Source organism: Epinephelus fuscoguttatus, linkage group LG23, assembly GCF_011397635.1.
Source record: "Epinephelus fuscoguttatus linkage group LG23, E.fuscoguttatus.final_Chr_v1".
Lineage (NCBI taxonomy): Eukaryota > Metazoa > Chordata > Actinopteri > Perciformes > Serranidae > Epinephelus > Epinephelus fuscoguttatus.
In genome coordinates, this window is record NC_064774.1 from 33,157,454 (window position 1) to 33,282,284 (window position 124,831).

Here is a 124,831-nt window from a genome sequence, read left to right on the forward strand (position 1 = left end):
CTGCTGCCTCCACACACCCCTCCCTCCACATTAGATCAGGAAGAGGACAAGGGAGAGATAATAAATGAAGTAGATGAATGAATGAAAAATTAGGCCTCAGCAACATTGTTTTGGAAATGAAAACAAAGGTTTGATTGTTAAAAGGGGGCGTGTCATAACAGTTAGGCCCCGATGGTGTAACACAGACAAGATAGAGGTATCCATCAGGGAGAGAGACGAAGCACATCATATACTCCATGTAAGGTTATTGCTGAAGTAGTCCACTGTGAAATGGAGCTGTTACAGATTCCACTTTCCTCAAAGTAAATGAATTCCAGCACGCCTCATGTGACCATGACAATTTGGGGAAACAAAGACCCGCCAATGTTGCGTGCTGTTGGTAGCTCGCTAACTTAATCTGAGCTCTGTACAGCTAAACGTCACATTAAACCTATTTCCTCCCACAATTTTTGCTCAATTGACACCAAACTTGCTACAGAGCATCTTCAGCCTTCAGTGCATCAAAATGTTTGACTGTAAACAGTATTGTAAACATATACTTGCAAATTCTTGCTAAATACATTTTCAGTGTTCATTAAAAAAAAGACAAAATTTTGGAGTCATGGTAGATGATGTTTGGGAAATATCAGAATTTTATATCAAAAACTGAATTTATTTTTTTTACAGCATTTTGAATTTAGCTCTCATGCGAACAATTGGAGTAAATGCAAAAATGGCATTTTTAAACATCAGTTTTTCACTTATGGAGCCAATAAATCATTGTTAAAAACAAATTACCAACATCTCTATGCTGTCTAGATGCAATATGTGTATTTTCAGATTTTTGTCTTAATAACTGAATTTTTGACAGCTGTTTGAAATCTGCCTTTACACACTAATAGCTGCTGTCTTGCACACAGGTGACTGGCTTAGTCAGTTTGTGAAGCTACATGGGACATTTCCCTTTGCTAGTTAGCTCAGTGAGATAGAGGATGGTTCTTGGTGTTGAAGATTGTGAGTTCAAGCCTCAGCTCGTGCAACATTTTCATATGAGAAATCTACCTAAACTTTTCATAAAGGTCCAGTCCCATGCCAGATGTCCTCAACCATATGTGCTACAGCTTTGGAACTTTCACTTTGAAGTTTGCTTTTCCATGGCATGGATGGCTACTGTCTGCCTGATGCTTGGCTTAGTCAATTTGTGAAGCCACACATGAACTGTCACTTGTCAATTAGCTCAGTGAGATAAAAGATGGACCTCAGTCTCAGAAGTTGTGAGTTCAAGCCTCAGCTAAGGCAGAACGGATATTCTAATGTGAAAGTCCTATGTTTAGGCATCATGCTATGTGGATTAGAGACTACCAAGGTTAAAATAATTATGATCCAGGCAGCTATGCGGAGAGACAAATACTCTTTATCAACACTTTTCCCTGTTATCCCTTGTCTCTTTTCCCTGTTTATTTGGCTTAGCTATCAGTCAATATGCAGAGTCTATCCAATAGCTACTTTTACAATTTAAAAAATGTTTTCATCTTTGTCACCATGGATAATGTTTAGCTTTAAGCTAGATCAGGCTAGTTTGTTCATAATTGCTAGCAGTTAATGTTATTCTTACTTTCTTGTTCTTGAGTTTTTTCTTTCCTTTGTATATTATGAGTCTGATCACTTCAGCCACTCATCCACAATATGAAGGTCATGCCATAATTATATGATGTAACTTCTATGTTGTGATATGCTTTGTTTTAGTGTGTGTGTTGCTCAGAATTGCCTAATTTTGCCTAAAATTGCCCGGCCCCGACCATTGCTGCGCAGCAGCTATAATTATTATTACTATTTTGGCATATATTGTTGGAATAGGTTCACAAATGTCCAGGGAGGTGATCTAAAAAGGTTAAAAAGGCATTTGCCATGCCAACTTTAATACTTTACTTAAAATTAAAATGCTGGTGAGTGTTAGGGGTAAAGCCTTACAAAAAATTAATGTAAAGTCTATACAAATGCCCAGGATGGTCAAACTACAAAACTCAGTGTTCACTTGACATAATTTTTTTTATGTTATGTCAACTATCTATGATTAATTTGACCAAAATTTATAAAGCCCACTATCAATGTGCACTTAACATGTTGTGGCATGCTGTGACTAAATGGGTGGAGTTTCCCAGCATGCTGCGAGACAATGTGTTTAAAGCCATGAGCCAAAGAAAACCGCTGAAATGTTTTCTAAATTACTGATGTTACCCACACATAGTGATAATGTTTATCTATTTCACAATGGTTCTAATGAGTTACAGTTAATGTTGTGGTAAAAGACATTTTACACCACAAGTTAAGTTGTTTACACAGTTAGTGACGTCCTGCCTGTGTAGCTGTCAAAATGGCCAGCATTAAGTTGTGCTGAGATGAAACAAAGACAATTTCATAGATCAGAGTTTAATTTGATGTCTTATTCCAGCATTTGAGAAACCTATATAATTAAGTGCTCAAACAACAACAAAAACAACGATGTTAAACTGATATAAATTTCCTGTCAGACAAACGTCATGTGACACATTTAATTTGTGTCTGGTGTACTCTCAAGTTTTATGTTATTGTGTTGTAATAAAACAAAAAATTTTCAGTGCAAGCTGTTTCCAGTGAGTGAGTGAGTGAATTGAGGTTTACAGTGACATCAGCAGGCAATCAGGTACATTGACACCAGTCGTTTTTATCGAGTCCAACAGCACTGAATGCCCTCTGGTGCTTTCTATTTGATTTTGGCTCCCTCTAGTGGTAGTTTCAAAGATGACACTTGGTGACTTGGTGATTTGCTGAAAACTAAACATAATCCACTCCAGTTCCGTGTGTGTGTGTGTGTGTGTGTGTGTGTGTGTGTGTGTGTGTGTGTGTGTGTATTGTTTAATTTGTCTACAAACAAACCCATCAAAATAAGTTGGCTAAAAATATCTTGCCTGTTGCAAATGTAACTTTTATGACGAAACATTGTTCAGGCTAACAGTATTGTTTGATTGTGGAAAACATCACATTCCAAAGCTGTCAAGTATGTTAGGCTATTTTGTGTGTTCGTGTGCGTGTGTGTGTGTGTGTGTGTGTGTGTGTGTGTGTGTGTGTGTGTGTAGAAAATAAAGCACAAGACAGATGTAAAATATTTCCAGTTTTAATTTGATAGTGAAGCTAAAGTATGGTGTTTGGATTTGAATATCAAATTCAGAGTAAGTATCCTGTAGCTTCAAATATATGCTCAAACAAGCAGACATGGAACATACAATGTGTATCATAATGTTGGCAGTGTAACATTAAAGGGGTGATTTTGAAGGAAGGATTTTAAATATAGCATATTCTATTGGCTTATAACAGTATTTGTCTTTTTTTGCATGTGTGTGTGTTTCTTTGATGAATCCTCCTTCCTCTTCCTGCTGCTGTGACTGCTCTGCTGCAGCCTGTAGGTTTTTCTAGCTTGGATTCTCTCTTTCTCCAGGACCTCAGTGTCATCCAGAATCTCCAGGCCAGGGAGCTGACTGATGACATACTGTCTGAAAAAACAAAGACAATCAAGACAAATTTAACAAAATCTGAGAGGGTTGATTTGATCAAGTGCATGTAAATGTTTGCCAGCTGTATTACAGCACAGAAGGAAGTGTGCAACTACTCACGAATGAGGGGCTCGTGCTTGTGATAGTGTGAAATGTAAACATTAATGACTTCCTCCTTGGCTGAGATGTAATGTCAGTGGTGCTAGGTGAGACAGCAAGTGTAGTTTGGAACGACGAAAATAGTTCCTATTTGAAGCTGCTTACAACAATTATCTTCAGTAATCAGGTCATGCTTTCTGGAAAGAGACATTACTGTTGGGTTTTTCAAACTTATTTTTTGGTGCTTTGAGCACCACAAACTGAGTGCCAACTATTTTGTTTATTTTGGAGAGAAAGCAGACATCTAAATATCTCAAACACTCTGCATCTCACACCAAAACTATCTAGACTGACAAAAAGCACTACAGGTAAGAGGAAAAATATGGATTTTTGATTTTGAGGTGAATTGTCCCTTAGACTATAAGTAAAATGATGGTCCATACATAACATTACTATTAGTCCAATTGTGAGAAAACACAGGGCATTTTTTGGCAATGATGTTCTTGCATTGATGAACCAGATGAGGGTGCTAATACAAGTAAAAATGGAAGGCCATTACTGCTGCACATGCCATATTGCATTCCATCAAATTCGCACTGGTTCTTGAACTGGTTCCATTCAGGTTTCTTGAAACCTTGGTGCTATCTAATGAACCGGACTGCATTTCCACTAGTTTTGCGCAGAACTATTGTAACCATGTATGTGTTATCAAAAGGATGTGTTGCATAATGCAAAATGGAAGTTAAGAGTGGTGAAAGAGGATGGATTGCATTGATTACCTGCTTTTGTTCTGTTTTTATTGATATTTATCCAAAAAAAACAAGCATAGACAAACCACAATGATTTCTCACTTGACTTCTCCATCCTCTCTTTCCCATCCGTAGAATATGACGCGCCCACCGATGTCATCACGGTTCGCACTTCAGGTCAAGGGAAACCTGCTATTTTTTTATTTATTTATTTTTTCTTCCAGCTGGGAACCAACTTTTTGGGTTCTGAACCAATTGATCTTGATCAAAATGCTCAGAATGGTTCAAAATTAGGTGCAGGAACTGGAATAGAACCAGTTCAATGTTGGTGAAAAAGAGGTTTACACATGGTTGGGTTTTGAAAAGTCTTGGACATTTGAGATGAAAACACTTGTTTTGTTGTCGGATTATGGTAAAACATTTGAGTCATAAATTAAAAACCTAATGTAAGATCAGGTTGCCATTATTCTACAACATACAACCTTCCACTGCTGAAACAACAACAAAAGTTTCTAAAATAAGTAAATTACACTTTCTTTCTTTCTTTTTTTTTTTAACATGCTTTTTAGTAAGTTAATTACATTTGCTGTATAAAAGCCTTTCTTCACAGTGCCTTACTGTGGCTTAGCGGTATACCCAGAAATTTTTCACAGTGGTGGCCAGATGAGGTGGCCACTGAAAATCTTGGGGTGGCACACCAGTGACAGTTCTATAGGGTTAAATATCTAAGTCTGAACAATACATATATATATATATATATATATATATACAGTACAGGCCAAAAGTTTGGACACACCTTCTCATTCAATGCGTTTTCTTTATTTTCATGACTATTTACATTGTAGATTCTCACTGAAGGCATCAAAACTATGAATGAACACATGTGGAGTTATGTACTTAAAAAAAAAAGGTGAAATAACTGAAAACATGTTTTATATTCTAGTTTCTTCAAAATAGCCACCCTTTGCTCTGATTACTGCTTTGCACACTCTTGGCATTCTCTCCATGAGCTTCAAGAGGTAGTCACCTGAAATGGTTTTCCAACAGTCTTGAAGGAGTTCCCAGAGGTGTTTAGCACTTGTTGGCCCCTTTGCCTTCACTCTGCGGTCCAGCTCACCCCAAACCATCTCGATTGGGTTCAGGTCCGGTGACTGTGGAGGCCAGGTCATCTGCCGCAGCACTCCATCACTCTCCTTCTTGGTCAAATAGCCCTTACACAGCCTGGAGGTGTGTTTGGGGTCATTGTCCTGTTGAAAAATAAATGATCGTCCAACTAAACGCAAACCGGATGGGATGGCATGTCGCTGCAGGATGCTGTGGTAGCCATGCTGGTTCAGTGTGCCTTCAATTTTGAATAAATCCCCAACAGTGTCACCAGCAAAACACCCCCACACCATCACACCTCCTCCTCCATGCTTCACAGTGGGAACCAGGCATGTGGAATCCATCCGTTCACCTTTTCTGCGTCTCACAAAGACACGGCGGTTGGAACCAAAGATCTCAAATTTGGACTCATCAGACCAAAGCACAGATTTCCACTGGTCTAATGTCCATTCCTTGTGTTTCTTGGCCCAAACAAATCTCTTCTGCTTGTTGCCTCTCCTTAGCAGTGGTTTCCTAGCAGCTATTTCACCATGAAGGCCTGATTCGCGCAGTCTCCTCTTAACAGTTGTTCTAGAGATGGGTCTGCTGCTAGAACTCTGTGTGGCATTCATCTGGTCTCTGATCTGAGCTGCTGTTAACTTGCAATTTCTGAGGCTGGTGACTCGGATGAACTTATCCTCAGAAGCAGAGGTGACTCTTGGTCTTCCTTTCCTGGGTCGGTCCTCATGTGTGCCAGTTTGGTTGTAGCGCTTGATGGTTTTTGCGACTCCACTTGGGGACACATTTAAAGTTTTTGCAATTTTCCGGACTGACTGACCTTCATTTCTTAAAGTAATGATGACCACTCGTTTTTCTTTAGTTAGCTGATTGGTTCTTGCCATAATATGAATTTTAACAGTTGTCCAATAGGGCTGTCGGCTGTGTATTAACCTGACTTCTGCACAACACAACTGATGGTCCCAACCCCATTGATAAAGCAAGAAATTCCACTAATTAACCCTGATAAGGCACACCTGTGAAGTGGAAACCATTTCAGGTGACTACCTCTTGAAGCTCATGGAGAGAATGCCAAGAGTGTGCAAAGCAGTAATCAGAGCAAAGGGTGGCTATTTTGAAGAAACTAGAATATAAAACATGTTTTCAGTTATTCCACCTTTTTTTGTTAAGTACATAACTCCACATATGTTCATTCATAGTTTTGATGCCTTCAGTGAGAATCTACAATGTAAATAGTCATGAAAATAAAGAAAATGCATTGAATGAGAAGGTGTGTCCAAACTTTTAGCCTGTACTGTATATATATATATATATATATATAGTTTCAAACGTTTCTTTGCAAGAGTTGAAAACCCTGAATTTCAGCGACCAATTTGCGCCACAACAGCCAATGAGCATTGAGATCCTCTGGGGACGAATAATGTTGAGGATGTATTGGCAGAAGTTCATTCATTGATTCAGCGATTTCAGGCACATTGGACGTGAATTATTAGCGTGTATGAAGGCAGCCAGCATAAAGTATTCTAGTGTTCAAACTTGCGCGAGACATGCGTTATGAAAATTCACATTGTGTTTGGTGTGAGCACAACATAAGTGTTTTTTTCATAAACATGAGTATACAGCGGCGGCACGGTGGTGTGGTGGTCAGCACTGTCGCCTCACAGCAAGAGGGTTCCTGTTCGATCCCGGGTGTGGGAGCCCTTCTGTGTGGAGTTTGCACGTTCTCCCCCTGTCAGCGTGGGTTTTCTCCGGCTACTCCAAAAACATGCAGATTGGGGACAGGTTAATTGGTAACTCTAAATTGTCCGTAGGTGTGAATGATTGTCTGTCTCTATGTGTCAGCCCTGTGATAGTCTGGCGATCTGTCCAGACTATACCCTTCCTCTTGCTCAATGTCAGCTGGGATAGGCTCCAGCCCCCCCGCGACCCTCAAGAGGATAAGAGGTTAGAAAATGGATGGATGGATAGATGAATATACAGTGTATACAGAGGGATTCTTGATTTTGGTTCTATAGTTAGTGACCTGATCTGTGAAAAGCACCTTGATGCTCACCTGTAGTCTTTGTACTGGGTCAGACTCCCTCCATTGAAATAGCTTGGTGCTGCCTCATTGTTCATCATACTGAGGATCCTATATTACAAAGGGATATATAGAAGCATAAAGTAGGAGGGAAAAAAATGATGACTATATGAACTGACTCCAGGCGTTTCCTCTACAGACATACAAAACAATCCCAGGCTCACTTTATGTTGGGGAACTTTCGTCTGACTTCCTCCACAAACACAGGCAGATTGTTGATCTTGTTCTTGTTGATACACACTGTGGTGACACTCAGCATGTAGGGGAACTTGATGTGAGATGTGTAGTTGTTGCAGTCCAGGATCAGAGTGCTGAGCTTCTCCAGCTGACCCAGCAGAGCCGGGTTCCAAAAGGACTGAATGAAGGACCACATATAAAACTCAAACTGCTCAGGTTTGTCACTCACTAAGGAAATATACATCAATATACTGTATCATAAGTCCCTTTTACACTGTGTCTTCAAGGCAAGAATTTCACACTGTAGGGGCGTCGGTGGCTTAGTGGTAGAGCAGGCACCCCATGTATAAGGCTGTTGCTGCAGCGGCCTGGGTTCAATTCCAGCCTGTGGCCCTTTGCTGCATGTCACTCCCTCTCTCTCCCCCCTTCACACTTGTCTGTCCTGTCATATAAAGGCTAAAAATGCCCAAAAAATATCTTATTAAAAAAAAAAAGAATTTCACACTGTTATTCCACCTCACCAAACTGTGGGGGGATGGAGTTATCTCGCCTTTAAGCAGGTATAGGACATAGTAACAGTGCCAAAATTATGTCTGTATAAACGGCCAGCAGGATGGGACCATGGGCAGCACAGGTGTGATGCTTTGACAATGTGCAACCCACCACAGAAGATTTGAAAAGCAGCTGGTAGCAGTCAGGCTGCGTGGAACGCTGCTCAGCCTGCCTTCCAATTTTTTCCAGTGGCCACTCATGGCATTGCTGTGAAAAAATTCCTGTGGCCCAAAAAAAATTTTCCCCTTGGGCCACCATTATAAAAGAGACGTCTTTGGAACTGCTAACAGGACACCTCAGACTGCAAACAAGGTGAAAACTGAAACTGAATTTTTGATCTATGGAAGTTTTTTTCTTTGTAATTTTTTTTCTCTTTAAAAATCTGTGACATCATCACAACGTAAAGTCTATGGAAATCGCGGGCGGGGCCAGTGGGAGAAGCACGACTGCACATACTCAGAGGGCCACATACCGTGGAAATAAACCAGGAGGCTAGAAACTTGTTTGGCAGCTCCATTGGAATGAATAGATGCCATCTTGGGATCTGATAGCTAGCTATCATAATAAATCTGTGGTCCGGGAGCTCCTTACTAGGCTTGTCGCAATACCAGAATTTCAGAAGTCAATACCAATACCAGTGAATTTCCACGATTCTCGATACTCATTCAATACCATGATAAAAATAAAAAAACAGAACCCATGTATTTCTACATGTATTTCCTATTAATTGCCATTTATTAATTACATCACAAACTGAGGAAACAGCTACCTGAAAACACTTTGCCATCTTCTTATAGCCGTCTCCTGCTTTGTGGAATTCAGTTATTTTAGCTTTCAGAGTGCTAGGCAGCTGTTTAGAGGAGCCCATGGCTGCTGATTGTTGGAACAAAGTTTCAGGAGTCAGAATATTTATAAAGCTTTGAAATTTGCATCACCTGGCCTTACCTAATGGGGACTGTGAACAAGCCATAGCCCTAACAAGTTAATTAAGGTCTGAGACCCTGGTAACAGTTATCTGAGAGCTCAAATGTCTTGGGGTGCCCAAACTTTAGCAAAGTGCTCCTTTCTTTTTTCACTTTAAAATTGTTACATCTGATCTTGCTTAAAACGTTGAAAAGCATGTTTCATCTTTAACTTCATGCCTTTTGGAGATCAGATCATCTCTACTTATTTAACTGTTCACAGTCAACAAAATTTGACCAGGGGTGCCCAAACTTTTGCATGACACTGTAGTGCTTATGTGGTTGATAGATTATTTCCTTACAAAGATATATGTAGGTTTAAAAGACGTAAAGTTTTCACTCTGCAAATTATCCCCAGTCAAACATGAGTTGCTGCGAAAGGCACACCTGTGTCTAACCTACACAGTAACTAGTGGTGGGGCCATGGAAGGCAAGAAAACACACACCAGCTTTGCAAAAAACAAAGGAACACTGTGCTTGGTCTCTAAGCCTCTAGTTATTAAGAAAAGGATACTCATTCAGCAGATTGTTACTCAGGTCCAGCACCTCCAGTGTCTCTGTTTGCGTTAGGATGGATTCATAGGGGATTTCTGTCAGGTCCTGGTAGGCAAAAGAAAGCCACTGAAAGCTGGAGCTGTGCCCGGGTTGACTGTGTTGGCCTGAGGTGTGATGATCCATGACAGAAAAATTCAGCAGTTTGTCCTCACTTGTACTGATGAAGATTAGGGGAGCAGATGATTATGTCATGATCAAGCCTTGAATGAACAGCAAAACAGTAAATGGTTAATAGACATGAATGACTCAGAACACAGTCTGATGAGCCAGTAGGTGATGATATTTTGGGGTTTTGAACTCAAATGATGACCAATGATGGGCAAGTTATTCTCAAAATGTAATAGATTACATATTACTAGTTACCTTCATCATCTCAGAAGAAATGTTGATTTTAAATGGAAGAGGGCCATGTTGTTTCACAGCAGGTAATCAAAGCACTGCAGCTCCAGTTTATTGCAGTTCATTTCAAATTCAGTGCTGCGCAGGTCTGACGCATTCATGCATTCACATACAGTGGTTACCACTTTATATTAAAATCCCTGTTGTATTAATAATTGTGTGATGATAAAGAACAATTAAATACTGTTGACCTATAAAATAAATTAATATCCTTGGACACAGGGAGGGTCAGGCAGAGGATCAAAGCCGGATGATCATGAGATATGGATAAATATTTGTGTTCAGGAAGACTGTCTATTCTCCCTGAACATGTGTGTGCCTTTAAAGGTCCAGTGTGTAAGATTGAGGGGGATTCAGTGGCTTCTGGTGGTAAGGATTACAGACTGCAACCAGCTGAAACTTTCACCAAAACCACAGAGGTCCCTTCCTCTCCAGAACAAACAGACCCGGTGATTTATACACTGAATAAAGCAGTGTCATGTTACAAACCAGTGTTTTTTTAGGTGATGTTTGGTACGTTGGACACAGACGTTTTAACACACCATGTTAAAAAATCTGGACGAGGGGGTTCTCAAAGGTATGCAAGGGGGCGGAAAAATTATGAGTCGATGATTTTGTGTGATGAATGTGTTTATGTGTATTTATTTATTTAGTTTGTTTATTTTTAAAATATTTGAAATATATTTGAAAATATATATTTTGCCTTTTGCACTTATCCTTGTGAAAGTGCAGTTTCCTCCCTCACTGACCTAAAGACAAGTCAAGACTGCAGCCTGAGGCCGATATGGCCCTCTGCCTGACAACCTCCATCTGCCCAGTTAAACATGCAACTCATGTTTATACACTATATGTAGCAGGGGGGTCCTGCTCAGTCTCACTGTTTTCTAAAGGGTTCTTGGCCTGAAAAACAGTCAGTATGTTTACATGACATTAGAGAAAATAGATTTATTGCGTAAGTCCAACTAAAACCAGACTTTTAAAATGCATGTAAACACGTTAGTCCAACTCAAATTGTACTAAATCGAATTTCTCAAAATAAGACTAACACACCCAAATAATGTAATTGGGAGTTAAATTACTCCTGCATGTATACAGTCAATCGGATCCAAACTGGCCTAGGTGCTCTGTGCATGCTCCACAGTATCTGCTCCAGGCTTTTAAATAATTAACAGGAGAAGAGGCCAGTAACAACATAGCAACCAGAGCCATGCATTTTTGGATGGACGAAATGTACAGAGCTATAAAGTTATTTACCATGGTTCCAGTTTGCTACAAGCTACCTGTGGCTAACTTGTTTGTTGTCTGTGATGTAATAGGTGAACCAGAAAAAGGTCCAATACTAATGTAGTATCTGACGTGCCACATGTTAAGTGATGACCAGGGTCTTATATGATCAGTTAGGGGCCCAGGTCAAGATTTTATTATGGCTTAGGTCAAGGATAGATAAGTAAGATGAAAGGTTGGATTCCATCTAGATTGTCTTTCTGTCACTTGTCACATTTTGTCTCAAAGCTCATCAAAACAACTGACCTATATACGCAGGGTAAATTGAGCCGTTATTCAGAGCAGTTCATATTGGCTTCGAACTCTCTCTCAGGCTTCCTAGGAGCTTGATTTGATGCTGTACTTCTTGTAATAAACCTTTCTATATACAAGTAAGACGGTCACATCATCACTATTTAATAAACAACACTAACAAGCTGAAAGGAGGCATATCACCATCCCCCGTAACGGAGTCGGACATACTTTGGTTAATAAATCAATGCCTGTCCTGTGCTTGTATACTGGGACGAGAACAGTAGTCCTGTTAAATGGCTTAGTCGAGCTATAACTGTAGCTCCACTCAAATGTGCATGTAAACGTACTGACTGAAGACCTCTGCACTGGACCTTTGAATGAACACTGAATTAAACTGTTGACTGACACATTAAATAATAATCTGGACACATAAACTAGAGTACAAATCATATTTCTCAGCGACAGTAGTTTAATGGTTATACTATGGTTAGCTAGCTGACATGGTGACATCATCTTAACATAAAATGCTCACATAAATCAGAAGTGAGAGAGAGAAAATGTTTCAGTTATAGCAGCACAGAAAATAATGACCTCATCACAGCCACTAAGACCAGAATGTGTTGACCTACAAAACTGTAGCTACAGTGTGTGTTATGTCACCTGAAAGCCTTCTTTATTCTAATACGTATTATGGGTTATAATGTGCATTAAACACAGAGAGGCATTGATATTAAGGTTAAGGTTATTCAAAATAGGGCTGCCTTTTGTATGAAAATATTTTACTGTCTTTTTCATGGCCCATGACTGCAGATACACTGTAAGGTGAGAAGCTTCTAATGCACTAAATTACTAGCAAAGTAGTCCATTCAACAGTATGGTAAATTATCAAAGTATGACTGTCTCAAAACTCCCCCTGACCATCTAGTGCACCAAAGAACATGCATCATCATTTACAGTATTCAACCATAATATGCACTCATTTTAAACTACACACATATTTCAGGTTGTCCTGCTACTTTGTGAAACACTCAAATATGAATCTAGATACAGCATACGCTGTTTTAGTTGGACTTACCAAGCTGAAGAGGATCTGCTGTATCTTTCAGGGCATGCAAACCTCAGAGAACTGCTTCCAGCTCATATAAAAGGCTCTCTTTCATACTCCGGCTGTAGATCACATGATGGGGATAATCACATTGCTGCTAAACCTTGTGTTTGGGAGGACCCACTGGACCAGATCTAAATAGCATTGATAGTGTTGAATTCTCAAAAAGGGGAAAACAACAATACCGGCTTATTAACAGAGAAGAAATGTCAGCTTTAAGTCTTGTTTTACTGTACCCATAGACAGGTGGCTTGCTGATGATCATAGTCAAAGGCTTATCAATGAACTGAGGAAAAAACATTACCTCTGTTATGAGCTCATTTTGGAGTAGATGTTCACAGACTGACTTTGCTCAATTACAGGAAACATCATAGACTCAAGTCTGTTGTCTGAAATCACACTGTAGGAGCTCTCACAAATACTGATTTAATTCTGTGTGTAAATACTGCAAGGAACATCTCTACAGCTTATTAAATTAGTCCATTTTTAAATGGAATCCAACACACTGTATAAATGAAAAAACATATGAGCTGATTGTATAAAATATACCATGACAGGCTAATTTACACAAATCGATTAGAATTTTATCTTGGCATTTATTTTGATGGGTTTTTTTTTTCAGTTTAGAGTGCCAAATTAACATGTCTATTACTGGAATAATGAGAACCCGCCCATACCCGTATAGCTCAGTACCAGAGCCAACCCGTTACCGGGCTAGCCGCACCTTTCAGTCACTCACATTAAGCTGGGTTCTCCATTCTTGAATTACAAATCCAGCAGAGGAAAAGTCTCTTTCACTGGCTGCGCTTGATGCCAGGATGGCGAAAACATTCCACACAGTCACTGCCAGGTTAGGAAACATTTAAGCATGCTCCTTCCACCACCATAAAACCTCAGGCTGTCCTTGTATGCACATGGAAGGGCAGAGAGGTGTGCTCTCTCCGCCTTACGCTTTCTGCATAGGTACAAGGAAAGGCAGAGAGGCTGGAGAACAGAGCCATACTGTACCACCATATCTAATACTGCAAATGCAAATAAAGTTGTGTTGGGTTTTTTTTTTTTGACTAAAGTGGTCTTGACTGAAATATATTTTTGCTCTCATCCACTGCCCACCTGGGTGTATTTCATTTTTAACCGTGCTCGTGGCTATATATGTATATATACATTTATATAAACCTTTTTGCAGGTAACCCATCAGGTACCAACGTGGTACACCACAAGGGTGAAGTATAGCTATACTGTCAAACGTTTTGGTGGCATTTCGGCAAGCTGAATTGTCAACTCTGTCATATACACCATTCTCAACTTCACCACACCCCAGGCTGTATGGATTGAAGCCACAGGTGTGGACCTGAGTCACATGACTTGGACTTATGTTAGACTCGAGTCACAAATTTGACTTTACACCTGACTTGACAAAATCAAAAAAGACTTGCAACTCGACTACAACTTTACCCCAGTGACTTGTGAAATCACTTGGACTTGAGCCTTTTGACCTTCTAAATACTTCATACATTTCCCCACATCCAAAAATTTAAAAGTATGTTTGTATACAAAAACCAAGCAGTGGTCCAAAAAAAAACAAAAAAAAAACCATTTGCAATATGCAAATGTGCTGGTCAAGAATAACAGACAGATATGCAACAACTCCAACAAACAAATCCAACAATTTGAAGCTGCACAAAAAACAGTAAGCGGAGGCTAATATTAACATAATATTAACACAGTTATCAAACTGCTTAGCCAACATTATTACTCTGTTGTTAAAATGGCATTACATTTGATGAACTTTTTGGGGAGTTTTTCCTTATCTGCTGTGAGGGTCCGAAGAACAGAGGGATGTTGCATGCTGTAAAGCCCTCTAAGGCAAATTGTGATGTGATATTGGGCTTTATGAATAAAACTGAATTGAACTGAATTGAATGAAAATCGCATCATGACCTTTTTGGGGACTCGAAACTCAAAGTTTAGGACTTGGGACTTGACTTGGGACTTGTCAGTTTTGAGTGGGACTTGACCTGGGACTTCAGTGCAAAGACTTGAGACTATTACTTGTGGCAAAACAACGACTCTGTCCCATCTCTGGTTGAAGCTGCTGCGGTAGTGGGCCAATCACACATTGCATTAAATGAAAGAATGTTCGCTGTGATTGGCTGCGAGTCTTTTTTTTCTTTAGATCTGGCTATAAAACAGGTCGAATTTAGGTATCGTTTGACTGGCAAAGTTTTGACACTACTTGGTACTGGGTTACTTTGGTCCTTAAGGGCACCAAGTGCTGATACCCAGCCATACTCCCCACCAATACCACTGCTGTCTGTGCACTGTATATGAGCACCATCATCTCCAAATTCCTATCAAATACAGCACACACAGCAGACTACAAATAGCATTTTCACTATATTTTGCCTGTAGACATGGAAACGAGACAATATTCTTTTGCTGGAAGGCTGTGTCAGTTAGGTCGTTGTAATCTGATTAAACACAAATTAATTTAGGAATATGCACAATGCAAACACAATATACATCTAAATAATAAAAGTCTGCATTCCAGATTTGGGCACAGACTGCCTCAGGTAATGTTGCATGACCTGTAGGAAATTTGCACAAAGAACAATATCAACAAATAGATTCACTAAATTATTTGTACAGTGAGTACACACAGTGAATCTGGGGCTTTCAGGACCCCTGGTGGACAAGAGACCCTGTTGGTAATCCAGCCTTGGTTCCGTTGGAAAAAAGGCAAATACACTAAATACATTTGAAAAAATCTCTTGTGAGCTTTACATATACAACAATACTTTTAGTGGTTAATTAGTATAAATGCAGTGTAAACAATGCCACTTAGTGTTGCAAGTTACTTTTTAGGCACAATAACTGTCACTCAGCTCATTATAAATGATATAAATAGTTCCAGCAAAGTTCCCTTTGATCCTTATTAGATGTTTTCTGGTACTGCAGATTAAATGTCCCGAGGATCAGTCCTTCCTCCTACTGAGAGAACACAGTGGCTCATGGCTTTCTAATTCAAGTTCTGATTGAACACACAAAGCAATGACCTCTGCTCGTTTTGCAGTCCCTGATTTGCCACTTTGCTCTTCTCCATACCAGGACACACTTTTTGCTTCCCTTCATTTTGGACCGAGGGGGCGTCTTTCTCCAGTTAGTGTAGCTGACCGGCTCACCGCCTGCCCACTCCCAGTATCCTCGGCCGTCCCTGTCATTCAGGCCTTATATAATAGGGGAAAAGTCAAAAAGTCAGTCAAAAAGTTGTGGCATAGTTGTACTCTACAATGAAAAAAAAAAATCATGATGAAAAAAAAAAACAGAATGGTGTTGCAACAAATGACTCAAGGATACCCACCTATCCAAAATGGTTTTCTTCCACTGAAGTCCCACAGCCAGTCCATGTCCACTTTAGAGAGAACACTTGCTAGAGTGCCTTTATATCTGAAAAAAAAGACAGAGAAAGTTGTGCATTCTAAAGGATAATGCATGGTGCATATAATTCAGTTTATATAGTTTTTATGTGTGAAGTGCGAATAATTAGAGGCATGCATGTCCATGCTTTCTGCCTCAATTTCTGTCCAAGTCTGTTAATCCATTAAAACACAGAATGTGTGTGAGCTCCATGGTAGCTGTACCTCTCCCTGCAGGCCCTATTAGCTGTGCTCCATGACACCTTGTGCTCAGTGCTGAGGGTGTAACAGTAGCCACGATGAAAGGTCCAGCCCTGAGGACACATCTGAGCACTCACCATCTGTGATTCAACAAAAAATAAACAGATGTGTTGACATTTGTCTGTGGACATTAATGATTTCATATGATTTGTTTTTTGGGGTTGTCAAGTGGTTGATTGGTTGGTCAATACACTCTTGTCCAACCAAATTTTCACTGGTCCAACAATGGCTGGTTTTACTTTAATAGATCTGTGTTTCTTTTCCCAGCTGAAAATGGAAGTAGTTGTTGTTCAGCACTTGAATTATCCACTGTGACGACTCAGGCTGTTCTCACTAATTTTTTGTATGTTTTCCTATGAAAAGCACTGCACTCAAATTTGTACATATCCCATGTATTTTGAAAGGCTGCGATCACTAGATCAATGCACTGACAGCAGTAAACAAGGAAGCAGTCCCGAGGGCTTGGAAGGAGGCAGGTTGGGGTGGTAGATGGTTCACAAAAAATGGACACAAAAAAATGGGCTTTTACCTGGGACTTTACCCTGAAGATGTGTGTTCAGTGAATTCTGACTGATTTTAAGGTACGTCCTTACCATGTGTCTTTTCCTAAACCTAACCACATTAACTTTTTATGCCTAAACCTTAAGACATCCAACCATGTTTCTTTTCCTAAGCCCAACCTCTGTAACTTTACGTTTATTATACAACTGCACTTTATGGATGTAATGTCATTCCTGGGGTGCAAATTCCCAGGATATCACACGAACCGTTCTATGAGAATATGTTGGACAATTGGTCTTTGTGGTATTTACCCCACCTCTTCTCCACTGTGATTGGATTGCACACAATCTTTAACCAAAGTTCAACATTTTTCAACTCTTAGTTTTAGTCAAAAACAAATCACAGAAGACATACAGTGTCGGCTTTATGATTACAGATTCATTTTACTAAGTCTCCACATGTTAATATTGAGCCCTATGAAAAGAAAAAAAATGTTTTAGCGGACACACAATGGCACCAGGTAGAGTGCGCTGTGGCAATTTAGTAAATCTTTAGATAGCAAGCAGATTTCCCCCCATAGACCAATTCATTGGTGGAAGAGTAGGTTGATTCAGTTGGTTCAGTTGATCAATATTATCTTTGGTTGACCACAGCCCTAGATTTTTAAGAAATTATTTCAGACATCTGTCAATCAATCAGTCTATCAGTTTTATTTATAAAGCCCAATATCACAAAAAACAATTTGCCTCAGAGGGCTTTACAGCATACAACATCCCTCTGTCCTCTCACAGCAGATAAGGGAAAACTCCCCCCAAAAAAACTTTAACGGGGAAGAAAAATGGTAAAAACCTCAGGAAGAGCAACGGAGGAGGGATCCCTCTTCCAGGATGGACAGACGTGCAATAGATGTCGTACAGAACATTCATTCATTCATCTTCTAACCGCTTCATCCTCTTGGGGTCGCGGGGGGTCTGGAGCCTATCCCAGCTGACATCGGGCGATGGTACAGGGGCAGGGTACACCCTGGACCCTCGCCAGACTATCGCAGGGCTGACACATAGAGACAAACAACCATTCACGCTCACATTCACACCTATGTGAATTAACCTAGTCCCCAATCTGCATGTCTTTGGACTGTGGGAGGAAGCCGGAGTGCCCGGAGAGAACCCACGCTGACACAGGGAGAACATGCACTGAAGGGCTCCCACACCCGGGATCGAACCGGCAACTCTTGCTGTGAGGCGAGAGTGCTAACCACCACACCACCGTGCCGCCCCCGTACAGAATAGATCAACATAATAAATTTACAGTGTTCCATATGACTGTCTGTGTTTTGTCAAGCAAAGAGAATAATTCACTCCAAATGTATTGTCTACAAACATTCCATATGGAGTTCCGCAGGGTTCTATCCCTGATCCACTACATTTTAGTCATTACAGTCTATGTTAACATTTATGAGCATAATTCAGAGGGACATATTGAATTTTATCATTATGCTGAAGACTCCCAATCTATTTAACTGTCAAGCCTGCTTGTCTGGGACTCTTTACTGTATTAAAAACCATATCTCTGGCATTATTTAATGGATGTCAGTAATATAGTTTCCTCTAACCTAATCAAGAGTCCAGAGTTATTGGCCCACAATGGCAATTTACTAAACTATCTCAGCAAATTACAGCTCAAGCAAGAAATATGGGTGTTACGACTGATTGTGATCAAACTCTTCAGCTGCATATAAAGAACATTAGTAAAAACAACATTGCGTTATTTGAAAAATATTGCTAAGGTCTGACATTTTCCCAGGGGTGCCAGTGCATGCTTATTAAAAGTAGGTTTCTTTGTTGTGAAGCTGGAATACCTGGTCAGTTGGTGCCCAGGGTTTCCAGGAGACACCGTTGCAGTGAAAGAGCTGATTGGTGGTCTGGTTGAAATGCAGCAGTCCCATCAGTTCTGGCACACAGGGCTTGGGTATGGAGTTATCAGCTGTAACCTATGGGCCATAGAAATGCACAAGAAATGAATTTAGTATTGCTTAAATTGGAATGCAGTGTGCCTTTAACCCTTTAGCCTAAAACACTGTAACTAGTTGAACATTTGAAACTAGTGAGAAGCACTGTATGAGGCACAGTGAATCATGGCCTGATCCTAGACTACAACATAAAATTGACATTCTGTCATTCAAGGTGCTTCTGCTGTGTCACCTAGTGAAAAGTTAAGACCCTCTCTTACAAACCACAAAATAGTGATCATATCTTACTATATAATGACAAAAACTCCGTCTGTGGGTGTGTAGGTGTGTCTGTCTGTGTGTCTGTTCCACGTTTTTCTTCTCACTGACTTGGTCAATCCATGTGAAATTTGGCACAGTGGTAAAGCGTAATGGGAGGATGTGAATGAAGCAATATTACATCAATTGGCCGAAGGGGGGCACTATAGCAACCGACTGAAATTGCAAACTTTGAATGGGCATATCTCATGCCCTGTATGTCGTAGAGACATGAAACTTTGCACAGACATGTCTCTCCTCATGAGGAACAAATTTGCCTCAAGAAACCATAACTTCCAGTCATAGAGATTTTCTGCCATTTTGAATTTTTTGAAAAACACTTAAAATCGATCTCTTCCTAGGAAGTTTGACCGATCTGCATGAAACTCTGTGAACATAACCTAGGGACCAATATCTAAAGTTCCCTCTTGGCAAAAGTTGGAAAACTTATTAACACTGAGCTTCTATAAGGCAATGAATATTACCCCTCCATTATTGACCCGATCAAACAAAATGGGGGCGCTAGAGAGCTAATTTCTTATCTAGGCCTAACCGCTGTATCGATTTTTACTAAACTTGGTAGATATGTAGAACAGGACGCCTCAAGATGACTGGAGAAATTTAACTCTAATTGGCAACTGGGTGGCGCTATAACAACAGAAAAATGAACGAAGGCTGGATTCCAACCCCCACCGCCGCAACAAGGGCTAGCCGCACCTTTCCCATGTAAGCTACCAGTGCGCCCCCACATATAAACACTTTCTGCCAACTAACAACTATCTGCCTTTCATCGTGCTACCTCTACTACTAATGTACAGTTTTAGCCCACTAACTATCCCAAAATTGCCAATGGTACTACTGTACTTTCAATAAAGTTGACTATTTAATCTGCAATTTCCTATGACCTGTATCCCAAACACACACCATGTAAAACTGTATGAGGGTAACTGTGCACTCAGTGGGTATGGACTAGTTATTTCTTTAAGAAAAGGAAATGCATGAGTCTTCAAAAAAAATAAATTTTATTGATAATTAATTTATTTTGTTGTGAAATAGCTTTGATCAGATATCCACTCCTTATCAAAGATTAACATTACTTGATGCCCATTTCTTTAAATATAAAAAAGATAATTATGCCAATATGTATATCTACATGTAAATTATATTCCCCTCTCATTGTTTTATGCCAGTGGTGTTTGTAAGAGCCAAAGTCTTTATCCAAACTGTCAAACTTTGATTGCACATAAAGTAAGGTGACATGGTATGAAGGCCAACAAAGTCCACGTAGGCAGAAACTGATGGTGGATGAATGGGCCTAGTGCAGGGCTTTCACAAAAAAATAAAAAAACAAAATAATCCTGCAATTATGTAGTCTGACTATTATGGAAGTCCACGCAGGCCAGCCATCAGGAAATACAGGCACGGGGACAAGATTTTCTATGTGGGCCCCTCATCCACATCCACCACTGTGATAAAGTAATTCAAATGTTGTCCCATAACAAAGAAAGTAAGTTCTGTCACAATTCAGTGGATATATTTATTTGTTTGTTTAATACTTCCTGTAAAAATAATCCAATTAATCCTATTTCTACATTTATTCAACTCAATGTTAAGACCTTCTCTTGAAAAGCAGAGGGAGTCACATGCGTGTCCTGGGCTGAAAAAATGCCCTCCCATGAATGATTGGAGAAAAGTCAAATGAAACATTGATTGAGGAAATTACTGCAAGGTATCATATCATACGATCAAAACAGGATTAACAAATACATTTTTTCTTTATGTAGTCTTCTACTACTAATTACTAACTATTACTACTTTAATCAAACATTGGTCAAATTATGTGCAGAACTGAAATAGTGTGATGAATATATGGCTGTCAACTCTCAGTTTTCCAGTTATACCCAATTATATATACAATTTATGTTAAGCCTGTTTAGGGACCCCAGTATGCAGAAATATGCAAATATTTGAAAAATTATTCCTTTTATCCGCACCAACATTTAATGTAAATTTGGAGCATTATTTGCCCCCCTTTCTGACCATATAGCATAACATAGTTGGTACCAATGGATGCCTTAGTTCTTCTTTAATATGATATTATGATATCACTGTAGCTTTAAAAATGAGCCTGATACGGCAGATTTTATTTGCTAACATTAGTCTTCCTCATTCCTCATCTTCAGCTCTGCCTGTCCTCACATTTTTTTTGTCAGATATTTTGCCATTGTCTCTCTGCTCCTTTCATCTTCTTGTTCTCTCTGTTCCGTGACTTTTCCTTAAGGATTCCCTGATTCCTTGTGAGACATTCTAACTTAGCTCATCAGGCTGAAGTCTGCCGCACATTTCTACATTAGTGGTACTGATGTGTTCTGATGTGTAACCCCCGCTGTCAGATGGACTGCACCATTTCATAATACTTTCAAGGCTGGGAGTATAAGATGGCACGTTGAAATGTGTTTTAATAATAAAATTACATTTATTTATCATGTAAATACATATAGCTTGTGTTGTCAGTGATTTAAGTCAGTAAATAAATTGTACTTGATCCCATTTAAGGGTCAAACATAGACTTTTTAATGGCCCCCAGTTGGCCTTGGGCCGAGGTCATATGTACCCTTTGTCAGCCCCCCCCACCCCCACCCCCCATTGGTGATCCTGACTCTACGCTGAAGATCCTGGCAAGACAGACTTGCTCTTAGCTGACTCACTATACATACTTCCAAGAAGCAGAAAAGGACCATTTGTACTCACAAGTCCTTTAGTCTGTGCTGTTTTTTGAGGTTTTGACATCTTTCTTTGAGGATGTGACTTTGACTTAGTAAACACAGCTGACACCTGCTGCCGTGCTCCCCTGCTAACCACTTGGACGTTTGCCTTTCTGCTCTTCCTCGATGGGGAGGTGTCGTCCTCTACTTGCATTTGCATGATGCCGTGATACTGGAATGAAGGAGACAAAAGAAATGAAGATTTTTTTTACCTAAAAAGGTTAGGTCAGTGATTATCAGCTGCTGCTGCTTACCGTGTAAACAATGTCTGTCCCGTTGTGAAAAACCGATGAAGGTGCAATCTGAAAGATGAAATGGTAATACTTTATACGTACTTTTAAGCTGGAACAAATGGAAAGAAAATTGTCAGCTTGTATGAAGTAAAATCCAGCGCAGATCTTTAAGAACAGGTACTTACAGGCTTTGGGTTGCCTACAACTTTGATTTTCTTTTTTGGGACATCTGCTTTAGGTCTGGAGATGCTGTCTCCACGGGTCCAGATTACTGATTCAGTACCAAGGGGCAGTTTCTCTAGTTGAATGGATCCATGCTGGGGGTACGTGTCTGACCGGATCTCTTTTCCTCCGAGGACAGGAGCCTCCCGATCCTCTTTCAGCCTGTGCTCTCCTGTGATGTTTAGAATTTTAAATAAATAGTTTACCCCAAAATCTAAAACTCATATTTTTCTCTCTTTCCTGTAGTTCTGTTAATTGTCTGCATAGTTTTTGTGTGAGTTGCAGAGTGCTGGAGATATCGGCCGTAGAAATGTCTGTCTTCTCTCCAGTATTATAGAAGAAGATGGCCCTTGGCTTGTGGTGCTCAAAGTGCCCAAAAATACATTTAAAAAACTCAACAGCAATGCTTCTTTGCAGAAATCATGCCCTGGTTACTCAAGATACCCTGCTCAAAATAATTAAGGGAACACTTAATTGTCACAGTAAAACACCAGATCAGTTAAGCTGATATCAATCTGTCCATTTAGGAAGCACAAGTGATTGTAAATCAGTTTCAGTTGCTTTGGTGCAAATGAAAGTGACAACAGGTGCAATGGAGAGGCAAGAGCAAGACAAGCCCCCAAAAAGGAATGGTTTTACACGTGGTGGCCACAGACAGTTGCTCTCTCCTTATCCTTCCTGACTGATTCTTCTCTAGTTTTGTGTTCTGCTAGTGTCCTTGTCACTACTGGTAGCATTAAGCAGTACCTGAAGCCCAACCAGGTTGTGCAGGTAGTCCAGCTCCTCCAAGATGGCACATCCATACCTGTGGTTACAGGAAGGTTTGCTGCATCTCCCAGCACAGTCTCAAGGACATGGAGGAAGTACCAGGAGTCCGGCTGTCACATGAGGAGAGCTGGACAGGGCTGTAGAAGGGCATCAAGCCAGCAGCAGGACCAGTATCTGCTCCTTTGTGTGAGGAGGAACAGGAGGAGCACTGCCAGAGCCCTACAAAATGACCTCCAGCAGGCTACTGGTGTGCATGTTTCTGACCAAACTGTCAGAAACAGACCCCTTGAGGGTGGCAAGAGGGCCCCACGTCCTCCAGTGGGACCTATGCTCACGGCCCAACACTGGGCAGCTCAACACCAGAATTAGCGGGTCCGCCATTGCCGCCCAAATCTCTTCACAGATGAGAGCAGATTCACACTGAGCACATGTGAAAGAGTCTGGAGACGCTGTGGTGAACGTAATGCTGCCTGTAACATCATCCAGCATGAACGGTCTGGTGGTGGGTCAGTGATGGTTGGGGAGGCATATCCTTGATGGGTCACACAGACCTCCATGTCATAGCCAACAATACTCTGACTGCTGTTAGGTACCGGGATGAAATCCTCAGAGCGACTGTCAGACCTTACCCTGGTGCAGAGGGCCCTGGGTTCCTTCTGGTGCAGTACAATGCCCGACCTCATGTGACTAGTGTGTAGGTAGTTCTTGGATGATGAAGGCATTGATATGTATCAGTAAATCCACTGTTGCTTAGTACCGCCACAACCTGTCCAGGAGCTCATTGATGCCATGTACAGGTCTGGGAGGAGATCCCCTAGGACATCATCTGCTGTCTCATCAAGAGCATGCCCAGATGTTGTCAGGAGTGCATACAGGCATGCGAGGTCATACACACTACTGAATCACATTATGAGTTGCTGTAATAAAATTCACATAAGCTGGATCAGCCTGTGGTTTCAGTGTTTTATTGGTGTCATTTTGAATCCAGCTCTCAGTGAGTTGATGATTTTGGTTTCTACTGACCGTTGTTTTGCCATTTTGTACATCAGTAAATATTTTAAACTAGAATAATTCATTCATCAAGATCTGATGTGCGATTTAAGTGTTTTCTTCTTCTTCTTTTTTTTTTTACTGTGTATTTTCATTATACTGGAGAGAAGGCGAACATCTCCACAGCAAATATCTCCAACAGCAACTCACAACAAAACTATTTAGACTGATAAATAGCATGAGGTGAACTGTCCCTTTAATGGTGGTATGTCAACTCCCTGAGTCCTTAATCAGGATGACTTGCACCATCTTGTTACAAAAATGCTATACTGTGGTGGTAAGGTTATACAGGACAGTACATACAGTCAAATCCCTTTAAATTTAAATAGTAAATGTACAATGTTTTTGTTTAGTATAAGCCATGTAAAAGGAATCATTTACAATGATGCAACTTTGCAAAGTATCCTATAAGATCTTGCAAATACACAGCTGGGGTTTATTTTTACCTCCACCAGAGTCCGTGATGGTGACCTCAGCCTTGTTGATGCTACCGATCACCATGCCTTCAGGGGAGACCAGCAGCACTTCAAACATCTCCTCAGCCTCCTCAAGGTGATCCTGAATGATCTCAATTTGCCAGCTCCTCTTTGACACTCCTACATCGACAAGAACATCATAACCTTTTACAAGAGTCTGTGCAGGTCTCATTTATTATGACGTTGGTACTTTTTATTTTGAAGTATGCTTGTTTAGCTTTAAGTGGCACTCACAATAGTAGCAACAGTGTTGTTACACTTTTACTCATGATTTTAGACTGTGACTTTTCTTAAAGAAGAGAAGGAGAAGAAGAAAGCTCTGCCATTAAGTACTGTACTTCCACAATGAAGTCACTTGCAAAACAGTAGAAATAAAAAGCTCAACAAAAATTATTTTGCCAAAGCTTTTAGCCACATCTTGTGGCCCTTAGTAACAGATGGAGTTTGCTCAGTCACACTTGGTTCAGTTTTTACCATGTAAGTGTCAATCAATCAATCAATCAATCAATCAAACAATTTTATTTATAAAGCCCAATATCACAAATCACAATTTGCCTCACAGGGCTTTACAGCATACGACATCCCTCTGTCCTTATGACCCTCACAGCGGATAAGGAAAAACTCCCCAAAAAAACCCCTTTAACGGGGGAAAAAAATGGTAGACACCTCAGGAAAAGCAACTGAGGAGGGATCCCTCTTCCAGGACGGACAGACGTGCAATAGATGTCGTACAGAACAGATCAGCATGATAAATTAACAGTAATCCGTATGACACAATAAGACAGAAAGAGTGACAGAGAGAGATGCAGGACAGACGGTAATGATAATAGCTTACAACAATAATAATTAAAGTAACAATATTATAATAATAATTACGGCTATTGTGGTATGATTTAGCCATGATGACACACAGACTCAGGAGGTGAAAAAAATACCAGCCGTCTTGATGTTGTGGCTAGTAAAGATCAGGGTGGTGACATCATCACCTGCTCTTAAGCCTCAGAAGACATTCTACAGGCTGAATAGTACTAACCACAGTGAGTAAACCAAACCTTATTTGTAAAAAGTGTGAATTGAGCACTTACCTGGATCAAACTGAATGAGAAAAGAAGGGTTTATGAGGAAGTCTTTTCCAGCTGTCGTTGTCACGTCCTGCACCTACAATAAAAATTTTAAAAAAAAACCAAAAAAACAAAAAACACAGAAACAGGTCTGAAAATCTGTAAGAAAAAGGCCAAGCAGTTGACTGATGAGTTAAAACCCTGATTCCAAAAAAGTTGGGATGCAAAACTTGAATAAAAACAGAATACAATGTTTTGCAAATCTTTTTTAACCTATGTTGAATACAGCACAAAGACACGATATTCAATGATAAACTGACAAGCTTTATTGTTTTTTGTAAATATACTCTCGTTTTGAATTTGCTCATCATCATCATCACCATCGACAAAAAATTTTTGTCATAGTTTTTTCCAACAAAATTAATCCTGACATCAACAACAGTGGCACCGTATAGGGGAGAAAACTTGACTGAAAGGGGCCCCCAAAAATAGGTAAAAAAATTAATATAAAATTATTAAGCCACCATTAAGAATATTTTTTTTTCAAATATAGTAATAAAATTAAGGATCTCTTTGTTTTTACTTACTGTTTTTGGCAGTAAAAGTTAAATATCCCCATTGAACAAAAGGTAAACATCCAAATTGACTGACCACCCCTCTGTATCTGCATGAAATGGTTTGGTCCTGCCTTAGTGCACTGACTGACGGTGCCTAGTAGCAGTCTGCAGTTGCACTAGAACGCTACAGTCATCGTCATGCTACCTAGTACTAAAAGAAAGAAATGAACCTGTTAGCAATATCCATAGTGAAATAAGCTAACTACAGACTAGTGTTAGCCTACATTTCACTATGGGAATTTCTCTCTCTCTCTTGCTCTTTCTTACCATTACAAAAAAGAAAACAAAATATTTTTTAATGACAGAAATTCAAACAAATTATTTTTCCACATACAAACAAAAACAGCCTACAACTGTCTGTACTGGATGCTGGATAGTTGGAAACATTAAGTAGTCTAACTCAGCCTGTATTAAAGGTACAGGCAATATTAAAATAATCCAGTTAGGTGCTTTCATTTAGATCGAATTATGGCCGTTAAATAATATAGATACAGACGTTATTCCATGAAGGGCAATTTGTTTGAGCAGCTTGCGCACACACACACACCCACACCCACACACACACACACACACACACACATACACACACACACACACACACACACACACACACACACACACACGTATTTAATGTATGTAATCTAGTGGTGGTGATACAGAACTGTAGGTAATTTGGGTCAATGTAAATCTGTAGGATTTAGTGTCGTTCATTTTTTGGTATCAAAAATCTGCTGTTTGAGATGATGATCTTAATTTATTTTGATTGAAAAGTTAAGGTATATTTAAGTAGTCTTTCATTAATGTTAAGAGAATTTTCAATTTTGTGATTTTACAATAAAAATTACATTGAGACTGTAAACAATGGCCTTTAGCCACATTTTTATGGCGGCTTTTAATCTTGCATCAAATAGTGTATTGCATACTGTATGCAGACTGTTGTATATACAACTCACTAGCAATAAATATTGTACTGGTGGTATTGAACTACAAGAAGCAAGACAGTTGCAAGCCTTCAAAGTTAGAGTTATGCAAAGCTTTTAATTGGTCAGTTTGGTTCTGGAGATGTGGTGACAACAGCTGCACGGGGGGGGGGGGGGGGCAATGCGTTATTTTCTCGGGGCCCAAAATTTCTGGCTGTGCCCCTGATCAACAACATCAAGACACACCATAGGCTTCTTTGGACCTGAGCTCATCTGGGATGGCCTGACACAAAGTGAAAAACATTTTTGGGGCACAATATGCTGCCATCCAGACAATGCCTTTTTCAGGTATGTCCTGCTTATTCCAGCAAGACAATGAGACATATTCTGCACGTGTTACAACAGCTTGGCTTAGTAGTAAAAGAGTGCAAGTACTAGATTGACCTGTCTGGACTCCAGACCTTTCTCCTATTGAACATGTGTGGCTCATTATGAAGCACAAAATACAACAACAGATACCCTGGACTGTTGAGCAACTGAAATTGTATCTTAAGCAAGAATAGGAAAGAATTTTACTTCAATTGTCATAGTGGGCACTGCCAGCCATGCCACCCTCTCAGTTATTAACCCGTGGCCAGTTTTACACTAGTGTGGTGGCTTCTCCCGTGTGTGCTCCTGATTCTGGACTCCCTGCTCCTCAGATATCACCTTCTGCCTCCTCCCTCGCTGTACTGTTGCACACATTTGAACTGTTTGCTGTTTGTGTGCATCCAGCAGACACCACTGACTCTGCTTAGGTGTGCCACACCAGGCACTTTGGACTGAACCCCTGTTTTGGAAGTTTCCAAACCAACAAACAGACTCGCTGCCTGCTCACTCTTGTGTTTGACAAGTAGTTTCATTAAGGACTATTACAAACTCTCCATCTGTCTCTGGTGCTGCTATTGGGTTTGCTGCGTCGTGTGTGATACAGAGAGCAGAGGAGAATTATAAACGCGCGACCATGTAGAGACATAAATGACATGCTGTCGTGTAAACAATATAAGTCATCACGTGCCCCGCATTATAGTTTGCATAATCATGAATTCAATTTTGACCAAATAATCCTGATTATGATTTTTTCCACAATCGAGCAGCCCTAGCTTGAACATTGCATATCGTGTCTTTGTACCATGTTTAATTGAATATATAACTTTTATGGAATTGGGGTTGTACTTAAAAAGTGAGTTCTAACAGTTTAGTAACAAACGACCTGCAGACCTTGACAGTGATATATGCAGACTCTGCCAGGTTTCCTCTTCGGATGATGTCTAGTGAGATTGTTCCCTGCTCCTCACACACAGAGTACTCAGGCTGAGACAGCTCCACGCTGGACCAGCTGAATTCTAGTCTGCAAAGATGAGGTCAAGCACAGTGAAGACTAAACTGGAAATTCAAGATGTGATAAAAATCTGTGTCACAGTGTTTTTCTTACCTGTGAGCGGGCCCACTGTTCCCCAAAGGATCAGACACTGTGAATTCCAGGCTGTCTGACAGAGACTCCCTGTCTGGGTTGATGATGTAGGCAATAGTTCTCTTGTTTAGCTCCATCTGAGAGAAGTGCTGTGGTACAAAACCACCTGCAAAAGCACACACAATGGTTTTTTTTTTTTTCATTCTAGGCTAAGTTGTGATTCAGACAGAAATAAAATGTATTTCCTGACCTGTAGTGATGTTTTCTAGGTAGCCAAAGTAGGGCTGGCGGACAATGCAGAATATCAGCTCCTCTTCTCTGCTATCACTGTCTTGGGCCTTCAGCTCACGAGATGACAAAAAGATCCCGTATCGTCCGTCACCTAAACGCTCTGCTTTCCAAAGAGGAAGCAGTTTCACTACCTCAGGACATGACTTATCCAAAGGCTTGATCTGAAATTATAAATATAGTTTGTTAATTAAACAGAGATTTGTTAATGTGAACATCATAGAAAATGAAGAAATTCGGACCTATGAAATGATGTGACATAGTATATATAATAATAATAATAATAATAATAACTGTATTTATATAGCACCTTTAAAAACAAAAGTTTACAAAGTGCTTTGACAAACAAAGCAAACGCAGGAATATCTAAAGCAAGAGAGTCAAAACAGTGAGGGCAAACAAAAGCAGGACAAAATTAAGCTCAAACTGAGGTAAAGTTAAGCAAAACACAGACAGAATGATAAGACAGAATGTTAAAAGAGATAAGATCAATAAAGGCAATAAAACTATTATTTCTAAATATTAGAAACAAACGAATAGAAGGATAAAAAGACAACATTGCATAATGACAATAGAATAACAAATAAACAATTAAAAGGAATAGAATAAAATAAATAAAAAGAAAAAATAAATAAAAAGATAAAAAGACGACATCACATAAAGGCAAGTCTATAAAAATAGGTTTTAAGAAGAGATTTAAAACATGTTACTGATTCTGCAAGCCTTATCTCCTCAGGCAGGTCGTTCCAAAGTCGAGAGGCCCTGGTGGAAAAAGCGCGGTCGCCTCTAGATTTAAGTCTCAACTTTGGAACGGCCAGGAGGGCCCTGCCCGAGGATCTAAGGCTGCGTACTGGCTCATATGGGGTCAACATTTCTGCTATGTAACTTGGGGCCAGACCCAGACGGGCTTTTTAAAGTGATCAGTATAATCTTAAAATCAATTCTAAAACACACAGGGAGCCAGTGGAGGGAAGCTAGGATTGGGGTGATGTGATGCTGTCTGTTAAAACCAGTCAGAAGCCTAGCTGCTGCGTTCTGGACCAGTTGGAGGCGGGAGAGTGATTTATGGTTTATGCCAGAGAGGAGTGAGTTACAGTAATCGAGTCTGGAGAAGATGAATGCGTGGATTATTTTTCTAAGTCAGAATGTGGGAGCTTGGGTTTGATTTTGGAGATAGTTCTTAACTGATGGAAGCAGGACTGGACAACTTTATTGATATGAGGTTGGAAGTTGAGGTCTGGATCGAATATTACTCCTAAGTTTCTGGCTGCGGATTTGACGTTAACGGACAGGGGACCAAGGCTATTTTAAATGGGTCTGGTGGAGGTTGGCGGAGTGAACAGTATGATTTCGGATTTGGAGTTATTGAGTTGAAGAAAGTTTTGGGCCATCCAACAGTTGATATCGTTGAGACAATCTAACACAGCAGCTAGGCTTCTTGGGTCATCCATGATAAACAATTTAAATTTGTAGAATGTTGTATTAATTTTTCATCGCACACTAATACAGCAGAGCACTAATGATGCATATTGTGACAGCCACACGACTGATCAGTTGTGTTAATCTGGGAGAACATCACTTCCAAACATGGATGGATTACTGAATGCATCTACAGGGCACAGGCCCAGGGGCCTTAAGTGTTAGGGGGCCTCTGTCCTTTACTTGCAAAAGTCCAGTGTCGTACTGATCAGGAAAGAGGAATTCCTTCAGGTGTTCTTGAGATATCACATTCACAAGAATGAAATGGACGCAAGGTTACAGTGACCTTGACCTCTGACCACCAAAATCTAATAAGTTCACCACAATCTGGAATCTGTCCAAGTGGACTGTTTTTTTAAAAAAAAAAAAATCTGCAAGGCATTCTTGAGATATCGCATTTACAAGAATGGGCCAGATGGATTGACAGACAGATGGCTGGACAGAAGGATGATAGCTAAGCCAAAAACATAATGCCTCCATCCACAGCTATTGCCAGCGCGGTGGTTTTGGCTTAATTAGCTTCAAGAGTGGTACTGGAATTAGTCCTAAACCCTGGAAATGAGTTAGCATTTTACCATCCCAGGTTCCCTCATCTCGATGGGTTTTGTGAATGGGTTTTTATGCCTCAAATAAAGTCTGTGATAAACACAAGGAAAAGAGACTTGAATGTTTTGTTCTACAGTATAACTGTAAATCACTTACCCCACTCATGAATTTTGAAGCTTTTAGGTGTCTTAAAAAAGGTGGTAGCTAACAAGTGGCTAAATGAGACTACAGAACGTCATCATGTCAAACACGACTTTACAATCTTGCTGTGGAGGCGACATTAAGTCATGCGACCATGGCCTTTTCTAGCCTAACATTAGCTTTTTACTTCTGGTGATTGCATTTATGCTACATAAACAATAAAAGAGGTGTTCATGTGTGAGGATTATTTTCCTCAACCAAACAAAAAAGTATCATGTGATTATTATTGTCACTCCAGTCTACAAATCTGGCGAAACATACTCCATATGTTATTACAGGCCAATCAGTATTCTTCCAATAGTATCTGAGGTTGCTGAGAAATGGGTGGCTGAGCAGATTGTTTTCCATCTTAATAACAGCTCTACGTCTTTCCACCCAATGCAGTTTGGCTTCAGCGCTTAACACTCAACAGAGATGGCAAATTGTCTATTTATAGAGAAAATAAAACCCTTGCTTCATCAGGGTGATGTTCTAAGTGCTGTGTTTGCTGACCTCAGGAAAGCTGTTGATACTGTCAATCACAAAGTTCTCCTCACAAACATCTGAATTACTGTATAACAAGCTGGTCACAGGCTAACTGTAGCACTTTGAAACCACTTGAATCATACAAGCACTCAAAACACTAGACATAAAAACAAACACTTCCATCACTGCCCAATTTTAAAAAATATCAGATTTTAAGTAAGGACGTCTTAATATAACATGCAAACTTGTGTTTGATACATACACATGTAAGCACTAAACTCTTCTTTGCTGCTAATAATATTATGTCCTGCTAGTGTTGCAATGTTGTTCTAAATGGAAATATTTAACTACTACCTCCAATGCTTTTATGTTTATTTTGTATGTCCTTTTATATTGCATCAACTTGGCCTCTAGTTTTAGGACTTTAGACCTCATCTCTCTATGTCAGATAACTTTATATACATATTGTTGTACAACATAACATCAACATCGATTTGCTGACATTTTGCCCTTTAATTTGTGTCACATTTTAGCTTCTAGCATTGTAACTATCGACCATATTGGCTGCTGTGCATACAACCTTTGTGAAAATTACTACATCTGGTTAAATTGAGTGAAGCGTTAGTTCAAGCAGGTCTTTCTCTGCTGCTCTCTCCGCCTCAGGTTTTCCTCATATGTGCATGGAAGGGCAGAGGAGTGCACACTCTCTGCCTTACGCTAGGGCCACACTGCCCGCGGAAGCGCAGCGCACCGAAATTCTCGCGCGCGCCGGAGCACCTCCGTTCACATCAGACGCGTATTTCTCCACGCCATCGACAAGCGATTCTGCTCCCAGCTCTTGTTTTTCACTGCCTGGCTTGTCAGATTCGCTCGCGGCTCGCGCAGAAAATAGACCAGACGCCGAACTGATCGCTGCAAATCGTGAGCCTGCCACGGAGCTTCCCGGCGCGGCGCGGCCAGTGTGGACGACCCAGTCGGTTAACATGGGCGCCGAAAGGAAACTGCCTTCTCTTCTCGGCGCTTCAAAGCTATTCGCGGCGCTTCCGCGGGCGGTGTGGCCCTAGCGTTAGACTTTCCATATACGCCTGAGAAAAGGAAGAGAGGCCCCAAAACAGAGCCAAACACCCAAATATAACCCAAATATAGTACTTTTCTTATGGAAGAAAAAGCTGCTGAAGTAAATGGCGCAACGCAACTGGGTATGGTACTCTCTTCCCATTGGCTCACAGACCTAGGATCTCCAGGATACACAACGTACCCTCTATCCAGCCATACTAAAAAGCTGTGACCAGTTGCAGTTTCTTGAGAGTTTCAGTTAATTGAACAATTCTGCCCTTTATTACTTACCTGAATGGTGAAGAACATAGGTTCTGTTTGTAACTGCCCATCCAGCAGGAAACCCCGACTGGTGCTATCAGAGGCAGTAAAGGCAAATCTGTCAATCTGTGATGGTCCCCCATCATGTTTATATGTTATGTCCAACTCTTGTATGTCTTTCTGGGTGAAGGTTGAGCCAGCAGTCAGTGTGCTACCGCCTAAAAGCAGCCTGCCATACTGTGGAGGCTGGAGAAGGACGAAGGTCAGGGCGCTTGGTGGAGTGTCAGGGTCGGACATGAGCAGACAGTCAGGACCCAGGATCATGGTGGAGCCTTGTGGGACTGAGAGGCCTTTATTGGAGGACAGAGAGGGCAGGACGCGATCCACCATTTCCACGGCAATCTCAAAGCTTCCATTTCGGCTGGTTTTACCATTACTCACCACAAACCTGCCAAAACAAACAACAGACTGGCTGTTAGGATGTCTGAACAAATGGGATCAATTCACAGAAAGGCTATGAATCATAAGTTCACTTGAACACTTTTTAAAGGGAAATTTCGGTTTATTTCAACCTGTCTCCCTCCTATCGTCCTAAATTTGTTTCAAGTGACTAGTGACATAGAAATAATAGTTAGCATGTTAGCCATTAGCCTAGATACAGCCGGGGTGCATTAGTAGCGTCAGACCTGTTAAAACGTAAGTGAACGGGCATACCTTCAAGTGCAAAGTTAGTCCACTAAACAAGCTTTTTTCCACAAAGACCGCCTCACATCATTAGGATAAATGTCAGAGAACATACAGAAAATGACATGTAAACGTGTTGTCTTACCTTACCGGTGTGGTGCCGTGTTTGTTTATCCCTCTAACTCTGCTTTCCAAAGCGCAGCCAAAATATATCTCGCCAGCTGGATGCTAACGTTACTCCAGGTGGAGGTGTCTCGTCCTCGATTCACATCCCGACCTTGAAAACAAGGCTGCAACCTGTCCCATTCCTTGCAACAGAGGCATTCCTCTTCTGTGGGCATTGGGGCACAGCATTCACAGGTACACCACCAATCTCCAGAGCTACGCAGCCTTGCAGCAGCCATTCGTCCTCTACCTGTTGCGCCTCTCTCTCTCTCCTCCTCCGTTCTTCAATTTCACGAAGCTCTTTGTCAGTGTATCCTTCCAGCTGTTGCTGCTTGTTCTGGCACGTTATGAGATCGCTGCTTGTTCTCGCGATATTTCGGCTGCGCTTTGGAAAGCAGAGCTAGATGATAAACAAACATGGCAGCACACTGGTAAGGTAAGACAACACGTTTACATGTCGTTTTCTCTATGTTCTCTGACATTTATCCTAACGATATGAGGCGGTCTTTGTGGAAAAAAAGTTTGTTTAGTGGACTAACTTTGCACTTGAAGGTTGCCCGTTCACTTACGTTTTAACAGGTCTGACGCTACTATGCACCCCAGCTGTATCTAGGCTAACAGCTAACATGCTAACAATTATTTTTATGTCACTAGTCACTTGAAACAAATTTAGGACAATAGGAGACAGGTTGAAATAAACTGAAATTTCCCTTTAAATCTCAGATTCACTGTATTGCTCACAGACCTTTTTCCTCTAAATTTGGTGTGTGTTTCTGTGAGTGTGCACAACCTACACAGCTGATTTTAGAGCAGGTGATTACAAGATTATTCTGGATGAAGAGACTGGAGCAACTGGAGCAAATAAAAACATACAAATTTCTCCTCTTGCAACCTGATTGGATTTAGTTCCATCCCTACCGGTCACTTGTCTCCAGGGAGCTCTACCCACAAGCATATCTTCTTTTAGGTAATGATAACATCTGATATGTTATATATGAAACCTATCAGCTGGTCTAACATATTGCTTTGCCAAACGTGGTATCAGGATTAATGCCAATAAACTTTTCTAGACTCTTTATCCTGTAGAATTCAGGATACAACACATAGCCAAATCGTGCAGAGAATGGAAACAATTCTAGAAAAAGAAGAGATTACATTCACACACTGATGCAAATGGAAAAACTACAACATGGTTCTGGACACCGGATGCCATTGTGTGCCACTGCTTTCATTCCATTGTTGGTTCTTTTACTCAGCTACCAATCAGTGCATGAAAAGTAAGTTCCACCGTCGCCTTTTTAAGCACAATAATCGGAACCATTCAGGTTTATAAAATAAAGTTAAGTCTTAAGCAAGAGCCAAACACCTGTTCAGGTAATGGCATGCAGGTTGCTATGGTTACAGATTAAGTTCCTGAACTGCAAAGGTGCTAAAGCTAGTTCAGCTGAGCTAGTATGGTGTCAACATTATACCAGGAGTGATGGCTGAGGAAGATTTAATTGTCATGGTATTCCTGGATAGTTGCATTCATTTCCTAGTCCCTGCTCTTCTTCCCCTGTCTTCACCAAGTCATTTAAAAAGCTTGCGGTTATCCCTATTTCCTTCTCTGTGTCTGTAATGCAGCCAAGGGTGCCCACTTGGTTAATTTTACCACCATATGCATATATTCACACCGTCATTGTATTACCACCATGTGGAAGTGTGTTACATATTGATCCCGCTGTTGCCCGGTGTCTGAGTTTGGTTTGCTAAACAGGGCTGCAACGGTTTGCTCTGTTAATTAGACTGTTCTCACCAATTTTCTTGATCATATTACCTGCATTATTACATTTCCTGTTTGTAAAGTTAACTTTCGCTGTAAATAACTTCTGATGGTTAAAAGGAGAACATTTATGAAAATACAGAATATTTTGCTTTATATATATTTTGAGTTTAGGGAGCTGCAAATGGTGTTTCTGGTTGGAAAATATGCTGATTGTGGTTTTAATGTGAATAATACACCTAGGGGGAGGGGAAACTGGTTTGGTCAAAGCACAATCCCAAGCACAGTAACGGCGAGTAGTCCCAGACTTGAACTGCCAACACCAGTACCCCAGTGTGTGCACCAGGAAACCCCATCAGAAGCACACTCGGTCCAGATTCAAGATGGTAGTGGCAGATCTGACCAGTCAAGGCCAGAGTGGAGGCAATATACTGAGCCAAAAATTCCACAATATCAGATGAGTGAAGACATTGAAAATGATTTGGTTCATTTTGAGCACATTACCAAAACATGGAGTCCGCTTGTACTTTTTTTTAGGAGATTTGAAGTAAAACCCTGTGATAAAGGTTAATGGTAATGCTGTACCATGTTGTTAGCATAGGATCCAATTCTGAACCATAAATGGAAATTCTTACACCCAAAAACATCAGATCCATGTTAGATAAGAAAATAATTATGGAAATTCACAATCTTAACTGGTTTCATGGCTTCTAGACTCACTGAATGCTTTCTTTGGGTGCGACTGCTCGGTTGTCATGCACGTAAGCCACAAGGTTGGCTGCTATGTCCATCTGGCTGAAGGTTGAGATGGCCAGTCCAGGATGTTTAATGTACTCTATGTGTCCATGAGCAGGAGGGCTGATGATGATAAACAGAAGCTCTTCTGGCTTTTCCGTGCCATCTGTGGCCAGCAGCACATCTGTTGTGAGAACCACACGATCTCCACAGCTCACGTTCACTGGCTTCACAAAGAGGGCAATGTTTCCTGAAAATCATGATGGAGGAGAAAATAAAGTCTATGTTAGAACTGGGACCCCATCAGTATGAACTGACACTGACGCACACCCAAACCTATGTCCAGTGAAGAATTTCAGAGTGAGTTCTAGTACCTTTCTCCAGATCTTTGACAGAGATGTAGAAGTGCTGTGGGGGTGATTGATTCTTTCCATCTAACAAGTAGAAGACAAAAAAGTCCTGTGTTTTAGCACCGTGTTGACCCGTGTGCACGTAGCGCAGAAGGTTCAGGTCCACCATCTCCTGGGTGCAGTTTCTCCCCACTGTCAGTGTCACCCAGTCCTGAGCTTCCTGAGACAGGAGCACAACACCTCCTAGTATCAAAACAATGTTTACAGCGTAATCCCAATGTTACAGTGCAAGCTACTACTAACAACCCAATGTTACAGTGCACACATCCCAAAGGAATGTGACTTCTACCCGAATTTAATAAACACTGATACTTCCCTTTTTGTAAGGGGAGACACCCCAGGTGTATTGGGTAAAATTTAACTAATTTAACTAACTAATAGACTAATAGATAGACTAACTAACATGATTCCCGAGCGCTCCCTCAGGGGATGGATCAAATGCAGAGAACAAATTTCACACACTCAGGTGTGTGACAATCAGTGGAACTTTAATCTTTAATCATTCTGACTGATAATAATAATAATTCTGTAATACTGTGATACCGTGAAACTGCAATATTTTCTGAGACAGTTATCTTACCGTGAAAATCCCTTTCCATTGCAACCCTAAAGACATCACCATGAAACTTCACCAGCTGATTACTTATAGTTATGCAATAATTTTATAAAATACATGTTGAAATTTTATGTTTTAAATATCCAAATGAAGCATTATCTAATTGAACATGCACTAATTTGCATACATTTCTAGGGCAAAAAAATCCTACAATTATAAAGCCTGGTTCAAAATTCTTAATTCACGTGTTGTCATTTTAGAGACAAAGGGAATAATCAGAGGGAATTTTGGATATCTCTTTTTATTGCTCCATCAATCAGAACATTCTGTCAACAGCCATAAAAAATTTTTTTTCTTCCACGTTTTTAGGAATAGAATGTTCTGTAGATCAAGCTGTGAATGACAAATGAATAAACCCCTTTGTAAAATGGCCTTTAAAGTTATGCATTGTAAAATTCCACACATTTTAGACAATAAATAAGACATTTCAATAGGGTAAAAATTTAAACTAATTGATATCACCATTAAACTTGCCCAGCTGATTATTTGTATTAAGACTATTATTTTTGTATTGCATGTTTTCTGAAATGTAAAGTTTAAATATGCAAATTATTCATTATCGAATAAAACATGCGCATTTTGCATAAATTTCAGGAGCAGAAATCTGAACTAAAATCAACACCTAAATGGGTATTTTGGACATTTTTCTTTCCAATAGTCTGATAGAATATATGGAAGCAAAATAGCCCAAAAACTCAAAATTGACCAGTGCATTAAAAAAAGAGCTCAGTGTTAGTTCAGGCAGGACATAATGTCAAGTTCAGCTCACATCCCAGCTACATCAGCTGATCTCAAGCAGCCCAGTCAAAAGATGGATCAGCTGACTGATGAAGGGAGTCAGCTGATAGATCACATGATTCCTTTCTATGCAACCAATTGGAAAATCTCATTCAGGACTCCCTTTTCAAACTGCCTCAGTCATGCCTACTGTTCTGTGAGCCGCTTTGCAACCGGCCTCCACCCCAGCTTCTCCTTTTAATGCTGTGCCTGACTTATCTGTGTCATTTCTGTTTGTCATTGATGCTTGCTCTGTTCTGTTCCTGGGAGGTCATTGCTGCTGCTCTCCCTGCCATAGGCTTGCCATGTAGGCACATGGGAAGGCAGGGAAGTTTGCTCTCTGCCTCAGGCTTTCTTCGTATACACATGGAAGGACAGAGGGATTCGCTCTCTCTGCCTTGGACATTCTACATAGGTGCGTGGAAGGGCAGAGAGGCCCCAGAACAGAGCCATACTGCCAAATATAATACCACGAATGGAAATAAAGTTTTCATTGACTAAGGTGTTCCAGACTGAACTATGTTTTCACCTGGGATGTCTCCCCTTATGCCCAAACATGTTTCTAACCATATATAAGTGGATTTTGAGCCTATACCTAATCACATTAACCACAGTATTATTCAAACTCAAAGTTTCAGTGTATCCCCTACATAATAATTGTACAGAAATGTACAGTGTTGACATTTTTTTCTGGCAATTGGGTTGTTACACAATGTAATTCCTCAGTTCAACAACATTCTTACTATTCACTACCAGAAAAAGCAATGCCAAAACATTGGTCTCCATCAACTCTTGAGAAAAACTTCTACTTCTAGCTACTTTAGCTGCTAAATGCTCCACTGTGTTCACAAGCTAGTCTCTCACTGTGTCTGTCTGCTCAGCAGGTAGTGTACAATAGCTTTATCAAAACTTTTCACAAAAAAGTGAGGAAAGTGATGTTTATGGGCCTGAAAAAAAACAAACACAACAATGACCTAAAAGAGGCTACAACACTCAGTAGAACTGAGGGGAGGCCTATTCTGTGGATTTTTTGTCATCATCTTACATCTTTTATTTTACACAAACACATTATCCATCAATAATACTATACTATAATTACTGCAATTCCAAAGTATATGATCTTTAAATTTTATAAGCTGATTTGTTTTGTGTTTTTTTATCATAGAGGGAGTATATCCATCCTTATGACATATGAAATATACTAAAGTCAGTGTCAGCTTTATTTTTAGGAATTATTGTAGATGAGATCATTTTCATTAACCCACACTGTCAGAAGTTGTTGTAAATCTTTAAAGATCATTCATCTTGTCATTTGGCATTAGACTTCCTGGTGATTAAAAGGTAAAAGCCCTTATCATTTACTGCAGTGTCTGCTACTATTTCTGTGGAGCAGAGGCACCAAGGATATACTGGATACAGACAGATTATTCAGTGTGATGTCAAAATATTTGGTGCGACTCACAAAAGTTTTACAGCACTGCACCAACCTTAAGCTGGAGAAGTCCTTGTGTAGGAACAGTCTCAAACATGTACATGACCTCTGAGGAAGGGGTGTCACTGTCCTGTGCAAACAGTGTAACACTGGAGATGAGCCTGACTTCTCCTGGCTCCACCTGCAGTCCATTGTTTCTGAAGGACAGAACATTGAGACGAGGTTCAGCGACTTTCCCACATTGATGCGATGACTTACTTTAAACAGAAGTGCAGTGAAGATGTCATTCTAACCTGATGACATGAGGCTCCTCATCATTGACTGGCAGCACTTTCACCATCACTTGTCTCTGGAGTTGGTGCATGCCATCAGACAACTGGATTGTAAAACTGTCTTCCATATTCTCTGAGTCATCGTGCATGTACATCAGATCCATACCTGACAGCAAATGATCTTACACATTTATTTGAATCATAGAAAGATGTAATAGTGACTTCCTATTACTCAACACAGGCCTGCATACTTACTTTTATTTCCTGTCATTATAGCACTTTAGGAGTTGTGGACACGTAGCCAATGGCTGATGTAATAATTACCACCTCGCAAATGTACACTTCTGCGTATCAATCAAGTTGCAGTTACAGTTTACATCCATGTTTGTCCAAACCTGAATATAAACACTGTCTACTTGCATATGTAGCCATGACAGAAGTTCGTGCTTTAAATATGTTGCTGCACATTCTAAAATGTGGATGCTTCACACACATCTTCATCAGGCAGTTTGGTCGAATAATGATCCTCAGAAAAGTTGGTACAAATTGGACCTATGGTTTAGAGGTGTGTTTTTCAAAAAATTGTAACTGCCATAAAATTTTAGTAGTGGTCCCACACGGTTCTTGTGTTGATTTCTGAAGAGCACATTAAGCTGCACTTGTGTGTCAAGTTCAAGTCAATGTGATTTACGGTGTGAGGGGCATTATCTTTCAAAAGTTGAATTTTTGGGCATTAATTATTGCGCCCCCATCTGGTCGATTGGTGTCACATTTTTTTGAGCAGCGTTGCACACAATTTCCACTCACTGGTGAAAATTTCATGTCTCTACAATGTACCATCTTATGGAAATTTGCAAAAAAATTTCTAAGGAGAAAAAAGAAGTCAGTTCACACCGCTGCAACTTTTCTCTGCGACGTTCTATCTAATCTTTGGTCTGAACTGATCATTTTGTTAGACTGAGCAACTAAGACTAAGTTAGACTCAGGTTGTATGAATGTGTACATTTTTCTTTAATATCTGAGTGCTGAGAGGAGTGTTCATTTTTAGCGGGAAACTCAAATGCCATCTTTCCCATAGGACAAAAATGCAACATTAGCAATTAAATGACTTAAATCGGACCACAGCTACACTGAGACAAGGTGTGACCCACAGCAGATTAATAATCACTGAACTTAACAGCTTTACACTGATACTATTTCATACCCATTGGTAGCTTTGTCACCTTCTACCTATGCCAATCCTCAATGCCTATGTACAGTTTCACATAGATTGACCAGTGAGTGAGTAGAAAAACAACGACTGACTGACAGTTTCCGTAATAATGTACAGCATACCATACTGTGACTTAGTCACACCAAAAATTAGAAAGAAAAAAAAAACAACATTAGCCACAGGGGGAGCCACAGCGATCAGTCGAATTTTAGCCATTTTTAAGCATTTTTCTGTTGTTATAGCGCCACCCAGTTGCCAATTAGAGTTAAATTTCTCCAGTCACCTTGAGGCGTCCTGTTCTACATATCTTCCAAGTTTAGTAAAAATTGATATGGCAGTTAGGCCTAGATAAGAAATTAGCTCTCTAGCGCCCCCATTTTGTTTGATGTTTGGTGATCAAAGAAACCCTTGAGATGTTATACACCTTTATGTGATGAGCCACGCCCTCTGCAATATTCATTGCCTTATAGAAGCTCAGTGTTAGTAAGTTTTCCAACTTTTGCCAAGAGGGAACTTTAGATATTGGTCCCTAGATTATGTTCACTGAGTTTCATGCAGATCGGTCAAACTTCCTAGGAAGAGATCGATTTTAAGTGTCTACCGGAAGTTATGGTTTCTTGAGGCAAATTTGTTCCTCATGAGGAGAGGCATCTCTGTGCAAAGTTTCATGTCTCTACGACATACAGGGCATGAGATATGCCAATTCAAAGTTTGTAATTTCAATTGGTTGCTATAGCGTCCCCCTTTGGCCAACTGATGTAATAATGCTTCATTCGCATCCTCCCATGACCCTCTACCACTGTGCCAAATTTCACATGGATTGACCAAGTCAGTGAGGAGAAAAAATGTGGAAAAGACACACAGACACACCCACAGTCAGAGTTTTCGTCATTATATAGTAAGATGTAAAAAAAGTACCATTTGAAAGATCTGTCATTGTAAAGTCGGCCACAGGGGATTGAGGACTGGTCTCTCGTCTTGTGTGGACTGGTGTTTCACTGCTGTGGCTGATGATGCTGCCATGCTGCGGAGCTTTGACCACACTGAAGAGCAGGTTGTTCTTGGGGACATCCAGATCCATCGCATGTAGAACTGATGAGTCCAGCTGCTTCATTTCTCCTTCTTGTACCTCGTCAGAGAAGAACATCAATGAACACTGATTAATGAAGAGCACCTTGTAGCAATATCTGATGGGAGTGTTTAATTTTGTCTTCAGTAGTGAGACTGACCATAAAAACTTACTGTGATGTTCCGAGTCACAAACTGTGGGATCTCATCATTTGTCGGGTTAATAATAATGTAGAAGGGAACATGGGCAGAGTTTCGTTTGCCGTCTGATACACAGAGCATGAACTGATCAGCTGTGGGCTCCATCCTCTGGTGTCTGGACTGGACGTAGTTCACATTACTGTCAATGATGTCTTTGTATGAAAAGGAAGCTGGGGAGGAAAAGGTTAGACAGAACTAGAATTACCACTTTGCGGCTATATGCCTCCACAAAACTGTAAAGTTGCTCTTACCGGTTACAAGTCTGTGAAAACACGGATGCTTCACACACATCTTCCTTCTGACAGCACAGAAAATCTATACAATCAGCACAGTTACAAGGTGGACACCCCAGATTAGTATCACCAATTCAGTATCTGACCAAATGTCTCCCCTTCTGTTCCTGAAAAATGACTTTGAATAGTGGCCAGATATTTAAAAGGACATTCATGCATCTAGTTACACATGCAGTTATAGCTAAATTAAAGAGTGTAACCACAAGATCTAGGGGCAATACAAGGACATCACACGGTCAGGTGACACAGAGTACAGTCGGACTAGCATGCAGATGGTCATGCAGGCAACACACACACACACACACACACTAAGCAGAGCAGGTAATAAACATTAGGTACAGGGACAAAGCAAAGCCAACACACGATTATGCATTGCACAGGTAAACACACAAGGAGACAGTCAAGAACAGTAAGGCAAGCGGGCAGGCATACAGGGTTGGGCAGCTGCGACGGGGCTAGTTAATGATCACATGCCTGATTTTCTAACAACCAGTTAGAATCATTTGAATTTGAGGAAATTCCCTCAAGGCCTTCTTCAGATATTACGTTCATAAAATGAGATGGAGGTATGGTCACACTGACCTTGACCTTTGACCACAAAGTCTAATAAGTTCATCCTTGAGTCCAAGAGGATGTTTGTGCCAAATTTGAAGAAATCCCTCCATGTGTTCTAGAGATATCGTATTGACAAGAATTGGACACACAAGGTCACAGTGACCTTGACCACCTTGACCTTGACCACCAAAATGGAATTAGATAATCCTTGAGTCTGGGGAACAAATCCCTCAAGGCATTCTCGTGATATCTGTGAGTTGAGTTAACCCTCTATGAGATCAATTAGGTCCCAGTAACCTTAACCTTTGACCTATGACCCGAAAATCCAATCAGTTATTCCTAGAGTCTAAAGCAGCATATTCCAGCATTGAAATGACGCTGTACCTATTGGAAAAGCTGTAGCCTGATGTGCACCTTCTGTCTATTTTTGTAAGCTGAAAACCTTTTCCCTCAATGGAAACAAAGGTTTTATTTACTTTTATTTCACTCAAAGAATAAATTGTAAAGACAGTAATGTCCCAACAAAATAGCATATTAATTCTTGTTTGTGATTTATCCTGGCTTCAAATGAATAGAGGAAATCTCAGCTAGTCGCTAGGCTTATTAACACAGTGTAAAATGCTGTAGGCTTGTGCTAATAATGTTAGCATGTTGTATTTGTTTAGATAACATGTTTAGTATAAGACAGTTGTTTTGTCAGGGAACCCTGTGAGTTGTAATGGAGCTGAATTTGTAATGTTACCTTTGCTGAATGTTGCTGTTGTCCCTGGCTTCATATGAGTAGAGGAAATGTCTGCCAGTCGCTAGGTTTATTCATACAATACTATAGGCTTGTGCTAATACATTAGCATGCTGTAGTTGTGGGGAAAATGTGTAAGGCAAAAGAAAAGTTATTTGTTTATGAATCCCGTGAGTTACAATGAAGCCAATTTGTGCCCTTGAAATTGTCTTAATTAAATCGACTAAACTTTACAGCACTTCACAGAACCCCCACCCCCAGTGTTTTGGAAGTGTAACTGCAGAGTGACACAGACACACCACCGCAGAAGTATAAATGCTGACAACAGCGTAAGCCACGTGTGTAGGCTACGTTGAAGGCTCTGCATAGGGCTGCAACATGAGTATAAATCTGCCTTAAGGTTGACATTTGTGTGAAATTTGAAGAAAATCCCTCAAGACATTATTGAGATATTGTGTTCATGAGAATGAGACAGATGGACCGACAGATGGACAGACAATGGAAAACATAATACCTCAGGCTACGGCTATCCCCAGCGCAAAAGCATAAAAACACATGACATATTGTGTTTTGTTTCCCCTATCTAATGATAATGCTTACCTATGCTTATGCCTGTGTTGCTTTTCTCAAAGCCAGGACTGGGCAGGACATTTTCAATGTAGCCAAACTGGGGTGGAGATATCAGACTGACCACCAGTTTGTCCAGGACAGTGTCCACGTCTGAGGCCTTCAAATGAGATGCAGTGATCGGGGCAGACCCACCTTCATCCACCGTAAAGATGTCTCCTACAAACAAAAAAAGGTAAATCATGCTTAAACACCATGCTTACACTAATAACATAGTATTACTGTAGGCACATAGAGGACAGCTGTGAAATTCCTGCCCTGCTGACTTCTTTTTTAACTTAATTTGTAAGTTAATTATGTCACATAAATCAAATTAATTTTGTTTGTTCAATAAAATATTAACATATATAAACAGATATCCATGTTGTCATTTTTAAAAACCATTGTGCTTATTGACCTTTCCCATGGTAGACATGTTGAAATGAACTTTGCAGGAAATACACATATCTGAAGTTTGAGTATGTTATTTTGTAAAATGTATGTACTTGTATGGTACATTGTAGTTCAAAGCTGGTTCTCAGGGCACCATTTGACTTACAAACAGCCCACCTGTTGTTAGAGAAGGTGGTTGGCTGTCGACTGGAAACACTGTGATGTGGAGGTCATACACAGGCAGACTGTCACGAAGCCGAGTCATGTCTCTGGTCCTGAAGGGATTTTCTTCAACACAGCATAGAGGAGAGTTTTCTGTTTCTCCGTCAGAAATAACAAAGGTGATGGTGTCATGGCGAGGAGTGAGTCCGATCTCTAGTCCTACAAAAACAATATACAAAGTACTTTAAGAGACAGTCCCTACTGTACTGTGTTGTGTTGTGTTGTACCTGTTTATCTCTCCAAGATATTAACTTTACTGCCCAGGTGATATGCATGTAGAGCTCTGAATGCTGACAATGAGCTCAACCATACTGCTTAATACAAAGAATGGAGCAACTATAAGCTCCCATCAAACGAAGGCAAAAATCACAAGGAGTTTAAAAAAACAAATCAGCAATTCCATTTTTTTCCTATTTACTTTATAACAGGAATATACCATAAAAATGCACATTAGCCCATGAAGATGGATAAATAACATGCAGTTAAAATGTAAAGCAAACTTGGATGTCACCCAATCCTGATTCATAAGTGAATAATGCAGGTGGGTGACAGCAATAGATCAGTAATATATGGTTACTGTTGCTGTTGCTTTGGTACATACTGGACACACACATACTGTATGTGTTCATGTTTATGGGCTTAAAATGTATAGAAAAACTCTTCACAATCCTGACATATTATATGGCCTAATATGTAAATAGAAACACACTGGTAAACATGTATTAAATTGATATATCTGACACATTTTTTGTTGGTTATTTCAAATGACCTGGAAAATCTGCTAAGCAAAAGCCATCTAAAATGGGTTATTAGGATATCTTATAAACAAATGATTTGACAAATGCTTACTATAGTCTGTTTCTTGCAACTGTTATGGTAACATTTATAGAAACATTACCTTAAATAAAACAATCTCAGGACTTTAACTTAACCACAAATTCTCCAACATACTTATAAAGGCTAAGTGACTCATCAGATTAAATGAGGTAGTCTTCGTATTCATTAAATCAACTTCTTTAATTAATTCATATTATTTATGGTGTTGATTCCTGCTTGACCGCCCCATTAATGAAGGAGTGTGCCTTGTATCTTGTTTTTATTTAGTTTGGGAAAAAGATCTTTGGTCTTTACTATGGTTCGACCTACTTGCTGGAGTAGTAAACTAGGTTTCATTACATATAGGACTCTACTAACATGACTGATTCTTTTACAGTTATTAGTCAATATTTCCATGGAAGTGAAGACAACAGTTGCAAAACGTTGGGGTTTTTTTAGACTTAATTGCCCCTCAGCATGAATACATTTTGATTGTACATTTTATTTTGTCAGTAATAGTTGTATAATAGCAATATTACACCAGCCAGTGTGCTTTAACGTCATTTGTGTCACGATAGTCATGCAGTCAGGACCGAGGTGCTTGCGCTGAGGTCTGCATGCATCACTGAAGTAATGTTGCTTAATTAACAAACCTATATTAATTCAGCAATGCCTGAGCCCAAAGACAGTGGTTATGCTGTCAATTGGTCCCAGAACATAGATGTTAAAGGGTAACTACGGTACTTTCCAACCAGACCCCTATTTTCCAATGTTTTTGAGTCTAAGTGACTGATGGGAACAACAAGTTTTGAAGTACAGTATTGAGAGAGACTGCTGCAGCCAGCAGAAGCAAAATGGGTTCTATCCTTGTTGGTAATTGAGCAGTATTATACAACAATTAGTTCCGACCGAGTAATTTGATTGGACGAGAGGCATTCCATGAGTGCTGATAAAGAGTACAACATCACTGGGACATGTAACAGTAAAATCACGCCACTCACAGGTGTTATAAATAGCCTATAACTACAACCATTAATTAACCAACTGTCACACTCGCTACATTGACGCAAACTGACACTATATTGTTATACCAATCAATTTCAACGTTTCATCCACTGAAGTGGCTGAAGTTACACAGTTGCAGATCAGTGTAAATACAAAGTAGCTTGTGAGTTCCTGGCGTGTGTGCTGCATTGCCTGGCAAAAGACTGGGGGAACTGTTTTTTTTATTGAAGAGCTACATAACATACTTAAACAATTTATTTCATCACCTTTTGTTAACATTTCCTGACTCAGCATTGCTGTTTAAGCTGTTGTTGAACTGTTGTATAAAAGCAATATCACACTCGAGGTCGTGATGTTGTACTGTATATCGTCACGTCTGTAATTGTCTATGACCGAATCACAGCCGTGATGATACACGGTACAACATCACTCCCTCTCGTGTGATATTGCTTAATTAATTAACTTCCACTAAAAGAGTTTGTTTTCACCGCTGAAAGGCTTAGATTATTACTCTAACTGTCTGACAACATTATGAAAATGATCCTACAGAGGTCAACCTTGTTAATTAAAGAGTAAAACACTTTTTGTCTAACCAGAAAAAGTCCTGAAATAGCAATCGCCAAAGACACCTGACTTCATTCAAATGAACAGTAATTTTAGTGTTTATAAAGCCAGCATATTTTCATATCTTACTGGGTGACTTGAGGGTTTATTTCCACCGAACCAGAGTTGGTGATTGTTGGAACAATGGATAGACAAACCAAGGTGGCTTTTGTGAGTTTTGATTTGCTTCTGTTGACTTTGACTGAAGTGTGTTTTACGATGATAAAATTACTGTTTATTTCGATGGAGTTTGGTACGTTTGGCGATTGCGATTTTGGGCCTTTACTGGTTGAACCAAAAGGATCTTACTCCTTAAAAAAGAGGTCTATCTTTATAGGGATCCTTTCCATAACTTTGACAGGCACAGCAGCAATCTTTTAATGGATGTACACTGATGCTGCTCAATTGACCACAGGGATAACATTGCAGCCTGTTTTGCCACTGCTTGCTGCAGTGGAGTCACTCAATACTGGAACAATTTCAAAAATTGCTGTTCAGATTAGGAAAATAGGAAAAAAAAAAAGTTACCCTTTCAGCCCACTCTCCGCTGCTCACCTGTGTGTTTGTAGGTGATGATCCCTGCAGTGATGTCTGCCTGGATGAAGCGATCCACTACAACTGAGTTTCGGAGCACCACACCATGATATGGCTGCCGCGCTATCAGGAAGGCCAGGCTGCTGTTGTCGCTGTCAGCATCAGTCGCATAGATATACTCAGCGGTGATGACTATTTCCTGTCCCTCTGCACAGCTGAGAACTGGTTTTAAACCAGCAACCAACACAGGGACTTCATCGTTGATAGGCATCACCTGGAGATGACATGCAAGTCACTTTACTAAAACAATGAATGGTTGTTTTTACTTTTCTTTATCTGACTGCAAAGAAGGACCAAGAGTGTAAAGCCATAAGGCTGTCTATTTCTATTACCTTCACTTGCAGGACAAAACTGACGGAATTGGTGCCATCTGTTGCAATGAATTCAATGTAGTCCTCTATGGTTTCTGAGCTGTCGTGATTGTACCTGATTGACAATGACAGTCAAAATCAAGATTTGCTGAGTGATGAAATAAACACAGTGGGGTTTTTTGTTTTTTGTTTTTTAAACGTTGACCTTTGGCCTTCAACCACCAAAAATATCATCACTTCATCAAGTTTTTTTTAATTAAATTTTCATTATTGCAAACAAAAAAACAAAAAAACGTACAAACAGACAAAACAAACAGAATGGAGGTGAATAAAAAGAGTTCTGAAAACAAATAGAACAAAAACAAGACAGGCAGGTAGGTAGGCGACTCAACATATCTGTCCACCAAAACCGTCCAATTTTTCTTTTGTCATGCCATTTTGACAATTTAATCTCCCCAACATTTTCTCACATGCCACAGTTTCCATCATCTGAGTTCTCCACATACTCAGTGTGGGAATTCGAGGCTCCTCGAAACTCCTTAGAATTGTCTGTACACAAGTCATTAGGCCAGTTTTTAATATTCTAAAAATATATTTGTTTGTTATATTTGTAATCTTAGTGCTAATGTGTTGAACAATATTTTGCAATCAACATTTATTAGGCTTATGGGTCTATAATTGGCTGGGTCCATTGAATCCCTGTCTTTTTTTGTGTATCAATGATATAATGGCCTTGCTAAGACTTTCTGGGAGTGAGCCATATTGAAACGCTTCTTGGAAAACCTCTGTGAGAAATGGACAAAGAATATCAACATATTTCTTATAGTACATGCACTCCACCGGGAAGCCATCTATACCTGGTGACTTCCCGGTTTTCATACCCTTAATTGCAATTCTAACTTCAGCTTCCATTATGGGAGCATCCAGACTATCCTTTTCCTCTGGAGGAAGTTGTGGTAGCTCTACCTTCTGGAAGAAAGAGTCTTCATCACTAGCCAAACACGTGGATGTGTACAAATCTTCATAAAAGTTTTTGAAAACTTGATTGCTGCAATAGTATTATTTGAATCCAGGCATTATAGTTGTCTTGCCATTAATCGTCCAGTTTTTTCACCTTTTTCATAAAAATTTGTTTTGAGCCTAAATAGTGAATACTCTGCCTTTTTATATATTTCATGAAACTCAAATTTTAGTTGACAGATTTTCCTGAAACATTCTTCATTGTATTGTTCAGCTAAATGCCTCTTGAATTAAACTATTTCCTTTTCCAATAGTTGTACTTTTTCCTCATTGTCCTTTTCCTTCCATGGACTATAAGCTATACATTTCCCCCAAACGCCTTGAGTGCATCCCAAACAGTAGCTAATCTTTCTGTTGTTCCTCTGTTCATATCTAAAAATACCTTGATATCCCCACCAAGTTTTTTTGCAAACTGTTCCTCTTGTAATAGACTTGTATTTAGTCTCCACCTCCCAACTTTACCTTCATTAGAACGTAAATCTATATGTAATTTGATCAGTGCATGGTCTGTTATTGCTATAACTCTTATATTGCAGTCTATTACTAGGTCAACAAGTGAGTCAGCAACCAGAAAAAAATCTATTTGTGAATAGGATCTATGAGAGTGAGAATATATGTATATATGTATTCCCGTTCTTTCAGATTTATGAGTCTCCAGATATCTATCAAACCCAGTTCCTCCCGTAAAGTATCTATAGCTGCTCGGTCTCTGGGGGATGTGCCTGTTCTGATTTTACTGCGATCCAGATGATCATCTAATATTTGATTGAAATCTCCCCCCAAGATAATCTGATCTTCTGTATCTCCCAATATTTTATTGACCTCATGAAAAAATGATGTGTTTTCTCTGTTTGGGGCATATGGGTTGCAGAGAACTACTTTAACTCCATTAATAAGTGCTTCCACTACTAAGATCCGTCCATGAGAGTCTTTAAATTGACCCAATCATGTTTCATTTTTAAAGCTTCATCTTGGTCCCTGGAGTGTGTTTCCTGAATATATGCAATATCTGTGCCTTTAGATTTAAAATAAGTGAGTATTTTTTTGGCGATTAATTGGTGTACTACAGCCATTAATATTCCATGTCACTATATTGATATGTCCACTACTCATTACTTCTAGAGAGTATATACATTTGCCTCCCTTTACCCTCATCCATGACGCTGGCCCTCACTACTTCAACACACATTAATGCCTTACTCCTGCCATCATAAAAATAAAAACACCTCCAGAATCAGTATCCCAGAACAGGGACAATAAATACCAAATAACAATAACTCAAAAAACACTGCCTTTAAAATGAACATGACAGTGTAGTAAGCCTTGGGCTTAATGTGATTCCGGTCTGTGTAGGTCCTATAGACGATACCTTCTGCTCCTCACCGACCGTCCGGTTACAGCAGCGCCCGAGAGTCTCCGTTTCTACCGTGCCTTCAAAATAAAGCTCCATTCTCCCTCATGTTCATGTCACACAGTCAGTCGTTCTCCGTGCTTTGAATGTTTTCCCAAATAAAGACCTCCGCCTTCTTCGGGTTGGTAGAGCTCAATCTCTTCCCCTTCATGTACACCTCTGGATTGCCGGGTGTGCCAACGTGTGTTTCACCTGATGATTCCACAGAGCCTTCATTACTGGGGAGAACCCTCTTTGTAGGTCGGAACGCTCCTTCGTCATGTCTCCCACTGTATCCTTCTCTCTTTTTTGCAGCTGTCGAAACTTTCTGCCAAGCCATGTGGTGTAGAAACTTCACCAGTATTACATGATTATTGGATGATTATCACATGGCCATGGTCACCCACTTCTGAGGTTCCTCTCGATCTCATACTCGTCCCCCTGTAGCCCCAATCCTTCGTTCAGTATCTTCTCTCTGTAGTCATTCATTGCATTCCCCGTTTCTTTCCCTTCTTTCACTCCAATCAGTCTAATGTTTTTACGTCTCCCTCGATTTTCCTGATCATCAACACGGCTCCATAGTTGCTCCACTCTCTGTCTTATAGCACTTTCTTTTCATTAACCATGCTAACGTTGCTATCCTCCACATCAGCAATGCGACTTTCCGCCTCTTTGAACCAAGTTTGCAAAGCACTCACTGCGTTTTTGAGCTCTGCTGTGTCCGATTTAATCATCGACACGTCACTCACCGCTTTATTCAGAGTCATGCTCATCTTTGCAGTTTCCGCAAGGATATCCCCCATGTTGTTTCTCTGGCTAGCTTCGCCACTACTGGGGCTAGCAGGGTTAGCTTCCATGGTAGCTGGGGTCTTCAAGCGAGTTTGCACAGTTCGTTTTCCCTGGTTCATTGTGCGGTTCAAACCTGTGTAACTCCGTGTAACTTTGGGCTGTGCAGGAGCACCGACTACTTACGGCATTAACTAAACTTTCATGGAGGGTTTTATGTAGTTTAATTGTTATTAATTGTAGGCAGAGGACAGGAGCGTATCTAAGGCGCAACCATTTCCCAGGTCTTCCTCACGTGACTCATAATTTCATCATTTTATCCTATTAGACATTTATGTGAAATTGCCATAATTGAATATATGAATAATATAACTTCTTGAGTTATGGTCAAAAACATGTTTTTTTTTAGGTCACAGTGGCCTTAACCTTTGACTTTCGACCACCAAATTCTAATTAGTTCATTGTTGTGTCCAAGTGGACGTTTGCTTCAAATTTGAATAAATTCCTGCAAGGTGTTCTTAAGATATCGCATTCACAAGAATGAGACAGATGCAAGTTCTCAGTGACCTTGACATTTGATCACTGAAATCTAATCATTTCATTGTTGACTCCAAGTGAAAGTTTGTGCCAAATTTAAAGAAATTACCTCAAGGTGTGCTTAAGATATCCAGTTCACAAGACTGAGGTGGATGCAAGGTCACAGAGACCTTAACCTTTAACCTATGACCACCAAAATCTAATCAGTTCATCAGTGAGCCCAAGTAGACATTTGTGCAAAATCGGAAAAAAGAGCTATATTACGTTCACAAGAGTGAGACAGATGAGGTCTCAGTGACCTTAACCTCTGACCGCTGAAATCTAATCAGTTCATTTGTGAGTCCAAGTAATAGTTTGTGCAAACATTCTTGAAATACTGTGTTTATGAAAATGGGGTGGATGGAGGGACGAATGGAGAGATGGAGAGACATATGGAGGGAAGGATGGACAGACAGACAAAAACATAATGCCCCCAGCTACGGTTACAACTGGTGGCTGGGGGCATGGAGGCATAAAACAGCTGGCGACACTTGACAAGAAAGTTTATCTGTAGACACACAGTGATACAATATATAATCAGTACTTTCAGTGATTTACTTGGTGACTTTAGTCAGCAGCCCTAGTAACCCTAACCCAAGCACCCTAACCTCAAACCCCAGCACCCTAAACCCTAACCCAAGCACTCTCTTTTTTGGCCACTTGGAAGCCGTACGCCACAACAAGCCAAACATCACTCAAAACTTTGACAAGATATGACCTTATTAAATTGACATGGCTAATGTCTTAGCAAGAAGTTGCCGATATAACAGACACAGAACAACATAAGCATTTCTTAGCCTGTTTCTGTCAGCCTGATGAATGTCATATTTCCTTTAGCTCTGTTTTGGACTCCAGCGACTCCCGAGAAAAGTATCTGCAGTTTGGTTGCTAAAGCCCAGCTCAGACCAAGGATTCGCAAACGTGACAAAACTGTTTTAGAATGTTGCAGAGAAAAGTTGCAGTGGTGTGACCTGGCCGGTCGGAGCTTGACACAAACCAGCAGGTGGTGTCACCTGCAGCTCTGCCAGTCAAATAACCTGCTTTTAGAACGTAAAGCACATCACCTTTTTCAACAGCCAATCAGCTTGTAGTGAAGTCCACTGGACAAGTCAAAGCGTGTTTACTTGCTGCAGCAGGTGCTCTGTCCCTGCCAAGCCCTCATGGTGTGCCGGTGTCGGACCGCGGGTCGCTGCTGCTGCTGCTGCTGCTGCTCAGTGTATGTGTATGTGCCCACCCCCAATACAAAATAAGCCTGAAAAGCTGGAAATCAGAATGCAAGTACAAAGAGTTGTTGCATAGAGATGATACACCATCTCATCTGGTATGGACCAGCAGGTTTTTAACTGCGCATTTCAAGTAGTTGCCTGTTTCCACTCATCTCGTTGCAAGTCTTTGGTCTGAACTGGGCTCAACACATAGCCATATTAACTTAACAACTATTAGGTCTGTGTGCATTCTGCCCTCTAGTGGCCAAAAATCACTTAACTTGGAGTCAAAAACACACCTGTCCTCAGACATATACTGAGTTACAAGTTAATTAAATACAGCTGTACAATCTACGCAAACCAACAGCCTTTTTTAAAGCTTAGTGTTCACAGTGACACAGTGTCAGAGAGTTCAATTCCATGTTTTTTGTTTAGACTGTAGTTAAGTAATGTTATATGAAAGTGTACGATAAAGGTGTTTACATGTATGTGGATGTTCTTTATAACTACATTGTTTTTCTCCATTCATATTTAGAGTTTTTGGCATAAATCCAACATGAAGTGAAGAAACAAATGAAGAGGGTGTCTGACCTAACTTTAAGGCTTTTCAGGTCTTGCACAGTGAAAGTGTGGCCTGGTTTCAGTGGGAGGCCATCTAGCTGCAGAGCTCCATGCTGTGGTTCCCTCTGAAGCTCCATGCACAAGGCTTCTTCCTTGGAGTCCACGTCTGACAGCAGCAAGTGTTCAGGGCCAAGCGTGCACTCCCCTCCCTCATCCACAGTCAGATGGTTGGTAAAAACCTGAAAAAGAATGAATCAGCAGTCATATATGCGTATATGGACATGTAAGAAATGATGTAAGGATGGTGCAGTTCTCTTATCCACCTGTGGTGGCTGGTTGTCCACTGGCATTACTGTTATGTTAAAGCAGATCCCAGTGACTGTCTTGCCCAGGTGGTTGGTTACAGAGAGAACAAACTGGATATACTGGGGGTAAGGGCCGATGTCCATGACTGGAGGCATGTAGGCTACCTTCATGAAGTTCACTGCATGCTGGAAACAAACAAAAAGAAAAGTACGGATACATTTTGGTTGAGATAGTTTCTCTCACAGACCTTTAATGGATGGCTGCTAGCTTAGTTAACACTGTGCATTCACAGCTATGATTAACAATGATAATACCAATGCTAATGCTAATTTTTGCTAACAAAAAAGGCTTATAACCATTAAATCAAAATGTACGGACCAGAAAAATGAAATATCCGACTCCTTAGAAGGTCTGTTAGAACAAACAAAAGCAAGACTTTTTTTAGGCAACCAAAACATTATAATTAACTTTCATGAACTTAAAACATAATAACATAGCTACGGATCCGCCTATACTCTATGAATCTTGGGTTACGCCATAGTTATGTTGCCAAACTAACATTGTCGCCATGGTAGGAACTTGTCAACAGATGGCACCATCTAGTCACATAAAGCGGCCACACTCTTAATTATGCATAACTTTAAGCCTTAATAACATTTAAACAAGTACATTGTATAAAAATTCATTCCCTGTACAGATGTCAATAAGGGGCAAATTAGCTATATGTACCAATACCATTTTTTGTACCAGGTTGTAGACATGTTTATATCAGCTGTAAGTTTGGGCATTTTAACATGGGGGATCTGTGGGTTCTGACTCACTCTTGGAGCCAGCCTCAAGTGGCCATTAGATGAACCACAGTTTTTGGCACTTCTTGTTGGCTTTATTTTTCAGCCCTGGAGTATGTTGCTTGCATGTACCTATGATGTAGGCCTATTCCTGAATAAATATTAAAAGAATCACCTGTGTGAAGAGTCTCAGCACTGGCGCGTTGGAGTCTTTGGTGAATTTGGGTATGCTGTCGACTAAGAACAACCTGCCAGCATCAGGACTGCTGCTCATGACAACAAAAACAAATTATTCAGACAGAATGTTCTCCCACTGTTTGGTGGCCAGTGTGTTTTCTGAAGGTGTGGACATACTTACCTGTGGAGACCAGTGTAGAAAGGTGGAGTAGTAACCGTATATGTAAGTTCACTGTCTGGGGACTCCTGGTCTACGAAGTGAAGCTGTTGCCGTGTTATATGTACCACTTCTGTTTCTTTGATCACAAGACACCTACTGGAACCAGGAACCTCTTTAGGTGGTTGGTCTGGAACAGGGTCTATGTGCACCATCACCACCTGCACCACAAGGTCAACATTGTAGATCATCGAATTAGATATAGAGTACAATTCAGTGATAGAATTTCATTGCAAAATCGTACTATTAAACCCAAGACTAGTGGTGTTTTCCCCAAGGATTATTTCTTCAACTATTATTCTCCATGTGAGCAACAAGGTTCAAGGGTTAGCGATGTCTGTTGGTCAGTCAGTCCTCCACCACCTTGGTTCATAATTGAGTATCTCAGCAACTACTGAATGGGTTGTCTTTAGATTTGTTTCTGTCATTCATGGTCCCCAGAAGGTGAATCCTGATAACTTTGGTCATCCCTTGAGGATAGCAGTCTTGGTTTTAAGGAAATGTCTTGACAAATATTGAATGGACTGCCACATTTGATTAAGATCGTCATGGTTCTCAGAGGACGAATTTGTTGATCTCCAGACTCTTCATCTAGTGCATGCCTGATATCAGACAGAATTGCACACATCAGTTTTGCATGTATTTCATTTAATCAATCAATCCATCAATCAATGCCACATGGAATTATACAAGGTACAACTCTTGTGAAATGTGATCCCATCAGCTCCTTACTTTGTGCACTGTAATTTAGTCCTTTGCACATCTTCTTACATTGTTGGCTGCTGCTTTAGAATTGCTCATGTTTCCAGATGGTTCTGGTAATCTGTGGTTTCTGGTTGTGGAATAGTTTGACTGTCCACAGATCTCGACTTCAACAAGACATCCAATGGTTGCTTTTCCCGAACAAAGGCAGCACTGCACAGCAGCCACCTCTACAGCAGTGATCCACAGCAGGAACAGGAGAATACCTCGCATTCCTGCCATCACACCAGGTCCTTATTCACCAAAAAGCACCTGCCTCCTCTCCTTCTCTTGCTAGAGTCCTCTGCTCTGTCAGATCAGCACATAGAAAAGAAGCCTCCTGGCACTTTCCAGGACTTTGCCAAGTTTTGGTGAATCAAAGGATATTAGGTCCCTGACATCCTGTTAGAAGCGGATGTGGCACACAGGTCTTCCAGTGTATTTTCTAACACCCATACAATGGCAAGCAGGATGCTAGTTCAGCGAGGGCCCATTCTTTTCCATCATTTTCATGATGTTTTCTTGTGTTTACGTCAGTAAACATGGCCCTGGCCATGTAGCAGCTAACTAGCTAGGAGTTGGCAGGAGAGTTTACAGACTGATGAGTTACTGTCCTCATCCTGATGACTGACCTCCAGCCACACACCAACACTGTCCAAAGCCAGCCACAAAAAGCACATCCAAGACTTGCAAAACAGACCTAACAGCCTAAATTTTGCACAAATTCTGCAGAGCTGACAGAGAGGCAACCGGAAACATCTGCACCTACGTCATATGATCATTGAGTATTGGACACATTAAAATACTGGCCTGAAGATGGCGCTAGATTAAACTGTAGACCTCACTGTATTCAACCTGTAATGAAAGGCTAATTATGTTGATGCTTTTTTTGCATGATCATTCAACATAAATTGAAATGGTGTTCCCTCATCTTGTCCTTAATTAACTCTCTTAAAAGCATTACTTTAGAGATACCCACTTGAGGCTCTGACAAGTTGGGAGGGTCATGGAAATCTGACAGCACCACCTCAAAGGAGTCATCAAACACTTCGTTTCCTAGGTGTCGATAGTAAACCATGGACTGCGACAGGTCTTTCTGCAGAAAGTGGCTGACAGGATAACCTGGATCAAAACCAACAGAAACATGATTTGGTAAAAACAAAAACAAACTCCATGTAGGATGAAATGAGAAAATGAAGTCCATTCATCTGACCTGTGAGCCCCGATGTTGGCATCTTCATGACCTCTCCTGCCTGTGGAGGGCGGGTGATGTTAAAGAGGATGTAGTCATTGCTGGAGTCCATGTCTGAAGCCTGGAGGGTGGAGCCTCTCAGTAAAGTCATCTGGCCCTCAGACACCTCCAGCAGCATATTGGTGATGAGGAACGGCGGGCTGTCGTCCTTAGGCAGGATCTTGATGGGGAACTTATGTCGAGTCTGATGGCGGCCGTCAGTAATGCGGAAGATGATAAAGTCTTTGGTGGAGTCACTGTCATCATGGTGATAGCGAACCACGCCCGCTTTGATGTCATTGACAGTAAACATGAAGCCCTTTCCACCTGGATTTTACATGAACAATAATGAAGAAACAGAACTCATTAAAAATAATTTGATGAAACCAACTACTGTAGCCAGGGAACTGACCATGGTAGCAAACCAAGGAACATCAAGCTAGCGGAAGTCAGTCAAAGTAGCTCTCAAAGCTAGCTGGCTTGCTAGCTGTCAGCAAATAGTAAATGGACTCCATTTATCTAGTCTTAATGACTACTAAAAGCTCTCAAACACAGGTGCCATTTACCTGTTCACACACTCAATCGTACACCAGTGACCAAGGCTACCATACAAGGTGCCACCTGCTCATCAGATAAGCATTCACACACACTCACATAGGGAGTAATTTTGGATTCAGTATCTTGCCCAAGGACTGCAAGGGCCAGAGATCAATCACTAACTGGACAACAACAGTTAGTAGCTTATTTGAGACATGTACAATCGACTCCTGCCTCCTAGCTGCCTAATGCACTCTGGACATTCACTCCGGACACTCATTGGTGTCAGCCACTCCAATTCCCTAAAGGCTCTGATGTGTCGTGGCAAACTATTGAAACTGAAACAGTACAGTTCTAATCCAGCTGTCATATCCACACTAAAAATTTGGCAGCAAATTGAGAACCACCTCAACTGGAACACACTACCCCTGGCTACTCTAATCTGTAAAAATGATCTATTTATGCCAGCTAAAACTGACTTCAGATTTTCTGCCTGGAACAAACAAGGTCTGAGCACATTAGGTGACCTTTACCAACTTTACAAAGACAATGACGAGTATTACAAATCTCCTTTATTTACAATCTTATAACCCTGGACACAACATCTGCACCCGGATTCAATGTGTGAACAAACACTCTTCCCAATGCTTGTATTTCTATCAGTGTGATTCTACTGTATACTGCAATAAAATGTAGAAAGAAAGAAAGAAAAAGATGTTTACAGTGTGCAAATTTAATTAATTCCCCTGATCTGATGTGACACAGTCATAAGGTCAGGTGAAACTGCAAGGGCCTGGGTCAGCTAAACCTGAGAGGAGATTTGTAATAGACCAGAGTCTTGCCAAGACCATTTTTGAACTGCTTTTTAGACTGATAAAATGTCTTGGGCATGAGGGACTTCCACTGTGGGGACATATCCATCAGGATGGAGTTTTATAGCCACTAATGATGGAGCAGCAGGCAAGCAGACAAAACATTATAGATGCCAAGGGGACATGAGGGGTTTCAGCAAACGGATGACTGGATGTCTGACACCACTCAAAAGAAAATATTAGATTTTTTTAGTACATGCAGTCCAGAGAGAAAATCTGTCTGAGCTGAGTGAGTGCACATTCTTTGGACTAAAGGACCATAGATGTAAGTATGTCTGAGCAGTTTTCCTGAGCATTAACTCCTCTACCCAGCCGCCAGAATAAATGTTCATATTGTGGGTTTCTGCGAACCACAGATAACATTTGTACCTTATTATGTACTTGAATTACTGAAACTTTGTGTTTAACAACGCTTAGGTTTAGGCACAGAAACCACCTACAGTATGGTTAGAAAAACACCAGGCGAGAAACATCATTTTAGTCAGGACCATTCTAGTCAAAGAAAACTTAATTTCTGTTTGCAGTATTATATTTGGCGGTATGTCTGAGGCCTCTCTGCCCTTCCACATGCCTGCATGGAAAGCCTATGGCGCACACCTCTGAGCTCTTCCACATGCCTGCATGGAACGCATTAAGGCAAAGACAGCACACCTCTCTGTCCTTCCACACACATACAGTTTTGTTGTTTGCTGGTCTCAAACAGCGGTCTGCAGCTGGCAGCAATCTTGGCTAAGCACATGCACATATGCACACTCACAACAGCGCAGCATCCCTCAGCAAAAATATATTCCCCCGATGCATGAAATTAATTGTAACTGACTATTGCAATCTGCAAACAGGTTATTCATTCATTCATTGTGTCCTCTGGAAGTTGTGTCAGTACCTCTGACAGTGAGCCGTCCATGCTGCAGGCCATCCACAGTGATGATACGAACAGCATTCAGGTTGTCATTGTCCACAATCTGGAGCTGCTCCCACACTATTGGCCGAGACTGACCCTCTAACAGACTGAGACCTATAAGACAAATTGTTTAAAGAATAACTACTTAGTGTATTATACATGCCAAGCCTCATAGAGAGTTAAGAGCTCTAATACTGAAGTGCCCAGCTTTTTGTGTTGAGAGCATAGACTTCTCCTCTGGAGGCAGTCTACACTTCTTAACATGGATCATTTCCAGTGTCCATACAAGTGTTTCTGGTGAAACCCAGTTTTTAGATTTATGCTAATTGGATTTTTACATTCATACATACATGCCTAGCAACAATATTAGCAAAAAATGCTAATCCTTATATTTTGCTAATATTAAAAATTATTTGCAAAAATATCAGTATTGAGTTGACTTAGAGTTTAGAGTAAGTTTCGATGGTATTGCTTCGAGTGATCATTGGTAAAATAAATTGAGCTGCAAGTAAGTACATGAGCAACTCATTTGTTTCCTCACATTTGAAAGATCTTTGCACACTTGCAATGTGACAATGCTAGCATACCCATGTTCCAAGACACCCTGGGTGCATTCGTGTCTGCATTCCTCACAGACATGTGGACAGTCATTGATGGGCTCTTCTCAAAGAAAAAATCATGAACCTCAAATTCCACCTGTGGGGGAGGATTACAAAGTTTTTTCAGAAATCACTGACAACATCAAACTGATTGTTTTACATACTGCAAGTGGGAAGTGGTACCTCATAATTCCTGCGTTGGGTATGTGAGGAGTTCGGAGGTTGGTACCCAATGAGCATGTCATTGAGATCGAGCCATGTAAAGGAGGAGACCGGGCGAGTATGATCGGACAGATGGGTGATGAAGCCATCTGCAGGCGGTTTGGTGATGTTGAAAACCAAGAGCTGTTTTGGAGTTTCCTCATCTTCAGTGTCTAGTGTAGCGGTGGAGAGTGGAGTGAGGATGAACTGGTCCACCTCCAGGATAAACATGGACATGAAGGACGGTTTGGGTGGCTGGTTGGGCATTGCATCGACTATCCGCACTGGAATCCAGGCCTGTTCAGACTACATAAAGAAAAAAAAAATCCCATGTTTTTGTTAATCTCGCAAAATTCCTTTAGCAAATTTAAGGAGAGGGATAGTATAAATCTTATAATATTGGAGTCTCTTCAGTTCATTTAGTGCCAATAATTTAAAAGCAAAGGAACTAAAAAGTTTAGGGCCGTAAGAATAAGCTAAAACTGTGAGCAAAATACAGAAATAGATTACATTTAAAAAAGTTAAACTCTACTAAACTCATTTAATTCTGACAAGGGATATCTAGTATTTTATGCTGTCGTTCAATACATTCTCAAGTTAAAACTCACTAATGTTCAACAACTAGCCAATAGCAGCCCAGTACAATGCTATATCTTAATTGGTATCATGGCTTGAAACATACACTCATGTAAACTCATAGTGTTGGTGCAGGTACTAAGAAACAAAGAAATACAACATTGTTAGCATTAAAACCAAATGACCTGATACATGCTGCCACTCCTGGTGTCCTTGAGATCCAGTCGGATTGCGATGTAGTCTATGTCTGGAGATGGGGGGTCTATGTGCTGATACCTCAGTCCCATCACCAAGAAGTCATCACAGGGAATTTTGGTGAACTTCACCAGCTTCAGACCCCTCAGGCAGTCTTCGGATTTACACATTGCTCTGGCTTTATTATCTGTATTATTAAACAACCATAGAGAGATTTTATAGCACTTTTTGTATTCTTTATTTTCTTTCGTTATTGAGTGTAACATCTATAACCCAGATTCCAGAAAAGTGGAATGCTGTGGGATTCCAAGTATACTGTGTAAAACAATTTGCAAATATTTTATGATCTATATAAATTTGAGTACAGTATAAAGAGAAGATATTTATTGTTACAACCGCTAAACTTTATTTTCTAGAAAATACACACTAATTTTGATATTGATGTCTGCAACACATTCCAAAAAAGTTGGACCAGGGCCAGCAAAAGACTGAAAAATGTGGAATTCTCAAAAAACATGAGTTTGGAAAGTTTTACAACTAAACAGCTTTATTGGTAACAGATTAAAATATCTCTACTGGGTATAAAGGGCCATTCTCCTAAGGCTCAGTTGTTCACAAGCAAGGATGGTCACTTTGTATAAAAAGGCATGGGCAAAAAGTCCAACAATCTAAAAACAACACTGTTCAATGCACAAATGAGAATTTAGGGATTTCACCATCTACAATCCATAATATTATCAAAAGATTAAGACAATCTGGAGACATCTCTGCACGTAAGGGGCAAAGCTGAAACCAATACTGAATGGCCGTGAAATTTGACCTCTCAAGCAGCACTGCATTAAAAACCAACCTGATTGGATAAAAGATATTACTACATTGGGTCGGGAACACTTAAAAAAAAAAAAACTTTATCAGTGAACACAGTTCATCACTGGGTCTACAAGTGCAAGTTAAGACTCATGTAAGCCATCTATCAACAATATCCAGCCAACTTCTCTGGTCCCAAGCTCGTCTGAGATGGACTGTTACAAAGGGGAAAAGTGTGCTGTGGTCTGACCAGTCCATCATGGATGCTATAACCTCAGGGGCTAAAGAGGAAAAGGACCATCCGGATTGTTAGCAGCACAAAGTTCAAAGCCAGTGTGGGGATGTGTTAATGGCCAAGGCATTATGGGTGACTTTCACATCTGTGAAGGCACCATGAATGCTGAAAGGTTTTGGAGCAACATATGCTGCCATCCAGACAACGTCTTTTTCAGGGACGTCCCTGCTTATTCTAGTGAGACAAAGAAACATATTGTGCAAGTGTTCCAGCAGCGTGGTTTCTTAGAAGAAGAGCGCAGGTACTCGACTGGCCTGCCTGCAGTCCAGACCTGTCTAACCTTGAACTTGTGTGGTGCAATATGAAGCATGTAATACAACAACAGAGACCCCAGACTGTTGAACAACTTAAGTCGTACATCAAGCAAGAATGGGAAAGAATTTACTTTCAAAACTTTAACAACTGGTCCTCAGTTCCCAAACACTTACAAAGTGTTGTTAAAAGAAAGGGTGGTGTCACACAGTGGTAAACATGCTCCTGTCACAAATTTTTTGGAACTTGTTGCTGGCATCAAATTCAGACCAAGTGTATATTTACAAAACAATTAAGCTTATCAGTTCGAACATTAAATATCTTGTCTCTGATACCAAAAGTATTTCGTGGAATCATGGCTAAAAACACCCTCTGGCAGGTAGTCACACCCCAATGAATCTAACCAGGGCAGAGTATAAAGGGGTGAATGCAACACATAGACTGCACCAATTTCACATGTCTCATATCTCCACAAACTAGAATTACCACCTTGTGTTTGAATGCCTCCGGTTACCAGTAAATTTGCATTAACAGTTAACATCCATGTCTGTCCAGACTCATATGTAGCCATGACAGCTGGCAATGCTTGAAATAGGTTATGGATGTTAATGCAAGGAGGCAACATATTCTTGAACATGGATGTTTCACATACATCTTCAACCCGGTAGCACAGAAGATCTGTACAATCAGCACAGTTTCAAGATGGGCTCCTAAGATTAGTGTCACCAATTCAGTGACTGACCAAATGTCTCTCCTTCTGCTCCTGAGATATGACATTGAATAATGGCCAGAAAATGTTTTTTTTTTTTTTTTTTACAGAACATTATGATGTCGCAGTGAAGTTGACCTTTGACCTTATTGATATAAAATGTCATCACTTCATCCTTTCATCATCATCATGATCATTATTAGTGCATGATTTTTTGGAGTTTTAGCCAAAAACATGTTTTGTAAGGTCATGGGTTCTTGACCTTTGATCTTCGACCACCAAAATCTAATCAGTTCATCCTTTAGTCAACCTTAACCTTTGACCTCTGACCACAGAAGTCTGATCAGTTCCTTCTTGATGTTTGTGCTGAATTAAAGGTGTTTTTAAAATATTGCATTCACGAGAATGGGACAGATGGATACATGGACAGACACACAGACGAACAGAAGTACATACACATACGTTCATACAACCCAAAAGCAAAATGTCGTCTGCCATGGGAGGCACAACTAAATTGTATGCCATCAGAATAATTTAAAAGATGTCATAGTCCCACAAAAAATCATAGGGGCTTTAATTTTTAATTGTTTGATCTTCTGAGAAATTCTTAGGCTATTGTTACCACAAATTACGACTTAAAGGACAAAATTCTCTTTTAACACTCCTATACATTATGCAGCTATTCGTGATGTAAGTCTTTAGGGTCAAATTTGTTTGTTGGATTTTTTTCCCTATTTTCTTGAGAATAAGCTCATGACGGGGGATTTGCCATCGTCAGCGGTCAGTCAGTCTCACAGGTTACCTAGCTGCTGGCGTAGGTGGATAAAGCTTTCTGGCTCATCCCCTCTTGTCATAGCTTTCTCTGGCTCTCCAGTGACCAGCTGGCCGTGGGCTGGCAGGTGGGTGTCATGGCTACTCAGATGGATGCTACACTCCAGGCTTGACCTCCGCTCATAGTGGAAGGACACCACGTTGCCATCCACAGCACCAGAGAGGCCATAGAATTCAGGAACCTCCAGGGCTTTGGGCCCCAGCTTTATGATGCTGCATTCAGGTTCCATAATGTCGACATGGAAAGAAAACACCTCCATGTATGTCTCTGTCTCTGTGAACCTGGTCAGAAAAAACATAATATGATCATACTGCCACACCAGCAAGAACAGGAAATGAAGACAACAAGCATGTGTTGTACCTGTACAGTCGAAGCTTGACAGTGTCCTCCTTTAACAATGGACAGCCGTTATGGATGTACTTTACCGTATCAGCCAGATAGTGACAGTCAAATACCTGAACAAATAAAGGGAAAAAACTGAATTATCCAATATAATGAGTGAGTCAGGACTAAAGTATGCATAACTACACTGTAAAATGTTTGACTGTACATTTACAGTAAATTACTGACTAGTAGTTGCATTACTTTCACAGGAAATCACTGTTCATTGTTACAGCAAATTGTTGTTGTAATCTCACAGTGGTTATGCTTGTATATTACTGTGATTTAGCAGTATGCTCCTGTAAAATTACTATGTTTAACTGTAAACTCACAATTAGAGCCAATTACATTACTAATATAACAGTATGTTCCCGTAAATTATTTAATTTAACTGTAACTTCACAGTTTATTTACATTTCATTACTGTGATTTTACAGTATGCTCCCATGGAATGACTGAATTTCACTGTATATTTACCTGCATGAATTTCACAATACAATTCTGAATTTGGTTAAATATCCCAGTAAAAGCCTGTGAAGTTATAATAATGTAATTTATTGTGGAAATATTACAGGTAGCTACATATTGTAACTTCCTGGAAATAATTTGCAGTGTACCTGGACATTGCTTAGCTAATTTAAATGTTCAAACTGAACAAGACTATCTAACTTTTGCTGAAAATTATGATAACTGCCAAGAAGGTAGTATAGTAGCACAAGTATTACCGAGTCAGCAGTCGGAATCACTAATATAACTTACACAGCAATTTATAGGCCCTTGTAAATTTGCTAACATTAACCACCATATGCTACTGGTCATACCAGGCCAAGTTAGACTATAGCAACACAACATCTGAGTTTCAGTGAAGGTTGTAAGTTTGCATTGTATTGCTTTCTAATTTAGCTTTTCATTTGTAAGAGGAAGAATCTTATTACAAAGTATATTGTCTTGTTTTAACACTTTAGCAAAATGTCGGCATGCAACCATATTCTGTGGACGATAAATGAGGTACAGACTTCCATCTGTGTCACTGGTGAAGAGTGTTTCTGATTCAAATTTTCATTATATTAAAACTGGAAGACAAAATCAGATTTTTGGTTAATCTAGATTAAAAATATCATCTAACATCTTGGCATTACAAAACCATATGGTAAAAGATTTAAGACGAGAGTTGAGATTTAACAACAGATTTAAACTATTCTACAGTACACTCACAGGTTGTCTGCCAATGAATTAATAAATACCAAATCAGGAACTAATGTAATAATTCATTTTGCAGGTCTGTAAATTCCAAATAATAATAATACTAATAATTCCAATGAGTTTGTACAGCTTTGTAATTTGGTACTAATTGTGGTGAAAACAGAGACATGAATACACATCCAAATTTCAAATTGCAATTCATTGCTAGTATGACGTAGACAGTCATTGTCAGAAAACAGCAGGTCAGCTGAACATGAAATGTGTCATTTCCCCAGGCAAAAATACAATTCAATATATTTGGAGAACACTGTTTCCAAATGAATAATTAATTAATATTTTCTTGGGCTGCAGTTGAACTTTACTTAGGACTACTTAGGACATATGTATTTTCCTTATAATTAAAACTAAATTTCATTAGGCTGTTGTCTTGCATTGTTTGTACATAAGCCTATGAACAGAAAGGCACATCAATTCGTATATAACCCACATAATTATGAGCCAGAAATTTGTGTATAATCAGGCTGTGGTCATGTCAATGTGCTAACGGAAATAAAGAGTAAGAGTAGTCAACGGAACGTCCGTGCAGGTTGGGGAGGTGCATGGGTCAAAAAACACAGGACTGTTCCCCTGGAGATTCTCCCCCAAGTGACTGATATTTGGAACCATGTGAAACCAAGTGAACTTTGAGTTATTTTAAGGTAGGCCTGCATCGTCATCATGTTTCTTTTCTAAAACCTAACCAAAATAACATTACTTGCCATAATCAACCATAATCTATGTAACTTTATGAGTATGCAACATCATTTGTGGGCCGCCAATTCGATAAATATCATATGAACCACTGTATGACAATATGTTGTTTACAGTACATACATATTACATTTCCAAGAATCTTACAAGGAAGATGTTAGGAAACCACTGATGTGGAAATACAAAGCTTTACTGGAACAAACAATCAGTTAAATAACATCTAACAAGTATTTTCAACCTTGTTCTAAATCAAAGACTGTTTGGCAGATGATGATATCGATTTGAGAACAGACTACTAATCATCTATTAACCAGTCCAACATATTAGATTTGTAAATCTGAACACTGACCATTTACTAAATGATTTTTTTTTGATTAACTCTGATTTGGATGTTACATATGACCAATAATGACATTTGTAATTCCTTATTACATATCTTACAAATTATAAGCTGGGGTTGCAATTTTTTTGTGTTTTGTGAAAAACATGTACATGCCAGAAAATTAAACTACAAGTAAGAAAGAAGGAAAAAGAAAAGAAAAGAATTGAACTGAATTGGGGTAAATGGCTTGATTTTTGCCAGTTTATATATAAAGCTAATATACAGTATAACTAAACTCATAACTAACAGGGCCTGCTAATGGCAACGTGAATGTTTCAAGTTTAGTCCTAAACTGTAGTTTTTATGACTTTTAAAAGAATACTTCACCTGCTAAATTGCCATTTGTATATTAGGTATACCATTACTCAGTGCATGTTACCTTGAATTCGCAATGAGTGCATGTTTGCCTCCATGCTGAACAGAAATTTCAAAAAAGGTGAACATTCTTCATAAATTGAAGTCACTGGGGTCCAGGGTTTGACAATAAGCAACCATTTGCAAACACTCAAGCAACTCGTGCACTATAATCCATGTCTCATTTATCCAGTTGTATGCTCAGTACTTCCCAAACACATGTATCAAGCTGAATGGCGATACACAATATATACCTTAGTGTTTTTTGCGAAATGAGCTCCATGTTCAGTTCCAAGTTAAAGCCACATTTGAGATGTCACAAGCACTCTTACAAAAGCGGACTGTGTTCAAAGGAATTGACAGGGATTTTTTTCCCGTTTGAAAATATACAGCTGCACAATATGTAAATTAAGAATGATATGAATTAAATAGCAGGGCTGTACATTAACGTTTTGCACACAGTACTGGAGCTAAGGGGGTTTAAAGGTCTGCAGCACAGGACACAAAACTATAACATGAGTATTAAATTATCAAGTAGGTCTAAATCCATTGCAGTTTTGGGAAAAAAAAGTATTTTTCCATGGCCTTTCAAATGAATCTAGTGCTGGAAAATGATTTAAATATTTTCATTCATTTAAGCTATTAATCTTATTTACGTCATCAACAGAGAAGCCGAGGGAGGGAAGGAGTGAAAGACACTCCGTTTACGTTATACACGCCTTGTTTTGAATTGTCTGTTTTTTCACTGCATTTCTTAAACACATCTGTCGCCTGCATCCAGGCGCTGTGTCAGTATCATACAATGGACTATAACTACCAAGAACAACAGCAATGGTCCACCTCACAAATGAACTAACAAACAAGTGCTCATCTGACCCAATCAAGCAGCTGTCTCCTACAAATTCAGCGCAGCATGTGCTTCTGAACTAATTTCATTCATGTCACAGACTGATTTAGCATAGCTCGTGCAACATATAGACTGAGGTCTCACTGTAGACTAGTTAACGGACAGATTAAACAGAGCAGCAGCTCTGTGTCTCTCTTAGGGCCCTATTTAGATGGTCTAAAGCGGACGGCGGAGGGCGCATAATCCATGTCGCAAGTGTCATTGCTATTTAGATGCAGGCGCAGTTGTCATTTTCACGCCCTGCGCCCTCGTCGTCTAACTAGCAAATGAACTTACGCTTCTCTGGGTGTGTTGGTCTAAAAATGAGGAGTGGTCAGGCGCAGTCATGGCGCGTTGCTAGTTAGATGACGTAAAAAGCAAATGCGCCAGTGACCAACAAAAACCTGGTCTAAAGTCAACAGCCCAGTATTTCGCGGTTAAAAAAGTTAGTAATACGCGTCTCTAGGCGTGCACGCGCGTTCACTCTGCTCAGACACACACGGAGCAGCCCCACATATGCAAAAGATAACAAATAAAAATATGATTACAATGTGAAAGGTTATTATTGTGCACATTAAAATATTTATCAGAAACACGTCTTAATGGTCAGTCAGTAATAATGATCATGATAATCCGGGAGGTCCAAGCTGGCAGTGTCCGAATATACGGAACTGCGAGCAGACCTCCACGGGCTGATGATGCATAGCCTGTAAAATGAACTTGTCTTTCCCAGTTGAATTGTGATCATTTTGGCATGTAAATCACAAAATCAAAGATGTGAAAACGTTTGATAAACTTTATTTTGACATAAACACAATAATAACCAGCTTCTGTGAACTAAAAACGTAAACTTATAGCCCTACAAGTACAAATGTACATGTAAAAAAAAAAAAAAAAAAAAAAGCTTTTAGAACGTAAAACTGAAGGTCATCTTGTCAGGAGGAGGAGGAGGAGGAGGAGGAGGATGACCCCAGCTCCGCAGCCAGCGCGCAGCCAGACCAGACGGCCCGGGTGCAGCCACGGGACCAGCCCTTCCTGCACCTTCAGGCGGGGAGGGGTTCAGGATGCTGGAGACGGAGCTGGGCTCTCTAACCTCCCGGGTTAAAATAAAATTGAATAACTTACAATTTGTTGACAGCGTTTCTCCCGTGTGCGCTCTCTCTCTTTCTCTCTCGCAGTCTCACTCTGTTTCTTTTCTTTTGACTTTTCTAAGATGACAGATGCTGAATATATACTCCCTATCTGATGCTGTGGATTTCTGTGGCTGGCTGAGAGGGATGTGAACTTCTCAGTTTGCAGCTGTGTTACTGTAATCAAATCAGGTTGGGTTTCCATTACGTGTGCCAAACGGTGCCAATCCCCTTTGATCTGACATCAGATGTGACGGGACAGTAGATATAGAGATACATTTATCGTCTCCTCAGCTGTAGAACACTCACTCTTTGCAGTTGGTAGGTCCGCCATCTAACTAGCTCTACGCCGGGAATGAGAGGTGACACTCTGATTGGCTTATTGAATGATACGCCCAAAACACACCCATGACTAATTCACAGAGTAACGGCCAATTTCCACCAGATGCGTGTTGGTTGCGTCTGCGCTCCGGCACGGCAGCGGAGCTGATAGGATTCCATCTAGTCAATGTGTGTGTTTCCACCAGCTGCGGCTGTGCTGCGTTCCAGCTCCGTCTCAGCTCCGGCGCTCTCCGCAACAGATACGCAGAACTTCTATTTTTGCACAATAAAACACTAAAACAATAAAACACAATAAAAAATTTTCAAAATAAAATACACAGTGTTCACGGCGGATCATATTTCCCTGCACTACACCTTAAAAACTACATAATGGGCAGAGGCAGGCCTGAAGTCAACAGGTCAGAGGTTTTCAGACGTCATTTCACCCCATGAACACCATGGACGAGGAGATATTAATCATGGCAGTGCACCGAGGTGTCTTCCGGCGGAGCTGCACCGCACCGCACAGCAAACACAGCCAGCGGGTATTGACGGTAAGTCCAACCCTTTAAGACTCTCCGCCATGGCGCACAGCCTGAAAACGCGCCGCACGCCTGGCGCTTTGCGTTTTATACCATCTAAATAGGGCCCAAGAGAACTTGTGAGCAAGTGAGTGGGACAGACCTATGCGGAGAGTGAGAGAGGAGAGATGCATATTGACATATCTGGTCAAGTTGCGTTGACCCTGTATCATATGAGTCACTCAGGCACGCATGAGACTGTTTGTACTTACATTTTTTAAATTGTAATCTTTTAGCAAAAATGCATGTATTGAAGAGTACCGAGCATGCCATGGATAACTGAGACTTGGATTATGATGCAAAGGTGGGGTAAGAGTTTGTAAATGGATGCTTCGATATAGTTTTGCTGTTGTTAAATGTGGATCCCAATTACTTAAGTCAATGTAAAATGTTCACCTTGGAGAAAACTAAGTTTTCATAACAAATTCAAGGTAACATGCAGTGAGTAACTGCTGTACAAATGGTCATTATGCAGGTGAAGTGCTCCTTTGAGCATGAAAATGACTCATTCTGGACATTTAACTGACTGTATACGTCAGCATAGAGTCGTTAGAGAGAAGACGGCCTGTCAGTGTGGAAAACAGAGGAAGAAGTATAGAAAGGTCCCTCCACCCTGTATTCCCTAAAATACCACTCTTTTTGTGACTGAAGGCTGCTTGAGAAATGGAAATACATCCTCAAGCCAGGTGTGTATATGATGAAGAGCAGACAGTGAAGGTCCTTGATAAATTTTCACACTTAGCATTGACCTAACCTTAACCCTAGTGTACAGACAGCCTTAACCTAGCTTAAAGCACAACAGAGAATCAGAGCCCAGGGTTAACATTTAAAAAATGCTGAATATGTTCATTTACTTGTGTCAGATCAATTAATGTTTGAAAGATCTAGTGTGCTTTTATAATGCCAATGCACTGGTGCCAGTTAGGAATAAGATAGAAATGAAAAGCCTCACAGCCCAGCTCTGAGCTTGTGCTGTCATTACCACAACACTAATATTATGTCACATGTTTTTTGTTTTTTTTTACATGTTATCTGTCAAACAGTGCAATGGAAGCATAATGCATGCCTTTACCTTGGTTTCCCTATTGCCTGGAACACACTGTGGTTTTTTATTGTAAAGGCTTTTTCCATTACCTGAGGCATGAGTTTTCCTACTCGTTGAGTTATGGGCTCATTTAACACCACCTCCAGCTTGCACGCATCCTTCTGATGGGGAATATGGAACTGCAGGTCACTCTCCTGGAGGTAGGCTGATTGACCCCGTTTCACCTTTAAGCCCTTGTTGACTTTAACAAGGGAGCCATGTGATGAGCAGGTCACTCCCAGCAGGAGCACTGGAAGCAAGGTCCAGGCCAGTCTTTGACCCTGTAAACCCATCACTGTTAGTCTCAAGCTGATGTCCTGTAGGGTCTTCAAGAACTGGCCTCTGGCCTCTAAAGCTTTCAGAAACACAATCCAGTAGGTGACTTAAGTAAACCAGGGTGATTTTCTCTTCAGAAGAAGCTTCATCTTTCTGTGGTTGAATGATGTTGCTGTGATGTTGGTCTGTGGGCTTTTACTGGGTCAGATGATTGGTCTGGAGCTGTACAGAAATTATAAAGGTTTCAGTCTGTGGCATTTTTATATTAAGAAAAAGGAAGTGCACAACACAACATTCACAAACCAAATGAACAAAACCAAAAACACCTAAAAGTTTGAGGGTGCTAAATGAGAAAGTGTAAAATATGTTGTATTTTATAGAAGCAATTAAACCTGCATTTGCTGATGTTACTGACCATGCTTACTTGATAGCAAAACATTCAGTTTAACTAGCAGAGCTTTGAAAAGAACCAAATGTAGTTCTGTTGTGGTAGTTGAACATATGATGACTAAATGAATAGAGGTGGATTGTGAGACAGTAAAGCCCCGTTTACACCAATCACTTTTGGCATAGTACCTTTGGCCCCAAATAACCCTTCAGACATGATACCTAGACCCAAGGTCAATTTAGCATTTCATCTCTTACCATTATCATGTAAAGAAGAACAAAGCATGGAAGGAAATAACGAGTTGCAGCTGCCAGGTGAGCCCCCTAGCAACTAACAAACACACACAGAGACACACCGCAGTATATAGTGCCAACAAAACATTAGATTATTAAATAATGTGACCCTCTACGTTGTGCTTCACAGTTGGGGAAGTAATAACCCATGCAGCATCCCTGCACACTCAGTATGGGAAGCTGTTGCATCATACATCGTAGCCTGCGATTCAGTAGGCACTGTCATTGTCCAGTCTGCATACATCAGACTTGATGTACCCAAGTTTATTAGACCCATGTCGCACAGTGTGGCTTCCACTAAACTTATAGATTACTAAAAAATTCTTAGTCTGTGGGAGGCTTAAATTGGCACTAAGTCATCCAAACTTGAGAACTCTGGTTTAATGCATGTGGAAAAACAATAATTAGAGTGGTGTTGATAAAAGTTTTGATCTTAAATGCTTTGTTCTATAAATGGAGCAACCTCCATCATCAGTTCTCCAGTTCTGGTTTATAACAAAAACCAGAATGTAAAGTTGTTGTTAATAAACAGAAATAATCAGTTCCACATCGCTATATGTAGACTCTGTGACTTGTTCTGTGCTCAGCTTGCCAGGAAATATGTTCATTATGAACAAATGTTGGCCTCTCCCTGAGGCTAAAACAGCCTCCCTCTGCTAATGACCTGATGTTTCTGAGTGACCTTTGACCTTCATAGAGTCACGTGCATCAGAGGCTTTCCCACCATACAAGACTTTCCTTCTCTGCTAGAGTTGCCATAATCATTAAAAGCAGTTGAGGACAACCATCCAATAAAACCATCTTTCAAACTTATAACCTAAGAGTGCCCTACTTTGCAATTGCAGCCTGTTTTCGTTCTAGTTTCTGTTTTGCTGTTTGCTCTTAGTGCCTAAGTTGTCCATTCTTTAGTTATAAGTAAAGTTTATTCTTATCTTATCTCCCACTGAGGGTGTGTGGTAGAGCTGTTTTGTATTTGAAAATGGGCTTCAGGTGTCATCCTGCCACATTCCTTCGACACTTGTCTGGGACACCACAGACCTCACACAGAAAGCACCTCTGACAGAGAAGCACCTTCTAATCAGCCTCTGCATTGGGGAACATGTTATAACTTGTTCCCATGAACAATACTTGTGTTTAGAGAGCTGGAAAGATCATGTTCAAGGAGCTGAGTGCAAAAACAGGATCTCAAATGGCCACAACCCCCTTTCACATGGAAGCAAACAACTGCCTATTTACACCTTTGGCAGACACAGAGCAGCATTATCATTCCTTTGGAGTTGTGTTTATGTCCACCTAATGAATGTTTGAGAGACTTTTCATTAAAAACAGCTCCTGCTGCAGCTGTAAACCAGGCTGATGAGAGCGGTGAAACAAAACAGTTGCATCCCTAACTTATACATAAGTTTATTTCATTATTTAAAACATTGGCTACGTTTAATGTAACAGAAAACAAAGAAGAGTATATTAGGTCCCCTCTAAACAGTTCTATTTCATTTTGAGCCAACTTATTTTCTGTATGTACCATATGGATATATTGTATATTTGTTTTTATATTTAACCTTAAAGGAATACGTCTAATTTGCTCCCTGACAGAGTGTTGGATAAGAAGCTCAAAACCTGTGTGCACAACACATGTCTGTGTGTGTGCGCATCAGGGCGGAACTCCACCGTGTGTGATACGGACAGCAGAGGAGAACTGTAGAGACAGAAATGACATGCCATCATGTAAATAAGATAAATAACATGAGGCTATTTAGTTTGTTTAAAGCTACTCTTACCCTTCTTGCATTTCACCCAGCACTTTTGAACATTTGAACATCCACAACTCCCTCCTCCCATCCCTGTCCTGCTGCAACTCCACCTCCCTCCAAAGGCATACTCCTCCCTCCTCCCTCCTCCATTACGTCCTCATTACGTCTACTCCGACCAATCATTGCATTCGACCCGAATGCAATGATTGGTCGGAGTTTTCTTAGAACCATATGAGAATGGTACAATTATGAGTTTTTATCTCTGGTGGAATTCACTTACATTTTAGTGTGCCATCAGCTTATTAATAGCATTTTAACCTAAACAAAGAAAAGCGTAAAATGTCCAGAAAGGTAAGTGTCGCTTTAATAAAAGGACACGGTACAGTATAGACCTATTCTATAGGAAAGGTAACCTTGACTGCTGCTGTCATCTGGCACTGTATAGAAAATAAAATCAAATAAAATTAACTTGGCCTTCAAGGCAGGGGGTGCCGTTTGGGCGGCGGGGCACCCCCCTAATATAATGGTAGGGGAAACACTGTTCTGTATCATTCATTTGATCTAACACTGATAGATACTGCACCACAGAGACAGCGTTATGACACTCTTTTTACAGCACTCGAGGATTACTGCACCCAGGATACCGACATAACACTACTTGATCCTGTTTAAACAATATTCATGACTTGGATTACTTTTTGAAATACTTTTTTGATTCTTTTTATCAGTGAACCCTTACGGACTAAAGAAATGTGAAAAACTTACTGGGTAAACAAGGAATGAAGACGTGCTAACTTCATGACAGCATCAGAGGTAGGGAGTCACCACTTATTTTTTCATTCCTCTTGTTTGCCATTTTGGTGAATGAATTATTCTTTGATGCTCATGGTTTCAATAAAGTGAATTGACTGATTTGTGGAGAATCTATCCCAGCTAATGATGTGTAGCATGTCTATACTGACAAGAGTATAAACATTTATATCTGTGTGTGCGATCTAACCAGCTATCTAACAGTGTGTTATACATCCAAATAACTTCTATAAAAATGAACTGCTTGGCAACCAGACCAGGCTTCTAATTGAGACAGGTCTTTATTTGTCAAAATGTGTAGCAACACCAGACTGGTAAAATGGACTGGGCATTTAATTGGGACTACGATTTTAATAGAAGTTTTACGACAGTTACATAATAAATGAAAATTGTATACACTGTAAATATAAAGATATTAATTAGTGTAGCTTTTCTAAAAAAAAATAATAAACCCTGAATTTTTTGTGATCAGGATTAGTTAGTATCACAGCTTAAACTGTGATCTGAATTAAAGCCTGGCTATAGTCTTAGCTACAGTTGTCAGTGTATTTATTTACAGATATTAAATCTTATATTTTAGACAATAGTTCATTCTTACAATTTTGTGAAAATGGTTTGGGTTTAGCCCTCCACTATTTTAACATGGCATTACCCCCATGCACAAAAAACAGCTCCATAAAGAAATGATTTCCCAGTGTGGTATGGAAGAACTTGACTGGTCTGCAAAAGCTCAGACACATACCCTACGCTGTAGCTAATGGACCCTTCCTTACTTCCAACACCCTTTGTTCTGATCACACCCATCTTCAAACTGAGGCTTTAGTGTTATCTCAACTACCAGCCCATTCTCATTCCCAAGTCGTAAAATATTGCAGTTTTAGCAGTGATTTCGGCATCAGGCACCAATGCAAAAAGACACATTTCATGAGGATATGACACACTGTCAGCCAGCACCAGTTTGTAAGGCTGTCAAGCGGTGTTAAGTTGTAGCACTGCTAGTAACTACGTAATATAAACAGCTAGAAAGTCCTTATAGTGTGGGCGGGAAGGGTCGTGGATGGGTCCAACAAACGTGGACTTTTGGTTAGGAGACCATGTACTTTTGTTGCACAAAGTAATAAACATAAATACAAGGTGTTTTACTGACCTAAGTGTATTTCGAAAAAGACCGTATGCATCTAAAACTGTACATTTCCTGTGAAAATGGAAGTGTATTTTGAAAAGACACAATGGATGTAACAAGGGTACACTGACATGGCGTCCAGGACTGCTTCTTGCACAGGTGTGATGGTATCGTGTGACCAAAATCGGTCCACAGAAAGACAGACAGACTAATACATATAAAAATACCTGTCAAAATACTCAAAACAGCCTCAAAAGTCTGTCTTCAGGACTACATTTTGCCCTTATGACACAAGCACAGACTAACAGGATGCAGAGCAAACCAAAGTCCAACTGCATGCCAGAGCTGAGAGCAGATCACATTTTAACAGATAACACCCTGTCAAGCTGTGTCACACCAAATGACTGCATGTCACTGATATGAAGTATCAGTGTAACAGCACAAAGGCCTTATTAATGTGTCCTGTTAAAGGTTTGAATGGCTCCCTGACTGATGGGAGTTCCAGTGTGGAGGCTGCAGACAAGAGGTGGGAGTGCTGAGAGTGCTGGGAAAGGTCCTACTTTTAAGCTGCCTGGAGCAGTCTAAGGGTCCTAGCCCTGTTTGCAGTTGATCCTTTTCCTGTTTTGGCAGAGCTTCATGTTACAGTCGCTATACAATGTAATGTCAACAAGTTGCATCCAGGGAAGCCGTCCTATTTCCTGCCATGTTGGGTAGTGTGGATTTAGATCGTAGCCAGACGGCCAAAGACCACAAACTTAACCTCACATGTCAGGAGTAAACTCAGCACTGACATGTCATTCAGGAGGAGGCTTGGCATCTGCGCAGTGTCAGAGCAAGCAACGCTAATGACAGACTACGTTCACATTCCCATAAGCTTGCGGTAGTACAACATGCACCCCCTAATCCAAAACTAAACAAACATCAGTGTTGGATGGTATGGAAGCACTCTCTCCAGCTGATTCACACCGTCGTACAAGGGCACTGATGAGAAATTTTACATATCATGAGAAATGCTTCTTACCCTGTGGAAACAGCCGGCCCGAACATGAGGTCAAGCCCTTGAGAAGGGGCTGTTTATAAGGCATGGACAGTCTATCGCAAAAATGCTTTTGTTTTCCATTATGAGATATGTAGGAACCAGTTACCTATATTAGGAACTAAAGATCACTATCTCAGCCTCTGCTGCTTAAATGGTGACCATTGTTTTGAAATCTGTGATACTCCAACTTTGTGCTAAGATTATTGGCCAACCTGTGGTAAAAACCTATTTCAAACAACCGACAAAAAGAGCTTGCTAAGATTTGCTTACAGCATTTCTGCTGACCCCTCACATGTTCTAAATGGAGTATACCAACTTTCGTCCTCCAGCAGGTGATTGAGATTCCTTCTATTTAAACAGATAAGGCTGAAAAATTTGTTTATACATCAGTCTGTTCTGTTGTTAAACCAAAATCAGTGTGTTGCTAATTAACTTCTGAACCTGAGGATATTATGTTAAGTGTTCCCTGGTGGTGCCTGTTGGGTGTGCATTTATTGGTATGTGATGTTTGTGTACTTGTGTCTTATTTGTGTGGGAACTTCTGGGGTGGAGCTGTCTGAGGATGCAAAAGGAATTTCAGTTTTAACTGACAATATAGTTGTAACCTATTGTTATTGTATCATTTCGTATTGTATCGGTGCCTTTCATATCGTTTCATTTTGTATTGTGTCGTTTTGTACCTTATCATTTGGTATGGTTTCATAACGTAATGTAACATATCATAAGGTATTGTTACATTCGTATCATATTGTATCATATTTTTTTGATGCGTATCATTTGGTATGGTTTCATATCATAAGGTAATGTTACATATCATAAGGTATCATATGGTATCGTTTTGTATAGCATCATATCATATTGTATTGTGTTGTACCTTATCTTTTGGAATGGTTTCGCATCGTAATGCAACGTATCGTAAGGTATCATATCATTTGTTTTGTATCATATTGTATCGTTTTGTACCTTATTATTTGGTATGGTTTCATAACGTAACGTAACGTAATGTAACGTAACCTATCGTAACGTATTGTACTGTATCATATTGGTAATAAGGTATTGTATGGTATCGTTATATAATTCATTGTATCATATCATATTGTATTGTACCTAATTGTTTGGTATGGTGGTATGGTTTCATATCTTAATATAATGTATCATATCATTTGTTTCGTATTGTATTATATTGTTTATTAAATCACTGCAGTACCTCTTTACTTGTGTATTACAGACTGGGAGGGCATCAGCTAATCATATACATTTCAGACATCAGGTGTGTATATGAAAAATTCTTTATCAGTCTTCTTCATACATCATTATTTATGTGTGTTATAACTCAGTTTTCTTTGGATACAGTGTAGTTCTAGTAGTTCTGAGATACTGAGATTAAAGAATTGACATACAACACAAAAAATGGACACAACATGTGCTCCACACAGTGCAAGCATTGGATAATCAAAGATCATGGAGGTCAAATAACATCTAATAATTTCCATCATAACTAACCCTGAATTTCGTCACGCCTTTCCCAAAACAGAAACCAGTAATGAGCACAAATACACAGCTGTGAGGGAATGTGATGTGTCATGTAACAAGTGGCTCCTCCACAGCTGGGGATGTCTCTTACATCCACTCACAGTTTCTTCTTCTAATCTTAATAATAACAGGGTCCTTAGCAGCCAGCAATTTTCAAAGAAAGACGAGCCATCAGGGAAGAAGAAGGCATTCTGCTGAAAACATGAGCGGATAACATTTTGGCTGCCGTCCAGCAGCAGAGTCCAGAGTGTGCAGCAGAAAGCCTTCAAAAGCTCCCAAACACTCCCTAACTGCTAGAAACAAGAGCTGAGTCTGTGATTAATGGGGAAAAGAGCAATGTAGTGCACTGGTGCATGATACAGTGCTGTACCACTACAGAGAGAGAAGCATGTATGTGCAGTTTTAAAAGGATTTTCCCTTTAAAAGCAACATCACTGATTATGGCAGATTTCATTAAATTTATATCTGCTAGATTATTATATATCATATACTGACATGTAGACTACAGAGAAATAGAAGCAGAATGAAGAGAAACACAGTCAGATTGTGCAAATCAAAGTCATTAGGAAGAAAAAATACCCCAAAAATTGAGGGAGAGGAAGAAAAAGACATCCAAGCAAACATCTCATTACGTTCCTGAATAATAAAAGTCCCCAGCAGAGATATACACATATATTTCGACATGTCCTTACCTGATCTAATATCAGACGCTCCTTCTTCTTCTTCTTCCCTACCTGTGTGCTCTCCTCCGCTCACAACTCTAACTCCCTCAATGACAGAGTCTTGCTCTCACTCAGTGACAAACTCCACCCACAAGAGAGTGAGATGAGTAGGGAGGGGGAAGGGGGGAGGGAGGGACAGAGACTGAGGACGCCTTCCTGGTCCTGTTGCTGCTGTGGGATCAGTCATTGGAGCGGAAAAACCTAAAGACAAACAGCAGGCCTGGAGATCAAAGTCTTGTCCAAAGTGCCTGGTGGTTTAAGGGACAGCTTTGTCATTACTGAACAGAAATGGGCAAAGATAAAAGGCTTAACAGTGCACTAATGTAAGGAAAATGGAGAGAAATAGACTTCATGTACTCTGTGAGAGAATACAAGCCCTGTAAAGCCTCAGTGTTTTCAGTTGCATATTAACACTGAAACTGCATTGACATTCTTAGTCACCTAAGTTTTTCCATACATATGGTCAGGGCTGCCCCTGACCAAATTGGGGCCCTAAGCGAAATTTTATTTGGAGGCCCCCATCCCAAATATATCATAGGTACAAAATGACCGTACAACAACTTGCCATTTAACTTGACAACCTTTATTGGCAATAACAAATGTACTGTAGATACAGTAGTTTGGCTGTATGAGTCAAATAAAATAAAAAATTCAACCTGAAATAAATAAATAAATATTAAATAAAAATAACTACAAACTGAAATAAATAAATAAACAAATCTGAGTCACAAATAGCCATCAATTACTCATCAAAAGAAAGTAACTTCCACCACCCTTGATTAAACACTGAAAATAAAATAAAAGAGGGAGACAGGTTTTTCCTATTTAAACTTATTTTGTTCTATTTCTCCCTCTCCCCTCTCTGGAGGCGTCCGATCTCCCTCAGCCCTCCGCCTCTCCCACCTTAATTAAGCACTGAAAACAGAAATAAAATACAGAGACATTCTTTTCTATTTTCATCTTATTTAGCTATATTTCTCCCTCTCCCCTCTCTGGGAGCATCCGACCTCCCGGCCCTGCACATACCCCCGAGGCTCGGATCTCCCCCTCCGTGGAGCCCGCCCACCGTCCCTTGCGTGCACTTACTCCTGAGGCTCTTTTGGACGACATGTCGACAACTCTTCACCTGCTGCAGCTCTGCAAGTGCCTGCCAGCGCACCCCTCTTATTGTTCAGATGTCCAGTGCTGTCAATCATTGCAGCGAGGCATGGGCGGTCAGGTCTCTTCTCTCTTTCCTCGAGCTGATTCTACACACGCCTCACGGAAGCGCATGTACGCATCCATTGCGCATATGCGCAAATGCGTCCCCTTGCGCAAAATGTGGCACCCCATGGAAGATGAGGCCCTACGCACAGCGCGTGTTCTGCATGTAGGGAGGGTCGGCCCTGCATATGGTGGTAATGCACGAGCATCGCAGAACAGTGCTTAGAGACAGTATAGTATTAGTTTATCTGGAGGTCAGAGGTGTTTATAGCTGCTCTGAATGGTGACAAGTGAAAGGCCTGATGTCATAGAGAGGAGAAAAGCAAAGTTTGAGAAGTTAAGAGGACATGTTCCCCTGGTCCTGTCTTGTCCTTGAGTTAAAGAATACATGACTTGCAAATGTGACATAGATCATGTTAACATACCGTCAGTGCTCACACATGGCAGTTAAACTAACATTACTTTAACTCTTAACATTCCAGACTACTGGTTATCTATTACCTCTTCATTTCTATCATGGAAGCTTTGTTTTTATTCCTCCATACCGGCAATAGCCATGGATGGAGGCATTATGTTTTCTGGTTGTCTATCCATCTCTCAGTCCCATCCTTGTGAACATGATATCTCAAGAATGCCCCAAGGGAATTTCTACAAATTTTGCACAAAGGTCAACTTGGACTCAAGGATGAACTGATTAGATTTTGGTGGTCAAGGTCACCATAGCCTTTCATCCATCTCATTCTCATGAGTGCAATATCTCAAGAACAGCTTGACGGAATTCCTTCAAATTTGACACAAAAATTTACCTGGACTCAATGATGAACTGATTAGATTGTGGTGGTCAGTGGTCAAAGGTCTATGTGACCTCATCTGTCTCATTTTTGTGAACATGATATCTCAAGAATAACATTAAAAAATTTCTTTAAATTTGGCACAAATGTTCACTTGGATTCAATGATGAACCAATTAGATTTTGGTGGTCTAAGGTCAAGATCGGTGTGACCTTGTCTGTCGCATTTTTGTGAACATGACATCTCAAGAATGCCTTGAGGGAATTTCCTCAAGAAAAATACAAGAATTCACATGCTAATTATGTCAAAACTGAACACAAATGTCTGTAAGATAAAATAATGAGGTGATGATGTTTCATATCCAAAAAAGGTCAAAGGTCAACTTCACAGTAACATCATAATGTTCTGCATAAATGGGAGCTGATTGTAACGTCTCGATGCAATTTACAGCCAAGGTGAGACCGTGGGTGGGGCCCATCTTGCAGGTGGGCGTAAAATAAATTTACTCAGTGCTGTACGTGCACGCGAGGGATAAACCCACTAGCGATAGCCTTAGAGGGCGAAGCCAATATGAAATAGAACTTTTCGGGCCATTATTCAATGTCATATCTCAGGAACAGAAGGGGAGACATTTGATCAGATACTGAATTGGTGACACTTCTGGGTGTCCACCTTGAAACTGTATTGATTGCACAGGTAATTCTAGTTTTATTCTAACATGAGCTACCTAACTCCTCTCACTAATGTTAGTGGTGCTTAACAGCACAAGCTTTTAAATGTGTTGACAGGGACTTCATTTTCAACCTTTATTAGTTTTGTTTTAAGTGTTTTTTCTTCAAAAAGAAAAGTTCTGATATCAATATAATTCCCAGTTTCCTCCAACCATCCATTGATGTCTCTTTTATTCACTGGGCAAATTCATTACAATTCAGCAAGCTAGCAAGTACGATACGATACGATATGATACGATACGATACGATACGATACACTTTATTGTCCCACTAAGGGAAATTTGTCTTGGACTCAGCAACTGCGCCATAAATGCCTTGACAGCCACAGTAACAACAAACAATACATCAGCAGCCATACCATCCCAACAACAATTACATGACAGTATTGCACATATCCCATAACATTGCACATAACACATACATACGCCATGCATACATAACACATGCTAAAAGATCACCATAATAGAAGCACTATAAAAGTTATTGTACAGTCTTCGGCCTCAAGCAGAATTGTTTAAGAGTTTGATGGAGGTTGGAACAAATGAATTCTTAAAACGGTTGAGTTTGCAGTTAGGGACTCTATATCATCTGCCCGAGGGTAGGAGGTCATATTCTAAATGAGGAATATGGGATGGATCAGTCACTATCCTCTGCACTTGCCTAATACAGTTTGCTCATAAATAAACTGCAAGGTCTGATAGTCTCTTCTTCCCATAACCTTCATGGCTGTGTGCACCAGATGAGCAAGCTTAGTTTTCAGTTTGACAGTGAGGTTGCCATACCAGGCTGACATCCCATATTGGACTAAGCTCTCTAGTACTGCCTGGTAAAATAAAAACATGATGCTTTTGTCCACACCATACACTCTAAGTCTGCGCAAAAAATACAATCTTTGCTGTAAACGAGAACACAGACCTTCAACATGGACATTCCAACTGAAAGTGTCATCTAAGTGAACTCCAAGATATATGCGCTGACCTGCTCGATGGGTGAGTCATGTATGACAACAGGACTTTGGTCCCCTACTGATCTCTATTACAATTGCAACAGAAAATACTGTGCATTTTTGTATAAAAATAAAGCATTAGATAAAACTTTTAACAGCAGAGCATTATTTGTAAACAGCCTTTTTTAAAGTGAGTGAATTCCTTCAAATGGCATTTAAAGCTGCAGTGGGCATAAAAAAAAAAAAAAAAACATCAGAATTTGAAAATACCCCCTCCTCCTTCAGCTCTCCCCACTCTATCCTAAGCCCCTCCCACCAGATGACCACGGCCATATGCACACGCTTCATACAGTAACCCAGTGTTTCCCATACATTGATTTATTTAATCTTATTTTATTGTAGAGTTGCACACAGCTCATTTGCATTGTTTATCAGACCATAAATGAGACAAGAACTAGCTAGCCAGCTACTTCACAGTCTCTCCGCCTTACTTCATGCTGCTGTGGACTACTTCCTTATTAGGAGAGTGGGCAACAGCTTGAAGACAAAACTCTGGTAGGTGCCTGCAACAGATCAAATTCAGCAAGCGCAAACCCCCAAGCACCAGTTGTCACAGCAGACTGGTGGCCAGCAGCAGCACCAGGTCTAACCTGTGTAACGGCAGCAGCAGAAAGTTTGCTGATCTGTTGGAGAGTCAGAGCTGTCCAGTCCCCCAGAGCTCAGGTTTGTGCTGGCTTGATTCAGGTTGCTGCAGCTGCTGACTGGGGGTCTGTCACCAGAGTTGCTGACTGCTCTTCTCCTAGAGAGGTGGTCTGTGGCAGCGGGGTATGAGGCAGAGGACACACTGATTCAAGGCTCTAGCTAATGTTAGCTTCATAAACGTGAATATGGACGCAGCTGTGAGCCTTTGGCTACTACTAGCTGAAGCTAAACTATTGACAATATTTTCTCTCCATCTCTAAAGTACTCTGCAGATTTTGACACGTTTTATTTAGTTAGTTGTCAGACTCTCATTTAGACTCTCTTTTTGATCAGTCCATCTTCTGTTTTTCGGTTGCTGTGCAGTGTAGGCAGGTGTTGCCAATGCTAGAACAGCAACTTTCTCTGCAGGAAAGTTGAATCAGGCTTTCATCATCTGAAGGGACGTGCAAGTGCATCTGCATTTGTAGAATAGCCAATAGGAATGCCCTTTCTCTGAAATGACCTGTGATTGGCCAAAGTCTGTTGTCACAGGCTAGATTTTCTAAAGCCTAAAAACAGAGTCAATAGGAGGTAAGGAAGTCTAGTTTTCTCTCAGACTGCTTGAATTAAAAATGCTCAAAGTTTATTATGGGATTTTTGCTCATTTATGCCAAAAAATCTGCCTACCCAAGCTTTAACACTGCTCAACTAATATATTCAGACTGTAGTTTTCTAGAGAGCCAGTGGTGGTCAGTATTAGTCTGAAAAGATGTCATGACCACTTGAAATGCACTGGTTTTCCATCTAGCTGCCTTAGTAAACCACTGTAACTCAATTATTTTTATTATGTAGTTTCAACTAGTTTTCATGCTATCACCCAGAAATGATGTAGGTGTCCTCAACTGTAATGTGCAATGAATGTTTAATCAGAATTAGTGGTTAAGCAGTTTTTCCTCCAAAAAACTCAAACTTTGACCTTTTAATTATAGCACCCCATCAGACTATACATTTTAAATGCCACACCACATATCCCTCCAAGTTTAGACTTCATGTTAAGTTGTATGGAAATTGCATTTTGGCAGACAGAGCAGGAAACACACAGGTGTATCTAAAAACACTGATTGAATTAAATAATTTACAACTTGATTCCAAAAAAGTTGGGACACAATACAGTTCAATGCAATGCAAAAACGCTGAACCTTGCTCCTGACTCCTTAGCCTCTCCGTTCTCTCTTTTTACTCCTCTCTCCTGTCCCCCCTGCCCCCCTCATTGTAGCAGTATTGATTATAGTTGAAATATAGTCAGTGATGCATGATGACAGATCATAATTTCCTCCCAATGTAAAATCGCTATTTGGAAATTTTAACAATGGTATTACACCTTAGATGTTACTTGATGTTACCAAATTTTATTTACCTGCAGGAGTCTCCTGTTATAGAAGGATTGGTGAGATATTCCCGAGCAAATATTTCTTGCATTCTGTTGGCCATCTTGGTTTCGAGAAATTTGGCCAGTGGGTGGCAAGGTAAGGAATGATGCACCAGGATGCACTGGATAGCATCAAAACCAGTGCTGGCCTCTAGGCAGTATAAGCAAATACAAAGGGCGCCGTAATCCATAGGGGGCGCCACAAATGGGTAAAGAAAAAAAATTAAAATGATTAGCTTTTACTACTTTTTGATAATACTATTACTACTATTATTTTGTAATATTATTTAAGACCACAACAACATAATTACATAGCAAAGCCTGCTAAATATTAGAGAGACCTTTTCTGGGATCCTGCCGCCCCCCAGCCCCCCTCCCCAGCTCGTTACACTTTATCTGCTCCCTAGGGGAGATGGGCGAGTTAACATCACGTAAACCCGAAACACACTATATCGTTATCATGTCAAAACGACAAAAGCTCCCTGGTGCCCACTCAACTACCACTACACTACTGAGAGGAGTGGATGTGGAGAGAAAGAACATGAAATCAGTAGGAGGAGAGCTAGTTATCATTACCTCTAAGCAAACAGCTCATGGAGGTTGCATTGATTTACATTGTGAAGTGTTTAAGCTGTGTTCAGTAGAATTTAGTGTTGGGCGAAGGCAAATTATAACGTTCACATGAAGTGGTCAATGTAATCTTGTAAAATGTAGCATTTGGTGAGAATCCAGCTGTTTGAACGAGAAATTTGTTGATGTTTTCACAGCACTATAAAATACATATTAGAGCAGGAATTATGATGTATCATATATAGTAAAAGGGCTTTTTACTTTTGTTAAAGATATTTTTCATGTGAAAGAAGATTCTGTTAAGGTTGTTTCATAAATATGTATTATTGAATTTGTGCTCATTCAAGTGTAATGAAGGACTGAATGACTTGAAAACTGTTCATTTATTTTTTTTTAGTGTAGATTTCTGTGTTTCTCTGGCACAAAAGAAGAATAAATAACAACAAAAAAAACAAAACAAAAGAACCAATATAAAAACATCTGTATCGGCTATTAGCCAAATTGTTATTTTAAACATTGGTATCAGTATCAGCTCAAAATTTGAAAATCAATGCATCTTTAATTTAACAACAAGTAAATTTGTAATTTTTATGTTGAATATTGATTAATATGATAATTATAACATGTTGCTGAAAGCAAATTAGCACATATTTTTATCTTTTTTTGAATTGTTAGCTTGATTGTTTATTTGCATTTTGGTGGGGAAAAAAATGTGTAGTGCAGTGTTGTGCTCACCTAGGTCACCAAATGTGCCTGAACCGCCACTGATCAAACCCATGCATATACAAGAAAATGGATCTGAAATAGCTGTCCACTACAGTGACCACTATGTGTGAAAGGGTTGATATCAGGACATCTAAAAATATAATGAGTATTTTATTCAAAATATTTTCAGTTTTGACCTGAAAAGTCTTTTATAGCAGTTGGAAATTAAAAGAATTCTGTCCGCTGCTTTGTGAGGTTGAAAAAAACATTATATGTACAACAATGAGAGTTCAGCATTTACTGCACATGATAATGACACTGCAGAGTGATACTTATTGCTCATAAAGTCACAGTGGAGTCTTTCCAGTCAGTGCATTGGCCCAGTGTCTGTGCAGGCCTGTGGCTCAGTGCAGTCCATGGTAGAGTGTTTGTCAAAAGGCAGTAACATTCCTCAGCTTCAGAATGAGACTGCTTCATTAAGTCCTGACAGCCCCTGTGGTTCCTGCATGCCTATTAGTGCACAGGCTGTTACACTAGCCTCCCAGGTGGAAATTTCAGCAGCATTTTGACTGTAACTGAAGAGCAGATACAGGGTCATATCAGAGTGTCTGGAAATCATTCGAACCAAGAATGTTCCGAGGAGTCTGTTTGGGATGTTTTGATGTAACTCTAGTCTTCCTCCTGCTGTGCTCCGTCACAGGCTTGCTGCTGATGGATCACCACAGAGATGCAGAGGATAACCACGAACGCAACAAAGCCATTTTGGAAATGTTACATATTAATAAAGTATCTGCTAGCCACCAGGCTAAGCCCCATCCCTACATGAGGGGGATCTATCAGCGTTTTGACTCACTGGAGGCTCAGGACTTTGGGAGTTCAGATGGAACGCTGGTGCAGAGTTTTCGGAGTGTTGCTGGTAAGGATTTGAAATGAATGACCATCTAGTTTTAAAGCATTAGTGGCATTGCAGCTACTTAACATGGTTCTATTGAAACCTATCTAATCACAGACAGTGATGTTTCACATTTCATTTGTGACTGAATCAAAGACTAAAAAAAACAGTTGATTAGCCTTAGCAGTGTTCCAGTGGTGATGTTTTTGTGTTGGCCAACCTGGAGGTTTTCCATCAGCGAAGCATCTGCTGTGACATCACTGTCTGGGTTTTGGCCAGATGTGCAACATTCTAAAAATTTACCAAAATAAAAAGACAAAAAGTGCCCAAATTTGATACAAAAAATGTATGTTCTTTAAAGTTGCTTTTTTAAAGTTGCTATAGCAAACATTTTTAGCAAACAGCCTATTTACCCATCCAGAAGACACGAAACAACAGTAGAACTCATCTCAAGTCTTGTTTGTGTGCATCTGATCAATGTATGTGCAATGTTAACTCTATATTTAGCTGTGTTTTGGTCTCCACCAATTAAAGGAAAAAACACCAGCCTCTCGGGTGAAAGTCAGTGGTTGTTGGACCTATCCACCACCCCACCACCCTACTCACAATACCGCCATCTTAACTTTCATTGTTGTCCCTTTGCATTTTCCCCTGATGCTGAGTATCATGTGAAAGGATGACTTTTTTCATTGTTGTCTGATCCTGGAAGTCACTGACCAAGTGCCGGTTCTGACAACTTCAAGGCTAAAATATGAGGCCACTGCTGCGGTACCAAAAACTGCAGTTCCTCTAATGTCCACATGAGGCTGAATCAATCCCCATAGTACCCCATGATGAAATACTCAACTTTACAGCAGGAACAAGCATGTTTACAGCCTAGTACAAAAACACAGCTTTCGTCTCTATAACTAATTTAACCATTCATGAAAACATTTTATTAAAGCTGAAAGCGTGGGGCCGTTTGTGTGACAGGCTGTCTGTGAGGTGTTGCTACAAGCCCCTTTTACACTGTCTCTTTAAGGCAGGAATTTCCTTCTTTCCGGCTTTATGCCACCTAGCCATTCTATATAACAGGTTTAATCTGCCGGGGCGTCGGTGGCTTAGTGGTAGAGCAGGTGCCCCATGTACAAGGCTGTTGCTGCAGTGGCCGGGGTTCGACTCCAGCCTCTGGCCCTTTGCTTCATATCTCTCTCTCTCTCTCTCTCTCTCTCCCCCCCCCCCCTTTTCACACTTGTCTGTCCTATCAAATAAAGGCTAAAAAAATGCCCCCAAAAATATCTTTAAAAAAAAAGAAGTAACTTTAAAAAAACAAAAAAAAAAAAACAAAAAAAAACAACAAAAAAAAGGTTTAATCTGCTGATGGCGGTAAAAAAGGAAGCAGTCATGAGTGCTTGTAAGGAGACAGGTTGGGATGGTGGACGGGTCACAAACACTGGACTTTTACCCAGGACTTTCCCCCTGGAGTCGTGTGTTCGAATGCAACTTTGAATCATTTAAAGGTACATCCGCATGTTTCTTTTACTAAACCTCATCACAGTAACTTACATTAATCACGCAACTGTACCTTAAGGTCCTAATGTCATTCATGAGGGGCAAATTCGTAGGATATAATACAAACTGTTGTGTGTGCAAATTTCGAACCGTTCTATGAGAATACGTTGGTCAGATTAACCCCTCGTTCCTTCACAGCTCCACCCTCTCATCCAAATATGGTCACGTCTGGCTCCAAAAAACTAAGATGCCAAATTAGAGGCTTCAAAATGGTTGTCCACAAACCAACGGGTGATGTCACAAAAGCTACATTTTTTTTTTTTTTACAGTCCATGGATGATACAGACATTTCATACACCAGACGCACTGTAACTTATATAACACAGACCTGCTGATGCACGTTCAAACTGTGTTGGACCAGTTCACCTGCCCACTGTGGCTTTCTTTGTTACTGTAAAGAGAATCCAGCCTGCAGCTATAGGTCACCCACTACACTGGTAAACCAAAGAACTGTACAGTAACTCTGGGCTTCATGATCAAAGTATCTTTCTCTCTCTCTACAAATAGGTGTGTGCTACAGAACATAGCTTGTACCCTACTGAGAAAAGGGAAACACTAAAGATGTAACACTAAATTTAAACTTATTTAAAATGGATGGCTTTTGTAACAGGGGAGACCAGGGGTGGTTGTAACCCTTTTTGTGCCTGCACCTAAGACTAACTGAAGTTTTGTGTTAGACACAAAGCACCCCTGTTTGTCTACTACAAATAGCAATGTCTCCAACTTCTCCAACTATAGACCTTGTAACTGTTAGTAAACAGTGGTGGGCGGGGCTTAGTTGGAGGCAGAGCAGGTTTCAACATACATTAGCTCTCAGTTGGCTTGTTTTCGACTACTGAGGAAGATGATGCGAGTGGTGCATTCAGAATAATCATTCTGAGTAAATTCATAAATTCAGAGCGCTGTTGGAATGTACTGTTCAGTTATCCAGAGTACGGCACTCTCAGAGTGCAGAGCGCACTCTGTCTGGGGAGGCGGAGCAGCAGAGTGCGGAGCAGAGTGAATGTCTGATTCACTTAACTATTCACTAATTCATGTAGAAATATAATGCTCTCTTTCTTCGACAAGCGGGGCTCTCATTCTGGTGTAAAGCATCAGACTGAAATGTTACATAAATGAGTAAACACTGACCAACAGGACCAAACTGTCCGACCTGTATGCTCTCACTCAGTACATGGATGATTTGACAGGATTGCTGAGGGTGGGATGGCGGGCTTTGTGGTTGATTACTATGCCAGTCATACAAAGGAGGACGACACTTGAACGGTTTCTGCCAGTTTGTTTTCCTGTCGAAGCTAACGTAGGCTAATGTGCTTAAAAGTTAGTGTTATGGAGAAATCCAATATTCCTCTTAATACCTCCCCAATTTCTGATTAGATGGACATGATGACCCTTAATACACATAATGTCATTCATCCCCACAACAGTAAATACTCCCAAACTTGATATGAAGGGTGCGCTGCACATGTGAGCATTTTTAATGATGGCCTCCATCCAGTCCTTCTGTCTTATCACATTTAACCATGATTGTCTTTGTTTTTGTTGACCGTCAGTGGCAGCTGGTATGTGATAAAATTTAAATTTTGAGCCATGACTCCTTCTATTCTGGCTCCCAATAACACATCAAGATGGCATTTTGAGACTCCCATGTAGCCTACAGCCCTGTGGTGCATTTTGCCTCCAGCTAATAAAAAGACATCATTGTGATGTCAGCGTTAAAAGGGTCTATATCACAGAATTCACTTACTTATGTGTACTGTTTTTGTGGTCACAAAACAGAGTGTGCTGGATTACACAGCCTACGTAGATTTAAAATGTCTGCTCATTCTTCTACCAAACAGGAATAAACAGAAACCAACAGATGTCTGAAATGGAGGTAGAAATACATTTGAAAATCTAAAATTGCATTACATGGGCATCAGCGAAATTGTTAAGTAAAGGCTACATGATTATTAGTAAATGAGCAAAAACTTGTAAACACATTGATATGCTCCTTTAAAAAGCCTTGTACTTTTGCTTTAACTAATCTTTTTGTTTTCTGTTAATTCTTTGATTCACACAGCTCCACCTCACACTCCTCCAGGATGGATCTGGTTCAATGTCAGCAGCCTGAACCCCTCCATGCTAGGTGCAGAGCTGGTTCTGTTCAGGAAAACCCTGCACCCCCGTCCCATCAGTGTGACTGTCACCCTGCACAGTGTCACAGCCTCACAGGGAGCTCTGAAGGAAAGTCCTGCCCTTGAGGAGAGACTTCTGACCCTGGACCAGCGCTCCTCATCTGGATATGATGTGTTTGATGTGTCAGCTGTTCTGCGTGTGAGGCCTCTGGAGGTGGTGGGCTTTCAGCTGCGTTATACAGATGAGAGTGGGAGTTTGGTCCTTCATGAAGCTCTAACACAGAGTCTTTACTGTCTGAACAGAGGCTCCCTGAGTGAACCCTTACTGGTGCTTTACCAATCACACCCCCTCCTCATCTAACTCTGTCACCAGGACCACTATTAGTGTCAGGCTGATCACAAGTCTTTTTGTTTTTTTAAAAAAAAACATATCTCATTCACCTCTCATCTGGTGGACACTATGTGGAAATAATAAAATAATGTTGAGTTTAAAGTGTTACCTTGAAATGGAAAAACCTTAACAAGAATGAACCCATAGAAATAGCTTTTCTTTTTTGATATTTTTAGGGCTTTAGCAAAGTTTTAATGGGCATTTGTCATTAAAGGGACAATTTAGATTTTTTTTAACTGGGGTTGTATGGGGTACTTATCCATAGACAGTATATTACAAACAGTAGATGTCAGTCAGCACACCCGCAGTTTGTAGAAGCAGGCTGGAGTCTCACGTGGAAGCTAAGCAATTTACTGCTGTGGATGGGGGCCAGCAACAAAACATATTTTAGCCACCAAAAAAATCAATATGAGTTTAAGTATATGCTATATTTAGAATATTTTCACTGCTTTACTTTACTGTCAGATAGTTTTTTTTCAATGGGAAAATGAAATTGTTATATCACTCTTCAAAGCCAGACTCCATTAAGAAAATCAAAGGTTTAACATTGCTGAACACAAGAGCTGCTGGTTTACCACTGCCTTGTTCAGTTAGTTTCTGTGTGTTACTGTGTGGCTTTGGCATTTTAAAGAATTAGTGTAGATTCACTTAAGTCACAGAATAACACAAACTAAGTAGGTGATTGAAGCAATGGTAGACCAGCACCTCCTGTGTTCAGCGGGCTAAAATGACTGTTTTTGTAAATAGAGTCTGGTGGCTTTGATGAGAGCATAGATGGAGAACTGAGGCCATTAACTGTTTCCCCGTCGAAACAAGCTTTCTGACGGAAAGGTAAAGCAGTAAAAAAAAACACTCAGTGTAGCATACACATAAACTGATATTCATTTTTTTAGGTGGCTAAAATACATTTTGTTGCTGGCCCCCTCATAGCAATAGTTTGCTTAACTTTTGTGAGAGACTAGCCTGTTTCTCCAAACTGGGGACACACAGTAGATGCTGACCGACATCTACTGTATGTAATATACTGACCATGGGTAAGTACCTTATACAACCCTCCTTTTAAAAATCCAAACTGTCGTGGCATTGGTAGTGTAGTGGATAGTGCTGGCACCCGATGTACAGAGGCAATGTCTCGCTGCAGCAGTCGCAGCTTTGACTCTGGCTTGCATCCCTTTGCTGCATGCTGTATTTACAATCTTTTATTTTGAAATTTTTCACTGGATATGTTATGGCTTGATGGAGATGTCACTTTTCATGTTAGATTTTGTAAACCATGGGAGTTCACTGCCCACCAGTGGACACAGTGAGTAACTATAACACAACATTAAAGGGAACACCATCTAATTGAAGAATTCCACTGTTATTTCCATGGTCCAGGAAAGTTTGACCAATATTTGTGAACATGAGCTACTCGCTCTTAAGAGGGAAGTCTCAAATTTGTGATGTTATCAAGTATAAAGTGAGGAGCTGTGTTGTAACTCCTAAAATGGCTCATAATGTAATAAAATCATGAGCACATAACGGCTTTGCGCATAATGTAATAATGTAATAATCTATTACATTATAAGCCTACTAGCGCCGCTCATAATGTAATAACAGTTCATAATGTAGTAACAGTTCATAATGTAATAATGGCTCATATTGTGAGAAAACTGCTGCATTATCATTTTTACATCTTAAAGGTGCAAATAAAGCAAATGCCATGGGTTTCAGCGCATAGTAAACTAAATTAGTGAAACCAAGAATTATTTAATTGTAATTGCATTCTCACATTTTATTATGTAAGATGTATAAAGTTGAGCCACTAGGTGGCACCCGTGTTAGGTATTTTGGGCCTTTGAGAATGCCATGCTCACTTCCACTGTCTGATTGTTGCAGGTAAGCAGTTGGTGGAAAGTTTAAATATTATGACGGATGATGATGAAGTATTAGTAGGTTATACAGAGTGGCTGGACGCAATAGTGGCCTTGCGTCCAATATCAGGCAGCTCTTCAGCCAAAATGCCAGGTGGATTACAGCCTGGATCGTGACTAAACATATATCCTTTGGATGGGTCCATATTAAAGACATTCATTGGAAGAAGTAAAGTTTTCTTTAAAAAAACAAACAAACAAAAAAAACTCGCCTTGATCTGAGTGAACACTGGCACAGTCACTGACAAATGGAGCCCCCTGGACTTGATTTTTGTTGGCAACTATGATTTATGGTTATGTATTATTTATGCATTTTGGTTAGTTAAATTTATTTGGACTTATGTTTTTACTTGGGTGTCCTGACAGGCTGTGTTTACATTTTAAGAACTTTTGAGCTGGTCCATTGTTATTACATGGTTCTAAAACGCTCTTCTCATTCTTGCACAAGTTCCAAAATAAAGTAAATTGAATGAATATGTTACGCTGCTGTCATGTATTTAACGTAAGCAGTAGGGAAACAATGCTTATTAATTCTTTATTAAATTGGCATTAAGACCAACAATAAAATAACAGCAGCATTTGACTGGAAGGTCTTCACTAGGTTGTATGGAAGGAGAGAGTGTTCACTGCATTTGAAAAGACCAATCTTAAATGTGTTTTTATTGTAGAATTTATTGTGTCCTGCATTTATTTTAGCAATAGTAAACAAAGGAAATGCTCGTTTAAACTACATTAACTACAGTCCCCCTCCTTCTTCCCTAATCCACCCCCTTCTCCAGCTGGCTTTTGAGTTGGTTACTGTCGCGCCATCTATAAACAAATCATAGTCAAACACAAACACAGACCTCTGCCCTTAACTGCACTCTCATTGTCAGTGTGTGCAGTTTTGACCTAAAAATGATGATCATGCAACACTTTTTCTGACAATATGAGCCATTATTATATTATGAGCTGTTATTACATTATGAGTGGCACCAGAAATTTAATAACTTATTACATTATTACATTACGCACAAAGCTGTTATTACATTATGTGCTCATGATTTTATTACATTATGAGCTGATTATTACATTATGAGCTGATTATTACATTATGAACTTCTATTACATTTCTGTTATCACATTATGAAGCGTTATTACATTATGAGCCATTATTACATTATGAGTTGCTACAAGGCTGCAAAATATACAATGAATGGGAGCCTGATGTTGTTTGTTTTCTTTTTTCATACCCAAATGAGCTTTATTCTATTATAATATTCTTCATTGTGAAAATGTTCCCATATACTCAGAACATTTCCCTGGGTGCTCTCAGTGTCATCTAGAACAGTGCTTCCCAAGCTTTTAGTTTGAAGTGCTGTTTCTTGCTGTGGAGTGGGTGACTAAGTGACAGCTACTTGACAGAGACGGCAAACTAGCTCAACAGGATGGCCAAATGCAAGTTTGACACTGAATGTAACAAACTGTGAGACCTTGAACTAATGACTAAGGAGAAATCTGGACCCTGTGGCTGGACCAGTTGGGGACTACTGTTCTAGAACATCTTCCACTGTTCATTGTCATCTAGAACCTGGGTCTTCAACAAGGGGTCTGTGACCCCAAGGGGGTCCTCACTGTTACAGCAGGGGCGGCACCTTTTTTTTTTAATCATTTAAGTTTTAATTTATTTATTTTTTTCAAAATTTTAAATGTATCTGAAAATACACATTAACATGAATTTAACATTATACTAGCCAAAATAAATTGGCCTGTGCATAAATCCCATTTGATTTATGGTACACAACATAAATGATAGGCTAATTTGTGCAATCATGTGAGCTAGCTAATGCTAAATCCCTGCGCTGCACGCAAATTTGTGAATCCTAGGATAGCAAAGGAATGATCTGCCTATAACGGGCCAGTACTAGTTGCCTTCGTTGTTTGATTGGTTAGGTTTGGCAAGGGGAGTGGGAATGTTAGGGTAAGTCAATCAGTAAGGCAGAATAAAGTCCAGATCACACAGAAAGCATTTTAGCAGCTAGAGGTGCCTTTATGTAATTGTTTTTAATTAGAATTAAGCTTTTTGCTCGCTGTTTTTGTGTTGCTGTCTCACATTTCCATGCTCTCGGAACCTGGCATTTTTCCCAGACCGCTCTGAACTCTGAGTTGAAAAAATCTCATCTCAGAGTGGAAAAGCGTCTCACATCATCTCTGTTTTGCCATTGTCCAATCGGATGATTTAAGAGGCGGGCCTTCTGTGGTGGTCATGAACAGAAGTTTACATCTGTTAAACAATGTAGAAGAAACTGTTGGCACCTTACAAACCAAAGTTACCACCATGTCAATAGCAAACAGCAGGCGTGGAAGCATAGAAGTGCAGTAATTGAAATTTCAAGTAAGTAGTTTTCATGCATGCAAGAATTAGGGTAAGGAGGTGATGGGGTGGTTGCCTGGCAACAATAAAAAGGTGCAGCAAGCATTTTTTTTTTACTAGTGTTACTGAATTTAAAAAAAAAAAAAAAAAAAAGCTGTGCTGTAGCTGTATTATTATTCCAAGTGTTTGGACATTCTTGTGAACCACAACGGATCATTTTGTAACTTTTCAAGCAAGAGACTGACATCTGTCCACTTCAGAAACCACTGACAAAAGCGTAGACGGTGAGACTAATGCACATAGCCATGCTACAGCTACTGCTGATTTAGCAGAGAAGAGAAGACCTTAAAATATTCAGAGAATTATCTCAAGCGCAATTCAGTTTTATCAAATATATGTAGTAAGGGGTCTCTGATCCATCTGTCTTTAAGCTAAGGGTCCTCTGCTTGAAAACCACTGGCAATCCCTGATCTAGGACACTAGTTCCCCACCTGGGGGTCCTGACCCCACTAGGGGTTGCTGAAGCTTCACGGGGGGTTGCGGGACCTTCTTGATTTTAAAGGATATAAGAAAACATTAAAAAGGCCTGCATCTCAACATTTCATTTATTTCTGTAAAGAAAACTAAATGAATTTGTTATTTTAAAGTTTAGAATATTATTCAAGATATAATATAAAACAAATATTAATAAAACAATCGAAGAGCTACTAGAACAATGACCAAGAGTGAGGGAGAAGAAAACACTCAGTACATTTGCATGACATTAGAGAAAATGTATTTATTGTGTTTGACAAAAAGCGGACTTTTAACATACATGTAAACATCTTAGTCCGACTGAAATCATACAAAAGAGAATTTCTCAGTCAGACTAACAAACCCAGATAATGCGACTGGGCAACCAGAGGCCTGTACTACAAAGCCAGTTCAACTTAAGGCGAGTTCACATTACACGACTGGCCGACCAGTCTTGAGTTGCAGGGACTATCGTAATCTTTTGAGTGCTCATACCTGGCGACATGCGTTTCTGTCATCGGGAGTCTTGCCAACTGCATTACGATCTGTGTGTGCAAGATTTCTCCACAGAGCCCTCACCGACAGAGCCCCAGATAACGCGGTGATGTCACCAAACTACGTTTTGTCATGCGTGAACAAAACAGGATATTATGAAGTTCATTGGCGCTAAACTTTACTTGTCAACATGGATGTCCGACAGCTTGGAGGTCTGCAGGTCGTTTGTGCCCTGCTCTGTACTGAGAAGAAATAGGAAAAGAAGAAAAGGATTTGGGTGAAGGAATGGGTTGCTGCACACGTATTGCGCAGATGAGTTCTATGAATGAAACAGTAGTGTAGTGGATGGTGCCGGCGCCCCATGTGCAGAGGCGTTGCCTCGCTGCAGCGGCCGTGGGTTCGAGTCCGGCTCGCGGGCCTTTGCTGCGTGTCGGTCCCCACTCTCTCTCTCTGTCTCCCCATTTCACCTCCTGTCCTGTCAATAAAGGCAAAAAGCCAATAAAAATAATCTTTAAAAAAAGGTATGTCTTAGACATCTACACACTAAACTAGGCCTAGTTTTAATTTCTGCTGTTTAAAACCGAGTGAAATCATATACAAACAGCATTTACTGTGGCAACAGAAAGTAATTGTACACTGTCTCTTCTTTTCCATTAGACACCTTCAACAGAGGCAGAATGGCAGGCAATAGCCCACGGTTTCTCCCACAAATGGCAGTTTCCACATTGCCTTGGGGCTTTAGATGGAAAGCACATCCAGATACAGCCTCCAGCAAAAAGTGGCAGCACAAACCTGAACTACAAGGGCAGGTTCTCTGTGGTGCTGGTGACTGTTGTGGATGCACGGTACAGATTCATCTATGCCAGTGTGGGGACCCAGGGCAGAACGTCAGATGCAGGGATTTTTGCGCATTCAGACCTGTGCAGAGCAATGGACCAGGGCCTGCTGAATACCCCACCTCCTCAACCACAGCCCAACTCTGACATCCCGATGCTCTACAGCTTGGCCAGGGAGGAAAGACGGTTTGAAAGAAGAGTAAAAGAAGCCATCTACGTCAAGCTGGAACGACCATCGTTAAACAGAGGGAGTGGCTTACAACACTACTTATCCCCCACCTACAATGCAGTCTTGGGATCCCTCCCCAGACGCCTTCACACCCATTCACCCCTGGTCCCACCTGACCCTAACGACTCACATGGTGGCCAGGTGGGTCAACGACTCACATTGTGACCTTAATGACTCTGAAACTAAGAGCTCACGTGACCCCTACGACTGTGCAAGGGTTGCCACCCACAGGGTTTATAGCCTGCAACTTCGTACCAGTCATTTAGAACTGAAGAAGCTTCTTGCATGAGAGGCTAAATGTCTTCAAGAAATGCAAGCAAGTCCAGTTGCCTACGCTATTAGCACTTGTGATTCTTTGACAAAAGTGTTCCTGACTGAAGTAGTTTCTATGCCTCTGCAGTGGTAATAGCTATGGCAAGAGGCATTATGTTTTCAGGTTGTCCGCCCCTCCCTTTCTCCGTCCATCTGACGTGATCTTAAAAATGCATAGAGGAAAGTTCATAAAAGTTGACATAAACTTCCACTTGAACTCCAAGTTGAACTGATTAGTTTTTGGTGGTCAGAAGTCAAGGTCACTGTGACCTTGCATCTGAATGTGATATCTCGAGAAGGTCTCAAGGAAATTTCCATACAATTTGGCACAAACTTCCACTTGAACACAAGGATGACATAATTTTTGTGGTCATAGGATTAGGTCCCTGTGACCTTGCATCCATTTCATTCTGCGAATGCGATAGCTCAAGAAGGCCTCATGGTGAATTTCTCAAATTCGGCACCAATGTCCACTTGGCGTCCATTAAGACTGAACTGATCAGAATTTGGTGGTGAAAGGTCAAGGTCAGCGTGACCTCACAAAACATGGCCATAACTCAAGAATTCATATGCTGATTATGACAAAATTTTACAAAAATGTCTAAAGCCTGGTATACACTGTACGATTTTGTGCTGTCCCACACATAAGAGGACCAACGTTAAAGAAATGTGGTGATATCTATGGGTGGGGCTCTAAAATGGTGGTCCTATGTTGAACAGTGAGAGGTTCAAGGATGGCCATTGTCACGGTCTTGCGATCAAAGACATCCTGAGATAAAATTCTGACAGTGTCAGAAATTTGGGATGACCATCTCCTTGTGTGACTGTTGTTACCACCTACGTCTACTAACCAACAGCATAAAATGATGCACTGGTGCTAAATCCAAACAAACAGACAAATAGCAGTTTGCCATGGAGTCCAGATGCGCTAAAAGAAATGTGTGGGATTTAAGCAAAGAGGAAAACCTTGTGGAGCTGTGGCAGCAGAAGCCTTGCCTGTATGATGTGTCCTGCAGCTCTTATCATGATTGCACAAAGAAAGACAAAACATGGAAAGCTGCCAGGTGAACAACCTAGCAACTAGCAAACACACACACACAGACACAAAACAATATATAGTGCCCACAAAACTTTAGGTTATTTAATAATGTGACCCTCTATGTTGTGCTTCACAGCTGGAGAAGTAATAACCCGTGCAGCATCCTTGCACACTCAGTATGGGAAGCTATTGCATTGTACATCGTAGCCTGTGATTCAGTTAGCGCTAGTTAGCTGATTGGTTCTTGCCATAATATGAATTTTAACAGTTGTCCAATAGGGCTGTCGGCTGTGTATTAACCTGACTTCTGCACAACACAACTGATGGTCCCAACCCCATTGATAAAGCAAGAAATTCCACTAATTAACCCTGATAAGGCACACCTGTGAAGTGGAAACCATTTCAGGTGACTACCTCTTGAAGCTCATGGAGAGAATGCCAAGAGTGTGCAAAGCAGTAATCAGAGGAAAGGGTGGCTATTTTGAAGAAACTAGAATATAAAACATATATATATATATATATATATATATATATATATATATATATATATATAGGCTATGTGTGTTATCATTATCATTGTTATTAAGGAGCTTTAAGTAGCTGTGTCTCTATGATCATTAGGCCATTTTTCAGACCACAGGAAGTGCCCTGCCTTTTCTCTGATATGATTGGTTGTATTCTCGGTCTTTCAACAGTTTTCCAGCCAATAGCAGACGAGCAGCAGCGAACAGCGGTACCGCCTCCTGTAGGCGCAATTTGCCCACAAAACGGAGGATCATTTTTATTCTGCGGTTTGCAGCGTTACCGTCCGCTTTCTGTCTCCAGTTCGGCGTGTGTGAGCGCGTCCTGAGCTCCCCCAAAATGCTCCCGGTGTGAATGTGAAGCGGCAGTGAGAAGATTTGAAACGGACCAAGTGAAATGCATCCCCGGAGCGCTGAACCTGTTCCGTCCCGCCGCACACAAAGCCTGTGAAGCAGGCCGTGTTTTTCCTCACACAGACACCGCGCTGATGATGCTCAAACATGTCGGGGAATCATTACAAAGGCCACGAAGTCAGCTGCTGCATCAAATACTTCATTTTTGGATTCAACATCCTGTTTTGGGTAAGAAGGTTTTCCGTTTTATTTGACGCGTCTGCGCTTCTCTTAATTACAGCTGGGTTATTATCACGTCCACTGGCCAATAGGGAGGAAGGCCCCGATCATCACCGTTACCGGTGCCGTAACTATTCAAGTTCATATTTAGAGTCATATCAAAGCATTCATGTCCTATTGTGGTTATATTTGTCCCGTAATGTCCGGGTCAAAGCAGCTGCAGGCCACTTCACAACACACACAGCTAATCGGCTTTTTGTAGTGAACTAATGACAGCTCAGCGCCTCAGTGTCAGCCTGCAGTCTCATCATTCATATCACACACATATACACGATGAGTGTTTCACCTAGTCACTCACTATATATTAAGATACCACCCCATGTGTTTTAATAAGTGATTCATATCAGAAATATGTGGTTGTGTGCTGTTTTTGTCAGCATATAAAATGTGAGAGTTCAGGAGCACTTATAAGACACTGTCAGATGTTCAAGTAAAAATGATCTGCATTTAAATTAGAGCTGCAATCACCAATGATTTTCAGTAACACTTAATCTGAATAATATTCACTATGAAATGTCAGGAAAGGGAGAAAGTTCTCACAGAGAGAGTCAAAGTAAATCAGTATGTGCTTACAGCTATTCTTGGGGTATATTTGCTTGAAAAGTGATTTAATGATGAACTCAGTATTGGAACTCTGTGAATGAAATATCCAACGACCATTTGTTAATGTAAAGGCATTATGGCCCATTTTAAACATATCTTGCATAAATATTAGGGGAGTGTGGGGTCAGTTGAAACATTTTCCAGGTCTTACTAATGTCCTTTTCTTCCAAATGAAATTTTACATGTACTTGGAAAATATAACAAACAATGATTTCCATTGGCTGATCCGCCAGTTTTTTTCTCAACTAACCGATTATTCGCATGATAAAAAAATGTCCACTACAATACCCCAGGGCCCATGTTAATGTCATCAGCTGGGGCAAACCCCCCAATTTAGGGCCCTGTGCATAGGCAGTCTCTGTGGGCACACTGCCCTCCCTCTTTTCATCCATGGCTCACTCACTCACTTTTTCTTTTCTTTTTTTGAACAAAGTTAGTTTGCTTCTTTCCTTTTTCTTCCTCTCTCTTTCATGCTTTTGTCTTTTTTTCTTTCTTTGGGTCAAGACTTTTTCTCCCTTTTTCCTTCTGTCTGTCTTTTTTCTTTCTATCTTTCTTTTTCTGTGTATGTCTTTCTTTCCTTTCTTGTTTTTTCTGTCTTCCTTTCTTTTTTTGTTCTCTCTCTTATTTCTTTTTTCCTTTCTTTTTTCGGTCTGTATTTTTTTCTTTCTTTTTTGTTCTGTTTTTCTTCCTTCTTTCTTTGTCCTTTTTTCACTCTGTCTTTCTTTCCTTTTTTCCTCTCTTTTTGTTTTTTAAACTCTGATGTTCCTTTTTTGGGGAAAGACATGACAGTGTACACTGTGGCTTCAGCAGCATGAGCAGTCACTCTGTTCAGCTGCATTTACAGATGAGTCCTAGTGCAGGGGCAGACTGCACCATCTTGCAACTCTGAGGGGTGAGAGGGGCCTCAGAGAGTCTCTACTGTATTTTTAATACAAAGTTTAGTCTTCCAACAGATTTATTCAACCAATTTGAAGACAAGATGAGATAAAGAATTTCAAGGGCCACAGTGGCCTCAGAGGAACTATGTTTGTATTCTCATTGAATAATAATGTGACAAACTGCCATTATGTCATTTTGCATCAGCACTTCTTTCCAGTGATTTGACCTGACTGTGGTGTTTTACAGCTGCTGGGCATGGCCTTAGTCGGCATTGGACTGTGGGCATGGAGTGAGAAGGTATGTACAGACACTTGAGTTATTATTAGTGATACTGGCAAATAGAAATATAGTGTTGTTCCAAGAGAAATAGGTGAAATGGACACGAACTCTTAACAATACAATACTTGATGGTGGGTACGAAATATGTTAAAATCACCACGAAAACAATGCAAATGCAAAGTCTATTACAAACGTTTGCAGGTTTAGGGAACAAAAAAAAAGGTTAAATTTGGGAAATGACTGTGGTTTTGGTTACAATGACTACATACACAACATTATGTGGTGGTGGGCACAAAATGTGTTAAAACAACGTGCTGGCAACATGAAAACCATGCCAGCGCATCATTGTGAAATGGTTGTAGTTTGGTTACATCTAGAGAAACTAAACTTAAAGTGTTATTTTGTTCTCTAAACCTAACCAAGCTACGACTGTTTCACAGCAGTGCATTGGCATTGTTTTCATGTTTTCAGCATATAATATTAAAACATTTCATGCCCACCATCACAATGTGTTGTTCAGACTTCATGGTCATTTCAAGTATTTCTATAAGGCCAGGCAGTTAACACAAGGTGTACATTTTTTTTCTTCATTTCTACATCTCCAAATAACATCTGCTATTTAAGTTACGGTTTGACCAGTAAGATTATTTTTTTATCAAAGGCCAATGTGATAATATTTTTCTTGTTTCTATGCCACTTCTTACTCCAAATTAAAAGTGCCCTTATCATTTTTAACAACAGATCAAATGCATAATAAGAAATGTGCACAATTGTATCCTTTTAACATACACTTAAAATAACTACATAAAGTTTAAAACCAATTTTTAAACTGAGTTTACTATGTATTTACCAATTAAGGGTGATAGAAATAAGAACTCTTTTAACCAAACATCTCACTGAATCAGCTCTTATTCCCATCTATCCAGTGTAGTATTTTGAATATACATAGGTCTAAAAATGTAATTAATCCAAGTGCGCTGTATCCAAGGACAACACATTTTTGTTTTTTTATTTGTGGCTTCCGCAGCCTTATTTCTCTTATTAATTTGAGTTCCATCTTGTCTTATGTTGCTGTGAGCCTCTTGGCAAAGGTCTTCTATCCTGAAAGAGATGCAACCGCTTTCCTCACACTGAGTGTGTCGTGTTCTGTGTCTCCCCTCCAGGGGGTTCTCTCCAACATTTCGTCCATCACAGACCTGGGGGGGCTGGATCCGGTGTGGCTCTTCATGGTGGTTGGGGGAGTCATGTTCATCCTGGGCTTTGCAGGATGCATTGGAGCATTGCGGGAAAACACGTTCCTACTCAAGTTTGTATGTTCCATGAAAAGACCAACAATTACACAGTGCAATGATGAATGATGGGAAAACTGACTTTATCATCGTGTCTTCCTCCTGTAGTTCTCTGTGTTTCTGGGAATCATCTTTTTCTTGGAGTTGACGACAGGAGTCCTGGCGTTTGTCTTTAAGGACTGGATTAAAGACCAGCTCAACCTGTTTATCAACAACAACATCCGGGCATACCGGGACGACATCGATCTACAGAACCTCATCGACTTCACTCAGGAATACGTACGTTAACTAAACAGCAAGTTCTTTTACCGTTCAACACAGAAGTTTATTCTTTGACTTAGGAAACAGCAATATGATTTTTACACAAATTCCATTTACTAGCATTTTCTAGAGCTTTCAACTATATGCCACAGTCGTCTTCAGCATATGGAGTTTACAATTAGGTGAAGACCTTGAGATGCGTTGAAAGAAAAAAGAAAAAAAAAGTTCTCACTTTGACATTTAATTAGGATTTTTTGGTAAAATGTTATTTTACACTTCACATGTTCCATATTGTCACATTAAGTGTTATAATTTGTAAGTGTATTCACTAGAGGTGAGGGACTCGAGTCACATGACTTCACTCGAGTCCGACTTGAGTGACAAATTTGAGGACTTGAGACTTGCTTGACAAACACTGATGAAAGACTCGAGTTGAGTTTGACTTGGTGTTCATGACTTTGCTTTATTTGTATTTTTCTACATAGTGAGGAGCTATATTTTTAAAATATAATGATGCATATATCACAGTGGGGGAGGACCCACCAGCTGATATTTGTGCTCATGTTACCACAGCTCTTGAAAAGTAAAAATTGAAATGGAAACAAAGCTACTACACATGAAACATACAAATGGTTAGTAGAAACGTACAATGCCAATATTTACTCTGGCAATATGCTGGATTATTATGTTGTTATTACAAAAGGTTAGTGTGATAGGGAATTTCTTCAAATTTGGCACAAACGGAAGGATGAACTTGATTAGAGTTTGGTGGTCAAAAGTCTGATGAATGCATTATCTGAAAAACATCTTCAGAAATGTTTCTCAAATTCGGCACAAATGTCTTGAATCAAGAACGAACTGACTAAATTTGGTGGTTGAAGGTCAAAGGTTAAGGTAAATGTGACCTCACAAACATCTTCTGGCCAAAACTCAAGAATTCATGACTAATTATAATAAAATTTTACATAAATGTCTCATACGATAAAATTATATCCAGAAGGTCCAATGGTCAACTTCACTAAGAAATCATAATGTTGTGCAAAAACACTTTTCTGGCTGTTATTCAGTGTTATAACTCAGGAACTGAAGGGGAGGCATTTGGTCAGACAGGGATGTAAAATTCTAAGTGCAACTTGACTGGTTCACAGAGGCATACATCCACAAGGCAGGAATTCTAGTCTTGAAGCTACATCAAATAACTGTAAATGAGGATTCACAGTCAGGAACAAAATATTTTGGGTGGTGACTGCAGGTGCTTACAGTTAAAGAACAGAGGGCAACCCTGTTAACAACAGCACCTCCTCATTTTAAGAGAGGTAAACCTATGTGGAGGCTTTGCACGTGAAAAGACACCATCTGTTCTGATTTGACTTGAGTAAAGTAAAGGGAGCCAACCAGGTCCACTTGTGATGAGCCTTAAATTTACCTTTTACTCTTTTTTGTCTACAAATCAAGGAAATCTAGAATCCAATCGGAACCGTAAACCTTTTTGTCCTCTCTGACCTCAGTGGGAGTGCTGCGGTGCGTTTGGAGCAGACGACTGGAACCTGAACATCTATTTTAACTGTACTGATGGGAATCCCAGTCGGGAAAAGTGTGGCGTTCCCTTCTCCTGCTGCACCAAGGACCCTGCGGTACGAGTTCCTCAGTCTGCATGCATGTTCATGTATAAAGTTCTTCATGCACATGTGCATCAGGGTCACAAATAAGCAGACAATATTAGAGAACACTTTTAAACCTGAGGAAGGACTCAGTGCCTGGCTAATTCAGAGTAGTTACTGTTCAAATACAGTACAGCAGCAATACTAATAACATTCCCATCAGCCTCAGCTGCTAGCATGCTAACATGCTAAACTAAGATGGTGAACATGGTAAACATAATCTGCTAAACATCACCATTTTTGCATTATTTGCATGTTGACATTAGAAATAGCACTGGGGCTCACAAAGCTGCTGTACTGTAGATACACTTTTAGTAGCTGCTTTTGAAAAGGCTATGTACTATAATGTTTGTTCTTTCTGTCTCTAGGAGGATGTAATAAACACTCAGTGTGGATACGACATTCGAGCTAAGCCAGTAAGTCACATGGGTCTGCCTGACTCACTCATTCTCACCCTTTCATTTTTTTCATTCTGATTGTCCCAGAACTACCCAGACAGGTTTTATTTATGTCTTGGTTGAGATTTTTTTTAATAGAAAATGTGACATGTCATCTCTTATTGATATTAGTCAGTAGTTTATAGGGGTGTAAACAACCAGTTTCATCATGATACAATATTACATAGATTCTTTGGACAATTATTTGTTATTTGGCAATATTACAAAGTCTGCCATGATAAGATTTCGATTTGATGTGATTTAGGGGCCTGATAGGCCTGGGTTAGGGTTAGGGTTAGGGGCCTGATGATATGAAGCGATATGTCCATTCAACACAATCTGTTACCGGAGAAGCTGCCACCCTTTACTTTTATGCTTTTGGCCATAAAAGATCAAAACAACACATAAATAATGTAAGTATTTGCAACTGCTTAAGTGCAGTAAAGTTTACTTTAAACTGACTCCACTAGCACAGGTGAAATAGCACGTGGCATAAGTTAACCCTCAGTGCTTTCTGCCAGAGAGACCTTTCTGGAAGAAATCTTTTCATTTGAACCCAAACCGTCATCTTTTTCAGGTATATCTGGCTTAAAGCCCTGAAGGCAAACTTCTCCCAACAGCCATAACACATGGCTTTACAACGTTATTCAACAAAAGTATCAAATTCAGCTCAGAAATAACTGTCCAAGTTCATGGAAAAAACTTGTGTTTTGCTAGTCACCCATTATTAGCTGAAGCATGTTTACAATGCATAAATTAGCCTAGCAGCTAGAGGACTTTTTTTTCTCTACTCAGAACTTAACAAATTACATGTAACATTATTATTTTTTTCTTACTCGCTCATTCTGGACAGAAGAGTAAGGTTAAATTTCAGCTTGTTTGCACGTTTATTCAGCCTGATATGTGTTGAAACAGAGCAGCTAATGTTACTGTAGTGACAAGTTAACGGAGTGAGATGCTGTCCAGGCAGGTCACGTTGAGTTTTGTCTTGTAACGTCATTGTTTACATACGCCATGTGCTCTGCCGTTAACCTGTATTTTCTTTGAAATCCAAATTATTTCCACTCTGCTGATTTATTCCATAATAAATAACGTTATCCTCATCGTCTTTATCTTGGCTGCCTGCCATCTGCCTGTCGCTGTTTGCCGGTGACACAGACTTTTAAAATAAAAGCGTATCCTAAAGGTAACAATATGGAACAATGTTTTCACTTTGCATTGATGACATTGGATCGCTGATCATTTAATCAATATATTGTTCCAGAACGATGGATCGTTACAACCCTAGTAATTTAGTGCTTGTGATATTACATACTGGATTTGAAGACAGGTTAAAGATGGAATAGACATGAACCTGGCATGATTTGATGAGAAATTGAATCTTCATTATCCATTACAATACTATTTTAAAAACCGGCACAGATCTGAGAGTAGACTCATGACATGTTCTTATCTTGCCAATCACAGCGTAACAATAATCAGGTGTTGATAAATGTGGCGGTTGAAAATAATCATCATTTAAATTTCCCACCCCAATATATTTTCGGTTTAGAGGCCTCACCCCTAGAATTTATGACATGGAAAAACGTAATATGGCCAAGAAGAGAAATATCCCTGAGCTAGAAATGGAAAAGCTGACCAACCAGTTGGTTCTATTGGCAACCTGAAAAGTTTTATCAGAAGAAGTCAGAATAATGCAGTATGGAAAAAAAACCTTTACATTACAGTGGACAATTGAAATCCAGCTGAACTTGGAATATTTAATTTATATATCCATGATATGCACTGACCCATACCATACATATATTAATAATAGTAGCCTACAGTGGCATGCAAAAGTTTGGGCACCCCTGGCCAAAATTTTGTTTACTTTGAGTAGTTAAGTAAGAAAAAGATGAACTGATCCCCAAAAGGCATGAAGTTAAAGATGCTTTTCAACGATTTCAGCAAGATGAGTGTATTATTTTTGTTTTGTACAATTTCAGAGTGAAAAAATGGAAAGAAGCACCATGAAAAAGTTTGGGCACCCCAAGACATTTGAGCTCTCAGACAACTTTTACCAGGGTCTAAGAGCATTATTAGCTTGTTAGGGCTATGGCTTGTTCACAGTCATCATTAGGAACGGCCAGGTGATGCAAATTTCAAAGCTTTATAAATATTCTGACTCCTGAAACCTTGTCCCAATAATCAGCAGCCCTGTGCTCCTCTGCACAGCTGCCTAGCACTCTGAAAACTATATAGGAGGAAGATAATAAAGTGTTTTCAGGTAGCTCTTTCCTCAGTTCATCATGTAATTAAGAAATGGCAGTTAACAAGAACTGTGGAGGTCAAGTTGAGGTCTGGAAGACCAAAACAACTTTCTGAGAGAGAGCTGCTGATAGGATTGTTAGAAAGGAAATCAGCATTTCACAGGTAGAGGGAGGAATGGATTCAGTTAAATTCCTGCAAAATTCTGGAAGCAAACATCACACCATCTGTAAAAAAGCTGATGACAAAGAGAGAATAGCTTCTACAACAGGACAATGATCCTAAACACCTCAAAATCCTCAATAGACTACCTCAAGAGGAGCAGACTTAAGGTTTTACCATGGCCCTCACAGTCCCCCGACCCAAACATCATTTCAAATCTGTGGATAGACCTTAAAAAAGCAGTGCATGCAAGACAGCCCAAGATTCTCACAATGCTATAAGCCTTTTGCAGGAAGAATAAGTGAAAATCCTCCAAACAAGAACTGAAGAAATGTGAAAGAAATGTGTCCTCTTTAACTTTTTGCCTTTTGGAAACCAGGTCATTTTCCACTTACTTAACTATTCACAGTAAACAAAAATTTTGGCCAGGGGTGCTCAAACTTTGGCATTCCACTGTATATATTATAAAATGTTAATATTGTTAGAATATTAACATAAAAACGTATAAGTGACCCAGACAGAAGAGTGTGTGGTCGCATGTATCAGGTCTGGTTCCATTTTGTGCATAACAGGTGGCGGAGGAGATTGATAATCGAGTTCTTTGATTAATCAAAGATCAAAGTAATGTGTTGAGCCCCCACACTTCGCGTCAGCTCAGAACACAGGTGCTGGTGCATTCACTGCCAGCCTGGTGACAAGCGAGATCATGTGTTGGTCCTGTGGTGCTACTTACAGTAACATAACGAGTTTATATAACTCCACCGCTGTCTGTCTCTGTTGCGCTGCACACACTGAGGGCTCAGCCCCGCAGCGCTGAGAAAGAGCAGAGGCACAGCAAGAAATGCAAATGTGAAGGGCACGCCGCAGACATCACCACCAATGCCCCTTTCTGAGCCAGGGAAAACCCTGTATTTTGGTGGTCAAAGATCAAGGTGACAAAATTTCCCATAAATGTCCAATAGGATAAAATGATGAACTGATAGAATTTTATGTCTAAAATGTCAAAGGTCACCTTCACTGTGTGTCACACCTATGACTTAGGTGAGGGAAGTGTAACCATCACTAGAACCAGACTCATCACATAGGTCAACAAAGGATGACAAGCACACACTGAGGCAAGGTGCAGGGTGATTTATTTTCCCAACATCAAAAGTAGCAAAACAGGGGACAAATCCTGGATTGCCTTCGAAGGAAGATGTTGAGAGCTCCTCACAGCACCTCTTTAGCAGGACTCAATGAACTGGGATGGTGGTACGCTGTTTTTATACTCCATAACCCCGCCTACCAGCACCATCCATTTTAATATAACATTATCTGTGTATTTTTTTAACTGTAGTCGAGGTCATCCTCTGTTCACACTTTTAATATTGTTTGTACACAATTCATATGTTTTTAACACAGGGATCCATTTTAACATTAACCATTAATGTCCATTATTGTCTTTTAAAGTTGCTTTGTCACTTGGTTTGGTCCATCTACACACCTCCATAGTGCAGGTGTAACCAGTCAGTGCAATCAGTTCACAATCAGTTCACTATTTAAGCAGTGCAAATCCGGCCCACGGCCCTTTAGAAATCCAAGAAGTAATCCAGATAATGGTGTGGCTGTTGTGTGGAGAAATGACTGTTAAACAAAGGTGATATTTCAAGCTAGGTGTTAAATATTGTTGAGTTTGGTAACCCTGAGTGTGCACCCTCAGGGACACCACACAAACACAAGTTGTTTGAATATCCTTTGTTTTGATGTTTAATGTGTCAGAGCTGCAGGGGCCATGTTGGAGCACATGGTCACATTACTTTCCTCCTCTCCAGCGACAGCCAGCTCTGGCAGACGGGACAGGTAATCAGCCAGCAGGTTTGCCTTTCCGGCTTTGTGTTGGATGTGGAAGCTGTAGGGTTGGAGGGCCAGATACCACCTTGTGACTCTTGAGTTTTTGTCCCTCATAGAGTTGATCCAGCTCAGTGCCCTATGGTCAGTCTCAAGGTCAAAGGTCCTTCCCAGGAGATAATATCGAAGGCTATCCAATGCCCACTTAATGGCGAGGCATTCCTTCTCAATGGCGGAATACCTTGTCTCTCTTGGGTGCAATTTACGGCTCAAATACAGAACCGGCTGTTCTTCCCCTTCTGTTCCTTGTGCTAGAACCGCTCCAAGACCCACACCAGAAGCATCAACTTGAACAAGAAAGCGTTGTGTGAAGTCAGGGCTTCGTAGAATGGGAGAAGAACAGAGAAGAGTTTTGAGTTGGAGGAATGCTGCCTCACACTCTGCAGTCCACTTCACTGGATTAGAAGCTGTTTTTGTAGTCAAGTTTACAAGGGGAGCAGCAATGGTAGAAAAGTGAGGTATGAATCTCCTGTACCATCCAGCAAGTCCCAAGAAAGATCGAACCTGTTTCTTGGTTCGAGGTCTGGGGCTTTCTCTGATGGCTTCCACCTTGTCCACTTGAGGACGGAATTCTCCATTTCCAAGGTGGTATCCCAGGTCTTTCCCAGCACTTGTCTCATATGGGACAGGTGGTCTTCCCATGAAGTGCTAAAGACCACCACATCATCGAGATATGCAGCACTGAACTGCTCACATCCTTGTAGAACTTGATCCATCAATCGCTGGAAAGTTGCAGGTGCTCCATGAAGTCCAAAAGGCATTACAGTGTACTGATAGAGACCTGTAGGGGTGCGGAAGGCAGTGTACTCTCTTGATTCCTTCTCTAGGGGTACCTGCCAGTATCCCTTACAGAGGTCCATCGTGGTGATATATACAGCTCTGCCCAGTCGTTTGAGCAGTTCATCAATTCGTCCCACCATAACTTTCTGCAAAAGAACTTTTCTGGCCATTATTCAACATCACATCTTAGGGACGCAGTATCTTAAGAATACCTTAAAGGAATTTCTTAAGTTTGCATCCACATGGACTCAACAATGAACTGATTAGATTTTGGTGGTCAAAGGTCAAGGTCGTTGTGTCCTTGACTCTGTCTCATTCTCATGAACGTGATATCTCAAGAAGGCATTGTGAGAAGGTCTTCAAATCTGGCACAAACATCCACTTGGACCCAAAGATTAACTGATGGAATTTTGGTGGTCAAAGGTCACTTTGACCTCACAAAACATGTTTTTGGTCATTACTCAAGAATTTACACGGTAATTATGACAAATTTTCCCATAAATGTATAATAGGATAAAATAATGCACTGATAAAATTTGATCTTCAAAAGGTCGAAGGTCATGTGACATCATAACTCATAATCATCATAACAAAATAACTTTTCTGGCCATTATTCAATATCATATCTCAGGTACAGAAGAGGAACATTTGATCAGATTCTGAATAGGTGACTCATCTTAGGGGTCCACCTTTAAACTGTGTTGATTGTCTTCTTTGCTGGCAGGTGGAAGATGTGTGTGAAGCATCCACATTTTAGAATGTGTAGTTTCTTTGAAGCAAAATCCATATTTGAAGAATTGTCTACTGTCATGGCTTCCGGTATTTGTGATCAACTAGGACACATTGTGGATCTATCTCTGTACTGGACACAGATACCTAACCAGTGTCTTTTCATTTTAATTTTTTTTATCATTTCATTTATCTACTCAGGATGAGTTTTTATCAAATGCCAGATACTTTTTTATAACTGTGGTATGAGTACGCTAAGTCAAAATGTGAAGATGATGACAGGATGTTATGTTGATCCCAGGACTCGGAGCAGAAGGACTACATCAACGTGAAAGGCTGTGTGCCGCAGTTTGAGAAGTGGCTGCAGGACAACCTCACCTTGGTGGCCGGGATCTTTATTGGAGTGGCACTCCTGCAGGTGCGGTCCTTTCAAGAGTTCAACTTTCATAATGTTTTAGAAAACAACAACTGCAAAAGCATCATTCTATATTTACTTTTAGAAAAAAAGTCTAAATGTTTCCATTTTATGTTGTTTTCCTTTTATCCACAGATTTTTGGGATTTGTTTGGCCCAAAACTTAGTGAGTGACATCGAAGCCGTGCGGGCGAGCTGGTGAGAAAAATCTTTACTTGAAATACTTTTGTTTAGTATCTCATATATCCTCATATAAACAGCACTGTTTTACCATTGATTCTTCTCATCTGTTTCTACTGTTTCCATTTCATAACATGAAGTGAAATGCTGGAAGTTTCTCCCAGGCTGATGTTGTACATACATGATGGCCATATTTTCGATTTTTAAAAAAGTTCCAATTCAAAGTAAATGCACAGTATTTTGAGTTATAAATAAAAATCTCAAAGTATATGTCTGTGGATTACAAAGGCTCGGCATTTTCAAGACATTCTCATTTAGTTTGGATTACAGCACCAGTCACAGTTAACAATGCTCTGGATAATGTGTGAGTATAATCTTTGCACTGCTTGACATTTAAGTCATTCTTAAACTCAAACTAATGCTGCATTCCATTTACCTTGGAAGTTGGAGCTGGGAATGACGTCACACCTGAGTTGACCACATTCCAGTACAAGTCAGAGACCAAGATATTATTAGCAATACTAGCTTTAGCCAGGTTAGCCGTTGTCAGCAATACCAGCTTTAGTCAGGTTTGTCATTGTTAGCATCATATGTAGCCAGGTTAGCAATTGGTATCAATTTAAGCCAGGTTAGCACTTGTTAGCAATACCAGTTTTAGCCAGGTTAGCAATTGGAATAGAATAGAATAGAACAGAAACAACTTTATTGATCCCACGAGGAGCTTCTCCATCCCACAATGTACAAACAACAACAACAACAACACACTAATCCATGCCAAGCACATTCCAGTAAAACAGACAACCGGGTCGTTGATTGGGCACGTAAGTTAAGTTAAATGTCAGTAAAAAGATACAAGTATAAGAAAGAAAGACCATAATCCCTTCTATTCTGTCAGGACATTATTTGCTAAACTCATTACCATCTAAGTTTAGTAACCGAATAGCTGAAGGGATAAAAGATTTAGAGTAGTGATTAGTCCTGCTCAGAGGTACAAGGTATTGAGACCAGAAGGCAACAGTGAAAACTCTTGAGACAGGACAAGGCACGCTGTGTATTAATGATACTCGTTACCTGGAGAGGTAGGAAGGAGATTTATGTTTCTGTTTCAAAACCGAAATCAAACCCTGAAAAGTGTAGGGTTAGCTAGCTAGCTAGTGAAGATATAGCCTACTGAATGTATACACATGCTGCTTTTGCTTTTTAATGATTACAGGGGGGAAAAAAAGCCTGACCCTGCTGTACAGGAACCAGTGAAGGAAAGCAGGGAAACTTTGCTGGTATTCAACCAGCTGTGTGTCATCGCATTGTGCGCAGATGAATGTTGTTTGACTTCCCCCGGCAGTGGAGGTCCAGGTGCTGGCAGCGGCACGGGGGCGAAGCCAAACACTGTTCATCTGTTCACACTGTGATGCCACACAGCTGGTTCAGTATCAGCAAAGTTTCCCTTTTATATATTCATTGTCTTCTGTGGCGATCAGCAGTGATGTGGTGGTTCACTTTTACTCTGCGATCTGTAGGCTTTAGCTTCAATCTTTATTTTGTTACCTTGACTTCGTTGCTGTGTCAGTCTGACATCCTGAATATATCCTTCAAATGCATATTGTAGACCCTTCTGTCTGCTTCTGTCTGAAATCACTTTTTTGTTTTTCCAAAAATTTGAGAGTATTTCTGCAGGGAGTGCCATGCTAGTCTAGCTCCGAAACCGAAAGTTTGTTGGACGTAGCAACAGTAACTAAGGGGGGCGGGCCTTAGCGAAGGGTGAATTCTATCAGATTAGTTGTACACACAGTGTTGCGTAACTTCTATCTGTGGACTTGGCTAAAACTGGTATTGCTAACAACATTTTGGTTTTCCGATTTGTTGTATTGGAATGTGGTAAACTCAGGTGGGACATCATTCCCAGTCCAATATCCAACATCGGAGGTAAATGGAACACATGGAATTCAACTTTAGGGGGTCTTCCAGTTGAACTTTCTGACTGGTGACTCAGAAATTCAGACTTCCCAGTGCAAATAAAATGCACAAATTGTAACGCTATCTGCAAGAAAACAGTGGTATTAATAATATTTTGGCTCTAAGATGAATGCTTGATGCAAGGTTTGTACATAGGTCTGGGAGTTACCCAGTCCCTAAAGTGATCAAAGATATGTATAGGCTAGATCTTTAAATCTATTTTGCTGAAGGTATATAGTGTATATCTTATGCACAGAGGTTATCCTGTTAGCAGACCCATATTTTTTCTTATATATCTTGTGCGCACTGGTTATTATGTTGTTTGTACATGATTCACATATGTTGTGCATATAGGTAATTATGTGTTTAGCACAACAGCTGTAGCCAGTGTTGTTACACTTTATTATCCAGTTTGCACAGGACTGATACCTTGTTTGTTTAAGACGTTGAGCTTGTGCGCACAACAAAAAAAGATATGTAGTCTTTGGGGCTGCACAAGGTGCATGACGATGCAGGTTGAGAATGTTAATTGCACAGAATATGAGAATAAAATCAAGACCTTTAAAATGACAATAGTAGAGATAAATAGCTAAAGAACATATTATTATCAGCTTTTCATCAAACATCTTTTAATAATGCAGAAAAAGATGTTTGAATTCCTTGGCAGGCTGAGGGCAATGAAGCTCCTCCCTTTTCATTTTCGGAGCTTTATCATCAATGCACTCACACTCACCTCATTCTTCCTCCTCCATGCTTCGTCAGGGTGCCCCCCCCTCTCTCCATGCGTCGACTCCCACCACACTCCAGCAAGAAATCATCGGCTTACTACTCATGAGACACACAAACACATGCTGTATATGTGTTTGTAGCCGGTGGGTGTGATGGATCATTTGGTCATTGTTTTGTCTGTAGCGTTGCTGTGATTGGGTGGATGATATGTGTTTGGTGTTGTGTTGTGTTCCATCTAAGGGCCAAATCTGTAAAAATCTGTAAACTCAGTACATTTACACGCACAGTTAAGTCAGGCTATTGTTATGGCTGATTTTAATTGGACTACTGGTCTTGTCCCAGTAAAGCACGTGAGGGGAATTGATTTATTGACTCAAGTATGTCTGACTCTGCCATGATAGGTGGTGATATACCCCTTTCAGCTTGTTAGCAGTGGACCATTTTCTGGTTGACCTAATAAGTCACAGACCAAACATTCGACAGACAAGTTAGCTAGCATCAAACTGGTACCATAGTGGACAACTTTACAGCTCTGTACATTTCGTCTGTCCAACAGTGCACAGTTCTGGATGTAGATTTTGCCATGTTGTGACTGGCTTCTTCTTCTGTTACCCATTTAATGCTACTCGACTCTTCAAAGCCAGGGGCAGGAACTGTGGAGCGTGTGCAGAACACCTAGCTGAGTTTGGCTGCTACTGACTGTATACGTTGCAGAAGTAATTTGACTACAGATCACACTATCTGAATGTGTTATGTGTCCGACTTTGAGAAATTCGACTTCGATTTCAGATGGACTAATGTGTTTACATGTATTTTGAAAGTCCAGTTTTAGTCGGAGTAACACAATAAATCGATTTTCTCAAATGTCATGTAAACGTACTGAGTGTTGTTTCGGTGAAGATTCTCAGTCATCCAGGTCATGGTAATCATAAGTGCTATATCGTAGGCAACAGGACTTGCTTGCGTTTCTTGAAGACGTTTTGCAAAAGACGTTATAGCACTTATGAGTGTCCTGTGGAGGCAAAAGTGAGCCACTGGAGTAATTCTGGAGTAATTTGTCACTGCTTAATTACATCTATTCATGAATTGATCAATTTAATTGATTCAATGAAACAGGCATGTGACATGCTCACTGTGACCTCATGCTGCACTGATGGATGACACTAAAGAAATTCAACTAATAAAGTCATCAGAAATGTATCAACAACTCCATCTTCCACCCATCCTGTCACATCTAATGCCTTTCTCTACATAACCCCAAAACTAATAACAAATGAAACTCACTCACACTCACACTCAACACACACAATATTAAAATTTATTAATTAAATAGGCTTTTAAATTAAATTTAAGATGATATTTGCCAATCAGTAATTCCATTCATTCAGTGATATATTTAAATTCAAAATGGAATTGACTTTAGAATGACCTTTTCTTGTAGTCCATATATGTATATGTGTATATATATATATATATATATATATATATATATATATGTGTGTGTGTGTATATATATATAGTATATTATATTTTATTTATGTCTGCCTAACATTTTCCTCCTCACATTCCATTTCCTGTTCTCCATTTTAACATCACCTTTTATAAAGATGTGTAAGCAGTATTCTACCAAAGCATTACATGAAGTCCAACCTATAGAGTGTTTTACAAGAGTCCTGATCCTCATGACCCTTGTCAACATGTAAGAGCTGGCCAATCATAGGTTTAATGAGGGATGGGAATCACCAGAGGATCCATGATGCGATAATAACACGGTACATAAGTCACAATAGAATATTATTGCGATTTTGAATATGTTGTAATATGCTGAGTATTGCAATAAAATATATTGCGGTTTATTACCTTTTTTCTACTTTAAATTATGCCCCCAAAGGAAAACTTTGTTGACATCTGTTTTATCTAATAAGAAGAAGTTTTCAGTCTGTTCCTCTCACAAAAGCAGCAAAATGTATTTAGTGGACTGAAATAGCAATTGGTTATATTATTCTAGTAGGCTACCTAAAGTTTAGCTTATATTTGTAATATTAATAATTCATGTAATTAAAAAAAACTTTGATACTTGGCACTGTGTGCCGATATGATATTGCCACACAAAAATATTGCGATACTATGCTGTTTCTCCTTTGTCATTAGTTTAAGGTCCACACAGTTAAATACATTCAGCGTCATACTTGAGTATGGCCATGTCGAGCTAGTTTGCCGTCTCTCTCAAGTAGCTGTCAGTTGTAAGAGCTTACTCTACAGCTGGAAAAAGGACTTAAGAATAAAAGCTCTGTGCCAGAAAGTCACTGTACTTAAAAACAAAGGGTGTTTTTTCTTTATAAACTTAACACGTTTGTGAGCCACTTGTGGTCCTTTCAGAATGGACCCACAACTCACTGTCGGACCACGTCCCAATAGTTGGAAACCACTGCTACTTGTGTAGTTAAAAGGTGTTTTTTTCACGGTCTGAGGCCTCGATCACACAGAAAGTGTTTTAACAGCTGAAAGCAGCTTTTTGTAATTGTTTTTAATGAAAAAACTTAAAGTCAGAGCAGAAAAGCATTCCACATCATCTCCGCTTTTTTCCCATCGTCCAGTCAGATACTTTTAGATGTGGGCACTCTGTGGTGGACAAGACAACAAGTTTACAGTTGGTAAACAGCAGAGGAGAAACTGGTGGTGCTCGCTATGATCCACCGTCTTTTTAAGGGTCTCATGTACCCCCACAGTTCTCCGTTTCCCTCTGCCCAAGAAACTATTTGCTGACAGCCTCTCGCCCTCAACCAGAGTTACAGCAAATATCCTCTGCCTGTCCATTCCAGTAACTCGCTACTAACTACTGTGAATATAAGTAGATAGTTTTAGTTAGCCAAATTAAACAGTAGATTGATTACATGGGTAGGTTAGGCTAAGGAAGTGATGGTGTGGTTGCCTGGCTACAATAAAAAAGGGCAAAAGGCATTTTTTTGCTGGTGGCATTCGATTAAAACAAAAAAAGAGGCAGTGCAGTGCGCCTCACGTTTTGTAACCTGCATAATGTGTTCTGTGTGATTGGAGCCTTAGACTTCAACAAACAGTGACTTTCTTGTTGTAAGTAATCTTTTAAATTGACAAATGTGTAATTCATCGCACAGTTCATATGGGATCAAATTATTTGTTTGTCGCCATTAACAACCCTCCATATTTTTTCTGACACAAAGACCCATGGTGGTCCACCAGAAGGGGAGGGACTTTACCTCTCAATTGTAGGTTAATAAGTTCAAATGAAGCTGTGAACAGTTTCTGAAGTTGTCCCTGAAAACCAGGATCCATGTCAACATGTTGGATTCCCCTTTGGGTTTCTGGACACCTTTTGGTATGATCACTGACGCTACTTGTTTCATTTGCACTGCTTCAGTGACTTTACATGTAATTCACTTGAGCAAATTGTTTTATTCGCGGCCAGTATTAACACAACATTAAGGGGCAGTGCACATGCTGTGTTTTTTGCGCTCTCAAATGAATTGTTTTCAATGTAGAGGCACAGCAGGTGCGCTGAAACACCAGAGCATCGCCGTCTCGGTGCAGAGCACGTATTTGGCGCGACTGCTGCACCCTGAGAAAAACAAGAGTTCGCAGCTGAGTGCACTGCATGTTGTGACGAAGAACAACCAATCACAGCCAGCAGATATTTTTCCCTTTGCCCTTAAATAACAGTATGTGATAAATATGGAGGAGATAGTTGATCATTTTAGTGCAGAGCTGCCAGAGCCACATCTGTCCAACAGACAAACACACTTAAAAACCAGGGCCTGGAAGAAGATCAGCTCAGCACAGTATTTCATGTAAGTAGGCTGGTGTTTGTTATGGTTGCAAAGTCAAAGCAACCTCAGATACAACCTGCCTCTGCGCTCTTAAAAGTTGGCACAGAATAAGCACATGAATCACACAAAGTGCCTGACGTTGAATTTTCCAGGCAGTTGAAGACATGGCACATATGTGGCATGTTGCCATGGCCGAACGGAGTGGGGGGAAAGTGAATGACTTTCCAAAATTGTAAAATAACAAGCTGACCTTAATCAAGACCATCAATATTTACATGGTGAAATACCAGCAAGCAGATGCAGCTACCAGGTTTGTTACAAAAACATGGGTTGAGTCTCTGAGACAGAAACATAGGTGTTAAAGCATTACATTCTGTACCACTGTAATGTGAATACACATTTATCCTTTGAAAGCTCAGGAGCAGACACAGCAGGACACTCTGGTGCAGAGAATGTCCAATTCGTACATTCCAAACATTTGATTTTTCAAAGCATGTAGCTCAGAGACAAATCCGAAAAAAAAAAAATCATTTTCAGTGTGACTGCATGTTTATGACCTTCCTACGTGTTCCTACTGAGCTGGGCTTGTTTGCATTAATAAGCCTTGGAGTCATGTGACTTAAACAACAGTCGTGTCTTTCTTCGTGGCCTTTTCCTCCACTGTGAGTGTGTGCAACTGGAGACATTTTTCTGTCTCAAAATGTAATCCCAAGTCTTCTCTCTCCAGCCTTTAGTGTAGACTGCTGATCCTCTGCAGAAAACCAAGCACTCCCAACCTAACCCTGAATTGTTCTGCTTTCTGTTGTGCCCTCAACTTTTATTTTGAAGCTGTTGACCAACACAGGGGTGTTGGAGCTTTAATTAGTTGATGATTTGAAGGCTTTCTAATGAATGTAATTTTGTATCTTTTCTTTTCCAGTTTCTTTACCTAATGCTGAAGCAGCATTGCAATTCTAACAGGTATCCTCCTTTTTATGAAATTGAATTTGGTTGTATGAATTTAATTCAGTGTTTATCACATAAAAATGGAAAATAATGGATTTTGTCTCATTTTGTTTTGTCAGCTCGGGGTCTTTGAACGCGCCTTGTTGAACACATTATCAGGGGAGCATTCAGAAGACCTTGCCGATCACCTGCACCATTTTGTTCACTGAACCAGCACCTTTTTTCAAGGCACTAATATGAAATGCTCTGTATATAACACTGTGTGTGACTTCTGTAAAAAGAGAATTGTTCAGGAGGATGGTTAAACATGCACTACATGCAGGTCATCACAGCGCTCCAGTTTTGATAGCTTCGTGTAGAGAGTAGGAGTTTTGATACATCTTTTTGATATTAGATCGGTATTTTTCACTGTGGAAATAACGCTCTGTTGCTAAACTGTCATGTAGGACTGTGAAATAGTTGTGTGCAAGAAACTGAGGTTCTGCCTATTTTAAAACTGAGTACTTGCTTTACGTACCTTTCTACCACTTGTCTAGGACTGAGGCTCTGGTGGGCGAAGTCGTGAAAGTTATGAAAGTTAGGAAGCGGTCCTTTTTTTTTCTTAAAATAACACTTTGAAATGTTGTGTTACAACAGATTCCAGGACTTCTTCAGCTCCACAAATTCCCATTTAACCAGTCACAAAATCTTTCTGCTCATCGAATAATATACAAACCTAAACAGAATTCTTGTTGTTGCACAAACAGTGAATTTGACAGTTATGTAGAAATATGAATATCTTTGTTGTGATGGCAGAAATGAGCTAAATTTTCCCCAGACACCAGCTTATCAACAGAAAAATGAAGTCTTAAGTATAACGAGTTACTATTCAGCTCATCAGTCCCTCCAGGATTTCGCTGGCTTTTTTTTCTGGGAATTGTTGCCACCTGAAACGCCTGATTCCATGGCAGCTTTATTAAAGAAAAAAATTGCGATGCTTGTTGCAATGTTTTTAGGCCTTTTTTAGCAACAGAATTGCCGGAGCAAGTGAAAAATGCAAAAATATCTAATATTTTTAAAAATTTTATAATTCCTTAACAACCGAAGACAACTCGTTCTAGTGAGAAGAAAACCGCACCGTTCTGGGTTTTTGATTTATACTACACTTATGTTACCACTAACCATGCAACAGCCTCCCTCATGGTGATTTGTCTTGTCTGTTGTCAACACTTTTCAGCCATTCTCCAGGTGTTCCACCACAACGTTGCACACACTGCAAAACAGCTTAACCCTGCTTTAGTGCTGAACATCAAGGAATTGCCTTTCACGGTCTTTAGCATTTTTGTTGGTATATGTGAGACCTGCGTGTTTCATGTCTACAACCAGGAACGAGAGGATGTGAGTTTATGCGGGGGACTGCTATGATTGGTGAAACTCACGGGAAACTGCAGTGATTTGCCAAATTTACAGAAAAGTTGCTATGATTAGACAAAATTGTAAAGTCACACAGTATTCACAGGAATTAGTTGAATTTGCGTTAATTGTTGTGATCGCAACATTGAAACATCCTGGAGGGACTTACTATTAGACTTAGGGATAAGTTAATGTATGGTTAGAGTTTACAGCTTTTCATATTTAGGTCTGAGAATCAAATTATATTTTTGGGGTATTGACTGAAATCAAGTACCAAAACCTGACACTGCAAGTCATATACTTTGTTCACATGTAAACTGCTAAAGGGACTTCTTTTCAACCAGTTTGGAAAGGATCAGGGTGACCAACATACATGTGGGTATTGAGATGGACTTGAGAAATCTGAATTAATCCTTTCAATGGAAAATGTGTCAAAAACATTTATATTTCTCAAAATCAGATATTGAATGGTTACATTTTTGCATCTGTACTGAAAGTCAAGTATGAAAATTAGCACCAGTACAGCCCAGTCCTATCGCACTGTAGCCCATGTAAAGAAGTCATTGTAATGCTTGAACGGCTCTTCTGATAGTCCTGACAGTTTGACAAATGACCCCCTTCATAGAGTGGTGCAAGAATGAGCCCTAAAACCAAACACAAGTTGGCATATTAGCACTCCCGGTTCCCTCATCTTGAAGTCACTAGGTTTTTTTTTTAATAGGTCTTTGGTTAGGTGTCTGAATTAAGGTCTGTGGTTAACACAAGCTGAAGAGACTTTCAGGTTTTGTTCTGCGCCATAAAATTTGTCAGTTAATACCCCACTGTGATGTCATCACACTGAACATGGCTTTACAGCCTTGTTATGCTGGCAATGTTGAAGTCATGTGACTGTAGGGGGTGCCATAGTAGCTCAGTGGGTAGAGCAGGTATCCTGTGTACAAAGGTGATGTCCTTACTACAGCAGCAGTGGGTTCAAGTCCTGCCTGCAGCCCCTGCTGTATGTCACCCCCCCTCTCTCCCCATCACACCAAACACTGTCCTATCAATTAAAGTAAAAAAATAATCCTAAAAAAAGAAGTCATGTGATAGTGGTGGAGTTCATTTATACTGTATCCTAATGTTAGCTTTTTACGTCTGGCAGTTGCACATACACCTCCAAAAGTCATTAAAGTAGTGTCCATGTCTAAAGACTATCCTTCTGAATGAAACGCACAAGTATCATAAATGTTAGTTTGCCACAGAACTTTTTTCCTGCAATAATCCAAAATCCAATGGAGAAATCCCATATGCTTTTTGACAAGGGAACCAGGGCGATGCAAAACTTCCAGGTTGGGCTACAAAAATGAACATCCCTGTAGCACTCTATTCACACCTTCTTAAACATTTTTGAAGACTTGGAGTAGTCTGGATGATTCTGAAACGTGTTTATGCTCTGATCCATGTACGACTACGCATTTCATTTATATTATGGTAATAACTGTCACCAAGAAGGTAATGTTTCCTTATCAGGTTTTACATACTTTGGTGGTTAAAACATGAGCCAGGGATAAAATGTCATCTATGGTGTGGGTCTGAGAATTTTTAATAGACTTTTTAACATTGTGAGGGCAGTTTTAAACATTCTCAGTATTGTCTTATATATTTCTGCCCTTACTCGAATGAAAACAAACCTAGCACATGCATCCCGTGATTGTCTTTCACTGTGTGTATTTTGACACAAATCTGATCAGTATGCACAAGTCTATACAGCTCATTCTTGATTGAAACTGTGCCTCATATCGCATATTTCTATACTAAACACTTAGTATGGGAAAATGCACTGTACCACTGGCACACTCAAAATGATCCAAAAGTTAAGTGTGTAATGATGGACACTTCTCACCCTTAACGGTCGCCAACTCTGTGATGTAGCGGAAGCGTCTGACATGGCGGCTGGGGACAACAAGGAGCCTGAACTGGCCACAGTAAACACTGCTGTGTTATCCATGTTATACATGTTTTTTTTTTACCAATACTGTTGAACAGAATTTGTCAGTAATGTTTGTTGGGTCTGTAACAATTTGGAACGATTAACAATAATGCAAGTGCTAACATTAGCTTGCTAGCTAACAGAAGTAAGCAATTTTAGACACACTCAAAAAGTGTTCAGATTTTCCCTCAGTGTTTCTTTGGATGGCTGAAGGCATGCATCTCTTGTTTTGTTTTGCAAAGTATTTTTTCAGTAAAGTATGTTCAGATTGATATTGTGGAACTAGTACACTGAAAATGTGCAAGTGTTAAAGCTACTTGAAAAAGGATCAGTAGTGTTCTTGATACTATTTATTATACATTTGATTTGGTTTCATAACGTCCCCGCTGTATAGGACAGCAAAACGTTGATTACTACTGAAGCTTATGTGTCACTCTACAGATGGAGCTTATGAGGTTGTACAATGCTCTAATGAGGTGTACTAAGGTGTTTAGACCTGTCACTCATCACTACCTGTCACTTCTACAGATTGTTTAGATGATCACAGTATATCCCACAAACATTGTAATGTAACTACCTCCTCTAATTTCCTTGTCTCATGTCCTGTTGAAATTGGACTGATTTTAATATCAAGTAAAATTAATTAAGGTGAAAAAAAAACAATTTTTTTCTGCTTTCTTGAGTCTGTAAAGTGGTATTTTTTCATCTAGCTTTCTGGCACCAAGAGCGCACTGATTTGTTTATACATTGCACTTCCCACACATCGTCTGTCAGTGTTCCTGGACATCTTTAGTGTCTGTCACTGCTGAGAGAAATAAGTCTGAATTCTGTGTATTCCAAACAACTGGACTGCAATTGCAAGTAAGGCTATCTGTTTTCCGCTCTTTACTGGGAATACAAACTAATGTTTAATTACCGGAAAAATGACATACTCAATCTGTAACTGATCATCCAAATTCAAAAATTGCATCGGGGATGAGCACCACAGGGCCTCATGCTCCAGCAGCGAGTAAAATGGACTCTGATCTATTGCATGCCCCGCTGATGTATCTACACTAATGCAAAATGGAGGAAATTGACAAATTGTCCCGATCAGACAACACCAAACTATCTGAGAAGCATTTTTAATTCAACCAACCAACCAAATCAACCAAATTAGACCCAGTGGGAGATAAATGCCATACTGTGATAGCACCAACTGGCTCAGTGTGGTGCAAACTGAAGTAAAGGTGTGATCACATGAGTTCGTGCCTATCCCACAGCTGATAAGAAAAACTTAGTAAATGTACAGAGATGAAAGGAAAAGGGGAGAAATGAGGAAAATAATGGAAATAATCATAGTTCAATACTAGATAGCTACAGCTAGTACAGTCTGGATATTGGCCATTTTGTCAGTTCACATTCTGTCTAAACTGCGTTTAATGTGTTTCTCCCTTAGATATGAAACAGATATGACGTGTCATAATGACCCCCGGCCTCACAACCACACGAGTCAGTTATGACTAACTGCTGTCTGGTCAGAATCCTGGTGAGAATGACGAGCATGCACGAGCGTCCCTGAGATGGTTTCTAACAGCTTGCTAAAACTCTCCAGTTGTGCAAATTGGGTGGTTAAGGCCAGTTAGAGGTACTCCAAAATTCAGCTTATTTGAGTGAAATGAACATTAAGTCCACAAGCAACAGCTCTGGTGGACATCTGTGGCAGTGTGCTGTGTGATCAAACTGCATATTTTAGACTGGCTTTTTATTGTTACCATTTCAAAGCACACCTGTGTAGCAATCATTCAGTTTAATGAGCATCTTAATAAGCCACACCTGTCAGGTGGATGGATTACCTTGGAAAAGGAGTGCTCACTAACACAAATTAAAAAAAAATAAGCTGCAACCAAAATTTGAGAGAAAGATATCTAATGAGTGCATAAAAATGTCAATTTTTTACCTAAACCTGTCAAATATGGGGGCAAAAACAAAGTGTTGCATTTAAAATTGTTGTTCAGTATAGACATAATGTATACAT

The 124,831-nt window shown here is 40.1% G+C and overlaps 4 protein-coding genes across 8 annotated transcripts; 2 read left to right on the forward strand and 2 right to left on the reverse strand.

Moving 5' to 3' along the window:
• Window positions 1–3,035: 3,035 nt before the first annotated feature.
• LOC125884122 (leucine-rich repeat-containing protein 72) lies at window positions 3,036–9,907 on the reverse strand. The gene is made up of 4 exons (XM_049568926.1): window positions 9,744–9,907; window positions 7,703–7,885; window positions 7,512–7,589; window positions 3,036–3,509 (listed from the first exon to the last, which is right to left on the reverse strand). The coding sequence occupies exons 1-4, from the start codon at window positions 9,905–9,907 to the stop codon at window positions 3,317–3,319; spliced, it is 618 nt and encodes a 205-aa protein (XP_049424883.1). The 3' UTR covers window positions 3,036–3,316.
• Window positions 9,766–79,447, reverse strand: frem1a (Fras1 related extracellular matrix 1a). 4 transcript variants are annotated; one of them, XR_007448643.1, is made up of 38 exons: window positions 79,335–79,447; window positions 71,480–71,927; window positions 64,718–64,812; window positions 64,328–64,638; window positions 61,453–61,649; window positions 60,674–60,997; window positions 60,479–60,587; window positions 59,874–60,005; window positions 57,564–57,908; window positions 57,330–57,472; window positions 55,574–55,770; window positions 55,391–55,481; window positions 54,445–54,612; window positions 54,152–54,360; window positions 48,605–48,698; window positions 48,234–48,486; window positions 45,210–45,413; window positions 44,634–44,819; window positions 42,420–42,616; window positions 42,096–42,306; window positions 39,986–40,130; window positions 39,748–39,889; window positions 36,832–37,027; window positions 36,443–36,707; window positions 33,142–33,559; window positions 29,066–29,267; window positions 28,837–28,981; window positions 28,623–28,752; window positions 25,850–25,922; window positions 24,735–24,884; window positions 22,434–22,642; window positions 22,270–22,317; window positions 22,002–22,187; window positions 18,843–18,974; window positions 16,448–16,563; window positions 16,168–16,253; window positions 12,777–16,033; window positions 9,766–9,941 (listed from the first exon to the last, which is right to left on the reverse strand). XR_007448643.1 is itself a non-coding variant. In XM_049568801.1 (37 exons), exons 2-37 carry the CDS (start codon window positions 71,720–71,722, stop codon window positions 15,831–15,833), a joined length of 6,555 nt encoding a protein of 2,184 aa, XP_049424758.1. In that variant the 5' UTR covers window positions 71,723–71,927; window positions 79,335–79,447; the 3' UTR covers window positions 12,169–15,830. The 4 variants fall into 4 exon arrangements, 1 of the variants encoding a protein (XP_049424758.1); XR_007448642.1 differs by having other exon boundaries at window positions 9,800–9,984; XM_049568801.1 differs by lacking the exon at window positions 9,766–9,941 and having other exon boundaries at window positions 12,169–16,033.
• Window positions 79,448–80,682: 1,235 nt separating this feature from the next.
• On the forward strand, window positions 80,683–91,341 carry LOC125883463 (uncharacterized). Its single transcript, XM_049567749.1, has 3 exons — window positions 80,683–80,761; window positions 87,121–87,336; window positions 90,926–91,341. Exons 1-3 carry the CDS (start codon window positions 80,683–80,685, stop codon window positions 91,339–91,341), a joined length of 711 nt encoding a protein of 236 aa, XP_049423706.1.
• Window positions 91,342–99,789: 8,448 nt separating this feature from the next.
• tspan5a (tetraspanin 5a) lies at window positions 99,790–120,354 on the forward strand. Of its 2 annotated transcripts, XM_049568903.1 has the most exons (11): window positions 99,790–100,164; window positions 101,944–101,994; window positions 103,140–103,286; window positions 103,374–103,544; window positions 105,035–105,160; window positions 105,556–105,603; window positions 111,731–111,847; window positions 111,980–112,041; window positions 114,739–114,848; window positions 119,428–119,468; window positions 119,573–120,354. In XM_049568903.1, the coding sequence occupies exons 1-9, from the start codon at window positions 100,084–100,086 to the stop codon at window positions 114,809–114,811; spliced, it is 876 nt and encodes a 291-aa protein (XP_049424860.1). In that variant the 5' UTR covers window positions 99,790–100,083; the 3' UTR covers window positions 114,812–114,848; window positions 119,428–119,468; window positions 119,573–120,354. The 2 variants fall into 2 exon arrangements, with proteins under 2 accessions (XP_049424860.1, XP_049424861.1); XM_049568904.1 differs by lacking the exon at window positions 114,739–114,848.
• Window positions 120,355–124,831: the final 4,477 nt, after the last annotated feature.

Coding starts and splice junctions, on each gene's coding strand:
- LOC125883463 (XM_049567749.1), top strand. CDS start 80,683: ATGTGGCACCCCATGGAAGATGAGGCCCTACGCACAGCGCGTGTTCTG. Junction 80,762..87,120: donor GGTCGGCCCTGCATATGGTG/GTAATGCACGAG, acceptor GCTCCGTCACAG/GCTTGCTGCTGATGGATCAC. Junction 87,337..90,925: donor GAGTTTTCGGAGTGTTGCTG/GTAAGGATTTGA, acceptor TGATTCACACAG/CTCCACCTCACACTCCTCCA.
- LOC125884122 (XM_049568926.1), bottom strand. CDS start 9,907: ATGGATCATCACACCTCAGGCCAACACAGTCAACCCGGGCACAGCTCC. Junction 7,886..9,743: donor AGTAACAATCTGCTGAATGA/GTATCCTTTTCT, acceptor TCAGTCCTTTTG/GAACCCGGCTCTGCTGGGTC. Junction 3,510..7,511: donor ACCCAGTACAAAGACTACAG/GTGAGCATCAAG, acceptor TTGTTTTTTCAG/ACAGTATGTCATCAGTCAGC.
- frem1a (XM_049568801.1), bottom strand. CDS start 71,722: ATGGGTTTACAGGGTCAAAGACTGGCCTGGACCTTGCTTCCAGTGCTC. Junction 55,771..57,329: donor CCAACTTGTCAGAGCCTCAA/GTGGGTATCTCT, acceptor CTTGTGGTGCAG/GTGGTGATGGTGCACATAGA. Junction 55,482..55,573: donor TTCTACACTGGTCTCCACAG/GTAAGTATGTCC, acceptor TGTCATGAGCAG/CAGTCCTGATGCTGGCAGGT.
- tspan5a (XM_049568903.1), top strand. CDS start 100,084: ATGTCGGGGAATCATTACAAAGGCCACGAAGTCAGCTGCTGCATCAAA. Junction 101,995..103,139: donor TGTGGGCATGGAGTGAGAAG/GTATGTACAGAC, acceptor TCTCCCCTCCAG/GGGGTTCTCTCCAACATTTC. Junction 103,287..103,373: donor ACACGTTCCTACTCAAGTTT/GTATGTTCCATG, acceptor TTCCTCCTGTAG/TTCTCTGTGTTTCTGGGAAT.